This window comes from Apium graveolens, chromosome 2 (assembly GCF_009905375.1).
Source record: "Apium graveolens cultivar Ventura chromosome 2, ASM990537v1, whole genome shotgun sequence".
Taxonomy (NCBI): Eukaryota; Viridiplantae; Streptophyta; class Magnoliopsida; order Apiales; family Apiaceae; genus Apium; species Apium graveolens.
The window spans coordinates 3,626,906-3,771,084 of NC_133648.1; the positions used below are offsets into that span (position 1 = coordinate 3,626,906).

The 144,179-nt window shown below is 34.2% G+C and overlaps 11 protein-coding genes, 2 long non-coding RNA genes and 1 pseudogene across 17 annotated transcripts in view; 8 read left to right on the forward strand and 6 right to left on the reverse strand.

Annotated features, from left to right (window-relative positions):
• The window catches only part of LOC141706736 (RNA exonuclease 4), a 5,345-nt gene extending 1,873 nt beyond the window's left edge, over positions 1 to 3,472 (forward strand). The window contains exons 5-10 of one of the 2 annotated variants that reach the window (XR_012568881.1): positions 1,274 to 1,382; positions 2,086 to 2,174; positions 2,294 to 2,358; positions 2,465 to 2,543; positions 2,661 to 2,880; positions 3,139 to 3,472. Coding sequence is in view for 1 of the 2 variants with exons in the window: in XM_074509553.1 (XP_074365654.1) it covers positions 1,274 to 1,382; positions 2,086 to 2,174; positions 2,294 to 2,358; positions 2,465 to 2,543; positions 2,661 to 2,828 (510 nt within the window). In the remaining variant the exon portion in view is untranslated. Of the gene's footprint in view, positions 1 to 1,273; positions 1,383 to 2,085; positions 2,175 to 2,293; positions 2,359 to 2,464; positions 2,544 to 2,660; positions 3,095 to 3,138 lie in introns of those variants that run through there. The other variant, XM_074509553.1, reaches the window with a different exon arrangement.
• An 896-nt stretch (positions 3,473 to 4,368) lies between these two features.
• Positions 4,369 to 6,955, reverse strand: LOC141705596 (F-box protein PP2-B11-like). Its single transcript, XM_074508497.1, has 3 exons — positions 6,540 to 6,955; positions 5,528 to 5,640; positions 4,369 to 5,031 (listed from the first exon to the last, which is right to left on the reverse strand). The coding sequence occupies exons 1-3, from the start codon at positions 6,834 to 6,836 to the stop codon at positions 4,563 to 4,565; spliced, it is 879 nt and encodes a 292-aa protein (XP_074364598.1). The 5' UTR covers positions 6,837 to 6,955; the 3' UTR covers positions 4,369 to 4,562.
• Positions 6,956 to 8,723: 1,768 nt separating this feature from the next.
• LOC141684305 (putative F-box protein PP2-B12) lies at positions 8,724 to 10,640 on the reverse strand. Its single transcript, XM_074489223.1, has 3 exons — positions 10,251 to 10,640; positions 9,293 to 9,405; positions 8,724 to 9,162 (listed from the first exon to the last, which is right to left on the reverse strand). The coding sequence occupies exons 1-3, from the start codon at positions 10,638 to 10,640 to the stop codon at positions 8,724 to 8,726; spliced, it is 942 nt and encodes a 313-aa protein (XP_074345324.1).
• Positions 10,641 to 11,518: 878 nt separating this feature from the next.
• Positions 11,519 to 11,835, forward strand: LOC141709980 (18S ribosomal RNA; annotated as a pseudogene).
• A 1,099-nt stretch (positions 11,836 to 12,934) lies between these two features.
• Positions 12,935 to 16,481, reverse strand: LOC141706738 (uncharacterized). The gene is made up of 2 exons (XR_012568882.1): positions 16,054 to 16,481; positions 12,935 to 15,577 (listed from the first exon to the last, which is right to left on the reverse strand). It is a non-coding gene; the product is annotated as an uncharacterized LOC141706738 (long non-coding RNA).
• A 2,705-nt stretch (positions 16,482 to 19,186) lies between these two features.
• LOC141706739 (uncharacterized) lies at positions 19,187 to 26,004 on the forward strand. 4 transcript variants are annotated; one of them, XM_074509557.1, is made up of 10 exons: positions 19,187 to 19,358; positions 20,223 to 20,308; positions 20,392 to 20,437; positions 20,516 to 20,666; positions 20,772 to 20,831; positions 21,039 to 21,102; positions 21,222 to 21,273; positions 21,762 to 21,905; positions 22,004 to 22,123; positions 24,496 to 26,004. In XM_074509557.1, the coding sequence occupies exons 1-10, from the start codon at positions 19,305 to 19,307 to the stop codon at positions 25,678 to 25,680; spliced, it is 1,962 nt and encodes a 653-aa protein (XP_074365658.1). In that variant the 5' UTR covers positions 19,187 to 19,304; the 3' UTR covers positions 25,681 to 26,004. The 4 variants fall into 4 exon arrangements, with proteins under 4 accessions (XP_074365658.1, XP_074365657.1, XP_074365659.1 ...); XM_074509556.1 differs by having other exon boundaries at positions 19,188 to 19,358; positions 21,033 to 21,102; XM_074509558.1 differs by having other exon boundaries at positions 19,188 to 19,358; positions 20,781 to 20,831; positions 21,033 to 21,102.
• A 560-nt stretch (positions 26,005 to 26,564) lies between these two features.
• On the forward strand, positions 26,565 to 31,299 carry LOC141706740 (uncharacterized). Its single transcript, XM_074509560.1, has 7 exons — positions 26,565 to 26,907; positions 28,159 to 28,386; positions 29,041 to 29,114; positions 29,553 to 29,712; positions 29,859 to 29,978; positions 30,086 to 30,194; positions 30,890 to 31,299. The coding sequence occupies exons 1-7, from the start codon at positions 26,683 to 26,685 to the stop codon at positions 31,069 to 31,071; spliced, it is 1,098 nt and encodes a 365-aa protein (XP_074365661.1). The 5' UTR covers positions 26,565 to 26,682; the 3' UTR covers positions 31,072 to 31,299.
• Positions 31,300 to 34,602: 3,303 nt separating this feature from the next.
• On the forward strand, positions 34,603 to 36,339 carry LOC141684312 (uncharacterized). The gene has a single exon (XM_074489228.1). It carries the CDS (start codon positions 34,603 to 34,605, stop codon positions 36,337 to 36,339), a length of 1,737 nt encoding a protein of 578 aa, XP_074345329.1.
• Positions 36,340 to 37,429: 1,090 nt separating this feature from the next.
• LOC141706742 (uncharacterized) lies at positions 37,430 to 38,808 on the forward strand. Its single transcript, XM_074509562.1, has 2 exons — positions 37,430 to 37,774; positions 37,936 to 38,808. Exons 1-2 carry the CDS (start codon positions 37,601 to 37,603, stop codon positions 38,521 to 38,523), a joined length of 762 nt encoding a protein of 253 aa, XP_074365663.1. The 5' UTR covers positions 37,430 to 37,600; the 3' UTR covers positions 38,524 to 38,808.
• A 122-nt stretch (positions 38,809 to 38,930) lies between these two features.
• LOC141706741 (uncharacterized) lies at positions 38,931 to 42,988 on the reverse strand. Its single transcript, XM_074509561.1, has 4 exons — positions 42,523 to 42,988; positions 40,779 to 41,006; positions 39,459 to 39,484; positions 38,931 to 39,378 (listed from the first exon to the last, which is right to left on the reverse strand). The coding sequence occupies exons 1-4, from the start codon at positions 42,841 to 42,843 to the stop codon at positions 39,156 to 39,158; spliced, it is 798 nt and encodes a 265-aa protein (XP_074365662.1). The 5' UTR covers positions 42,844 to 42,988; the 3' UTR covers positions 38,931 to 39,155.
• Positions 42,989 to 68,379: 25,391 nt separating this feature from the next.
• LOC141684318 (homeobox-leucine zipper protein ATHB-52-like) lies at positions 68,380 to 68,940 on the reverse strand. The gene has a single exon (XM_074489237.1). The coding sequence runs from the start codon at positions 68,938 to 68,940 to the stop codon at positions 68,380 to 68,382; it is 561 nt and encodes a 186-aa protein (XP_074345338.1).
• Positions 68,941 to 102,841: 33,901 nt separating this feature from the next.
• LOC141705605 (protein CUP-SHAPED COTYLEDON 2-like) lies at positions 102,842 to 104,787 on the forward strand. The gene is made up of 3 exons (XM_074508500.1): positions 102,842 to 103,057; positions 103,168 to 103,451; positions 104,034 to 104,787. Exons 1-3 carry the CDS (start codon positions 102,871 to 102,873, stop codon positions 104,490 to 104,492), a joined length of 930 nt encoding a protein of 309 aa, XP_074364601.1. The 5' UTR covers positions 102,842 to 102,870; the 3' UTR covers positions 104,493 to 104,787.
• Positions 104,788 to 123,507: 18,720 nt separating this feature from the next.
• Positions 123,508 to 125,865, forward strand: LOC141706744 (small ribosomal subunit protein bS20c). Its single transcript, XM_074509563.1, has 3 exons — positions 123,508 to 123,743; positions 123,956 to 124,122; positions 125,444 to 125,865. The coding sequence occupies exons 1-3, from the start codon at positions 123,605 to 123,607 to the stop codon at positions 125,672 to 125,674; spliced, it is 537 nt and encodes a 178-aa protein (XP_074365664.1). The 5' UTR covers positions 123,508 to 123,604; the 3' UTR covers positions 125,675 to 125,865.
• A 6,426-nt stretch (positions 125,866 to 132,291) lies between these two features.
• Positions 132,292 to 133,789, reverse strand: LOC141705608 (uncharacterized). The gene is made up of 3 exons (XR_012568414.1): positions 133,457 to 133,789; positions 132,916 to 133,044; positions 132,292 to 132,594 (listed from the first exon to the last, which is right to left on the reverse strand). It is a non-coding gene; the product is annotated as an uncharacterized LOC141705608 (long non-coding RNA).
• Between the last annotated feature and the right edge of the window lie 10,390 nt (positions 133,790 to 144,179).

Below are 144,179 nucleotides of genomic sequence, written 5' to 3' on the forward strand. Positions count from 1 at the left end.
GTAGAAACCTGAAACGATAGTCAGTCTAAACACACCTAATAACACGCAAATAACAGGAACACTGCCTTCTGTGTGTTTTTCTCTTTATGTACGCATGGTCTGTTTCTGTGTATATGTATTTATACGAATAGATATATGTATATTCATATACAGTTTAGTGTATAAGTATGGTGTGCTTGGTTGAGATATTCCGTTATGCATACTTCTATTTATAATAACACAAGAAAGAGATGAACTATGGGGAGAACTTAGATTGTGGCATATGTAAATAGAGTCCTGCTGGCTGTTTTAGAGTTCCATAATTTAACATCGCCTGACAGGTAGTCCACCGCATGTCTTCCCGCATGGCCTTGACAGTTTTAACAAATAGTCTATTGTTGTAAAGGATTTATAATAGCTTAGAAATAGTTGAATCTTTGTTTGTTATATGGGTACTGACGTGTTATGCTTCATCAGTCCTTGTATGTAGACCTGGCAATTTCTTCGTATCGTATCCTTTCGTGTCGTGTTACATTTTCGTGTCGTGTACTCAAATGTCAAACACAAAACCGACCCATTTAGGGTTCGTGTACCTCCGTTTTTGTGTCGTTCTCGTGTAAAATAGAATATAAATATAAATTTAAATAAATAAATAAATAAATAAATATAAATATTATATTTTGAAGTTAAAAATTTACAATATTATATGAAATATATGCATTTAAATCATTTATAACTTGCAAACTTTATAAAAGTATGTATTATTCTAAAAGTTAAATATACATATATCTGTTACAAATATAAAATATACATATTTAATTATAAATATAGTTTATTTCGTGTAGCTCGTGTCGTGTACCCAAAGGGTAAATACAAAACCGACACTACATCTCGGTCGTGTACCTCGTATTCGTGTATTTTTCGTGTAGAGTACTCAAAATGTAAACACAAACACTAAATTTTCGTGTTGTGTGAAAAATTTCCGGGTCTACTTGTATGTTAGTCTATTACTTTCAAAATGAATCTGAGTGGTGTATTGTTTAAGAATAGTTGTGGCTGTACTTGAAATAATCCTTCATAAAAATTTAATCAGCTTTACTAGGATTTTATCACTGGTTCTGAAAGTCAGAAGGAGCTTAATTATATTAATTTTCCGAGGTAATGAACTTGGTTAACTTTTTGTTTGCTTATTTATGATGATCAGAAGCTTATGTGAGGCTTAGCCCTTTGGATGAGCATAAAGTTATTTACCCTTGATTGTTAGTTGTTACTGATCTAATGCGATATATGACAGGTTAACAAGTGGGGAAATGTAATATATGACGAGTTTGTTCGTCCAGTGGATTATGTTGTTGATTTTCGTACCCAAATTAGTGGAATTCGACCCAGTGATTTAAAAAAAGGTTGGTTCAGGCTGCCCGCTGCCCACTTTTGAATGATTGCAGAATATGGATCGTAATTTCTAGCAATTAAATTGATAAGCTATTGTGAACTTGAAATTTTAGTGTTTGTTTTAATTCCCTTTTATCTACTATAGTAAAGCAGGAGCAAGGTTTTTGTTCGGGCATGCCTCTTTAGTATCTCTGTTTTAGAAATTACCCATTCATTGTACTTCTTAAGTTTAGTTCTGAGAAACCAAAATGATGTTATAAAGAGAATCTCTGGAAGGACAATCTTTGTGTTGCGGCTAGCTTTTTTTTACTTGTTCAAGTCTTTAGCTGGGGGTTTGAATTTTTAAAATACCTTCTTTCATCTATCAATAATAAGCTTTTGAAATTATACTTAATAGTAGAAATTAGAACTCATAATCTTTTCTCTTTAAATAAGAGTATACACGGAAACTAATTTCTGAGTCAGAAACACACCCAATGTCTTAAGACATTAGAAGGAACAATAATTTCTTTTTTAGTAAGACAAAGAGTGAATTATTTACCATCTTCCATGTTGTACGGGTCAGCTCACTCATAAAAAACCAGAGGAACACAGTTAACTTGTACAGTTTACTCATGATGTATATCCTGTGTGTAGCTGTAATTTAAATAGAAAATATGAACAATAATTATGCAACTATTTGACACAGGCTCACTCGTTGTAATGTATTGACAGCAAAAGATTTCCGTGTGGTCCAGAATAAAGTGGCAGAGTTGTTGAAAGGAAGAATTTTGGTTGGTCATGCCTTGCGTAACGATCTTAAGGTTGTGCGTCTTGCCAAATAATTGATTTGTGGAGGTTTTTTTGTTATTATTGTCATCTTCCAACATCATACTATGATTAGGTGTCTGAGTAGTTGATGTATATGATATGTTTCTCACAGGCACTGTTGTTAAGCCACCCAAAGACGGATATACGTGATACAGCAGAGTATCAACCCTTTTTGAAGTACTGTGTTTACTTACTAATTCTAGACGCTTGCCTATATTCTAGACGTTTTAACAATTGTCTAGACTTCCTGCTAACATGTGTTCTTGTGTGGATATGGAATCAGGGAAGGCCGGAGTAAAGCACTAAAGCATCTTGCATCGGAGTTTCTTGATGTAGTGATCCAGAATGGAGAGCATTGCCCTGTTAGTTCCTACTTTTTGCTTGCCTTTTTGGAATGTTATGTTACAAACTCATGTTGACTTTTGCATTAGTACTTATTTTCACAACACTTCTGATTTGATTGATGTTCTCTTTTTTAGATTGAAGATGCCCGTGCTGCAATGCTCTTATATCAGAAAAATAGAAAACAGTGGGAGAGGAGTATGAAGGATCGTATACGATTTACACAGAAGATGAAAAAGAGGAAACAGAAAAAAGGATCAGTTGCAGGGAGGTTATCAATTGTAAACAATAATGCTGCGTCTTAGCATCAATGGCAAAAATGCAAGTCAGATGCCATATTAATACTGCGCGTCGCAGGTCCCTCTCCATCCTTCCATTGGAACATGAGAATTATTGTGTAACAATTGTAAGATTAAATCAAAAAAACCCAGTTAAAAAAAAGATAGATGAAATGGCTTATACTCTGATACTATAAGATTTCCATTGTTTATTGCCTTCTTCAATCTTCAGTTTGTTTCTGTAATCATTTAGTCTAAATTTTGTTTAATGAAGTACTTTGGATGGGCTCAAACTTGGTTTCAGCAACTTACTAGGTGTTGGTGTGTGTCTCCTCAGGTTGTGCTTTTTTATATACGAGCCGAGGTTGAACATAATTTTCAAGGTTCGTTCTGTACACATCGCAAAACATTAGACAAATAATTTGAGAAGAAGAATGATTTCTTTGGCAATTCAAAGAAACACATTAACCTTGAGGCTATGTTTGTTTCATGCCATTAAATAGGGGATATAGTTGTAGGGCTGAGTTCTATGGAATCCACCTTTTTATCGGAGTCCTCGGAGTCCATCTACGTTCTGCAAATAAAATATATTGTAAAACGTGTTATTTTGCAAAACATGTTACACAAATAGCATAACTTCAACAAAATCATGCAAATCTCATATATTTACGGTACAATATGTATGTTCTGTAATATATTCTGCAACATGAACATTTATGTTCTGCAAACTAAACATGTTTTGTAGAATATATATTTTTGCAATGTTCTGCTTGTAAAATGTATGCAATCTACAAGATTTTTGATAGAATAGTGATGTTTGTCGAAAAATAATATGTTTTGTAATATTTTAAGCTATATTTTACTTGCAGAACATATATGGATTCCGAAGACTCCAATTAAAGATGGACTCCATAGAAGAGTTGTAATCCTTTAAATATTCCCGTCCCATGTTTGTTTTTTAAAAAAATAGTGAAGGGTTATGTAAGGATTAAAATTATCCTATCACAATATAATCTCCTTTAATACTTGGTGGGAAGAGGTATTGTTTATCTTCTCTTACAAGTCATTTTTAAAAAAATTAAAATCCCCGTTATTCCAGGGTTGGGTTCCCTGGAGAACACCTTAATTGGAAGAACAACAGAGAACACTTCATTTTTCTTATATTTTTTTGTATATGTTATTCAAATGCATGTGTTATGTTAATGAAAACAAAAATTTGTATATACATAAAAAAATATGAGAAAACTTTTAGAAAACATATACATATGTTATGCACAAATCACTGAACATACTATACGTTTTTATTTAGTTTTCTATAGTAATCATGACAATATTTATTAAAATTTTGACGTCATATATATATATGTATGAGAATTTTTTATGCAACTCAAGAAAAAAATGATTTTTTTTTGCAAAACACATAAAACATAATTACAGAACATAACAGTTCTCCGGGGAACTAGTTGTCATTTGAGCCTAATCCTATATCCCGTTATTCCATGTGAAACGAACATAGAATTGAAATTTTTTAAGGATTATATTCTAATCCCAAGGATTACCTCTCAAAACAAACATAGGATAAAATTTTAAAAGATTATAGTTCAATTCTATATTTAATCCTTCCAAACAAATAAACACATGATTGGATTATTTAATCCATATAACTAAATTTGAAGGGATTAATTATCCCCATCCCCAGGATTATAATTCCACGAAACAAACATAGCCCAACTCCTTGCTACTTAAAAATCAAAAAGACATCTAACCAGTTTTTACAGAACTTTCCGGTAGGATTTCAATTCCATAAAGAGAGATGCCACTCTTCACTCCCCTTCTACTCTTCACTTTCTTCAAGCTCATACGCAGTTCACGGTTTTCACAACCTTCCTTGTTCACATAGCTGCCCAATTCAATTTCATACAGTTCATCTTTTCTAAGTACTGGATATTGGGGACCGATAAATGCACCAGGTTCATCGGGTTTATAATATTTCGGATTATCTGTGGGAATATAAACAAGTCTGCTATCGCTCTCGCCATAACCATCAATCCCAACAAAAGTTTCTAACGGTTCTTTTTTACCGAATCCTTTGAAGTAAAAATATCCTGTGAAATTAAATAATAGGTAGGCGGTATAGGTTGTGTTTTGGGACAATATTGAAGTGCTCATCTTTCCCTCAATTTCGAGATTTTTTGGTCTACCTTGGTCAAGACAGGGTATTATGTTATACCTGTGCGAAAATAACACGAAATTCAAATGTCATGATTCAAATGTCATGAACATGTAACAACCAGTGTTCTAAAAATCCCCGATTTTTGAAAAAATCATCGATTAATCCCCGATTAATCCTTAAAAAATATTTGACCGATCTATTTTTTGAAATCCGATTAATATTAATAAATTATTTTTGAATTATATATTTCAAAATAAATAAGATAAAAACATTTTCTATCCACATTATTGTGCCTGAAATTGTGACATTTTATAATTCATAATTTTTTGACGGAGTAAGGGTCATGATGTATAAATTTGATACATTAAAAGCCGATGTATATTATTTTTTTCTTTAAAGATTTATGTGTATATAATATCATACTTTAAGATTTAAATTATAATTAAGTCTTTTTTAAAGGCAAATTAAAAGTTTCCTACTCACTCGATCTCATAATTTTTGACTTTTGATTTTTTACGATTAAATTGGACGTACGGAATATAAAATTTTGTACCTCCAGTCTCTCCAAAAGTGTACCCCGCTCCACCCATCTGGATGACCTAAAGTGAGGCTCTGTGGTCCAATATGAAAACATCTGTTCCCGCTCAACTTGTCTAACCAAGTGTACTGCTCGAAATACAGACAATTAAATTCAAATAAGTCAGATAAATTTGTAGCTAAAGTGACGTAATCAATGTCAAAACTCGTCAGTTAAGATCTTGACTACTAATATGACCTGATTACCTATAAAAAAGTGTAAAAATAATTAAGAAGTAAAATTATATATTACCATGGCACCGTCGAAAAATAATACTCGCTCAGTCCCTCTCCATTATAATCGTTTCTAAAGAAATATCCGGCACGCATGTTAAGGTCAATTAAAAAGTATAATTCTATATAAAAATTTTAAAAAAAAATTCTTTTTCTGAATAAAAATAGAATTTTAAACTTTTATTCAGAAAAATAATTTTTTTTAAAAAATTATTGAACTATAATTTTTGTTCATCGTAAAGTATCTCAGGAACAATAACAAATGAAAGGAACGGAGGAAGTATTATATTATCAAAGTACCGTTGTCAAACTCATCAGTCAAAGTTGAGTCAATTTAACCATCAAAAATCAAATAAGACAGATTAATTGAGACGGACGGAGTATTAACATAATATTGTTCTCAAAACTCATCGCTCAAGATCTTGACTCCTAATATGAGTTGTTTACATAAAAAAAAGTGTAAAAACAATTAAGGAGGTAAAATAATACTCCCTCCGTCCCATTTTGTTTTTCCTATATTGACTTTCGGTATTGTTCACGGTAAGCGATATACTATTAATTTATGTCTAATTTATAATATCAAACATAGTCACGAGTGATCTCGTTGGATTCGTATTTATCAGTACTTTAATACAGTGAAATTTTTATATTTAATACTAATACGAATTTAAAGATATTAACAATCAAAAGTGTGCATTAGCAAACATGTCCAACACAAATAGAAAACGTTTTTAGGGACGGAGTGAGTATATTACCATAACACCGTTGTCAATGTACAGAGGATTGTCGCAAAGAAAGAGATACAAATCTTTCTTGTTAGGAAAAGCACGTAGAGTATCTGCATCAATATTTTTCCAGGGATCATTGTAATCCACCTGATCTTGCACCGCCCGACGGGCGATGAGGTCAGGTGGCAGGAACCTCTCCCAGACGAGGTTGGATTTTGCGGCTGACCAGAAACTGCTGCACAAAAGCGATAATTTACCAGATGCATGCGCTGGGCTCGTACGGGACACTATCTCTTGTATTAGTTCCTGTGGTAACGCATCCATCCCTGACGTCAAGAGAACAGAATGGTTGTGTGCGAGTATTGTGTTGTTTATAGTTGTTGGTTTATGCAAAGACAAGATTGGAAAAGGCTAGGGTTTTTGCAATCCTAATATTTGCCCTTTAATTGGAGACTTAATCTAACTGCTAAAAGACTAATTGTTGGTTAATAGGTCCCTAAAATCGATTGTGTGACATGGGCTTATTAAGGCCCGGAGTACTTTCGTCCCAAAAATGAGATGAGGTAAAGTATGTAAATTTATATTTATCATCACTTGTTTTCGCTCCTTTGAAAAACTCGGGAGTACGATTAATTATGGCTGCCAAAAAATTCGAAAAATCCTATAGTCGTCCGAAAAAATCGTATCTGTATCAGAGAAAAAGTGGATATTATCCGTATAAGAGAAAAAGCGGATATTATCCGTATCCGAATACGGGATATTCAAATCCAAAACTAAATACATATTATCTGTATCCGAATTATAAAGTATGCGTATAATTATATATAATTTAAAATTTATTTTTTTAGTTTATAGTGTATGTAACAGTATTAAATAATACGTTTATACAAATTTTATATAATTGTACACATACTTTATACATATATAAATACATTATTTGTATTTAATCGTAGAAAATGTTCTATAATCTTCGTCAAAACGGCAGGGGCAACAAAAAAATTCAAAAAATCTGATATTCGTATCCGAGAAAAAGCGGATATTACCCGTATCCGAAATAAAGCGGATATTATCTGTATTCGAATCCGATAATTGCGGATGCGGATACGGATATGGACATATCTGTATCCGAATTATCCGTTTGACAGTCCTACGATTAATAATGAAAGTGAAACTATTTTGTTTACCTTTCACTTGTTTTCCACCCTTTTTTAAAACTCGGGAGTAAGAGTAAAGAAACCGGTATATTTAGAAAATAATAAAATATCTATATTATTAAATTTATTTTAAAAATATGATTATTTTTAAAATACCGCGACAAAATTTTTACTTTCAAAATACAATCTCCAATTTTTGCAATGTAAAATGCAGCTTTATTTTGATTTTTGAAGAAGTTGACTTTAAAGCTAATTTAACGTTTGTAGTTGCACCTTGCAACCAAAACAACCTTAAAATCAATTAAAATAAAATTATAGAACATTTTAGGGTGCGGGAGTTGCAAATCGTATTTTGTAAAAATGTAACTTTAAAGACTTCATGAATCTTTCTATGAATCTTCACGATAAGATAGTCACTGATGAGTACAATGAAGATGAGGATGATGATGATTATCAAGTTGAGAAGAGGATAACTGGTTTGGATTTTGGCAATTGTAAGAAATATTTATAAATGCCTGTTCTAACCTGCAACATCTTCAATGAAGAAACTATAAACTTTTGGTGAAATCCTGACAGAGGTGTTAAAAAATCCGTTAAACCGTGAATATCGACCGGACCATGGCAATCCCAACCAAGTAAAACCAAAACCGCTAAAACCGTTTTTAATGGTTCGGTTTGGCTGGGTTTGATCTTAGCATTTAACTAGTTTGGTTTTGATTTGATTTTCAAAAAACCGTTCTTACTGGCTTCGTTCAAAAAAAATAAGAATTCGGACCAAACCAATCAGTAAACACCCATAAATCTTGTCAATTGAATGCAGTCCGCCTGCTTTATGAAATCACAAGCTGAAAGGCATTCTACTGCAACATCTTCAATACAAAAATGACAGAAAAAACTTCAACAAATTATCTCCAAAACAACACAATGAAACTGCAAATTTCTATAAGAATCATATCAAGATTTTCAAGGATTGATATAAGAGCTACATTTGAAGTTAACAGCTCATCAAAAAGAACGCAAACATATCGAGAATGAAGAGCTACATAATGAAAGACATCTAACTAGTTTTCATAGAACTGCTAGGTCGGATCTCAATCCCTAAAACAAGAATGCCACCCTTTGAATCCTTATTTCTCACTTCCCTCAACCTCATCCGCAGTTCACGGTTTTCACCACCTTGCTTGTTCAAGTAGTTGCCCAATTCAAGTTCATACAGTCCATCTTTTCTCAGTACCAGGGGACCGATAAATTCTGCAGGTTTATCATACTTTAGACGATGTGCAGGTATATTAACGCGTCTGTTATCGCTTTCACCATAACCATCAATCCCAACAAAAGTTTCTAACAGTTCTATTTTACGAAATCCTTTGAACCAACAAGAGGTTGTGAAATCAAATAACAGGTAAGCAGTATAAGTTGTATTCTGCGATAATAGTGAAGTGCTTATCTTTCCCTCAATTTCAAGATTTTGTTCAAGACCGGGTACACGATTAAACCTGTGCGAGGATAATAAGAAATTCAAAAAATTTCGCCAACGAGTAACAACCATGAAAGAGTCTGTGCTTCGAATAAATTCGAAAAACATAAATTAAAAGTAAGTCAAAAGTATCCTACGAGATCTTGTACCTCTGGGCTTTACATAGCCATGAGTTTTTCCACCCGTCTAGATGACCTAAAGTGAGACTCATTGGTCCAATATGAAAACACTTGTTCCCGCTAAGCTTGTCTAACCAAATGTACTGCTCAGATGATAGACGTATAAATAAGTCTATGTCAAAATTCATTAGTCAGAATGATTACTATTAATATGGGACGGAGCTAATGGCAGACGATTAAATTCAAATAAATTTGACTGTCTTGATTCGGATGTGTTTGTTATTGTTGTTGCTGACAACAGCTTTTCGATGAAAGTTAGTTAAAAACATGTTTAGTAAAATTTAAAAATTATTTTTCGGAACAGTGTTTTTGACCTAAAAGCTGTTAGAGAAAACAAGTCCCACCATACTGAAAGCAAGTCCCACCATATTGTTCAGAACAGTGCTTTTAGTCTAAAAACTGCTAGAGAAAGTAAGTCTCACCCTACTTTTAGAAAAAACTGTTTTCAGCACTTTTTATAACCGCACAACATTTTTTTAACGACAATCCCAAATAACTTTTTGAAAATTGTTGTGGTAGGAGAAAAAATGTTGTCAGAAAAATTATATAATTGTTTGATGTTTTTTTTTAAACTTATACATATTTTTAGATATAATATATAAAAACAATATTTTGAGAAGGTTTGATGGTGCTGCAAAAGGTGAATACAGTTTTTTCAAAAAGCACGAGGGGACATACTTTTGCTAATTTTTAGACCCAAAGTATTTTTCGAGACGGCAGTTTTTAAAATATATCAAACATGTTTCTAACAGTTTTTCGGCAAAATTTTTTTGTAACAACAATAATATCAAGCGAAGCCTTAACTAATATCAGAACTCATTAGACAAGACGACTAACTAGTAATTTGGGAGGGAGAGACTCATGTTTACATAAAAAAACATAAATAACAGTAAAAAACGTTCGATAAAGGGGTCGCATAATAAATTACCATAGCACCATTGTCAATGTACAGAGGATTGTCACAAAGAAAGAAATACAAATCTTTCTTGGCAGGAAAATGACGTAAAGTATCTGAACCAATTTGTTTCCAAGGATCATTATACCACCTTTGATTTTGCACTGTCCGACGGGAGATGATGTCAAGCGGCAGAAATCTCTCCCAAACGTTGTTAGATTCTGCGGCTGACCGGAAACTTTTGGACAAAAGTGATAGCTTACCACATGTATGCGCAGGGCTGGTACGGGACACTATCTCTTCTATTAGGTCTTGTGGTAACGCATTCATCCCCTTCGTATCACCCCTCATAGGCGGTCTTTTACTGCAGGAACCCTTCAGAGTACAGGGAAGAAGTAACATGAGAAGGCTAGGGTTTTTCATTTGAATACAGTTGAACTAATTAAATAAACAAATATTAAGATTAAAAAAATAGGGAATTTATCACAAATACCCATATTTCTGAACTTATTTAAAGAAATATGGTCAAAGTTGCATACTAGGGTGCACAGGAGATTGTTAGAAGATGTATACTTCCTCCGTCCCAAAATATAAGTCCCTTTGACTTTTTGCGCGTACTTTAACGTGTATAAAAAGTCATAGTTCCGTATATATTTTTCTAATTTTGTTTTCTTGAATTAAAATTTAATATTTATATTTTTATTCAGAAAAAGAAAATTTGAAATATGATTTTCGGAGTTATCTTTTTTATTCAGCTTAAAATACGCGTAAAAAGTTAAATGGACTTTTATTTTGAGACGGGAGAGTACAAGATTGCAAATATTGCATTTAATGTTGCATGCAAGATTGTAAATGTTGCAGGTTGCAACGTACGTAGTTTTGAAAATATTTTCTGTAATTTGGGCATTTTTGAAAAAAATCATTTTTATTAACTTAATTTTTTAATCTTAATCGGTTTCAAATTTATTAAGATTTTACCCGGCTCTGCATTATTTTGGTCATTATTTTTTAGAAAAATACCTATGTTTTTAAAAATACGATAAAAGTTACAAATGACCCTCTAAATTATTAGGTTGCACAGGAGTTGCTCGAAGTTGTATATTAGGTAAAATGTTGCATTTTATGTTATATATAAGGTTGCAACTTATTTTTGAAAATACTTTCTATAGCTCGGGTATTTTTGAAAAAAAACCCACTAAATTATTGCATAGAACTTAATTTAATGACTTAGAAGCTATAAGTAATGCAACTATGAATCTCATGGAGAGTTCGATCCTGGCTCAGGATAAACGCTGGCGGCATGCTTAACACATGCAAGTCGGACGGGAAGTGGTGTTTCCAGTGGCGGACGGGTGAGTAACGCGTAAGAACCTGCCCTTGGGAGGGGAACAACAGCTGGAAACGGCTGCTAATACCCCGTAAGCTGAGGAGCAAAAGGAGGAATCCGCCCGAGGAGGGGCTCGTGTCTGATTAGCTAGTTGGTGAGGCAATAGCTTACCAAGGCGATGATCAGGAGGTAGCTGGTCCGAGAGGATGATCAGCCACACTGGGACTGCCCAGACTCCTACGGGAGGCAGCAGTGGGGAATTTTCCGCAATGGGCGAATATTGTAAGGCAAACTACGTTGCTATGCCATTCAAAAATTAAAATTCTGGAAGACGAGAAGTTGCAGGGGAAAAAAATGTAAACCAAGCTCTTTCTGTTGTATGTTCTTGATATATACTTTACAAAGTGAATATGGTGTTGAACATACTGGGGACATTCATGTTTTGTTTGTTTGGTCTAAAGCGAAAACAGTCCTAAAAGATCACAGGTTTGCAACTAAATAGTGTAGAGCACTTTTACAGATGAATGCAAATTTGAAGTCCTTGAGTTTTTTTACCTGGCAACTAATAATTCTTTCTTCAAAACAGAAAGAACCAGAGAATCAAAGATGCTCCAAAGTTTGCGGTGAAGTCATTCAGTGAAAATAAACTTCTGGTGAAATTCTAGCATTCTACGCTGCAACATCTTCAATGCGGAAATGACTAAAAGAACTGCAACAAATTTTCTCCAAAATGACACATTGAAATTGCAAATTTCTATATGAAAGCAGTTGGCCAAAATGCATTATATCAAGGTTGCGAAGGACTGAAATAAAATCTATATATAACGTTAACAGCTCACTACGAAAGAACTGCAAACAGACGCACAAAATGAAGAGCTATAAAACAAAATATCCTTGATGTAAAAAAACAAGAATCTAACTAGTTTTCTCAATCCCTTTATTAACGATGACACCCTTTGAGTTCTTATCTTTCACTTACCTTAAGCTCATCCGCAGTTCATGGCTGTCGCCACCTTCCTTGTTTAAGTAGTCGCCCAATCCAATTTCGTACCATCCGTCTTTTCACAATACTGGATACTGGGGACCAATAACACAGGATCATCAGGTCCATCACATTTTGGATCAAATCCGGGTATATAATATAAACAAGTCTGTTATCGCTTTCGCCATAACCATCAATCCCGACAAAAGTTTCTAACTGTTGTAACCAAATCCTGTGAAGTAATAAGAGACTGTGAAATTAAATAATAGGTAAGCAGTATAGAATGTATTCCGGGACAATAGTGAAATGCATATCTTTCCCTCGATTTCAAGATTTTGTGATCGTCCGTGTTGTTCAAGAACAGGCAGATGACTAAACCTGTTCGAACATAATAAGAAAATAAAAATATGTCACCAACGAGTAACAATCATAAAAGAGTTCGTTCTTAGAAAAATCGAAAATTGCAGAACTGCAATGCTCCTAACTTATCAAGTAAAAAGATTTCAAAATCAATAACAAAGGTTCAAAGCCAACGATTACAAATCCAACAGGGGCATTCCCCGACTAAATATGAAAAGGGAAGACTTTAAGTCTCAGGACCCCCTTCCGGATGGTTCGAAGACCCGGTTCCATCCTTGCCTGACCTCCCCCGAAGACTCGCAAAATAACTGTCAATATCATGACCCGCCACATCGACACCAAAGGAACCCATCCTTCCCAAACACTGCCCATACCCCGACTCAAAAGCATTAACAGCTGACTCATGAAGCCTAGCACATTCAGCACGAGCAACACCGAGCTCCTGTCAAGCTTCATCTCTTTCAGCAGTCAATACATTCGCCACATCAACAACCTTGGTCTTCGACTCCTCAAGAGCCTATTTGACTCCCTGCAACTCCAAATCTCGATTCTTCATAGTTGTTTCCATGGCAGCAAAATCACCTTTCACTTCGAACTTTCAGTACCCAGCGAAGCATTGTTCTTCTCCAACTCTTTCTCCTTCCCAGTCAACTTACAAACTCGGTTCTCCAACTCCCTTTTTGATGCCAAAACCCCATCAAGCTCCCTCTTCATCTTTTGGACTCCAGAAATATCACCCTCAATCTTCAAAAGCTTATTCAACGAGCTAAAAATCATATAGGTCCATTTCCGTTAAAAAGAAAAAGGCTACGGTTGCGTTTTCCCGAATCTGTGACTGCTATTTCTTCAATTCCCGCGGAGTCTGTGAGTACTAGTACTTATATTCCCCATAACAATATTTTATGTAATAATTTGATTAGATGTAGTCAATGGTATTTAAAAAAAATAATATATTGAATTAGTTGGCCCTGTACAGTAAATATATGTGTTTAATTGTTTTTGAGATTGGTTGAAGTAAAAATATTTTGTTTAATTTTTCTTAAATGGCTAGCAACATGAATAAGAGGTAAATGGTAAGTAGACTTAACATATTATTTGTTTGTGTTCGTTAGGTTGTGTTTATAAGTTTGCAGGTAAGTGTTAAATATGTTGTTTTAGGTGTGTTTGTTCACGAGTATGTATGTGTGTGTAAATTTTTTGAGGTTAGTTTGTTCTATGGATTATGACGGTCATATTTAGGTAATAAAACTAATGATTTAAATGTTTTTTTATGAGAATTTGAATGATGTACATGTATTTTATTCATTTTGAACACTTAAATTTAATTATAATTATATGATTAACAGGAACAATCGAACAATGTAGAATGCAATGTGGATTTCATGGTCACTGACATCAGTTATGTTAACCAGCTACCTCATTGTATTGCTCATAAGGGTAAAATTAATGGCGAAGAAAATGTAGAATCAAGTGTGAACTGGAAAATGAGTATAAATGATACATGCTGACTCACCACTCCTCCATTAGCATTATACAAATGCATTATGATCATGCTAATGGAGGAGTGGTGAGCCGGTCTGTATCATTTAGACCCATTCTCCAGTTCAAACTTGATTCTACATTTTCTTCGCCATTGATTTTACCCTTAATGAGCTAGTTGGTTAACATAATTGATATCAGCGACCATGAAATCCACATTACATTCTACACTGTTCGATTGTTCCTATTAATCATACACTTATATTTAAATTTAAGTGTTCAAAATGAATAAAATTACACGTACAACATTCAAATCCTCATCAAAAAAATCTAAATCATTAGTCTTATTACCTAATTATGACCGTCATAACTCATGGAACAAACTAACCTCAAAAAATTGACACATACATACCTACTCATGAACAAACACACATAAAAAAACACATTTAACATTTATCTGCAAACTTATAAACACAATTTAACGAACACAGACAAACAAATAATATGTTAAGTTTACCTATCCTTTACCTCTAATTCATGTTGCTAGTCATTTAAGAAAAAATAAACAAAATATTTTTACTTCAATCAATCTCAAAAACAATTAAACACATATTTACTGTACATGGCCAACTAATTCAATATAATGTTTTTTTAAAATATCATTGACTACATCTAATCAAATTATTACATAAAATATTGTTAAGTACTAGTACTCACATATTTCGCGGGAATTAAAGAAGTAGCAGCCACAGATTTGGGAAAGAAAAAAGCGGCAGCAACCGTAGCCTTTTTCTTTTCAACAAAAATGCAACATGGAAGGAATAAGGTAATTGGTGGGGGTAGTAGTCTTTTCGAGGGGAGTAAGGTAATTGGTGGGAGTAGTGGAAGTAGTAATCATTTCGAGGGCTTGGGAATCCAGCAAGTTCGGAAAGAGGTAATTGGTGGGAGACTGGGAGTAGTGGTCAGGGCACGGAAATGCAGCAGTGGAATAAGGAAATTGGGGGAGTAGTGGAGTGCATTTTGATTTTATGCAGGAAGGGAGCAGTGTCTCCGATGCAATTTATTCAGCAGCAGCAGCAAGCTTTACCGTTTTTTGGTGAGGACGAAAGGCAGCAAGGCGGACCTATTTGACTGCCCAATTGCATTGGTCGAATCAGGGGAAGCAGAGGTTGCTTAGGGCTCAACCGCAGCAGTAGTGAACAGTGATAACTACTGCCAAACAAAACCTAGTTAAAATCCCTCGGATTCATACAACTAAATCTTTTAAAAAACTTTTAAAAAGTAACAAAGTACGACATCAGTCCTCACTCAAGCATTAAAACTTGCACTTCTTAGCAATCAACACTAAACAATCCATAATGTCATCAAACACATATAACATCACTATCTTCTTATAATGTACATAGACCTTATCTTTAGTCCTAGAATAAAAATAGAAGCTGTATTTTATCCCTAATTACAAAGAACACCATTTACCTCGAAACCAATCAAACACCGCATAATTCCCTACATGCATACATTCCTTACCTCTATACCAAATTACCAATAACAATTACAAAACACAACACATACATAATAACAACAAACAACATAAATTAAAAATTAAAACCCGAGAAACGCTAAACACAAAACCAAGCATTTTTATATCAAACAATTAACTTTACGAAAAAAGACGAAAAATTTAATACCCTTTTCTTTACATTTCCCCAAATAAATCTTATCCAATCCCACGCTAAAGCTCGAAACGATCTCTAAACTCGGTAACGAGTCGATCAACGCCGAGTCAGCCCTGCCGTGGCGTTGCCGACCACTGCGCGAATTGAAAGTGCGTTTTCTTTCAAAAAGGCGGCTTTTTGAGGAAAGTTACAGAACTCGAAGAGAATGAATCGCTTGGAGAGCTCTTGTTCGAGGTATGTTGACATTGGGCAGGCCATTAGCACTCCAATTGATTCCATTTTTTTCTAGGGTTTGTGTGAATTTAGGGTTGTGTTTGGTTGATTGTTTACGGAGAAGGTGTGTTTGTGTGTGACAAATTTGGGGGCAAGAACGGGGAGTGAGGATGTGTTTCAAGTGATTAAAGATATAAAAGTTCATGAATATTTCAAATACAATTATTTTTTTATTCATTTTTATTTTTCAAGGGATACATATTCACCAAATTTACAGGATTTTTTTTTTTTTGAAAAATAAAAATAATTCAATAATGAAAAGCCATACGGCATCTACACATATGATCGAAATTGCACAAACGCATAATTATATCGATGTTGAATCCTTTCTTTTGGATAGGCAACCAAACAATTTTTTGAAGTGATATCTACATGTAATCCTCCAATTGTTGTTTTGAGCAATCGACCACAAATGTATCACCATAAAAACCTTTATCACCGTATCAACACCATGAAAAATCCGCCGATCTGCAATCTCGGGCATGATGAACTGCAAATAAATCAAACTCTCACAAGGAGAGACTAACAAAACCCAAATAAATTGGGAAATTATTGAAGATTTACAAGAGATGAACTAAGAATAATAAAAAGAAGAAGAGATCAAGGCTTTACACCGGTGAAAGTCGATAGAAACCCCTCAGAGATGATAGGGAGGCTGCTTTGAGAGAATTTTAGGATTTAAGTCAAACATATGTTGGATGTCTCCTAAAATTTAGACAATAAACTTAAAGGTTTGAAAAGAAAATATCTGAAAAAGAGATATACGAGTCATAATAAAATAAGAAAAATATTATTGAATATCTTGAGTACATCGAAATCTCTTCATCTAACTGTACAATTAAATAGGGGCGCAACTCCCACGCTATCTTCTAGACGTAGCTAGGTGCCACTTTTTTAGTTTTCTTATGAGATTGACCACGAGGAGCCATCGTCCCGGTGCCTTTTCTTCTCTTTATCCTTCGCAATTAACGACTTCACTTCACTAGAAAACATAACAGCCCTGTTGCGCGTCACCATCGCCAAGAAATCTTCGGTATTCATAATATTGAATTCATTTTCACTAACCTCAACAAATAACTCTCAGTCAATGCACAAATTTAAAATGTATATGGATCTACACAATACAACGAATTCTAAAATAAAAAATACTCTTATAATAATGGCTACGCATAAAATCTACTTCATAAAAATAGTCACTCTTATAATGAATAGATGTACCACGATATCAAACAAGATCTTTGGCAGGATTCTTTCCCATCTTTCTAATACCAAATGTTTATTAAACCAAAAAAAATAATACACTAAATACGCATAACTCATACGTGTGTGGTTCAAAAAAATATATTTACATTTCCATGCATGTTCGACGGGTATTTTAGTTAGTGTTTCATGCCGACAGATATTTTGAACATCTACTCTTGAAAGTGTTATATTTTAATCAATTTTTCACGCCGATCCTTATATTTATTAAGAATATATTTATTTTTCCAAAATATTAATTAAAAATCGATATACTATTTAAACGAACTCAATAATATTTGCATGACTTAAATCTACTTCAGCGGCCCTTTCATGCATCCTTTTTTTAAAAGAGGTCTTTTATGCCTGTAATATATATATAGAGTTAAATTTTACGGATGACACCGTTTCATTGGAAACCTCGTAGCGCTGCACATAATTCCGGTCTGGACCTGTAACCCGGACCGGACCGGTCCATGACCCGGACCGGACCGAATATTGTCGTTCCGGTCCCCGATCCTTATAATTGAAAAAATCCGGTTTATGGTCCGGTCCGGTCCAAGACCTGAAAAATCCGGTCTAAACCTAAATGAACCTGAATTCATATATATAATTATTTTATCTTTACTTTATTTCTTATAAGATCATATATAAATATTAAATATTCACCCATATCATATTTTATTGACCAAATTAATGGATAATAAATCATATAATAAGATAGATCGATGTTACACTTTAAATTACTAAATTTCATACTTCATGTGATAAAATATTGATATTCATACACTTAAAATTTAATATTTATTTTTAAAATAATAGGATATATACTTACTTTTAAATTTTTATTGACGTACCAAATAACAAACTTTTTAATGTCTATAAATTTGAAAGAAAAATTAAAATAAAATTATATAAATATTAATTAAACCAGTCCAAACCGGTCTGGTTCCGGTCCAAACCGGGTTTTTCCGGTCTGGTCCGGTCCCAAGACCGGATCGAGCCGGTCCGATCCTCGGTCCTTAATTTTGAAAAATTTCGATCTTCAGTCCGGTTCGGGTCGGTCTGGTCTGGTCCGGGTCCCAAGACCGGATCGAGCCGGTCCGGTCCTCGATCCTTAATTTTGAAAAATTCCGGTCTTCGGTCCAGTACGGATCGGTCCGATTCCGTCCGGGTTTTGACATTTGTGCAGCACTAAGTCGTGGAGTTCATATTTGTTCTATATAGATAAGACATTGCAAAATATATTATTTTGTGAAGTATATTTTACAAACATTACTATTTTAACAAAAATCTTGTAAATTTCATATATTTTATAAGTAAAATATTGCAAAATACTTTATGTTGAACATGAATATTCGACAAACTAAGTTTGTTTTTTAAAATAATATATTTTACAACATTTTACTTGTAAAATATATAACATATGCAAGATTATCATTAAAAAATTGATATTTGCAAAACATGATTCAAAAAATAATATTTTTTACAATATTTTCGTAATATATTATTTGAAAAACATATATAACTCCAGGACTCCCGTTTACGGTGACTGTGTAAAATTTTAGTCCTTATATATGATTCTTATTGAAATTCAGTTTATTTGGAAAAGAATTAAAAAAAATTGGATGGACTCGAGTAGATAAAAAGTCATACGTACTTATTATTACTCTTGAATTGAAAGCAGGTGTAAAATTCCGACCCGACAACCCGAACCTATCTCTCTCTGTCAGACTTGACTAGCGGCGCCGATGGGAAGACCACCTAGTAACGGCGTCCCCTCCTTCCGCTTTAACGCCGTTGAGGTTCGTTTCATATTTTTTTCCATTGTTATTTACACTGCTTATTCATATAAATTTCGTAATTATAGATTTTCGAATTTAACAATAATTAAAAGTATGATTATGAACATTACACGGTCCTTTTTGTGTTCGAGTTCAATTACGAGAAATTTAAATACTTACGCACATGTAACAAGTCCGGGACATATTTAGTCGTTTAAAACTAGAGGACTAGAGGTTTAGATACTTGTGCACGTACCGAGACTCGAAAAGTTCAATTACGGGAAATTTAAATACTCACGCCCGCATTTGATCGTTTAAGTTTAACGACTTGAAATTTAGATACTTAGGGACATATTTGGTTTGACTAAGACAGGATAAGTTAAATTACTAGAAATTTAAATGTTTATGCACATATTTTGTTTGATCGAGGACTCGAACATATTTGGTTTGATCGAGGACTCGAACTCTTGACTTGTTAACAGAAGTTTAGCCTTGCTATAAATAGCTGAGATTGTTCTACTTGGAATAAGATGAGAATATGAGGTTTAGTTAAGAGTGACAGGGTAGTGGAGCGCGATGAGATGGCCCAAGTGGTACGTGTTTATCTCTTGTGGTCTGTTCCAGGTTATGAGTTCGATTCTCACTCAACTTGTGATTTATCTAAGAATGGATACTACTTATTAAAAAAAGGAGTGACATTGTAGTGAGCTAGATTTATATATTAACAATGCAACGTGTTGTCTTGTTAAGACATAAGATGTCTTTTATATGTATTGAAGCTAAATGCTCATAGTTTTATATGCCTATACTGCTACAACTGCAATTTTAAAAAAGTTTCATTCACATGCTTATTAGTTATTTGGTTGTCTGGTATGCACATTTAAGGTTTCGGATATGGAAGCAATGTTGGTAGCACATGATTTTGCTATGCCTTCACGTGAGCTTCTTGACGCCCTTGCTGAGAAATTTAGGTATGCATTTGATATTTGTTTTGAATAACCTCAACTATAATTACTGATTGAGATTAATTGTGATGTGATTGCCTTGTTTATAGCCTTGCACCTGAAAGGTCCGGAAAATCCGTAGTTCAAATGAAACAAGTGAGACACGTTTTTTTTACATACACATGATTACTCTTAAGATTCTGCGGCTTATGTGCTTTGGATATTTTTGTACAGGTGTGGCATTGGTTCCAGAATAGGCGTTACGCACATAGAGCAAAAGCTTCTAGGGCTCCTGAGACATCTAATTTATCGCCGTTAACTCAGGACGGCTCTAGTATAATGACAAATATGCCCCAAGCCCCTCAATCAAAACCAGTGCCTCGAGGTGACTCAGTTCGGCCTTTTGGTTGAAGTGTCAACGCACTTTATATTAGCAAATCTGTTTTGTGTTGTGAATGTGTTTATATTATATTCATTTTTAAGGTTTTAGCCTTTACAGATACAAAGATAGATGTGACTGAAGCCCCTCAAAGTTTGCCTTCTACCGGATGTGAGTTTAAATCATCTTATAAGCCAGTTCCTAATGTTTATGATTTTAACATAATTTGTGAATCTCATAAGTCTTACTAAAGCTGTCAAAACTGGGTTGGGTTCGTTTATCTTCGGTCTTTATATGAAACTCTGTTAGATGGCTACTTTATTTTCCGTGCTTTCGTTTGTTACTTAATTTTTTTTTACTTACTGGTTCAAGGTACAGGCAGGAATGGAGCAGACAGTAGCTCAATGGAGTTTGAAGCTAAATCTGCGCGAGATGGTGCATGGTTAGTATTTTAGGATATTTGTATTCTAGTTTTTGAAAGTCTATTAGCCAGTATAAGTATCTTCTGATGAATAAGTATATACTCCGGAGTGACTTACTTACTTATGTGGATCTTCTCAGGTACGATGTTGCAATGTTTTTATCTTATAGAAGTTCTGACGCTGTTGACCCGGTAAATACTGAAAGTTGATCAATTTGTGTTTTCTTTTCTTTTACCGGTCTATGTGTGAGCGGATTCTTCACAATACATAACAGTAAATATTCTGACAAATTTACTGTAAGTTCATGATGATCTCAAATAACATTAAACCTCTTGTCCACATTGGCATTTGTTTTTTACTTCACCGAGGCTGTGGTTAATGTATATCTTATGCAGGTTAATAGATTGAAATAAGGGTCTGTATTGTGGTAAATTTTGATGAAAATAACTCCAATTCCTTTGTTTTCCTTGGCCGATTCTTCAGTTAGCTAATAACATTGTCATTGCAACGCTAGTCATAAATTTATATGGTGTTATTTATTTTTACTGTTTTTCCCAATTTGAGGATCAGATTCTAATAGTTAAATTACCTATTTGGGCTAAAGCCTGAAGGTCACTCTTTTCCTTGACATTCTTTCTGCCTTCTCCCCTCCTCTTACGGTATTTGAAAGATATTTCAGGAAGTTCTTGTGAGGTTTGCTGGATTTGGAGCTGAGGAGGATGAATGGGTGGACATTGGTAGGCTTGTGAGAAAACGGTCTCTCCCATGTGAATCCTCAGAATGCGTCGCAGTTCTTCAAGGAGATCTTATACTCTGTTTTCAGGTTGGTTCCTCTGCAAAATGACAAAGACTATACTTCATCTTTCTGTATTGTTATGTATGAGTAAAAGAAGTCATCTCTTAAGATTAAGAACAAAACAGGAAGGCAAAGAGCAGGCTCTCTACTATGATGCTCATGTCCTTGATGCACAAAGACGGAGACATGATGTAAGAGGTTGCCGTTGCAGATTTCTTGTGCGCTACGATCATGATCAGTCTGAGGTACACAACCGCCCTTATTTACTCTATTCATGGATGTAATTCATTTTTTTTTAAAATTCTGAAATACATATCATGGTAATCCTTCTGTTTAAATTATATAAATTTCTATTGTATGCTTTGACTTTATTTTGCTAATTTGAGATATGACTGATTTCATTTTTCCAACAGCCCGACTTTTTGGACTATTATCATTCGGTGATATAATTAAAAATAAAAGTTGAATTTCATAAATTCTTAAAACAAAATCTCAAAGTAGCATAAAGTTCTATAAATCTAGAAGTGAAAATAACATAATTCAAATTAAAAACCAAAATCGGAGAGATGCAGCTCCTCAAATCCAAATAGCTAACAACTAAAACATTATTTAGTGACATAAGTTCCACTCTAATCCGATCCAAACGCAGTACCCCCACTGGTACCTGAAAATTCAGAAATAATGAGATACACAGCCTAGCGAGAAAACTAATCGAACTAACCAGTTGATCAAGTATGTTTCCAAAATATTTGATAAATTTTCATAGTTCAAAATTCACATATTTCGTAGTTCGTAAATCATAGTTTCATAATTTCAAAATAAAAAATATTATAAATTCTGCAATTAGCTAAGGTCACAAATACTTGGTGACACCGTATCATAGGTTCATAGGTGTCGGTAATGCTTCCCTTACTAAGGTATCATAAAATGTGCTAGGCACGCCCTAGTAAGGTATCGTAATCTAGTTCCAGAACTATACACAATTACTAACGGTTTCATAAGTCATAGCTAGCTGGGAATCCTTATATCTAAAATAGCATTCTTTTTTGGATATAAAATAGCATTCTTGATCTAAATTTTCGTAACAACAATATTAAAAACATTTAAAAATATTTTGGATATAAAACAATTTAAAATATCCCGCGAGTACGAAAAGTTAACTTACCTTAACAACGATAACCACACACTCACTAAAAGCCGAATCAAACCTAAATGAAATTAAAAAATAATTAACAGTACATTAGATCACGAAGGGCTGGAAACGAATCAGTAAATTCAAACATATATAAGTACACTTCCGGGGCTCAGACTTAACAACTAAGTAGTTCACAAACAAAATATTATAACCGCGGTCTTGTACAAGGTCCACATGCATGCTTGCTCTCACGTAACATTACATATAATTACACGGCACTTATGTTAATAAAAATGCGTACATGGTAACTATTAATAAAAAACATAAACAACTTATACAAGTCAGATAACTTGCCTTAATTAAGTACCTAAAAACTCATTCTTAGTTTAATATTATTATTGTTGTTAACAAAATAAATATTCAACAAAATGTCTATATATCTATAAATGAAACATATAATGAAAATAGTTATATAATTCAAAACAAATATAAAATTTAACATGCAGTTCCTTATTCATATTCGATTCGTATAAATAATCAAATTTGAAAATATAGATTAATAAAGCAGACACAAATTTTTTTATAAAATAATAACCAATTTTAAAAAGTTCTCGTGAGTAAATTAACGTGTTAAGCATATATGTGTGATGCTAATATTAGTGTTCACATGTGCAAATCAGTTAAATAACCTCTACAGACTTGTATAACTAAGAATGTAAATTACATATATATGAGAAGTGGTGATGAGGAGCGTACCTTTGTTTTGCAGTACCAAATTGAACTATGAACTCATGATTATATAATGACTGAAAAGAGAGTGACTGGCTTGATTTAAAATACAAAAAATATGCTAGGTAATTCTATCACAATTCGAATTGTTCTTATCCTAACTAACCACTAGGATGTTTTCTTTTAATGGATAACACTCATTAAATAGAAAATAAATAATATTATAAAATCAACTTTTAATTTTTATGAAATAAAAGTGTAATGTTATACAATTAATTATTTAAAAAACATTTTGGGTATCATAGTTTCCATCACAAATCAAGATTTTTTAAAATTTTGGTTTACATTCTTCACTAGTATACTTGGTAAATATTTAAAATATAACCTGGAATTTTACTGCTATTCAATAATTTTCAATTTATATCATAGTTTTGAGGGTTTATTCATCCTTGTGGGGCCTTGGTATTTTGTGATCAGAATAAGAATATCGACTAACCCTGAAAATTTCTATGCACGTTAATACGATTAATACTAAAACGAGAACTTTAGAATAACATGACCACTCATGTGGTTGCATATTAGCAAATGTTCTGGAATTAACATTTACACTACTGAGCAGTTTTTTTCTTTCAAAAATTTGTTACTGGAACCCCATATGGTTTGCTTTTAATGGCATCTGAAAGACCAGTGGAATTTAGTGTTTTGGAACATTTAAAGTGTACCCCATTAACTTGCTTTGTTATTAAACTTCAGGAAATTGTGCCTCTGAGAAAGGTTTGTCGTCGACCTGAGACTGATTACAGGTTGCAGCAACTTTATGCTTCAAACGAGCCTGCATCTACAAACCAGTCTAAAGCTGGCGCTATACCTACAAACAACACTTTGAGGGTCTATCCACCAGTTGAACCAAAGCAAAAGCAGCGCAAAATTGAGGACTTATTAAATAATGGACCTGTGTTGCCTGGCACTTCTCAAACGAATTTACTTGCAGGGACGGAGATCAAAGCTCTGCAAACAAATGTTGCTGATATCATGGATGCTGGTAGTACTGGAAATTCGAGTACCCCACAAAGTAGTAATTCTTCACAACGACTAGATATGAAGACTGACAGTCCTGGTACTGTGGAAGTTTCAGACTCTGGTAATAGTTCTCCACAACCACAAGATATGAAGACTGACAGTCCCGGTAATATGGAAATTTTAGACACTGGTAATAATTCTCCACAACCACAAGATATGAAGACTGACAGCCACGGTAATATGGAAACTTCAGATGCTGGCAATAATTCTCCACAACCACAAGATTTGATGACTGACGGTGGCAGTACTGTGGAAATTTTAGACTCTGGTGATAACTCCCTGCAACCACAAGTTATTAAGATTGCCAGTCCCAGTACTACGCAAATTTCAGATGCTGCTAATAGTTCTTTGCAAACACAAGATGTGAAGCTTGCCAGTCCCAGTAATTTGGAAATATCAGATGCTGATAATATTTCTTCGCAACCAGAAGTTATGAATGTTGTCAGTCCCCGTACCATGGATATTTCAGATGCTGCTAATAGTTCCTTGCAAACACAAGATACAAAGACTGCCAGTCTCAGTAATTTAGAAATATCGGATGCTGGTAATAATTCTCTGCAACCAGAAGTTGCCAGTCCCCATACTGCAGAAGTTTCAGATGCTGTGACTGTTGATCAACTGCCAAAAGTTACTGAGATCATAAACGGTGGCGATCTAGATGGTTCAAATGTCGCCCCCACAAATGCAATGCAGCAAGAAGAAGTTGCGCAGATAGCAAGTGCTGCTAGTGTTGAAAATTCACCCGTCTCACCTGTTAATGATAAACTAGGAAATCCAGTTGTTCCACCTCAATCAGAAGTTGCAGAGACTCCTCGTAGTTTGGAAAGTGCAGACACTCCACCGCCTAATGAAGTTTAATCAACACGGGGGCTGTTTTCCTCGGAAACTCATTCCCCAGGTAAAAAACTTTAGCAACCAAAACACAATGTAGAAGAGTAGTTCCAGCACTACGGGAAATCAAAACGTCCGACGTAGGCAATGTCGCTGCAATCAACGGAAGTGCCAGCGACACCAGGCTATGTATGTTGCTGTGATTTATGATAGTGAACAAGGCAATGTTGAGGATGGCTTTGATAACTTTTCTTTGTCTCTAGATCAAGTTTGTAATAATACTCAATTCAGCACTGATCTTAACTTTATCCTAGGGTTACATATTAGTCACATACATAAGGTTTTGTTTTATTCTTTTCTGAAATCCGAAACTACCTAAGTTCCGTTTATTTGTCGAAAAATAACTCAGCTTTAAATAATATCCCAGAAAAGTAATTCAGATAGAATTATTTTCCAAAAAAAACTGATTTTCAATAATTATTTTCTGTCATTTGAGTCGATTATAGCAAAAGAAAAAAAATGTGAGATAATATTTATTCAATGATATGGATTTTTTGGTGATGCATGTTCGATTGCTCAAAATAACAATTGGAAGATTATAACATTTACATATCTCTTCAAAAAATCGATTGGTTGCCTATCCAAGAAGGATCGGTTACCTATCCAAGAAGGAATAATTCAACGGCAATATAATTATGCATTTGTTCAATTTTGATTAGATTTGTAGATTCCGTATAATTTTTTATTATTAAATTATTTTCCTTTAAAAAAAATAAATGATTTCAAAAAATTATAAAAATCAAAAGAATAGTCGTAGCTGAGCGGCTGCCACGTAGCTCCTCTCTCTCTCTCTCTCTCATATTTCGTATTTTCATAAATCTCTCTCTCTCTAAAATTTCCATTTCATAAATCTCTCTCTCTCTCTCTCTCTCTCTCTCCCCTTCTCTCTCTCTCTTAAATTTTAACCCTAATTTTTCTACTTTACTGAATTCACTAATCACAATCTCTCTTTTTGCAATCACACTAAAAATGCGGTTCTTAATGAGAAACAATAGATTAAAGTATAATACAACTAATTCGAACAAATTAGGACAATTGAGATGCATCGTTACGAGCTGTAGAGCGGTGGTGTTGCCACGGTTCGGTGGTCCAGAGGTGATGGAGCTTCGTGATGATGTTAGTTTGCCTAATTTGAACCCTAATGAGGTCCTCGTTCGAGCTCGTGCCGTCTCCGTCAATCCTCTCGATACTAGGGTCTGTCTGTCCTTTTCACTGTGTTTTTAAGTTTTCTCGATTTCGATATGTTTCGATTATTATTTAGTTTTGTGTTCTTTATGTCTGTCGTGATTTTCGATTATGCTTTTATTTAATTATCTAATGCGATCACTGTTGTAATGCCTTTTATCGAAATTAAATTAATTAAAAAGGGGAATGTGGTAGACTGTTATGTTATGTGTGAGTAGATTATATTGCGATTTTTATTGGAGTGGAGAATGTAGGAACTAGGAAGTAGGGATACGTTGCTTGGGGACTTTCTTTTGTGTTGATTGAAACTTAATGAAGAATTTGATCACTGTTGTAATACCTTTTATCGAAAATAAATAAATTATGAAGGGGAATGTGGTAGATTATTATGTAATGTGTGAGGAGGTTATGTTGCGATTTTGATTGGAGCGGAGAATGTTGTTAGGAAGTAGGAATAGGTTGTTCGGGCACATTTTTGTGTTTATTGAAACTTAAGTGAAGAAGATTTATTCGAGTATGTAAAAGGCTTGTGTATTTTGCTCAGTATGGGAATTAATAATGTGCTCAAGGTTTACACTGCGTTCCTGAGTTTAATTTTGAGGAGAAAGAGAACGTAATGAAGGGTGTTACTTCTGGTAGTTGTGTTCATAGGTGTTTATGTTGGAAGGGAAGGGGACGATAGGAATTGAACTTCCTTACATGTATGTCTCCGGAACTTTCTTGCCACATTTGGGAAGATTGGGAGCAAAAGGGAAGTGATTCCCTTTCTATTCTTTGTGAACTGGATGCCAATTTTTTTTTAAAGACTTGTAAAACTTAATTTTATCTTCTAATAATACAAGTGCAAGGTGTCCACTCGAGGCCACTGAAAACAAAATTCCATAATGGAAACTATGGTGTTTACTTCTATATTACTCAGGCTCGGCTAGAAGTGTCCGACATGGACACGTGTCCAAGTATCGGACTCGACAAGTTTTTGAAAAATATACATGTTTTTGGCCTAAAATAAGTGTCTAAGTCCGAGTGTCAAATGTCCGACACGGGTACTCGAAGTTAAATTGAAGATTTGGGGTAACATAGGTTTATTTTCAATTTGAATTTGCTTTCCAGTCCTATACAGTAAGTTATGATGTTTTGCTTTTAATTTGAATTTGCTTTCTTTATTCTTACCACATACACAAATTACTTCGATATATTTAGGAAAAAAAATTACTTCGCTACTCAGGATCAGTATCTTACATGCAAACCTTTTCATTTCAGATGCGAGCTGGCTACGGGCGTTCAATTTTTCAACCATTATTACCAATAATTCTGGGTCGTGATGTTAGCGGTGAAGTTGTTGATGTGGGAGGTTCTGTCAAGTCACTCCGTGTCGGTCAGGAAGTATTTGGTGCACTGCATCCAACAGCTGCGAGGGGTACTTATGCAGATTATGTTATTCTTTCGGAAGATAAACTTGTTCCAAAACCACCATCAATTTCACATGTGGTAATTCTTAGAGACTTTAGCTTATGGTGCTAACATTACATTAGTGATCATTGTGATTCTTTTATTTGTAATGTGCTTTTTCTCCAAAAGTGTGTATGAAGTTGCTCTATCTAAAATTGATGTTGTCGAGGTCATCATATTAGAGGAAGCTCTAATTCTTAAATAGGCGGTTCCAATACTTTTTTACATTGCGTGTATGTATATTATGTTAATTTCATCAGGCTAGAAGTTTTGCCAAATGTGCTATGTTTGGAAAATTACTGCCCATAACCATAATATTAAGGATCTTCTGTGCCTTTTAACTATTTTTTTGTATATAATAATATGAAGTTTCGATAAGGAGCACAAATTGCTTGTGTTCTTATGATGTAAAAATTATATATTACGAAGGGAATTCAGAATTATTCATAGAAAGTTTGAACTCTATGGGTTACAGATGACCTTGATCCTAAAGTGCAGTTCAAATGTAAGTAAATGAATGAGATGGATACAGGAATGCAATTTGTACTAATTTGTGGACATAGTACATACATTCATAATATTGTGCATTCCTAGTCCCTCTACAAACTAGAACCAAAATTCAATCCCATCAAGAACGAACATGTGCTTATTCAATCCCATCCCTAACTTGCAATTTGTTTTTTCGGTTCTCAGGAGGCAAGCGCCATTCCTTTTGCTGCATTGACTGCATGGCGTGCACTAAAAAGTACTGCGAGAATAACAAAGGGGTATGACTAGAGCAACTATTATCAACTTTCTAGGCAGTAGTTTGAGGCATTAAATATACGTGTGGTTTTTTTAAAAGAAAAAACTGAACAATGTCTACATGCAAGGTCCTAATGTTTATAATTCTTTTTTTATGACAATCTTTTTTATTTTAGAAAACATTGTAAGCATGGAGTTGCTAGTTTGTATTTAAAACAATACACATCATCACTAGTGGCTGCCTGCTGCCTCTATAATCTAGTGAAATATAAAAGAAGCTTATCTGTAATGGGGAAAAAAAACTGAAATTCTATTGGATTGCTTGCCCATGGATTATTTTTGTTAGCAATAAGTTTTTCATAACTAGTACTTATTTGGGCTGCTATAGATATCCGTGTAGAGTCCATATAGTCATGAAATGGCAATCTTAACAAAGAATTGTTCTTTATTATTTCCCATAGGCAAAGAGTACTGGTGATAGGTGGAGGAGGAGCTGTTGGTTTTGCTGCGGTTCAGCTTGCTGTGGCTGCAGGCTGTCATGTGTCGACTACATGTGCTGATGAAAGTATTGATCGGCTTTTGGCAGCTGGTGCTGAACAGGCTGTTGACTATACATCTGAGGTAGGTACATATGATTTTAATTTTAGCCCTTTAGGACATCTGATTGTAGTATTGACCATATTTAATTTTCTGCACAACATGATTCTGTTTGGTTGTGTGTTTTTTACCTTCATCTGTACCATATAAGATGTCTTTCCTAATAACAGGATGTTGAAGTATCCTTACAAGGGCATTTTGATGCTGCATTGGACACAATTGGTGTGGAAGAGACAGAAAGAGTAGCAATAAGTCTCTTAAAGCGAGGTGGACACTATATGACATTGCAAGTAGGAGAAAATGCTGTTTGAAATTATAGTATTACGAGAAATCTTAAATGTATTGTTTCCCCTTTTCTTTTATCATATATCTGATAATTCGCCATGTTTTGCTGTAGGGAGAGACGGCATCATTGAGTGATAGATATGGAGTGGCTATTGGTCTTCCGATGGCTACAGCCATATTAGTAAAGAAACAGTTGGAATACCGATACTCTCATGGAATAGGTAATAAACTTCATTTTTGTAATACAATGAATAATTTGTATATATGTTTACAGTGTTATATTCGAATTTAATTATTTAGTATGATTAAGCCAAAGTTTTAAGTTGAAGAACATTAAATTCATTTCCATAAAAAAAACCGTTGGATGTGAATTGTTATTACTTATTAGAGTGTTACTTTGTTGAATCGTGAACTGAATAGCAGGTGTAATTTAGACTTGTCTGCATTCTTTTTTTTACTATGTGGTAGATAATCGAGATCCTAGCTACTAGTTTTGCATTATATAATGATCTTAGTGCTGCAGTACTTGATTTTCTAAGTGAAGCCCTTCACTATATATCTGCAGCCTGATTTTTCATTGGTTCTACTTTTACCAACTCTTTAGACTCAATTATAATGTTCACCTTAACTGTTTCTCATCAAAAAAATATTGTAGAATTTATATGGTAATTTAATGGAATCTTGTCAACTGGTCAAATTTACAGCATAAAGCCATAAACAAATGGACAAGGTAAGATATTCCATGCTTTGCTTACTAGTTCGTAGTCGCGTACTATTTACAACATTTGAGTGTACGCTGAACAGTGATTGTGACCACCCTTTGATCGAGAAAGAAATGTGATATCCAGATCTTGTAGCATTTCCTTTTTTTATTGTTACACCAGTATCTTACAGTTCAATGTTCATCATGTTACAGAATATTGGTGGACATATATGCGAGCTGATTCTGAAGGTTTACATGAGATTCACAGATTGTCCGCGGCTGGAAAGTTGAAGATACCAGTAGAGAAAATCTTACCAATCACTCAAGTGAGAGAGGCTCATGAGGCCAAAGATCAGAGAAAAATCATCGGCAAAGTTGTGCTCGAAGTTGACTGATCCATTAAACCTTCCCGGACTCTAGTTTTAGTAGTAGATTCTGAGAATGCCAAACCATCATTATGTAAATGGGTTTTTCAACAGTTTTTGAAGTAGATGCAAAATATGTTTGTTCTCTCCACTTTAGTTTGACAGTCCTAGAGACCTTAAAGAATAAAGCAAATATTCAACAATCCTATATTAGGAAAATATTATTATATTCGAATTTGAATCCGAACTTGAGAGAAAGGTATTGGGAGTTGTAGACAATTGTCCGGCTCGAAACTCGGCTCGCTCGACCGGAATTCCAGTCCTACTTGCATGATACACTTTTCTATGCATTTTATCTGTCTCTCTCATATGAATAAGATCAAAGATGAAGTTGGTGAAGCATCTTGTAAACACAAGATCATCACTATTAGGGAGTTTAAGTTGTAATGTCTCATCAAATGCTGTTGGGGTGGGCTAGGTTTGTAAGGCTTATGTTATTTGTGCAAAGGACCACAACAGCCCATGTGAGTTGGGGACACATTATTACTTCAGTTCTGTGACTCCACACCTAACTCTAATTCCTCCAAAAACCATACAGTATGAATTTTGGATTTCTGTCGAGGATCAAATTTCGATTCAAAATGCAAAGATTATGCTTGATAGATATTCATTTTGATTCGGAGAAAAACTTCACCATATATCAGATCACATGGTACATGTAACAACATTTGAACATAATTCGTCAGATACTTATAAGTTATACTACTCCTGCCATTATGTTACTTCTTTGAAAAATCTTTGTTTTACTAAAAATTATCAATTAATTTCCCAAAAAAAATATTTTATAAATTTGATTTTAAAAATAATTGGCTTTCGTATTTGATAACGATATTTACGAGCGACTCTGCAGATGATGGACGCGAACGAAAATTAAGAGTAAATTTCGCATACAATCAAGAACGGATCTAATGAGACACGAGACACATGTTCTTCTCAAAACAAAATTTGATATATTTTATCTTGATTTTTTTTAAAATTATATGAAACTATGGTCACAAAAACAGGTGAGGGTTAAAAATACCCATTTTTTGGGTTGAAATTATTCAAAATACCAATTTTCAAAACATATGCTGAAAATATTATTTTGGTTACGGATTTCATAATTGCGTTAGGTGTAATACGCATTTCAAAATTGGGTATGTAAGAAAATTACTAAAAATACGCATTTTTAGTTGAGGTATTACCATTGAGTTACGCATTTGCCAAATGCGTATCAAAAAAAATTGATACCCATTAGATAAATGAGTATCTAGTACAAAATAGGATATCCAAATGTTAAATGCGTATCCGAATAGGTATTTTCATCAATACACTACCAAAACACTATCAGAATTGGTATTTTCAGCATTTTAGATCAAAAAATTATTATTTTTAAAAAAAATTCCACAAAAAATTTGAAAAATAAGTTGCGTTTCCAAAATTTACTAGATAGGACAATATGTTGTTTAATTCTCACGCGTTCAAGGTGCGCAGCTTTCTACGTTTTAACAGTAAAAAGACTGCATGTATATCTACGTTTTAACGTTTTAAAATTAAATTCGTATTCGGTTCGCTTCTTTTGGCGGGTTTGTTCGGGCCGAATATTTTACGGTTTCCGTACGAGCCGGTCCCGAATGTGCGGTTCGAACCGGCACGTTTGGCCACCTCTGCTTGCACAGATCTCTGCCAGCTGGGATTGAGCCTTCAGTATCTTCCTAACTCACTCTCTCTTCACGCGCGTGATCATCTAACCCAAATAAAAAAACTGGATTTTTCTCCACTTACTACTCAGACGCGTGAGTCATTTTTTTCAATCATAGGGGTTTACGTAAATAGGAAGCAGAAAGTGGGTAGGGTCAGGCCAGGCACGTGCGTTCAAATGCATCTTTTGGATCCATGTACAGTAAACTGCACATGTCATGTGTAATTTACCCTTTCCCTATTTTACCCCTTCATCCCAAGGTTCTTAAAGTGAAAATCGGTTACATGGTTTTACGATATAGATAAGTCCCATATAAAGAAAATCATGGATCAAAATATTGTCCCGCTTATTTTTACGTAAAACACACATATCTGTGTACACACAAATCAGGGTTCTTTTGCGAAAACAGTCTATTCATTCTTTGGAACGAGGGTAAGCCTATGTACATGATACCCTCCCCAAACACTGTTCTAGACGGTATTTACTGGATACGGTGGATTGATTGATTAGTTGATTGGAATAAATTTGTTAGATTCATCAAGTACTCGTTTTCGATATCAATATTTGTTTAAATATAAATATAATTAATTTTCAAATTTCGAGTATTCACTCTGGTATTAGTCATAATCAACCGAATTTTAAAACACGGCTTCATATCCTCGTACATTTAAATTTTATCTTATTTTTTAATTTTTTCTACAGTAATAAATATTCCAGAATAACGATAGTGGACTCGCTTTGATCTGATATTTAAATATAAACTCGATTAAATTCGATTCGAACTCCGTATATCCCGTTACTTCGAAAAGGGGAGGGCACTCTAGTCAAGAAATAAAAAAGCACAAGATGAATAGATTTTGCATAGAAAGGCAGAATAATTATACAGTAGTAGTAGTTTCCTATAACGTAACGTACACTAAAATAATACTCTCCCCTCGTTCTCCCTGTAAATCTCTGCAACTACACAGGACAGCTGCTCCTTAGAGGATGTGCAATGTTTAGTCCCATTTTAAACTATCCCACCTGCAATTTCTTGCCATGTCAGCACTCAAACGGGTCTGTGAAAAAAATGGCCAATCTGATGCAGTGGAAGCCCACTTCCCACTATGTTTTCTATTCTTATTATAATGTATAGCAAACATAAACATTCTAGAGTTTATTTATTTAAATTAAAAATCTAATATTAATCAATTATAATGAATAAAAATATTAAAAATTTATTAAAATAAAAACATGTCAATCACTTTTGTCATAAAACTGCTGTTGAGTCAGATTAAAAAACAAAAAAGAAAGTAATCGGGACGAGCCCACCGCCGTGGGACTCTCCCATTTCATATGCAGCCATACAGTGGTACTGGAGTCCCACTTGAGGGAAGAGACCCACTTCGCGTGTCCCAATACATCAACCGGGACCGCGTTGTGGATGGTCTTACACCCCATTCAAGAATCTCTACCATTATTAAACCCCTCAACTAAATTTTACAGCACCCTCTTTAACACAATTCATGCAGGTGTTATGGATTTTGAAAATCGGAATTATTCAGTTGAGATACTGATTTATAATTTATCGGACGATTTTTAAAAAATTGGATGATTTATCGGAAATCGGTCAAATCGAATCAATATTTTTAACCAATTTTTGAGCGGTTTATCAAAAAATTTTGAAAATTCAGCCTATTTCCGTAACAAGAATCCACGACAACAAAAAAGTAAAAAAAATTAAAAACCATTTTTTAATGGAGTCATCTTCATCTGTTTCTGACAGAACATGCACCAACTCATAGTCATAGATCCAATGAGCTTTTCATTTGTTTCACTTAATGAAAACACCCTCTAAGCCATCTATTTTGAGTCCTGGCAAGGGTTCTCCTATGTTCCAGACTAAAAAACGAGGTTCCGGGTTCGAGAATTCTGGCTCGAACCCGGAACCCTCGTCACCAAAAGTGACATGCATTGGGCAAGTGAGAGTTAAGACTAAGAAACAGGGTGAGAAAATGAGGCATTTGTCTAGAAGGAGAAGTGGGGATATGAGTTTTCGAAAAATTGAGGTGCAGAGACAAAGTAGTGTGAATAGTATTCATCATCAGCAAGAGTGTTCTTCACATAGGAATCAAAGATGGGTGCATTTGCCTTTGACTATATGTGAGACATTGAGAGGGTTTGGATCAGAGTTTAGTTGCTTGTTTCCTTGTAAATCTTCTTGTTTTTCTGGGGAGAGAGATGGGAGAGATCATGGGAGAGAGAGGAGAGATCATTTGGTGAAGTGGTTAAATGATGAGGATCATGATTATGAAGATGAGAAGGTGATTAGGAGACATGTGTTTGATGAAATTGAGATTAAGGATTTTAATGAAGGTGGGAGAGTGAGTCTATGTGTTCCACCTAAGAATGCATTGTTGTTGATGAGATGTAGATCTGATCCTGTTAAGATGGAAGCTTTGGCTAGTAAGGTTTGGGAACCTAAGTTGCAAATTGATGAAGATGAAGATGAGGAAAGTGGTGATTTTAATGATGAAAATGATGATGGACAGTATCGGAACCAGGATTTCAAAACAGTCGGGGCTAAAACCAATTATTGCGAGTTTTTGGATGGGAATGGTAAAGAAGAGCAAGTGGTTAGTTTTGATAAGGTTAAAGTTGTGGAGGTTTTTGAGGAAAGAAGAGCTTCAATTTCTTATAATATTATCAATGAAGTTGAAGAAAATGAAGAGGATGCGAAGATGGAAATTGAGGTACAAGGCAATGATAAAGAGAAGTTTGTAGAGGCTTTGCATGTCAATGAAGAGATGCATGAGAAGAGTGAACAAGAAGAGGATTCACATGAAGTACAAAATGGTGAAGAAAAGGAAGAATCAAGTTTTGCAAGTACACTAGAAGCTCTTGTAAGTGAAGAACGTGATGTTTTGGTACATTTAGATGGCCAAAAAGAGCAAGAAAAACAAGATGTAGAAGATGCATTGGTATTTGATCAAAATGATTCAATTTTACAAAAAGTGCAAGAAGAAAGTGGAAAAGATGGTGCATTAGAAGGCAAGGCAAATGGTGAAGTTTTAGAGAGAGAACCTGGTCGGAAAATCAAGAAAGGAGAGAGAGAAACAACACAAGGGCTGCCGGAATGTTTGCTCTTAATGATGTGTGAGCCAAAATTATCAATGGAGGTGTCAAAAGAAACATGGGTTTGCAGTACAGACTTCATTAGGAAAAAGAAAAAACCCCACGCGCCTCACGCGCCGCCGCCACTTAAAAAATCCACCCCCGAATATGAAGACCCGGTGATCAAGAAAAGGAACAGTGTGGACTCTAAATGTAATCACAACCCATTTGCCGCATTGCCTCCGCCGTACCCGGCGGCACAAAATATACAGCCGGGGAGGGCGTCGTGTTGTTTACCGGCAGCGCGTGGAGGTGCCTCCATGGCGAGTATGATAGAACAGAAGCTAGGGGATGCAGTGGCTTATGAGCCATTTGTGTTGACTAGGTGTAAGTCTGAGCCGATGAGGACGGCTTCTAAGCTGGCTCAAGAGGCTTGTTTTTGGAAGAATAAAGCTGGGTGTTGAGCCGAGCCCAGCCAAGCCTAGGCGTAGTTTTTATTTTATTTTTTGTTTTTAATTAAGTGGAAATTGTAGTATGGTGAGTTTTTGGTGTGTATTTTGTACATTTTGATTTTTTTGAGTTCGAATGGATTTTGTTATTTTTGGTGTCTCAACATTTTTATTTCTTCCCCGAGACCTAATTTTTGAAAATAATATATCTATGAAATTTCCACCGGTATGAAAGGGTGTTGAACACGAAAATTTATCACGATACTGCAAAATACGTTTTCTCTTGACCATCTTCCCGGACGAAATATAATTCTACTTAGATATCAAAAGTTAGGGCTGTAAATGAAACGAGCTGTTCGCTAAGCTCGTCTGGTTCGTTCGAGATTGAGCTCGATAAACTTATCAAACTCAAGTTCGAACAACATTTCTTGACCGATAATCTTAACGAACCGAACTTTTAAGGTGTTCGACTCGAGTTCGGTTCGAGTTCGGTTCGTTCGTTAAACTCGAGTTCAGTTCGAAAAAAATAGTATATTTTAATATTATATGTATAAATAATATATGTATTATTAATAATATATATTAAATAGATTTTATAATTATTTCAAATAAATATTTTATTTATGAAAAAATATATAATTAATAGTCTGATATAATTTTTTACTTACAATAATATTTAAAATTATTTTAAAAAATATATATATAAATGATGTCCGCGAACTGTTCGTGTTCGGTTTGGTTCGGTTCGATATGTTCGCGAACAGTTTGTGTTCGGTTTGAATATTACTGAACTCGAGTTCGGACAAGAAATTTTATCCGATAAGTTTATCGCACAGTGTTCGGTTCGTTAAGATTTTGTTGAGTTTGTTAAAAGTTCGTCCGAGTTCGGTTCGTTTACCCCGCTCTATCGAAAGTATTGCTTCTTTGGAATCTGCTACTGTCTGTAAATTTGAACCGCTACCATGTATTTTTCAAATTTAAATTCATAAAAAAATATTAACGAGCTTATTCAAAAGGTTTGTAGTGCTATCTTTCCCAGTCTTGAATCTTGTGACTGCACAGTAATTTTCCATTTTATAAACACTTTGCATTTGTGCCCAACTAGAATAATCCTTGCACACCCTCAAAGTTCAACATCATGTTATCCCCCACTTGTATTAAAGTTTTAAATAATCTTGAAATTTTAATTTTACACGAAACATAATGTCATTTGTCAAGCACCAAAATCAAGATTTTTCAACTTTTCTGAGGAACATTGATACTCTGCATAAGGAAAATGAGTTGGAAATGGCATGAAGAGCACCTGGATAGAGTCCTGGTACCAGCTGGGATACTAATCATGTTCATTTATCATGTCTTTTTTTGTTACAGATACCTGAAGTTTCCTCTGACTACCGCACAGGGCTCCGAAAATTATTACAAGAAAATCTGGGTTGAGAAAATGATGCAGGTTAGTTACCCGAAAGTCGACTATATACATACCATCTGTATTTTTGCATCAGATAGTTGTAACTGTTAAAGACTATAAGATCATGTTCGGGTCTTCCTCTACCACCTTAGCAGTAACCGAGTGTATTACCTGAGTTTAGCTTAATTTCTCGAAAATTTCAGCTTGAGGCCAAAGACAAAGGAACAACTGTAGCTGTGATCAATAGCAACATTTCAGCAGCAAGCTCCCTGTCTTCAGTTTCTCTTGTACTCAGCTCTTTGATTGGAGCATTGATAGGAAGCTCTAATGAGAAAGACATCTTTACAAGCAGGTTCATCTACGGAGACTCGAGTCCAACCGTTGTTTCAATCAAGTACATTGCTCTGCTCTGCTGCTTCCTTGTTGGTTTCGCTGCTTTCATACAAACAACGAGAAACTATGCCCTTGCTGCGTTTCTGATTAGCATTCCAAACTGCGATATACCAGCTGACTACGTACAAAAGCCGTTTATCAGAGCAAGTCATTTCTATATGGCGGGGATGCGAGCACTTCAAATTGCTACCACTTTGATAATGTGGATTTTCGGACCAATACCAATGTTTGTTTCCTCGATAGTTCTGGTAGCTATCCTGTATATCTTAGACCGGAATCTAACTCCACTGTACCAATTTCAACAACAGCTGCACAACACCAAGTTCCGCAAGATTGGAGAGGAACTAGCTTCCGTGACAAGGGGTTTAAGGCATCAAGAAGGAGCAAATGTGAACTAGAGTAGGAAGTCCGATGTAATCTAGCACTGTAAGAATACAAATGTGTAATCTTGCTTGAATCAAGTAGAGCTTGTAGGATTCAGCGTTTATCATTTCAACTAGGTAAATCCAAACCAAGACAGTATCTCTTGTCGTCCCAGGTTTCTGGGTTCGATTCTCGCTCACCCCCGAGATTTGTTAGGACAGATACTCAATTGTAAGGCATATAAGCCATAAGCCAAATTAGTCAAAAAAAAGACAATATCTAGTTTAAACCATTCCTTGCTTAAATAAGAAAAGCGAAACTTATCCAAATATGAAATATGGCTGCTACCTAAGGAGTGTAATCTACAAATCTCTTGCCATATTTGTAACTTTAAAAGGACTGCAGAATAACTGCAAGAGAACTTACTAGGATAAGGATATGTGTGTCCACGCACGCGCACATAAAAATCAGAGGACATTTCTGCATTTTCAAAATGTAAAAACTTTCCTCTTATAATAGACTTATGGGGTCAGAATCACCCATATTAAACACAATGCAATCATGTATGAGAACCATTATAGTGAAACTGCACATCAAATTTGCAACTAAACTACAGTTTCTGGCAACATCTCTACAAAATTTGTTTTGCCAGTTGAACCTGTTTTTTTTACTTCATACTATCTACATTGTTATCCCCGCTACTTTTGTTCATTTCAGAGCTATCACTTTCTGTCAGATTTGAACTTCCTTCTGCTCTTTTAGCAGTTTCCTCGCCTGTAGATTCACCCATTAAAGAGTTGAGGGCCAGCTGTCCCGAGTAAAGGAACAAACCTACAGAGTTGATGCCAAAAACGAAAGTAGCCAGGTAGCAAATCCCATTTATTATAGTCCTGCAGGAAGTAGAGATATTTTTCTTTCAGCATTTTTAAGTAAAGCCTACTAAATCATACTAACAGAGTATTGAGAATACCTTATGGTTACTGTAATCTGACGGACCTGGAAATTTGTACAGGAAGAATAGATTCAGTATAAGGATGATGGCCCGCAAAAGCAGCAATGAAAAACATAGAATACATAAACAGACAAACATGAGAACTTATTTTCACCAAGAAATAAGATCGCAAGAGAGGATTATCAGTTTCATAATGTTATAAAAATTCTCAAGTGCATAGGATTTATTGTTTCCGTAGAGTGGTAACAATTAGGTTTATCTTCTCATCATCACAAGCTGAAGGTAATCTAAATGCAAGCATATTCTATGAGTAATTTCAATACTTTTAAAATTATAGTGAAATAAATCACTAGAGGTACACAATTCGCCAACTGAGCAGATATGGTTAAAGAACAACTAACCAAATTTAAACTGCACGTAGTATAGAATACGTTGATATCATTTAAATTTTATATATTTCAAACTGCACTGTATGCTTTCACTTCTAGAAAAGTCAAATTAATAATGTAGCAAGTATTTGAGCCAGGTCTGTAGGGAAGGTCAAATACTTCTTGAAAACATGTGAACTATTTTTTGTCATGGGATAAGCTACTCCTGAGGCTAAGTACAAGCAAACCTTTCAGGAGGAAGAAATGTTTCTCTAATAAGTAGGGGCTCATCATTAGCGACATATAGTGAATGATTACCTAAAAGATGACACTATATGTAAAACGATGGGACATGCCGACAGGGGTTACATTTTACAACAATGACGGAAAAGCAAAGGTGATGACATTTATAAACACATAATAATGTGGGATTCTTTGCTGACAGGAATATGCTTTCCCCCTTCATTTTAACTGGTTATTATAACATATTACATATGTAAGCAGGAAGCTAAAATGGCTATTAAATGAAATCGTAGCCAAAGAAGAGAGACTTGGAAAATTTCAATTTATCTAGATGCAAACCCCACTTATGAGGTCATACATATAAATTAAAAATGATATAATGTGTGGCAATATGTTACTTGAGATAACGAAAAAAATAAATTTCAGCTTATTTGAGTCTTTGATTAAGGTGCTTGATGCTTGCTATTAAGAAAAGGGTCAATGAAATCGATAATTTCTAAATGCCTGTTTTTCTTTAACAACCCTCCCAAATCTCTACCATTTGGATTATGCAATATGTCACACACTACACTATACAAAAGTGATATCGAAGACCTGCATCAGACCAATAGAGGGTGATCTCCTTTTTCATGTCTATATTAGAGATGACAATGCACAAGCATATTTATCAGCTAAACATAGCTCAAATTGAGAAGTTAAGAAAAATAAATGGAATGGAGAAACAAACCGAGAAATTATCGGAAAGGGTCTGGCGATTAAGAGATGCCTCAACAGTAGTTGTAAACTTGTAAAGGATAAGAGCAATCACACCAGCAGATATCCCACCCAACAACGTTTGTGCAACGGAGGGAGGGGAATTAGCATCAGCCTCAAGTGAGGCAGCTGGTGTCATTGCTTTTAAACTCTCCAACGCCTCTTCCTTTATTGATTTCTTCACTCCATCTGACCTGAATTTCTAATTCCACCATAACAACTCCATTTCAGGAAACAAAACACCCAATATAAAAATGAATGACTGAAGCAAGATGGAAATACTTGCAATCAAGATCACAATTTCACCACAAACCATGATAAGCTTTCAAAACTTACTAGATAAAAATACATTAAAATTAGAATATCAATTTATGATATAGGTTTTGGCTCAAATGTGAACGGAGAACCAAGGGTCAACAAATTTTGCAGAACTAGCAAAAAATTGCAAAATCTTTGGGTCTCTAGATCCCTGCAGAGTTCTACTCTTAGCATGTAATCTGAAAATTAAAAATTAGTTTATAGTTCACAGATATAAACTTAAGTGATAAAGAGGAAATTACAATTAAGGTATGCGAAATCTAGATTCTGGATCGTGGCATTACAATGGGAATGAGATTTTAAAACATTTTTGTACTAAACTTTCACACCCGTTCCTGTTAACCGAGTTATACTAAACTTTCATTCCCGTTCCCGTTGACCGAGTTAAAATTCCATATTTCAAATGGCCCGAACTCGTAATACACGGAGGACTCTACATTTTGCCCAGCATATCAATTGCAATACGAAAGTTCACATTTCGTCTATTTCAGCCAATTTTTTGAGAATCATTTTATCCAAGTCCTATCTCCACCCCAAAATAAAATCATTTTAAATGTAACTAAATGTGAACCTTAGTATTGCAGCTGGTAGTTTTTTAAGTTTGATATCGCAAGTGAGTATGTCAACGTTACACATTGTACACTTTACCCTTAACACATAGTACAATTCAACATAACGAGCTAAAATCAAACTTTATAATTTAAACGTCTCCGGAGTTTGTAAGCTAAAATAGTTTGTACACGAACACATGCCACTATGTTTTAGAATATAATATAAGATCCTGTTAACCGGGCTGAAGTTTTAGAATGGGAGATTCTAATACATTTTTGTACTGAAGTTTTATTTTCATTCCCATTAACCGGGCTGTAATCCAATATTACAGATGTCCCCTAACTCGTAAGTCGTAATACACAGGGGACTGTACATCTTGTATACCTGCATTTTGGCTAGCATATCAATTGCAATAGGGAAGTTTATATTTCATCTATTTCAACCAATTTTGGGAGAATCATTTTATCCAAGTCCTATTTTGAAGACTACAATCGTATTTATAAATGTTTGCCTCAACCACAAATAAAATATGCCTAAATCTAACTAAATGTGAACTTTAGTATTGCAATTGGTACTAGTTTTAAAGCATAATATTGCAAGTACTATGCCAACATTACACATTAACACATATAATTCAATACAAGCTACAATCAAATTTTATAATTAAGCGTCTACGGAGTTTGTAAGCTAAAATAGTTTGTACACGAATACATGCCAGCCCGCTAGAATACTAATATAAGATTTTGGTAAAGCATTACTCTAATGCCATAATTTTAACGTTTTAGATGAGCAGGTTACTCAACAGAGCATACGCAAACTAAATAAATGCGAAGAGGGAAAATGCATACGAGTTCTTTAGCACGCTTAGCTCGGCGTCGAAGAGACCGAAACAGAAAGACAGAAATAGCGCCAGTGAGTAGCACACTCGTAGCCACTTGGAGATTAGTGGGGTCATCATCCGTGGCAAATATTGAATTAGATTCTGGCGGGAGTTCAACGGGGCCCACATCTTCATTGGGCTGGGCCAGACACTTGAGTCCGGGTCGGGTAAAGAACGAAATGGGCCGACGGAGAGGTGGGGAGAAAGAAAAAGAGGGAATATGAAAATGAGGATGAGAAATAGACGGAGAGTGAAGTGAAGATGAGATGAAATGATGAGAGTGCAACATTGAACTCAATTTGTACAAACACTCTTATAATGGATTGTGTTTTTTTTTTGTGTTAAAGTGTTTGTGTTCAGAGACTCAGTTTGGCTCAAACTCATGAGAGTCCCAACATTATCTTTGCTGCACTTGCTGGATTTTTATGGATATTTTGGATATTATTTATGGCTTCAAAGAGATGATGGGGCATTTTTTTTAATATTAATATCCCTTCTTCTCAAGTTGGTTGTAACTTGTATTGTTTGATTGATCTAATTTTTGACAAAAAAATGTTTTTTTTTTATTTTAGAAATTAAAAATTATACTCCGTCCGTCCCTTTCAATTGTTTACATTTTTTAGAGAGTGTTCGACACGCATTTTAAGATGCATATAAAGTATAGTTCTGTAATTTTTTTTTACAATTTTGTTTTTCTGAATAAAAGTTAAAACATTCAACTTTTATTCATAAAAAGAAAATTGTAAAAATAAGTAACATAACTATACTTTTTATGCACCTTAAAATGCGTGCCGGACACTTTCTCAGAAATGTAAACAATTGGAAGGGAATGAGGGAGTATATTAGAACAGATTCAATATACTTTTTAATGATATTTTTAATTACAAGAAAGTTACAAAATATTTATAATTTTCAGTTAACTTTGACTAATTTTATCACCCTAAAATCAAATATGACGACTAATTAGAGTTGAGTGAGTAACAAAATTATGGAAATACTATGGATTGAATATATATTTTATGTTGCATTATCTTTATCGTCCCTTCATCTCAAATTAGTTTTTATTTTTTTTAAATAACTTTTTTACAATTTCAAAAAACTAGAAAAATACATTTTAAAAATAGATAGGATTTTTTTTAATAATATGATAAGAAAATATGGGGAGATGGTAATAAGGGGTTTATCAAAAATACAACTTTTTATAAAATTAATTACAAAATTATTTGCGATTTTATCAATTTCTAAAAAAACTGTAAAGGTTCGTCCACTGGCTGACGAGGTGTTATATCCAATCAAATATCTGAACTCACTAAAATTTAGTGACATGCCAAATCATGAAATTGCGGTTAAGGTTGGTGCACCAATAATATTGCTGTGTAATGTCAATGCCAAAAAGGGGTTGTGTAAGAGCATCTCCAATAGAGCTTGCTAACAAAATTGTCAAACCATGACAAATCATTAAATATATTATTTTTTAATTGTCTCTCACATCCATGTCACTCTTGGCAACATTTATTAAAATTTTGTTTCAATAGTTAAGCAACTTTAAAGGTTGTCCACGTGGTCCCTCTATATTAATTTTATATTTAGTTCAATATAAAAGTGGGTTGAGTAATATACACTTTAGATATTTTTTATGACTTTCTGTTAATTTAGGAAGTTGTCAAGGGGTTGCCAAGTTTTGGCAACCTTTTGGCAACCTCCCAACTCTAATAGTCTACTAGGTAGGCAACCAAAGGTGCCATGCCACATAAGTTTGACAACCTCCTTGGCAACCCCTACTGGAGATGCTCTAATGGCACTCGATGATACCCGTTTCTAATCGAAGCGTTAATTATAACGGGTAAAGGATTGGCGATACAACATACATTCCTAGAATAACAATGTGCCCTGAGGATAAGACAGTGCCCTTCGGCTTAAAAAGAAAACAATTTCCAATTACAGTATGCTTTGCAATGACCGTGAACAAAAGCCAGGGACAAACGGTCCAGAATGTGGGCTTGAACCTTCAATTTGGGCACAGCCAGATGTACGTCGTAGTTTCTCGAGTTACTTCTCTAAATGGATTAAAAATTGTTACGATTGATGATAACGAGGTCACCAAGGGTTATACCAAAAACATTGTCTACCGTGAGGTATTTGATAATCTTGTGTAGTCGTTGTCCCTATCAGGGATATCAAAATTCATAACAGTTTTCCACACCTTCGGTTACAGATTTTTAGATATTGCAAAATCACTATAATTGATATTTGGTTCTTAGATGCCATGATTAATCACTGCGTGAGTAATTTTATTTACTTATAATAAGAGAAGGTGCACCAATTTAGAATGTTTGTTCAGTTAATTTATTAGCTTGTAGTCAGGTTCATGGTGGGTTGCCACGTTGCTTGGCTTCTATCGAACTAATTTAATGGTATAAATGATATTAGTGGTATTGCATCTGTAAAGGGCATAATAATCTAGATGTAGAAAATCTGTTTTAATTTGCATGTGCTATAGAAAAGCAGATGTTTGTTACCAATTATGTGACATACATGAACTGGTATTAATATCGTATGAGAAGATGATCCAACTTTTTCCTATTATTTTATTGTCCATGATTGTCTCCTACAAAATTTGCGACTTATGCCAACGACATTAACTTCCGCACGACATTTGAATAACTTATGTAAGGAATTAGCTAAATATCATGTAACATGTTAAGGATTACCATCTACAGAATACTTTTGATAACAAATTGGTGTCCCACCCTTATTACTTTAGGCTCATAAATGGAAAATAATGGTGTTTTATGACAGATTGACAATGCACATAATAGTTCTAAGTCCTTTTAAATTTTTATGATGGCACCCATTTCTCCTTTAAGTTATATAGATGAAGAATTTTTAAAATCTTTAGCTAATTGTATCTTCACCAGAACATCACCGCATTAAAACATAGAAGAAACTTATCTCACTTAAAACATGAATCCCTGCTAGCTTTGGTAACAAAAATTAATCTGTTGCATGGAAGGACTTTAAATTCTAGGCATAACTTTTCATTGCCATCGTCCTTACCATAGCCGCACCTAGCATTTATTTTATTTCTTATTAAATTTTGACACAAGTGTTTTTGTATAAGTGTTTTTGTAAAATTTAGCAATCATATTGGTATAAGTGTTTTTGTAAAAACACTTATACAAAAACACTTGTGTCAAAAACACTTATGCCTAGAAATTACAATTAATTGTTTTTTTCTAAAGTATATTTTTGCATAAGTGTTGTTGTTACATTACCTAACTTAAATGCAATTGTAATTTCTTTAGGGAAATTTCTTATGCTGATTATAGACTTGTAGATATCCCTAATGTATTGGAGTATTCATTAAATACTGGTTTCTGGGGAGGAATGGTCAGTTCCCTAATGATTGGAATTGCTTACACTTTAATTTTTTGATAATTTTGTAGAAACATAGCAATTGTTGAGAATCGAATAGAACCTATAACAGAGTTACCTAAACTTGCTATAGGAAGAACTGTAGCTCCTATCAAATTCACAACCATCTAACCCTTAAAAATATACTAAACCAGTATGCGTTGTTACAATAAAACTGATATCATTCATTTACTTATCAGATCAATTAATGACACCTAGAGGTAACATTTGCAGAACAAAAATGACAGACCACTACCCATTATCCAATAGAACTATTTTCAAACTCCACCACAATCACAAATTTTTATTCTAAAATCAACAAACTACTTTCGTACACACCAAAAATATTTAGCATGAACTACTTGAAAACATATTTGTCATCCTAGCAAGACTGTAACGCCCCCAAATCCGGGGTCATAGGATTTGGTCGTCACTATAAAATCTCAATCCAAATTAACCTGTTTAATCAATAAACAAATGCCAGCGAAATATATTTAGCATCTATGACCCCAAACTAATCCAAGATCTTTTAAGGTTACAGTTCTAGAAATAAGAATCCAAATTACATAAATAAATTTTCACTTTCTTTTAAAACTATTTTCAACAAATACCTATTCAATACTAACCCGCTAGTATAACTTCGAAAAGAAGTATACTAGGCCCAACTATAAAATACACAACTATAATATAATATAATATAAACAACTTTATACAATAAAACTTACACTAGTCCGCAAACCCTAGACCAACCACCTTCCAAAAGCTTCTTCTTTGCTTCTTCGAATTACGCGGCTAAATAGCGCAAGTTAATCCTCACTGGAGGTTAAATTTGAAAACAGGCAAGTATAAGCGAAAGAAATGCTCAGCAAGTTCATTATAGCATATATATGGTCGTTTTGATATAATATCGACATCTGCATTAGAGCAGAACATTTTTAAAATCATAATTGCTGAAACAGAAAATTTATTGAAGAATCGAATAATTGTTTCTCCTTGTATTCAAAACTCTTTTTTTATATATTTTCGAGCGAAATGCTTCAGCAATACTTTGAATCTCAATGAGAATAAACTCGTAAAATAGTGTTTACGGAAATATCGTAAACAACAATAATATGAAACAATGATTATGGATTGAGTCATAAACTTTATTCAAAACTCAACTCTTGATATTAATATTCATTTTGATGTCATATCAAATTAGATATCAATACGAACTTTGATGCTCACAACCTACCCGCGCTAAAATATGGAAGTCAACATCAATTATCTGCATTAATACCACATTTGATATTTAACAACAACTTAAATATCAACATCAATCAGCAACCGAATCAAAACTGTATTCCACCTTTATTCATAACCAAAATAGTTGATAAAACATTCCTTATAAGATTATCAAAAACAATTTAATAATTTAGATTGGAATGCTCGAACGACGGTGTGTTGCCGCCGGTGATCAGCCGCGGAGCAACACCGGTATGTCGAAGCATATCCAACTAAACAAATGGGGCACCCAAGGCACATATCGGCCTAAAGGTATTATATCATGTATAATACCTAAATCTCCGTTGGACCGCCACCACGGCCTCTTACGCAACCATCCAATCTTAAAACATTTTTTGAAAGGGGTCATAATACTCGACACCCTTATAAACTTTTATTCGCCCATTTACTTGGGCAGAAAAACCAAAACAACGTCATCTTGCTCAAAATCCAAAATATTTATAAATCCATTCATTTGATAAGTAAAATCACTTAGCTATTCTGAACATAGAATAGCAGAAGAGTATTTTTATAAACAGAATCATTTATTTCAGCGATATGTAAAACATTTATCTATTCAGAACTGAGAATAGGGAAAACAATACTTGCATAAGAAGATTTAAAATAAATATCACTTGAACAATAAGTGATGATAGGGATACTTGCCTTTGGTCCTTAGCAATCATACACACTCGCAATAACACAAATATCTCATGATGCTTTCTCAAGACGTCACCATTTCCTATTCTTAATTCTTTGATATGTCGCTAATGCGGTTACTGCGGTCTGATACGCAATCTTATCCAACTTCAGTCTTGATCCCCAACGTCTGGTTCTGTTCCTCTCGAATCATCCGTAACTACTGAACCACTATGCAACTCTCCCTTTTTCTTTTCTTTTGCTTGGTCTCACGCCCTTAATGCCCGATCATATCATAAGCAAGAAGATACTACTTTAGTATCCTTCTGAAACGACTATCTTATTTCTACCCTTTCGCGATATATATATATATACACATATATATACACATGGCACATTATATAGCACATAACAAGTAGCATACATTATAGTTTAAAAATTACTACCAACTCAGAATATTATTTAACACGAGAACGCGTAACTTATGATAATATTTCTACGGAAAATTCGGCATGATCTATTCGTAATATGGACAGTACCCTGAATAACCACACCACAAATACAACCCACAAGTCATTTCAATGTTCTTACCCAGACATATCCTATACGTGTTACAACTAACAACCATAACATGCTTTCAAATCATTGAAATCAAATAAGTCAAATAGATTTAGATACAGGAGAATTTTAGAAAATTTTGGCATGAAGTATTCGTAATTAGGACTATCCACCTGTTTTTCAATTCCACAATTTAACCTTATAACCATACAAAATAAAGCTGCCTCAACTTGCAGCAACATAAAAGTAAACAAAAAAGAAAAGTACCCGCCCAGAATTGCGGCACCTAAACAATTAAGTATACTTAAAAATTTATAATATTTAAACTTACAGTTATATAATTTAGTATCACCAATTCAACTCGATTAAACAATTAAATAAATCACCTTGCATATATATCACATAGACTAGTAACTATAAACATATTCAAATCACACTCTAATAATTAGCAATGGAACTCAATCTCAAATAGGCATATACTAACATGTATTTCCATAAAACATATCGCTGCTATCACATATACAAATAACAAGTCAATGTACATGTGCACAAGTCAAGTATGTCATCAAGTATGCTAACTTAAATCTATATTTTAATAAACTAGAAAGCACATATCCAAACACTAACCAACCCTTCTATACTATAGGTTCATATATTTAATCTATTAAAAAATAACTAGCAATCACATATATTAGCACAAAACAGTATGTCGAGTTATAACATACAAAATAGCTTTTGAACCTAAAATTTAAGTTAACCAGCCTCGAAATAATGACATTTTACAACACCTAGATGAACTTAAACAGAAAAGTTCAAAACACAAAATTGTAGGATATTCCACAACCTTTCCAAAATGGTAAGGCTTGCTAAAAATGACCAAGTAACGAATTCAGAAACTTTAAAATAAACAGCTGCACAAGCAGATTCAGCCCTGTTTTCGCAAGTAACTTAGTATTTGAGACTCTTAAATCATGGAATTGGTTAATGAACTATAAGTAACAATTGTAGATCCTGAATTAAGCTTTCCAAATTGGTATAGTTTAAAGTCATAGCTAAAATAATTAATTTACTACGAATATTTGAAGTCAGGATGTATCAAATGGAATTAACAGGACAAATTTTACAAATGGCAGATTTTATCATAATTGCATGCCAAATTTGGAAAAACACAAAGAATGAAAATTGTAGATAATTCCATTATCTTTCCAGAGAGTGCAAAATCATTATCATACGATGAACTAGTTAAAATCTAGGAATTTAACAAGAACTCAGCTTATTTCTAAACGGATTTGACAACATAATTCACAACATCATTAGCCAAATCTTATATTCATATAACCTCTAAATTACATATACTACCAAATCAATAAAATCAATTATTCTATGCATAAACCTAATTAGGCATAAATTATATTCAAAAACTTAGATACAATACAACACAACAACCGAACACCCACGCACGCGACTCACACACGCGCATACTCGATTCACACACACACACATACGCGACCCACACACACACGCATACACAACCCACACACAGAGCACACATAAACACACACACGCACACCGTATAACACATATATACATACACTCGCACACAACTAGAGGCCAAACAGAATCCAGCCAAGATCGGCCGAAAAATTCGCCCCAACCGGAGCAACCACGAACGGGAAAGAGGGGAAAGTTCGGGGAAATAAAAACTGAAAAGAGAAAAGAGGGAGAAGAGATTGAGAGAGAGACAACGAGAGAGATTAGAGAAAGAGAGAGATTGCGAGAGAGGAGAGATGAGATGAAGAACAGGAGAGGGATTGATGTTTGTTTGTAAAAATAAAAATAAACTGAATTGTTAAAAACTGTTAAGTTTTAGAAAATAGGACACGTACCCCTTTTTAGGGCCCGGTCTCGGACTGATTTGCAAAATAACGAACAAATGCACGGGCAACCATACACTGTAAAAATACCAAAATAATTTTAAAAATCCTAAAATAATTAATTACATATAAAATAAAATTTTCATAATTTTTGAATCATTTTTGAAATTAATAAAAATACCCCACTTTAATTCACACAGAAAATCATTTAAAAAGAAATAATTGCCAAAATATTATTTTCTAAATTTTATAAATCTTTATAAATATTTAATGAAATTATAAAGCCACAAAAATAATTTTATGGACAGTACACAATTTTATAGAAATTAAACACTACAACAACCCCTAATAAATAGGATTTAATAACACAGCTTGACAAACAGATAAAAAAAAAACACCAATCATCATATAATCAAATAAACATGGTTTCACACATATCTTAACTTCACAAGATATATCCCTCACATAATTCACATAATTCTCATTTAACGACTGATTAAATATTTTTATAATAATAATAAACAGATTTTGAAAAATCGTGGTCATTACAAAGACTGCAGAACAAACACTCATCGATCGAAGACATGTAATTGAACAATGTTAGTTCTGAACCACCCAAGTGAATCGCACATGCCACTTCAATATTAAGTTCAATGGCAATATCTGAATCATCCATATTGCAACATATGGCCCGGAGATAATTCAGTGCATAAATTATATCTCTTTCATGGAGAGGAGTGTTATATATAGCAACAAGAGTTTGCGGTATAGGAATTTTTTGATTTTTCCTGCAAAAAAACCTTAAGATATAGTTAGCAACCATCGATAAAAAAATGACCATCATAGGTCAAACAGTGAAGCACTGGTCATTGGTGCTTCCAACACCAGAAATAAGATTCCTGCATCACGCATACATTATAACATCATCAACTACCAAGTGGTTGCTGATATCAAAAAATCTCTCAAAACAATCAATATCACAAACACTTCCGGTTTTACTGAACTTATAAAACTCACGTGAAGGAAACTCCTCAGCAACCAAATTATAACAACAGGTATTTGCGCTTGTGCCCGGATAATAAAAAAATTGAAAAAATCTTCAAAACCCCTCGACAACATTAGCTGCAATATGGTAACAATCATAGTTGTGGGCATGCTTTGTAGATTGGTACTTCATTGTATTAAGAAAAAAATTGCTTGGAAAAGGAACTAGATAGTGTATAAATCTGGATACAAAACACTCAAATACGATGGATAAGTTATGATGACAAACTTTATATATATATATATGCAAAAAAAACTCATTACAATATATAGTTATATGACTTTAAATGCATGCATTAATGTTCATTGGTTACACCCGCTCAATTCAGGTTATATTCATGCTAGAAGTTGTAAAAGGCCCCTTAGGATACCAAGTTCCTATATATAACCCACGTTACTTTGCAATTTAATTTTGACATTCCAAAAATCCATCGAGCTCCCTTGCTTTTGCTTTCAGTACAGTAAAAAATGGGGATTCAGCTGGATATACAATTCTTCTTCAGAGACAGCTCAAACTTAACTTACACGGGTTGATTCAATTATTTCATTACTTGAATAAAAAAAAACTAACTTGCACTCTTTTTTTCCGTATGAATTTTAATTTTTATTGTTCGAATATTTCTCTGTAACTATTTATAAATCTTATCTCATATGGATAAATTTTTACATCTTAAATTCTTGAATAGTTAATACTAATTTAATTTCACATATATATAAATAATCTATTTAATTTTTGATGTTTTCAATATTATTGATTTTGTTATAATAATATATGTAATTATATTCTAATATGTTAAATTTCGTTAGTTATTCATCATATTTTACTCATTCATGTTGAAAGAATATAAAACATTACAATATTGGAATTAAATTAGTGAATTTACTTTTAAATTTAATTAAATATATGAAACCAGCCTTTAAGAGCATAAAACTTATCACACATACAAAATAAATCATAAAATATTAATTTAAATGCTACACCCTCGGCCATTTTAATTTATTTTAATTACCTCATAACACACCCTTTTATTCAACCCTTTTCTTATTCATGCAGTTACGACTCCCTCTTATATATATAGGAAAGATTGGAATCATTTGTCATACAACACCCCGCTATATAAGAATTTCGCTTACAAACTACCAGGATACACTGCACAATCAATCATGCCTCAAAGTACAATGATATCAACTTTAACATCCAACACAGATAATCACACAATTCGTGTTCGTGTTGGCTGAATATGGGAAGCTATTAACAAGAAAACAAAGATGTTGATGCACACCAATGTCATCTTACTTGATGAACAGGTATGCAATAACCTTACTACTATTCAATCATATTAACATATTATGGTGGAAATACTTTAAGATATGTCCCTAAACAAAGAAAATTACTCATATGCTATTCCTAGATATAATTGCTTTGTAGGATAATCATATCTTGGCAACTGTTCGAAACAATCAAAAGCAGGTTTATTTACTACTACTTAAGGAAGAAGGTGTCTACAACATCTCCAACTTCAAAGTTGTACCGGCACCTGCGTTGTACAGAAATGTTGACAGAGACCATGCAATCAACTTCTATTAGAGGACTAACAACAAAGAAAAAACAGACATGAACGAGATTCCCCTTAATAAATTCGAACTTCAACCTTTTGACAGAGTGAAAAACTTGGTTGGACAGGTCAAATGTCTCCTAGGTTAGAGTTATAACACATACTCCCACAGTCCCAATGAGTTGTTTACATTGGGAGTACGGGGAATCGACACATATTTTAATGCTCCCGTAAAATATGGTTCCCTAAATAATTTTAAATATTTTTTCGTTTAAATAAAAATATAATGTTTAAACTTTTATACAGAAAAAAATTCTAAAAATAAATTATAGAACTAAATTTTATAGTAGGCTTAAAAAGCGTACCAAGCATGAGGAAAAAATGTAAAGAATCTAGTGGGACGAAGGGAGTATAGATGACTAATCATATCCTTTTTCAGATGTAATTGGCATGATACTCAGTTAAGGACAGATGGAAAAGAGGTCCAATGGTGCTGAAAAGATGAATGTCGCCCTCACCAATGATAATTAAGCATTTAGTTGCAACTCTTCGTGACTAACATTATAGTTATAATTCAGATGTACCTATTATCCTTAACTTGGTAATTGCTCCTAGATAAAATTGGTATGAAACTACAATATACCTATTGTGTCATCTAATGTATTCATTAAGAACTTATTTTGATGAACATCGGTCCATGCTTTTAAATATAAGGGATATCATAGCCCTCTAATTACATGATATCAAACCACCCCATGTACTATACAATACAGTCTGAGTAGATGACATATATGTTGATGATTGCAATTTAAGTTTTAAATTTATAATTTAGTTTAAAATAAAGCATTTGTTTTTCCATATAAAGTATCCACCTCACAGGAAATGTACACATAAAAGTAAAGATAGTCTTGCCGTATTTCTTATTTTGCTTTTTTTCCAATAGAAAAGTGATAGCACCCTCAAATTGCATATCTACTACAAACCCGCACAAGCTCTTATGTCTGCAAAGTAAACAATATTTGTATCACCACTTCCTACATTAGATGTGCAATACACTACTTTTAACACTTTCACATATACTCGGGATGCTGTAAAATCCTTTTTCTACTTCTTCTTTTTAAAAACATGTTTGCTTTCAATTGTTGGACTCACCAATCATCTAATGTCTATCCAAATGATACTTCTGATGCGGTCAAATTATTTTCTCAGTTTTAAGAGTTGAACTGGCCAATGCACATTCTTCTTACTGCAAAAAAACCCCGTTTACTACCTTTTGTACCATTTCCTGTTAAACTATATGATTGTTACGTGGAGATGCAACATTTAAATTCAGTTAGGAAAGGGAGTGAGAACTTTTTAAACATGTTATTTATTTATATTTATATTTTATGCTAGGTAACATGTTATTTATCAACTTATAGGTAATTATTGCAATGGGTGATATAGGTATTCATATATAACTGTATATATGGATACAATCATATAACACAAACCTAGAAAAAGATCATTATAAGGCAACAAAAAAATTTTTATAGCACGCTTTCAGGTTACCAACAGATCCAAGCAAAGTCATAAAACACCGTGTACACAAGTTTAAAAAACCATTTGAATTATAACAAAGATTTCAAGAAGAAATTCATCGACCACTATTAATTTCATTAAAAAGTGTAGCTAACAATAAACTCTGAATTTAAGACCTGAGAGTTAATGTCTTCATCACAACAAATACTTTGCATAGCAATGCCCCAAACACCCTAGTCCCAACACAAATTTCTTTCATATTTTCGTTGTCTTACAGGAATGAGGCCATAGTGGTTACTTTATGGGAGGTCAGAGCAAGACAATTTCTCGAGGTATTACCCAGTTAAATGACGGGCCTGTTTTTGTAGTCATGACCGGACTACTTGCAAAGAAATTCTCATGTAATAACTTACACTTTTTGATAAGCATAGATAGACCATGACCCAACAAACCGACACATGAAGCATATCAAATTACCATTCTTACCAAAAAAGTAACATGTATATAGATATACGCATATACATATATACATACATGTATTAGTTATCAAATAAAACACCATGTATATGGATAAATAAATAAATTTAAATTTATTTATTTATTTATATATTCAAATGACTAAAAACAAGTTAAAATATTGATGCAGCATCCTTATCAAGTATTGATGGCACTCGTTCTTATGTCAACATTGACTACCCCCCCTCTGAATGCCCTTAAAATTGTCTCACAACGGTCAGCACCGGAAAAATGAGTCATTGCCTACTCCAACAGTCGAACAATTTGTCACATCAAACGGAGACTGTGTGGAGGAGTTAACAATAGGTTCTATACTGGAAACGGTTATTCTAGATGGCACACAGGTCAACCAGCCTTTTCAGTAACCTTCAATAATTTACTTTCTGTGCCAACTTAGATCAGTTGTCAGACTTGCCAAAGTGGCATCAAAAATTCAAACCTATTAATATGCAAGTTGTCTGTTGCATCTGTCGTGCTAAAATAGTTGGGATACTTGATATGAATGGCCGGTATTACAATTTTTGCCCTACTTGTGATCGCGCACTTCGAGCCTTGTATGGAGCGTTTCTCTGCTTGGCATATGATGAAGAAATTCCTTCACTGGCACAAAGTTAATACACATACTAACAATCCATAACAACTCTCATACCCAACTGACTATTAAAATACCTATAACAACACCCATAATGATACCACCCCTTTCTTTAAAATTAATCAATACCAAACAAAAACGGAATAAAACATTTTATTTAGGACATACTCACATACTATATTGACGCTTAATATTTTGCAGGTTCAAGATTGTGGTGCAGATTGAGGATCAGTATGGATCAACAGCCGTAACCTTGTTCAATAAGGAAGCAGAAAAGCTTGTAGGCGTTCCTTTACGAAACTCATGGCAGAGGCCAGCGAGGTAGACCGGTTAATTTACAATAACATAGGTCTATAATTAAGTCATTAACCTACTAATGAAATTTCTATTATGTTTCTCTCCAGGAATTGGCAGTCATTCCTCCTGCTGTCAATAATATCGTTGCAAAATTATGCGCCTTTCAGCTCAAAATCACCCCATACAACATTATTCAGGGATACGAGGAGTACAGTCACAAGGGTGTCTGAACTTATTTGCGTTGATTCCGGTACTGACATTTTATCTCATTCTACAAGTGCTGGAAATCCAATCAGACCCAACTCCAGGAAGAAGCAGAAGGTGACTTAACTACTTCCAACAAGCATTTCAAGACCATCTAATAAATATTTCAAGACTACATTTCAAATTCCCAATTTATGGGTTGATTTTTATTTTATCATAATTTATTTCTAATTTTCATCTTGCATGCTCTCACGACTAGGTCAGTATGCAAACCTCAAGTAACTTTCACTATTTATGAACAAAAATGGTGCACAGACTTCTTGCTGCAACCATCTTATTTGTCATTTCTATGAATCATTTATAGACTATGTCTTTTCCCCATTAATATCACTCGCTCCCTGATGGTTCAATTAGGCTTTACGGTGCTGTCATCTTAATGTTTGATGTTAGTATATATGTCTCGCAACTGTGAAATTTAGTGGCTTAGCTATCTATTACTATATCAAAAAATAGGTTTCAGGCATTGGCCTAAAGAGGTTATTTATGTACCCATATGAAACTGCTTATACGGCCATGTTGATTATAAAGTTTACCCCTTTTATTATAGGTGTTATGATTATACATTAATATTGTAAGACTTAGATCTGCTAATATCTCTGTCCCTGCAACCTTAAAAGATCCGGCAGTGCAACTGTTTGTGCTACATAGTAAACACATGCTAACTGAAATATAACTGATCATACTATATAAAGTTTACATCTTGATATATATAAATTACGGTTGATGAAAAAGGTTGCATACCCTAAATTATATTACAACGAAATCAAATCCAATGAATTACTTTCTACCTTAAGATTTATTTAAGATTTTCAACAGTTACCATTGTTGTAAATCTCACTAACAAATATAGCAACATAGAAGCAAGTGTATAAAGAATTTAGCAAGTTTAGGCCAAGACCACAGTTAACAAAACAAAACATGCAGGTAAACAAAATCAGTAACTGAAATAACGAAGAGAGAAAGAAAGATGTACCCGAAACCATAGCTTTTAACAGTGACTGAAATAAAGGTTCACAGATACAAAATGCCAAGAAAATGATCACAGCTGAGTCACCAGGCCTTGCTCGAAGTCCTGGCTGCTCTTGAAGAGAATATTACCCCTACCTGCTGCGTTTGGGATGCGCACAATATCTCCACCAGGATAAAACAGCTCGGAGTTTATGTTAACAGCAACAACAAAAGCTCCACTTCGACCAGCACCTCAGTCGCCGGAAAATATCAGCACTTCAGGACTTTTGGGAAAGAAATGCAGAGAGGTTGAAGAGAAGAGAAGAGAATGTAGTGTGTTCTTACTTATTCATTCAGTTTAGCCTCTATTTATAGGAGAGGAAAAATGAAACTGTCCACACACTTAATGTCTGAATTAAACTGCTTCATTAATGAAAAAAATAAAACTGATCAGATTTTGAATTCATTAATGAAAAAATCAAAACTGAACAGCTTTTGAATTTAAATTATTTGTAACAGCTTTTCACATTAACACCCACATTATTATCAGAACTTAAGTTAAGTTCTGATGTGATTCATCAGTACTTAAGTTCTGATTCTGATATCAGAACTTGTTAAGTTCTGATTTTATTCATCAGTTCTTAAGTTCTGATTCTGATATCAGAACTTGTTACAGATCAGATTATTTGCAGGTTCAATATATTTAGACTAAGCCCACTAACAAAGTGACTTAGCCTATTTCAGTACCCAGCCCAATAATCTAGTCACCGATAAATAAATTCGAATTAAAATAATTCTCAAATAAATAAAATCCTCGCCCAGGTCGCCTCGCGTACGCGAGACGCCGAGACATTCGCCCTTCGACCCGACCCGACCCGGTCCGGTCCGGTCCGGTGCGGTGCGGTGCGGTGCGTGGCGGGGCGGGGCGGGGCGCGCGTGTGTGTGTGTGTGCGCGTGAAGCACACAACAACACAATGGACCATCACACACCTTAGTAGTTGTATACTACTCATGTGGGAAATACCATATAAAGCACACACCCTCCTTTATTTATTTCAATGTGGGACAAACATTCTCAAATTTTTCCAAGCTTTTCCAAGCTACTTTCAACTCTCATTTTATATGGATTTCATTAAGAAAATTCTTAAAACCATACATGAAAATTTAAGTTCAAATATCATTGAATAATTTCTAATCATTAGATTTTAGGATTAACATCAAGAACATAATTAAATTAAGCTCTAAAATCCTAATTTTCTAACAATCCCCCACAAATCCATACAGAAATGTGATCAATTTCCCATCATGACTTGTTTTTCAGAGTCGGTACCCTTCCGGGTTTGAACCCTCCTAATTCCTCTACTTCAATGACTATCGGACTCAGATGGAATGTTTCACCTTGAATCTTAATCCGTTTAGTATAACCATATTCCATAGACGACGACAAGTCAAAGGTTATGGTGCCAATCTACGGCTTTGAGACATTAATGGTCATGTCTCGATCCTGTTCGTCGAATGCTTCAAGGATTAACCCTATCCCCTAATTGCGACCACACAATTACATTCGCTTAGCTGGGCATCTCCAGATATATACTGCCTCTATCTCGTCAAATGACTTGATCCCATTCAGAGTTTTAACACTCTTGCTTTTCTGGCAGTGTCAGTACCTTCTAGGTTTACAGGGTATAGACTCAGATACTATAATATCATCTATGTAGCAAAGGTACTACCAACTCATCCTTACAGCTTGTTATTACCCATTGAATACACTTCGAGGGATCTCCTCTCATGTGTATTGGGTTCCCACTGTTGATGAATTATGATGGGTTGACAGTCCCATCCCCAACCTTGACTTAAGGACCACTGCAGGTTCTAGTCCCTTAGTAAGAGGATCAGCTATATTATTCTGAGTTCCTATGAACTCTATAGCTATGATCCTATCAGTCACTAAACCCCTTATAGACTTGAGTCTAACTTGGATGTGTCTCTTAGTTTTAGCATTATGATTTTTACTGTTAATCTTGTCGATAGTTGTTCGACTATCACAGTGAATAGCAATAGCAGGAAGCGGTCTGCTTACTACAGGTATTGCAGACATAAGTCTGTGTAACCATTCAGCCTTCGTCCCTGTGGCATCAAGTGCACACAACTCAGCCTTAAAAGTAGACCGAGTAACAATAGTCTGTCTGCTTGACTTCCAGGATATTGTTCCACCGGCCAAGGTGAACACGTATCCAGTCACTCCATTGGAACCAGACTTCTTAGCTATCCAACTTGCATCACTGTACCCTTCAAGCACACCAGGAAATCTCCTGTAGTGTAAACTAAGGTATATTGTGCCTTTTAGATATCTAAGTACTCTATCAAGAGCATCCCAATGAGTTCTGTTTGGACAGCTTGTATATCTAGCCAATTTAGACACAGAATATGAAATATCTGGTCTAGTACAGTTAGCAAGATACTGCAAGCTCCCAATAATCTGAGAATACCTTAACTGAGATACAGGCACTCCTGAAGTATTCTTGACAAGGACAACTTTCGAATCATAAGGTGTACTAGCGATTCTACACTGTGAATAACCATATTTCTCAAGTATAGATTTCTCTATATAATGAGATTGAGTCAAGGTTATTCCTTCAGTGGACTGAACCAGTTTGATTCCAAGAATCACACTTGCCTCACCCATATCCTTCATTTCAAAATGTCTTTTCAAGAATTCTTTAGTCTCGTTAATAATCTCAATATTAGTTCCAAACAATAAAATGTCATCCACATATAGGCACAAAATAACACACTCATTACCTTTAACTTTAGTGTAGACACACTTATCACTTTCATTAATCTTATAACGGAAAGGCAATATAGTTTCATCAAACTTTTTATGCCAATCTCTGGGAGCTTGTTTCAAGCCATAGATGGACTTGATCAACTTACATACTTTCCTTTCATTTCCTGATACAACAAATCCATCAGGCTGATCCATATAAATCTCTTCCTCAAGTTCACCATGAAGAAAAGCCGTCTTTACATACATCTGATGGATGATAAGACCATGGACTGAAGCCAATGCTATAAGCATTCGGATTGTTACCATTCTTGCAACCGGAGAGTATGTATCAAAATAATCAATTCCTTCCTTTTGCTTAAAACCCTTACCTACCAATCTAGCTTTGTACTTATCTATTGAGCCGTCAGGGTTCAACTTCCTTTTAAAGACCCATTTGCACCCAATAGTAGAACACCTAGGAGGGAGATCAACCAACTCCCATGTTCCATTAGAAACAATAGAGTCAATTTCACTCTTGACAGCGCCCTTCCAGTGCCTTGACTCAGAAGAATCCATAGCTTGCAGGAAAGTTAAAGGTTCGTCCTCGATATTGTAAGTGATGAAATCACCTCCAAAATCCTTGACTACCTTTGCACGCTTACTTCTCCTTGGTTCCTCTAGTTCCTTAGGAATAGAGCTACTACTAGGTTCCGCCCCCACATTTGTCATCTTTTCCACATGATCAGGAATAGAACTTGATGTGTAAGTAGGATCTTCCTCAGAAGTCGTTTCAGGTATTCCAGTCTTCATAGGGTAGACATCCTCAAAGAATGTCGCATCTCGAAATTCAACTATCGTGTTTGCCACTATACCATCTATGTCAGATTTTAACACTAAAAATCTCATAGCTGTAGTGGTTTCAAGATAGCCCAGAAAGATACAGTCAACAGTCTTTGGACCTAGTTTCTTTCTCTTGTGTTCAGGAACAAGCACCTTAGCAAGGCACCCCCACACACGAAGATACTTAAGACTAGTCATCCTGCCTTTCCATAACTCCAAGGGTGTTTTATCCATGTGTTTCAGAGGGACTCTATTCAAAATATGGCAAGCCGTATTTAGAGCATCTCCCCACATGTATTTAGGCAACCCAGAGTTAATAAGCATACTATTAATCATATCTTTAAATATTCTGTTCTTTCGCTCAGCAACCCCATTAGACTCAGGTGTGTATGATGGAGTAACTTCATGAACTATACCATTGTTTGCACAAAATTCATTAAAAGCATTACTCGTATACTCACCACCTCTATCAGATCTCAATCTTTTAAGTAGCTTACTAGTTTGTTTTTCTACTTCAGTTTTATATATAATGAATTTACTAAGTGCTTCATCCTTATGTCTAAGTAAATAAACATAACAGTATCTACTACTATCATCTATAAAAGTAATGAAGTATCTAAACTGGTCCTTGGTCAACACACCACCAAATTCACAAATATCAGTGTGTATTAAATCTAACAAGTCTGAATCCCTAACAACGTTATGAAAAGGTTTCCTTATCTGTTTAGCAGACACACATACTTGACATTTAGAATTCTTTTCTATGGTATATTTTGGAATCAACTCTAAGTTCATCATGTTCTTAAGAGCACCAAAGTTTAAATGACCTAGTCTAGCATGCCATATATTTGAGGATTCAATACAGTTAACAGTAGGAATAACATTATTATTCAAATTTCCCAAAACGGGATCCGCATTAATAACAAATAAACCATTTAACAAGTAACCCTTGCCAAAAAATGTACCAGTGTGAATAAGAACTACTTTATTACACTTGAACGAAATTTCAAAACCACTAGAAACTAAACAGCTTCCACTTATTATATTTCTACGCATGTTGGGAACATGATGCACTCTCGTCAGAGATAGAATACGTCCTGAAGGGAACTTCAGATCCACGTTTCCAACTCCATGTACTTGAGCAACACTAGCATTCCCCATCTTCACAGTCAGGCTATGACTCTGTTGATAAGATACAAATAAACTAATATCAGCACAAATATGTACATTAGCCCCAGTATCTATCAACCATTCATTTGACAGATAGGTAGAAAATATCACAGGGTTGTAGGATACATACCGGTCAACGTCGGTTTCAGAAGCCGTAGTCTCACTAACGACCATGTTCACTACAGGCCCACTTGCGGTTCCAAGCACAACATTTGCTTGCGCTACCTCGGTTTTCTTCGCTTTCTTCGTAGGGCAGTCCTTACTCCAGTGCCCAACCTGCCCACAAGACCAGCATGGTTTGTTTGCCTTGGGTTTCTTGGCCTTGTCCTTGTCACTCTTAGGTTTATTACTATTAGCTTTCTTAGCAAAAGCCTTCCTCTTTTGTCCTACAGTTGCTATGTTTACCTTCGAGGTACCGTGTTCAGTTGGCATCACATGTCCCTGTTTGGACTTGTGTTGTTCTTGTACCGAGATGTCCAGCATAAGGTTGGTCCAGGTGATCTCTCCTTTCTATCTTTTCAGGGAGAGAGAGAACTCTTCCCAAGACTTCGGGAGTTTTTCAATCACACTCATCACCTTGAACTTCTCCGGGAGATTCATTCCAGACTCCTTCAAAGCATGCACTATCATCTCGAACTCATGCACCTGCTCAGTCATGGACTTATTGTCCACCAGCTTGAACTCGAGGAACCTTGCCGCAGAATACTTTTCTAGACCTTGTCAGTCAGTATTATGTGTCTGGTCCAGCTTCTCCCATAAGAGTTTTGCAGAGTAGGCATCAAAAGAATAGACATCAAATAAAGTGTTTGATAGTGCCGCCAGAATGGCCGCTCTAGCCACTCCATCCTTCTCAGCCCACTTCGCAAAAGCCTTAACTGTGTCAGCCTTCTCTTGATCCACTACTGGTTTCTCATATTCCACAACCGGCCACAGACCCTTTATAGTCAACCACAACTTCATCCTTTTCTGCCAGCGAGAAAAGCCAATGCCACCGTTGAATTTCTCCGGTAAACCGGTTAGTTCAACAGCTTGTGGGAAACTATAGGTGGTCCAATCAATGGCCCCAGCAGTTGCACCCGAACTGCTACCACCACCAACGATAACCTCACTTTCGTTAACCATTATGCTAAATTCTATATAACTAATATTCTCTTCAAGAAAGTTGTAAATCTCACTAACAAATATAGCAACATAGAAGCAAGTGTATAAAGAATTTAGCAAGTTTAGGCCAAGACCACAGTTAACAAAACAAAACATGCAGGTAAACAAAATCAGTAACTGAAATAACGAAGAGAGAAAGAAAGATGTACCCGAAACCATAGCTTTTAACAGTGACTGAAATAAAGGTTCACAGATACAAAATGCCAAGAAAATGATCACAGCTGAGTCACCAGGCCTTGCTCGAAGTCCTGACTGCTCTTGAAGAGAATATTGCCCCTACCTGCTGCGTTTGGGATGCGCACAATATCTCCACCAGGATAAAACAGCTCGGAGTTTATGTTAACAGCAGCAACAAAAGCTCCACTTCGACCAGCACCTCAGTCGCCGGAAAATATCAGCACTTCAGGACTTTTGGGAAAGAAATGCAGAGAGGTTGAAGAGAAGAGAAGAGAATGTAGTGTGTTCTTACTTATTCATTCAGTTTAGCCTCTATTTATAGGAGAGGAAAAATGAAACTGTCCACACACTTAATGTCTGAATTAAACTGCTTCATTAATGAAAAAAACAAAACTGATCAGATTTTGAATTCATTAATGAAAAAATCAAAATTGAACAGCTTTTGAATTTAAATTATTTGTAACAGCTTTTCACATTAACACCCACATTATTATCAGAACTTAAGTTAAGTTCTGATGTGATTCATCAGTACTTAAGTTCTGATTCTGATATCAGAACTTGTTAAGTTCTGATTTTATTCATCAGTTCTTAAGTTCTGATTCTGATATCAGAACTTGTTACAGATCAGATTATTTGCAGGTTCAATATATTTAGACTAAGCCCACTAACAAAGTGACTTAGCCTATTTCAGTACCCAGCCCAATAATCCAGTCACCGATAAATAAATTCGAATTAAAATAATTCTCAAATAAATAAAATCCTCGCCCAGGTCGCCTCGCGTACGCGAGACGCCGAGACATTCGCCCAAATCGCCCTTCGACCCGACCCGGTTCGGTGCGTGGCGGGGCGGGGCGCGCGTGAAGCACACAACAACACAATGGACCATCACACACCTTAGTAGTTGTATACTACTCATGTGGGAAATACCATATAAAGCACACACCCTCCTTTATTTATTTCAATGTGGGACAAACATTCTCAAATTTTTCCAAGCTTTTCCAAGCTACTTTCAACTCTCATTTCATATGAATTTCATTAAGAAAATTCTTAAAACCATACATGAAAATTTAAGTTCAAATATCATTGAACAATTTCCAATCATTAGATTTTAGGATTAACATCAAGAACATAATTAAATTAAGCTCTAAAATCCTAATTTTCTAACAACCATCACTTAGCCTTGTACCTCTACCTTAATCTTTCTTTGCTGAAAGACACAAAAAATCACCTATTGAACAGAACTTCAAAATAAAAAAATTCTTATTATATCGGAACTTTATGATGAAACTTCTTGCCCGGGGTTTTAGTAAAGTGGGCGACTGTTTGTGGATGTTGTTTTACTAAAAGCAGCAACATTATCATGTCAAAATTCGAGTTTTTCATTATCACCGGATAATGGCGGACCAATCGGAGTCCTGAAAAATAATTCACCTGGATCATAATATATTTCAACATCATCTACCTCAACGCTTCATCCACCAGTTGACCTACATTTATGTCAAACACGATCATCAAGTCATTCATCAACTAATTGGATAAACTATATTTAATTAAACCGTGCTAAATGTATCTAGCATGTTCTTTATGCAAGTAGTCAGAATTATTTGAATATTGTTAGTAGTGGGAAATAGAGTTTGAAGGGAGTCCGTATCTATTTTTACTAAACTAGAACTCTTGTAGGTGTTCTTCCCTTCTGTTATTGCAAACTGGAAACTGTGGATACGTTTCCAGTTTCTCAACTTCCTATTTGTTCCACAGCAGTTTCAGGTTTAATCGCGCTTTCTTTTTCTGCTATCCTAATTGTTATTTGAGGTTAGCATCCCTTGGTTACATCTTCTTTAGTATTATAGATGTTTCCCTCCTTTATACTTTATTCTACATTGCTTCAGTTTAAAGGGGAATCTATCCTCAACCGCGGTTCAAACATAACAAAGCAAATTTTGCAAACTCAACTCGGTTAAACCTCATCCAGACATGGTTTTTAATTAGGAGAAGACATTAAAATAAATTAGTAATCTGCATGTACAAAACACACAGCCATACAACTTTCATAGCATTCAAAAACATCGGAAATGAATATTGCAATGGATCAAAAAAAGGGAAGAATCGCTAGAAAATGTCGCACGGGTTGTTATGCTAGTTATTATTAATGAGATACATGAGAGCTTACTTATCATGATATACTTGATGATATGTTTTTCCATTAATAAATTAGTTTGGTTCAATAAAATTAGTTCGATTTAAATGTTCAAAGAAGTCTTAAATAATCAAATTTAAAATTTTTTGTTCGAACCTATTTTTCTTAAAAACAAAATTAATTCTGGTTTGACCAGAAAACTTATTTATTTTAATTTAATAAAATTTCGGATCAGGTGGCATTTTATTTTTTATTTGTAATATGTAGTTGATTGGTTTTCAATGAATGTTTAATTTTGAATGTGGATGGTGGTATTCGAACCTAATTTTTTTTTTTTATGTTTTTAGTACCAAAATCAAATGATTATATGATCATTTTTTTTGCCAAATTTAAAGCAGATTTCATTAATAACTTGAAAGAGATTCAATCGGACAAATCCCCAACTGATCATGCAACCACTACATCGCACAAAACGAGACACATCGCATAAAGCGAGATAATCAAATACACAAACAATAACTTAAACATAACAATACGAAAAAAATCCAAAATTCAAAAATCTTGGAATAACACCAAATTGTAATATGTTGTTAAATGATAGATTTTGAATCCAAAAACTGAATTTAATTATAAAATCCAAGCTCTTACCTTAGTAGATCTGAAAACTAAAGTAAAGTACCGTAATAGAATTTTCGAGTTTTGTGGAACAAATCTCGATTTTATTGAAGAAAAAGTAAACAAAAAGGAGGAGATGGAGATGAATATGGAGATAACGACGGGTAGAAAGGGTAAAAAAGAAGGTAGGCCGGCTAGGGTTAGAAGAAAATAGGGCGAACGACTCTCATGCGAGAGAGAAAATGTGATCATTTAATTTAAAAGATCTAACAGTCTTGAATAATAGAGATATTAAAAAGAGAGCATAACTAAACCAAGATGTTGAACAAAATTACCGGTTATTATAGTTTAGCGTATATAGTATATATAAATAATATAAATTTTTGTTGCTGGTGAAATTCGAACATGAAAAGTTTAATAGTACGTAAATAATAATATAAATATTTGTCGTTAGTGAGATTAAAACCCGAGAACATGATTAATGTATTCTTTTAATATTTAGATCGAACGGTCCTGATTATATGATTAAAAAGATCTGACGGTCATGATTGAAAGGATAACCAAATCAACCAAAATAGGAATATACCAAATTATACCTCATTCCGATTCCGATTATTATATTATAATATATATAGATATAGATATACAGATATATAGACCAGCAACAATTCGTGAATCCAGTGACTCAATTAGGCCAAGTTTGGGCCTGTCCGATATTAAGATCCATTTATTTGCGAACGGTGAAAGGAACCCATATTTTTTTGTACTGGCCTAGTTGAATCACTTCACTGACGCGACCTTTATATGCTCGAATCATACTGGCTTTTACCCTTAACTCTCTAAGTTTTAAAAAGTCAGAAAAAAAGTAAGTGTAGGATAAAAAAAAATATTTCACTTTTTCTTTTGTAATTGTGCTTCCGAATTTTTAGAAGGAGAATGTATATAAATTTCACAATTTTTCACTTCAAAATTTCCAATTCAAAATGAGATGAAAGTACTTTAACTGCCGACCATTCTTTTTCTTTCCCTTAAAAAACTCGGCAGCAAGTCGTTAGTGTTTATATGCAACCAACCAAACTGTTTTATACAGGGCTAAATTTGATCCCCCTCCACTTATCCACAAGCACTAATTAAGAAGAAGTGGTCCAAAGAAATTGAAGATAAAAAATAAATATTTGTCAGATATTTATTGATCTTGTTGGGGGCTAAAGCTCACAAGACTTAAGACCATGACTATATGAAATGTCAAACCTGGCTCGCTTAAAATCCAAAATGATTGGAGAGATGATGAATGAAGTAGCAGTGCACATCTTCATCTTCTTCCCCAAGTTGCTCAATATATGTTGACTATGTCTGTATTTATATAACTTATCAAAAATTCGTATATCTGAATTATATTTGACTTTTCGTACCTGGACCGCATCCACAGGCTCACAAATTAAATTCCTTGCTTGTCGGGTACTGTCTGCCCTCAGTCCAAACTCTTTATGCCAACGAACGGGACATCGAAAAAAATAGATTTTAGGAACCCATTTTTATTATATATATGAAAAAAAAGATTTTTTTTTAAAAAAATATAGACATAAAATAAATTTTAGGGGCATATTTTTATTTTTTATTATAAAAGACCACTTAAAAAATAAAATATTTTTCGCTTAGTTGTACCAACATAAACACTATCAATTTTTTTTTTTATCATTCTTTCAATTTATTATCACCGGACACAAAAAAATATTTCACTTGATTATATATCTCGAGGCCGGTCATGTTATCATGTCACGTAATTTTATAATATTTTGGGAAAAATATATGAATAAATACGTTTACGTAGCACTATTCATAATTTTTTGGACCCAATAGCAAAAATAGGATTATAAAAAGTTAAAAACAGTGGATACTAAAATAAAAGGGAATTTACCAAAAATACCACTTTTTAGCAAAATATTTGTAAAAATAAGGACGCGGGTTGCATATGAGGTTGCAACGGTTGCATATAAAGTTGCATATGAGATTGATCCGTATTGCAAATATTTTTAGAATCCGCGTATTTTTGAAAAAATCCCAAAATAAAGAACACTAAATTTATTAGTGTAGGGGCTAGACATGCTGCATGTCTTTGTAGTTTAGCCATCAAATTATCTTCTTTCAATATTGAACGATGATTGAAGAATGGATATATAAGGTTATTAAGTTTACAATTAATTAAAGTAATTGCCCAATCGAAAATTATTAACGAAACATAAGGAAGGTCAAGAACAACAATCACGCATACATAAATCATCACAATTAACAGAAAATAACAATTATACATCTACAACTTTAACACAATTCTGTTAATTTGGTGAGTACCAAACATACATTTCACATATATAAATATATAAGGTTCTCAACGATCCGACGGACTTTTTTGCTTGCCGTCAGAAATGACCATGTTTCTTGTAGCGTATCAAACACATGCAACAGTAACACACTTCAGTTAAAATTCGATTCATTTGTGCCCATCAAACACGCATAAAATTCCTGAACTCGCAAAGCAGCCTGTTCATGATCATTCATCCACGAACAATTCACCTGATCATCGTGCAAGCTCGAGCTCCCCACTTCATCACAATTACTATCAATCGAAGAAACCGAAACGAGCTGAGGAGGAGGTTGCGCTTGCACCATCTGCACTTGTTCTTGCGGTAAAAATTGTGCTTGTGATCTCTGCAGCTCAACTCGAAGCCGTTGGACCTCCTTCTCTAGCTGCCTTTTTTGAGCCAGTGCAGCTTCTAAACGAATGTGAATCGCGGTATAATCCAGCTCCAGGCTCTGATTCTTCCAACGAGCACGCTTGTTTTGGTACCAGATGGCAATTTGTCTTGGAGGGATGCCTAGTTCATGTGCCAGCTGCAGTTTTCGCTCCGGTTCGAGCCGGTTGTTGCCGTTGAAACTCTCCTCTAGTAGCCTTACTTGCTCTTCTGTAAGCCTCTTCTTCTTGTTGCTGTTACAAGTATAGTGCTTTTGGTTTTGGGAGTTTCTGAAATTATTCATCATATACCAGTTAGGGCACGGGTTTACGACGTTATACAATATTTACGAAAAATATGCAGAGAGAAAGAAATTTCCGGTTGCAGGTTTGAAAGCAGATTGGTTTGAGTTGGATGAAATGATGCAGGCTGGCACTGGTATTTTATATGGGTGTCAAATTGTTTTTTTTTATATTTTCTATATTTTACTGGCTCACTCCTTTTCACTGAATTCTTTATATACTTTTTGCTTACACGTATTTTAAGATACTATAAAATATAATTTTATAATTTATTTTTAAATTTTTCATTTTCTATATAAAAATTTAAATATTATATTTTTATATAAAAAAATTAAAATTATTTAGGGAACCATGTTTCAGGAAGTCTTACAATGCGCGTCAATCTCCCGCCCCCAATATAAAGAATCCGGTGTGACGGAGATTTGTGCCCTTAATTTCTAAAACTAGAAAAAAAAGTAGGGTTGTGGTAGGACAGGTTGACTTGCATGAGCATGGTTATATTTCACGTGGAAATGGTCCTACGCATTCAAACTTGTACACTTATAAAAATTAGTAAAAATATTAATTTAATTAATTTATGGGAACATAGAGGTATTATTGAAGTTTATCTGTTAGAGCATGAGATTAAGAAAGCTTAAATAATGTGTTAAAAAGGAGTTTGGAGATGTATGTAGACATCTTTTTAGTTGCTCCACTAAAATAGATATGATTACCAACTTTGCGAGACTTCGCCATTGTTCTTAGTGACCATATCTTCGTATATCATAAACTGGATTTGTTTGTAACCTAATTTATACGAGCTATTTAAAGTTATGGATCTACATGTATGACACTTAATGGATGAAATAAAATATTAAGCTTTCGACGGAATGTTTAATCCGTTGGAAATTTGGAACGGACGTAGTTACTTTTAAGTTGATTTTTTCCTTCTTTTTTAATTGTTTGCGGTCGATATTTGGCTCTGTCTTCAGTATTTATGACAATTTCTTCTATTTTCTTATAAAGTGCTGGCGCGTCTAGTACCTTTGTCGTAATTGATCAAATTTGTTATAGTGCTGATTAATTAATTAATTTGCAATATAATTTCAAATTCTTTAAGTTCGATTTAATGACGGTGTATTTTAAAAAGATGATAATTATAAAAATTAAAAAAAAATAACATTTGAAACATATGATAATTGATCCGGTTTTTAAATTGATTTCGCCATTAAGCAATGGATGACAAGTATCATTTTATGTGAAAGTACTTGTATGAATGTCAATTATAATTATGATGCTACTAGTTTCACGCAGATTATATTGTTCGAAATTTCATTATAATATATTTTAGTTCAAAAAATTTGAATATTTGATGTGTTAATTAAGTAATCCGAAAGCAAGCAACTTTTTATTTAGTTTATTTTTATTTAACAATCAGTTTATTATTGACAGTTCATAAATTTTTAATAGTCGAATTTTGATATTCAATAAATTTTTCGCTTATTTATCAAAAAAAATTTAATTTATAAGCAACTTAGGTGAAGGCTCAAACAGGTTCTTAATATATGGATCCTTCGTGTTCAATCATCTGTCAAATAGGGGGTTGGGTGAGAAAATTTATTTAATGTAAAATGACAAGTTTAACCCTTATCCTATTTATTATTTCGTAGTTAATATCCATTAATAGCTAATCTTCATTAATGTATATTAATTATTTTGTAATTAATAGTTATATATATACACACACTTACGTATATATGCATACATATATTACTTTCAATAATATATATGAGTTAAAAAGTTATTAATTTAATTAAGAATTAGATATCTCATATATTTATTAATATAAACATGATTAAATTACATCAAATTTTTTAATAACATGTATCATATTAATCATGGTTTAAGTTGCTGATAAAAAAAACATCACTCACTAATTTTAGAGTATACTTGCAAAACATAATATTTTTTAAAACTGTTTAAATTTTAATACGATTATTTATGACATATTATGAGTATCAAATACTTACTTGCAAAATAGACAATAACATAATTACATTTAAATCATCATGCACGTATATTACATGAAATTCTTATTAATACAATATAAAAAATATTTTTTGCAGATTAAATTATATATTGCTACGTCGATAGTATATAGTCACATATACACTATACATGTGTGTTGCACGAAATTACCACCAATACAATACAAAATACAAAAAAACATATTATGGAGTATCAAATAAGTCGACAATAATATAATTACTGGGAACTTCTTTAAATACAACAAATAAAAAAATAAGATTGATAACCACTAATATTTATCACTAATTTAAATTTTCAAATATCCCAAAAATACACCGAAATTACTAAAAAATATTGTAATATTTTTAAAAACACCCGTGACTCGTACGGGCTATGGATACGGAGAGCTAGTTTTACACTGTCAATACATTTGCACTATAAACATATATCGACAGAAATAGAGAGTCACTGGTCAATACTATCAGTCTATCACAATCAATGGAAACATCTAATTTGCGCAGACCCAATATACTGGGAAGAATATGTAATCAACAATTATAAACAATATTTATTGTAATACGGCAGTTTTTCTCTTTTCAGATATTAAAATTTATTTTTCAAGTAATTCATCAAAGAATTTAATAAATGTACATATCGGTCCTACTGATTTCGGAAATCGGAATTATTCGGTTGAGGTACTGATTTACAATTTATCGGACCATTTTTAAAAAGTCGAATGATTTATCGGCGATTTATCGGGAATCGGTCAAATTGGATCAATCATTTTGACCGAATTTTAAGCGATTTATCGGCAATTTTTGAAATATCGGCTAATTTTTATAATAGGAATACATATCACTATTGCTAACGTTTCAACGCAATCAAACGTATCCGGTTATAACGTAATATTTTCTTTATACATATTCATGTGTAAATTTACGCACCGTGTACTAATATTATTAAGAGTGAATGTACGAATTTTAGTATGGGATCATGACGATGAGATATTATATTAGTTATCTTCATAATTAGTTGGCGTATAAATTAGTTGAGATGTGTGTAAGTTGGTTAAACACGTGGTTATAAAAAAAGACATACAGTATCATTTAATATCGTGCCACATAAAAATTTAAATTAAATGTTGATATATGTTAAATATATAAAACAATCTCACCGCCATTAAAAGGTGGCGATACAAGAACAAGTTGGTGGTGGGTGGTGGCTTCTTGCACCTGAAAACAGAATATTGAATTTCAAAGTCAAATATTGAATTACTTGTGTACAAGTACACCAACAAATACACTATCCACTTGTAGCTAGGGTGTGTGAATTTATCACATAAAGTCGAATTACACACCTGTCCCTATCAAAATTTAGCTCCAAACCACCATCGTACTCAGCTGAATTTAATTAACAGTGCAGTTTTTAAGCTGGATGAGCAGTATCGTAAAAATCGAGAATTAGGTTATATCAGTCAAGTTACTGATTTAGAATTAATTAAAAATTACGGATTAATCGGAGTAAAAATCGGATATATTATAATATTAAAATATATTTAATATATTATTATGATTATATTAGTTATTTATTAACAAATATATATTTATTATATCATAATTTCTATTATTATTCATATTTAAATGAATATAGTATTTAAATTTTGATAAATAATTATAATATTTTAATAAAGAAATATTAGTAAAGATTAACCGGATTTCAAAAATCGAATCAGTTGGATACGTTACACAAAATTAATCGAAGATTAATCAGTTGAATCGAGAATTTTTAGAACACTGTGAATAAAACATAATTAATTAGGTTAAGCCCCACTAAACCAACAAATTTTGTGTCGTTTGGAATGGCACTCATTTGCCCCCACCGTTTTTATCATTCATTTCGGAGTTCATTGTATCTTGTATAATTGTCCTGTAGTTGGAAATAGCCTTATGCACACACAAACAAAATTCTCCGATTAAATAGCAATTTTCTTGCAAAATATTAATTGAACTTCTTTTACAAGTACAATGGTTAACGGAATTACATCCACATAAGCTGCATTCACAAATAATTTCACACACAATGAACACGAGCCATCATCTACGAGAACTTGCAGGCCCAGAAAGGGCACACAATCGGTCGCTCTAAAATCTAGGTGTCGGAGGAAATTGATGACCCTAAATATGAGCCATGTTTACGTGAAAAATAATATTTTTTATTGATACTTATTTTTCAATCTTTGAGCAGGGCAATTAGTCTCTATTTATAGAGGGCCTTTAATAGGAGTTTTTCCCTTTACAACTGGGACTCTATTGGGTTTTTTATTTTTATTATAAGCTTATATACTAAAATTCCTATCTATATTACCTCCTCTTTCTTCTTTATTCTCGGATCCAACAGAATTTTTTTCCAAAATTTTATATTATAATCCTGACACTCTTTCTCACTCGAAATTTCATTTATTGTCAAGTGTGAATCATGAACACCTATATTTGAAACATTAATTTGTCTTTCGAGTCTTGATAAATTGTCAGAATACGGGGACGACATGTTTCATGTTTGATTTCTCTGCTCTAATATCACCTTAAAAAATCAGTCGTTCTAAAATATCAAAATATTAGAGTAAGATTCTTTCAAGATCTTATATTAATATTTTAACATTCAAACATCACACAAAATATATGTTCAATATTACTTTGTATTACCAGGAAGGATTATAAATTTTTAGTTACAAGAATGATATGGGAAGATTCAAATTGTATATGTTCTAGATTAGTCCAAAGAGGCAAAGACAAATATGTTGGACCAACTAGTACATGCATATTAGAGACCGGACTTGGACATTATCTGGATAGAGCTGGGTGTAAATTTAATTAAATATATATATATATATAATATATATATATATTTTGTCTAGAAAATTTGATGGCTGCAGGGTACAGATTATATATACATTGCCCTTCATATTCGTTCACTTCATCAACTAGCTGATACAGATCTCGGCTCCACATCAACAGTTATGTAGATATTGTAGGGTTACGAATTAGTAAATGCTAATTACTTCGTAATTTTTTAAATATGAGTCATGTTTCGATCCACCGATTATTGTAATCATTTTTTCATTAAAAAAGTCGTCGTTAAATTTAATAAAGAAAATTGTTATTAATTAGGCGTCACGTCATTTTACTTTGCTTAAATTTTTGCTATATGTAAGGAATTTTTATGTATAGATGAACTCCGTAAAATCTTGCAGGATTTATTCGCTAAGTTCAGTTTTTTATGACAGGTATGTGGTAAATTCAAAACATTTAATTTGGAGTGTGATCTCTGAAGAAAAGATTGAATTTGAGCTATCAAAATGAGTGTAATATGAGAAATAGAAGGGATTTACGACAATTACTATTGACCTTCAATTCTGGGAGGAAAGAGTTTTTTTTTTTTTTTTGCCAGCCGGGAGGAAAGAGTTTAAGTGATCCAATAAGCAAACATTTTTACGGCATAGGTAAGTTCCACGTTAAGAAAACTATGAATCGAGATATTGTCTCGTTTACTTTTACTGTATCATTGTTTATCATTTTTACATATTTGTGTATATACAAACGGATATATTTACGCTATATCCTCCACAGACATTGTCCTAAATAGTATTTATCGGATACAGACAGTTGATTAATTGATCAATTTATCACCAATCGTTTACTCTGAAACAGCATGAAACAACATAATCGAAAATTCTTATATTATTATAAGTTACATTTATTAACACAACATTTCTGGAGGGACTTGGTTTATGTATCTTCTAGTCTAGTGACGCAACGCAGGCTCACAGGAGCATAAATGAAGTCAAGATGACAACTGATTATTTTATTAATTTATTATCAATTGGATTTGACAAAATCTCGTGCACGATTTTGTAGCAGGTATCTTGGAGAACTCAATCCTGTGTAGCATTTGACCTTAACCCTGCCTGTTCAGCTTTCACGGCCTTTCTATCCGGAAGCTCTTGTTCTCTCGTTTCATTTTAACTGATATTTGAATTTTTTATACTGTATTTTAAGGTTGTCGAGGTAACGGAAATTATTATTTACATTTGATAAATAAATATAAATTTTATTTCAAATTAGAGTTTATATTGTAAACTTTAAATATGTTTGACTATGTCTTTTTTAACACTTTAATTTGTATGAAGAAAAATAAAAATCAATTAAAATGGGACCGAGAGAGTGTATTTTAAGTGTGTACATATTTACGTGCGTATATTTGAGTTAGGGCTGAGGATAGAAATCGAAGTGAAACCGAAATTGGTAAAAACTGACTAAAACTGAATAGATTAAAATCAAACCGAATTCAAACCGAAAAACCGAAAAACCTAAATTTGAGTAGTGTTTTTTTAGCATCTTTGAGTAGTGTCCAACTCCACACTCCATAGCTTATAGCCAATAGGACATCCAGGTCTATACTTTTCAAAGAAGTTATAGGCCCAGTTGTAAATGGCTTTGGGCTATTGGCTGAACAATCCAGAAGCAGGGGAAGGCGGCCCTGCTAAGTCGTCAACGAACAACGATCTTCAAGATGTTTGAACTATAAATGATTCAGATTTCGCAAATTATTTATATCTGAAATATTACTCAAGGAAAATGTTATTTTCAAAGCCATTTTTTTATTTCCAGAACAAAATACGTGAAATTACCAAATTACCCCTGCCTTTGATATTTTTCAAGAGTTTTTATTGTGAATGCAGGGGTTAATTTTGTCTTTTCATTCATTCTTTGCTCTCGAAATAAGAAAGTTGCTGTGAAAATAACATTTTCCATTAAAGAATCATATATAAACGATTCAGATTTGTTGAATAAATTATTTATATCTGATTCATTAATATTTATAAATCATTTATATATGCAGCAGGGGTTATTTGGTAAATCTGAAACATTTATATTTGAGTCATTAATATTTTCGAATGATTTGAATTACTCAAAAATCTAAATGTTGAATGAATAAGATTGTTTGACATATACTCTTCTTTTATGAAATATAAATGAATAAATTTTGTGATTAACTATTAAAAAATTATGTCTAATAAATTACAAAATTTAAAAATCTACATACTACTGAATGTTGGATGTACTAAATTTTTAACAATTAAGAAAATATGTATTATAAATATACCAAGAAATAAATAACCATAGTTTGTTATTAATACCTAGTATTAATCGTATTTATTTGAATTTTAGTGCAACACGATATAGGCTATGTGACAAAATAAAAATGAATAATCTATACTATATTATAATAGACGAAATATTAAAAGTTTGGTAGTCGGTCGGTCGGTCGGTACTTACTGAAATTACTTAATTATTCTAATTATAATTATTGGGTCTATCAATTTTAATTCTAATTGATATTGAAGTCAACTTCCTCTATTAATTTACTAATTTCAATTCTATTTTATATAGAACTCTATATTACTATAATTTATGTTAAATTTAACTTCTTCTACCAATTTAAATTTTAATTCATATCGAATTTTATATCATTCGAATTTGTTACTTCGGGCTAAATTAAATTTAAACAAACTAAATATAATTCTTAAGACTCGGTTTATATATAATGTGACTCGGGTTAAGATAAAATAATAATACTAACAATCCTCCTAAAAAAATTATACTACAAGTGACTCTCAAAAGTCGTCTTTTGTATCGCGCCAAGAGAACGACACGCTTCGTCTGCTCCCTCCCCGTGTCCGCCTCGCTCGTTGTCACCTATGTTGAAGAAAGATTTGGAACCCTGTAGAGAATGAAGAGGGGCCAGGGAACGATGGGTGGCTCAATCAATCCTCTATTTGGCAAGGGTTAGGGCTCGGTGCAAAGAGAAGGAGGCGGAGTAGGAATAGGAATTCGGAATATACTTTTTGATTAAGTGAAAGCGCAAGTTTGCTCCTAACTGGGGAGGACCCGTTTGCTTCTTTCTTTGACTGACGTAATTGATTCGCCGTTCCTTCCGACTTGGATAAACAAAATAATATATTTTATTTCTCGAGGATAAAAAAATACATTATACAATTGATTCAGACTAACACAAAATTAAAATAAAAATACAATTGGACCAAAAAAACATATATACTAAATATTCAGTCTAAAACAAAAGTATCTTATTGATCCGAAATTTAAAAAATTAAATTAAACTAAAAATAATTAGTTTGATTTGATCGGTGTATTGGGCATCGGGCTATAATAAAATAATGTAAATCACTGATCCGAGATAAATTAAATTAATATTAGACTAAGTATAATTCGTATACTATTCACGTGAAATAAAAAATCAAATTTTATTTAAAAAATAACTTTTTTAAATACACTTAAAATTATCAATAAAACTATATCGTTCAATCAGTAATATTGCATTTTTCAAATATCTTTTATAGAGTTATAGTTAATCGATTAAGTAATCACCATGCTAGAATAATAGTTTTTAAGGTACCAACATAATGGAGACATTATATTTTTATCCTTAATAAAATAATAATTTCATTATAATAATAATTCCCCTACTAATGTTATCACTTTAAATAAGTTTAAATATTTTAAAAAGTTGTGAACATATATATATTTACTTATATAATTATCATGAAGTCATATCATTTAAAGTTTTAAATGAACAAAATTAATAATTGAATTCAAGTATCTTTTTTTTGAAAATTATGTAATATTAAAAAAAATCTGTGTCGTGCGTGCATAGCACGGGATTTAAGCTAGTAAATTATGAAAATTGAAACAGAAAATGGGGAATAAAGACCGTGGATATCTTTACAGGCCACAGTGCACATATGAACCTGATGTTCCAATAATATTATATTATTAGACTATAATTTTAGGAGATTGTCTCTTTGCTATAATTTGCCAACCCCTTCAAATGGGGTTGTTGTCTTGTATTTATACTAAGTCCCAAATGGGCTTTTTCCTTACAAAGTGGGCCTTCTTGGGCTTTACATTATGTTTTATAATTATTCTAACTATGATTCCTTTGGGCCGCCTTGTCTTGGTCCAACATTTGTCCCCCTCCTTGTTTTGCGCAATATCTTTAGATTTGCGTTTTTTTTGCTTTTTCACTCTTGTGTTCTGAATTTCGAGATTTTTGTTTTGATACATGAATAAAGTTAGTGATCGGATAGGATAATAAAATGAAGGGGAATAATAAAAAAAACGAACAAATAAAATAAAAGAGAAATAAGAAATAACTGTAAATTCGAGATAGGAGTCGAATGTGGGAGCCTGAAAAAAGAAAAGAAATGAACGCAATGTTTTCTTGTCTTGTTGCTGTTCCCTTTCTCTCTCTCTGTTTTTTTTTGGAGATATATATATATCCGTTCATGTGTGTTTTTGAATTTATTTTCTCAGGTTTCTTTGCAGATTGGCGGGCTAGACTCTTCGGCTTCCTCCCAGGCTATCTAAAAAGCGCTGTTGCACGTCCTTGGTTCAAACTGTAAGTTACCCTCTTTCACCCTTCTTTTTCCTTTCTTATATGCGGGTCGATTGTGTCTGTCTATAGTTTACGAATTTAGAATGGCCGACTTTCCCTCGTCGTCGTCTTCGCATAGTGCTTCCAATCGAGACCCCGAGAAGCGACCCTTAGAGGAGGGTGATGAAGAGTTTGTTTTTGAATTTGGATAATCTTGAAATCCCGGATTTAGGTCAGTGTGGACCTTTTGATTTCTTAGGGAGCGATGAGTTTTTGAAGGGGATGCCTACTGGACCCTTGCCCTCTCCTCCCCTAAGCCCCCGTACCCTAGAGCTCAGAAACAGAGTAGTCGAGGAAAGTCTTCGGTTAGGTAGGATCAAATTTGAGAGTAAACCTAGTCTAAATTATCTTAGTTACTACATCACCGTCGACCCTCCTGTGAGTAAGTTGGAGAGTTACATCGACTTGTCTAACGGTTACCGGTGTCGAGTGCCGACAGTAGATGAGAGGGTTTGGATGATGCCCGAGTTCGGGATGCATGGGGTTGCGATGATTATGTTTCAGTTTGGTCTTCGTTTTCCGATGCATCCCTTCTTCCTGACGATGTATGAGGCTATCAGTTGTGGCCTAGGGCAGTTGACACCGAATTCCATTGCTCAGTTAAGTGGTTTTGTGGCGTTGTGCTGTGATAAGGGTCGATCCCCGACTCTGAAGTTGTTTTTCTCTATTTATGGTGTGCGTTACTATGTCGGTCAAGTATATTTCGACTCACGACATAGGAGGATGAAGATTGTTAGCGGTAGATCATCGAACTCCGGTTACCACTCCCAATGGCTGTTCGTTGGGGGTCCTGATTTGGAATTTGTAAAGCCTTGTGGGAAAGTTAGTCAGGGCACGATTGATTATTTAAATAACTTGGAGAAGCACGATATTGCTTATCTCGATGAGTTTCATGGGTCGAGGACGTGGTATACGCATTTAGACTTGAAGGATTCTGGTTTTTTAGAGATGCACAATTGTAAGGGGGATGTTTTATTTGTTATTGCCCTTATTTTGTTCATGTACCTAGTTTTTGTAGTTGTTATCGTCGATTCTTGTCTATTTATTTTCGTATGTGCCTATATATAGAGTTACTGACTTGCTTTTTTTTTGTGTTTTTGTGTTTTAGTGGGAGGCGCTTCCTTGAAAAAGGTTTTAGACGGCGGGATTTGAGGAAAGATGGATAAGGCAATGATGATGCTGTTGCAACGTGCCTCGAGGAAGCCATCTGATGCGGCGAGGCCTGGACCATTGGGGGTCCCCCATTCGGTTTCAATTGAGCTGCTCGATGATCAGGGGAATAAGGTGACTGAAGACAATGAGAGGGTTGTGTCGGACCTCATCCGTGTGGAAGGTAACCCTCGAAAGCGTCTTCGAAGGGAAGATGATGAGGCATTTGTTGGTGGACGGGAGGCTTGTTCTAAGCTCGAAGCTGAGGTTGCTGCTCTGAAGGGGGAAAAGAAGAAAATCGCGGCTGGTTTTGCAGAACTCGAGCATAGAGTGGGTGATTTGGCTAAGGCAAATTCTGTCATTTCAAGGAAGATGGTTGAGATGGAAGTTGCTGAGAAGGCGTCGGGTGATAGGGTGCGGGAACTCGAGAAAGAGCTTGATGAGGCGAAGAACAAGCGCCAAGGCTTGGATTGACAGGTCGAGGGGATGAATAGCTCTTACAAGTTGATAGCGAAGGAGAATGAAAATTTGAAACGAGAAGTAGAGAAAGCTGTTGAAGATATCGCTGATGCTTTGGGCGATGGTTACGGACGATGTTACCGACGGATGGAAGATGCTGGTTTTGTCATCGAGGGTCATGCTTTCGAGAATTATCTTCGGGATCTTGCATCGAAGAGTGATAATGCGTGAAGACGGGGTATGCCCCGTCGATCTTTGTAACTGGATTTAAGCATTTTTATGTACTTAAGAATTTTATTGATAACACCGGATGATGGATTCGTAGCAAGTTTTAGACACGTGATTCATGATTAAGTTTATTTCCATATTTTAAGGAGTTGCATGTTGACTGGTTTTATCATCTACTTGTCTTGAGTCTCAAATATTACGCCGTTTATCAAGTTTGGGATCATCCAAGTCGCAGATCATAACTGTTTGTGGTCGAGTGTTTATATTATGAGAGAGATTTTATAGCCCAGCCTATTGATGTGGTGAGGCTGTATAAATATTTGCCTAGAATTGAATGGTTTTGTATTTCTGATTGTTTGCTTGGGTATTTTCAGATAAATCTGTGAGCCAAAGCTTATTTTAATCCCTTTTTTGAAATGTTTATGTCGGTGAAAGTTTTCGAAGGTTATCCTTTTATTTTTGCTACTTTTGTAATGAATAAATAAAGCAGAAGTTTATTTTCCTTGGACTAAATTAAAGAAATTCGTTCATCATAACTTAATCACCCCTCGATGGGGGTCTCATAACGACCCTCATTGCATCGAGAGTTTGTCTTTGATATGGCATTAGCTGCCTCAAGGTAACAGGTTACAACTGAAATCGAATTACTGGTAGAACTTTTTGAGATGAATCCCATTCCAGGCATTTTTGATGGGCTTCCCGTCGAGGTGTGCAAGCTCATAGGTCCCCGCACTTACCAGTCTCGAGATCCGATGAGGTCCTTCCCATGCTGGTTTGAATTTTCCAAAAACAGTGGGTTGCGATGCCGCAGAATCCCTTAAAATGAGGTCGTTGACCTTGAAGTCTTTGGGTTTGACCTTTTTGTTGAAGTACAAAAAGGGGGACGGGCTGAGAATCGAATTTAGCTCAGTCGTGGGTCAACGGTTTACATTTCCATGAAGCTGACATGCTTGACATTTTTTGACGTAATCTTCACAATCCTTTCGAATTGTGGGCCAGAATAGACCTTGTCGGATAATTTTAAGGGCTAAGGTCTTCCCTCCTAGATGCTCACCACAGATTCCCGTATGTATTTCTACGATCGCTTGGAGGGCCTCTTCTGGAGACAAGCAACGGAGTAGAGGCTCAGAGAGGGCACGTCGATATAACACCGAACCCACAACACAGTAGTTCCTGGTTTTGAACATAAGAGTGCGGGCTTCGGTCTTATGCTCAGGCAACTTGTTGTCGATAATGTATTCAAGGAAAGGTTGGCGCCAATCGAGCCTAACCTAGATTTGATTAACTGACACTTCATCGATGGAGGGGGTCTCCAAAACGTCGAGGTATGTTGGGCTGAGATTAGTAGGGAGATTGGAAGACGCCAGTTTGGCCAGAGAGTCGGCCCACTGGTTCTCCTCCCTGTCGACGTTTGACATTTTCAATGAAGAAAATTTATTAAGAAGCTCTTGTGTTCTTGTTAAATATCGGACCATCCTTTCATTATGCGTATTAAATTCACCACTTATTTGTTTGGAAACCAACTGAGAATCCCCAAATATGTCAATGACCTCCGCCTCGAGATCGGATGCGAGCTTTAGTCCGGCGATGAGTGCCTCATACTCGGCCACGTTGTTTGTGGCGGAGAACCCGAACTTGAGAGCCTGTTGGATTTTAAATCTTTCTGGACTGATTAGTATGACCCCTGCTCCTCCAGAGTTGGATGTCGAGGAGCCATCAACAAACAAAAGCCACGGGCGAGATTGGTCGTCTTCAGGTTTATGTGTCTTTGATTTGAACTGGCATTCAACGACGAAATCCGAGAGAACTTGGGCCTTGATCGCCGTTCGAGGTTTGTACTCGATGTAGAACTGGCTTAACTCTATGGTCCAGGCTGCAAGCCTGCCTGTTATGTCAGGCTTGTGCAGGATTCTTTTCAGAGGTAGATTGGTGAGAACATGGACTTCTCTCGCTTGAAAATAATGACGAAGCTTACGGCTCGCGACAACAAGTGCGTATACGAGTTTCTCGACTTGTGAGTATCTTGTTTACGCGTCTCGGAGTGAGTGGCTGATGTAATATACAGGGATATCTTTTCCCTTATCGACACGAACCAATACTGCCGTAACAGTTTCATCGGTATCTGAGAGATATACTCATAGAGGTTCGCCTGTTAAGGTCCGAGTTAAAACTGGAGGATTTGTCAAAAATATCTTTAATTCTGTAAAATTCTTTTCACAATCTTTATTCCATTCAAACTGTGATGATTTAGAAGCTTTCTTTATTGCAGAGAAAAATGGGAGGCACCTCTTTGAGGATTGAGGGATGAACCTTCGAAGCGCGGCTATACACCCTGTGAGCTTTTGTAAGTCTTTAATGGATCTTGGTTTGCTCATTTCCATAATAGCTTTTGTCTGAGCTGGGTCGGCCTCGATGCCTTTCTGGGTGACCAGGAACCCCAAGAATTTACCTGCTGTAAGGCCGAATGAACACTTTGCAGGGTTTAGTCGCATGTTGTTTGCCCTTGCGTTGGTGAACGTTTCTCGAAGATCTGTCACATGATCAGAGGCAACTTTTGAATTTGTAATCATGTCATCGACGTATATCAGCATGTTTCTTCCTATCTGCGAGGAGAATATTTTATCCATCGTCTGCTGAAAAGTAGCGCCTGCATTGATTAATCCGAAGGACATTACTTTGTAACCAAAGACTCCCCTGTGTGTGATGAAAGCGGTTAGTTGCCAGTCTTGGGAATCCATTTTAATTTGATTATACCCTGAAAAGGCATCCATAAAGGACATGAGTTCATTTCCCGCTGTGGCATCGATGAGTTGGTCGATATTGGGCAAAGGGTAAAAATCTTTGGGGCACGCCCTATTAACATCTGAATAATCAATGCACATTCTCCACTTCCCATTGCTTTTCTTAACTAGGACCACATTCGATATCCATGTGGGGAATTGCACAGGCTCGATGAAGCCGGCGTCAAGGAGTCTTTCGACCTCTTGATCGATGGTTGCTCTTTTCTCGGCCGAGAAAATGCGTTGTTTCCGTCGCACAGGCCTGGTGTCCTTATTAATATGCAGCGAGTGTCGAGCAATGGCCTCTGGAATACCGGGTATGTCCTTCGGGACCCAAGCAAAAATGTCGGAGAATTCCCGGATGAGATTCGTGATTTCTTTTTTGAGATCTGAGGAGAGATTCTTGCCAATTCTTGTTGTTTTATCGGGGTTTCCTTCAAATACTTCTATATCTTCTGCTTCCTCGAGAGGGGAGCATGAATTGCTTGTGGATGTGTCGATCAATTCTCTTGGGTCGATGTCAAGTACTTGATTGACCTCTAACTCTTCATCTATCCTTTTCCTTGGAGAAACAGTGGTTAGGTAACACTGCCAAGCCGTCGCTTGATCACCAACCATTTCTCCTACACCAAAGTCTGTGGGGAACTTCATTTTCAAATGGGAGATGGAAGTAATGGCCCGAAGGGCGGTGATCGTTGGTCGTCCCAATATGGCGTTGAAGCTCGAGGATGCGCTGATCACATGAAACTTGACCATTTCCAAATCTGACATGGGGGAGAACCAAAAAGCACGGGCATGTCGACTGTCCCAACTATATGTACCTCATTCCCTGTAAAACTATATAGAGGCGTTCGGGCATTCTCTAGCCGTCGATCCCCGAGGTCCATTAGGGAGAAGGCATGATGGTATAGAACGTCGACGGAGCTGCCGTTGTGGACCAGCATCTTTTTTACCGTGTTGTTTCCCACCCGGGTCGTGATGACAAGGGCGTCCTGATGGCCTTCGATGAGACCAGGGCGGTAATCAATGTCTGAGAAGGAAATGACAGGGGACGGATTTGTCCGGGTGCGTTTGGATGTCGGTGGGTTGACATTAAAAACCTCACGGGCATAGCTTTTTCGAGAATTATGAGAGAGTCCCCCGGCTGCCACACCACCAAAGATAACGTCAATTACCCGATCTTCTTCAACTCGTCTATGGCGTCGAGGAGAATCTTCCCGCTGTACATAATGCACTAGCTGTCCTCGACGAATTTTCCCCTCGATGAGGTTGCTTAGTTGAAAGCATTATTCAGTTGTGTGGCCTGTATCCTCATGGTAATCGCAGTATCTAGAGCTTGGAGAACGACCGAGTTTCATGGGTCTTGGAGGACGATAGTCCGACTCTGTCTTTAGGACCGCTAAGATGGCCGTTTTCTCAGTGTTAAGCTTGGCAAATTCTTTTTCTAGTCGACTGCGGGGTTGCCAGTCTCTCTATCTTCTGTCCCTTGGTTGATGCTCGACAGTATGACTAGGCGGTGAACGGCGACGTTCTTGACGTCTGTCACGCGCAGGAGATCGCGGACTGTAGCTGCGTCGTCGTTCATACCTGGAGGAGCGCTTGGGGGACTGTATGCAGCTTACTGCCTCTTGGAGCATCATGCGATGTTCTATAATTTGAAATGCTTCTTGTAAGGTTTTTTTTATATGAATGGTGCAGTGTTATATCAATCGTTCAAATGTATAATTTTTTTTAACAAGTGAATCGACCGTAAGATTCGCTGTGATGAGTGTTCATTCATAAGCATTTAAGGCCAAACCAATCGGGCATTTTATCAATGAAATTACGGAATGAGAATATATATATATATATATATGTGTGTGTGTGGGGCTACTCCAATAGAAACCTATTTAGAATAGTAACTAGAAATCATTTTTTTTAAAAAAATTACTTTGAAATATAACACATATGGTATGTAAATAGATCGTTAAGAGATGTAGAAAAATACAGTGAGATCGAATTTTTAAAAAACATACGGTTTAACGGGAAAAATCAAATAAAAAATGGAGGGGAAAAATTGAAATTGGGTGTGGGAGGGTGTACAGTAGTTGGGTGGGGTGTTTTTAGGGGGGCCATTAGATTATGTTGATCTAATGGTTGAGATTAGTTCTAAGTTTATATTTTAAATTTGGTTTGTATTTGATCATGCCCCGCTATGTGTAGGTGTTTTTTCCATATAATTTTAACTTAAATAATGTTAGATAACCGGAAATTTATATCAAAATAGTTATAAAATGATATGGTAGAACAAGTATTGAAATTTAATTCGCTGGCACATATTAATACACGCGAATCCAATATTTTCAATTTGAAAAGATTGGAAAAAAATTATAAAAATGTTTGGGAACTCTAATATTTTTCTTTTAATTTTTAAGAGCTATTTGTCTTTTTGTTTTACCCCAATTCAGATTTGACAATCATATGTGTGTCATATATATCTATCGCCGGCTCCGTTGATTTCTAGGCAAGTTGAAGAGAAGATTTGTGAAACTATGTGAAACTAGCCTAACTGAACATAATTTTGCAAAAATAGGCCACTACGCCACTTCAAGTAGCATTGGACCAAACTATGCCACTTGAAATGGCGTAGTCTCTATTTATTTATTTTTTTTTCCTTTTTTGTGCTTTCCCTGTTGGTCGATTGGTCGATTAATCGCATTCTAACAAGGTTTTTAGGAGAATTAGAAAATGTAATATAGCCTTATAATTTTATTTTATTTTGATTAGTGTTGTAGTAAAAGTACACTACTTTTATTTGATAAAAGAAATTAGGGAAAAAAATTAAAGAAGCTATATATATATGTACCCGAACATGCTTGCTGAAAAGGAAATGTGAACTATTTTAAGGAAGAGTGATTTTTATATTTTTTGTAAATATAGTTATTTACTCCAAAATTTAAAATTTGTAACTTTATTTAGTAATATTTCTACACTACTTTGACAAAAAAATTCAAATGAAGAAAAAAATTATTTATATGCGTGGTTTGTAGACACCCAAAAATGGTAAGTAAGTAAAGAAAATGTTAGATAAGCTCAAGAACAGAAAGAAGGGAATATAAAATAGTTAAGTTGAGATTACTATGTAGGAATTATAGTATTATCTCAAATACAAGTTCTAGCCTGAAAACAAAAGTTTGAAAGTACAACAACTTGAAAGCAACACTACTTGAAAAATACAACTTCTACATTGAAAACAAATGGGGAATAACCGAGCTTCAGATTTATTAAATTCGAGCATCGTTGATGGTGGTTTCCACTTCCCGGACCTTCTCAATCACCTGAGTACGAATCGCAACCAACTTCTCCTGATAATATGCCCACAATTCCATTTTCATGTTATAGTGTTTCCTGTCCATCTCCTCGTAAAGCTGGTGAGCAGCTTCCAAGGAAGAACCACTACCATATGTCCCTCCCCAGAAACCCTCACCTGTCTGAGAATGCTGAAAAGTGGAGGGATGAGTACCATGAAACCCCTGAGAAGTCTGTCCAAACCCCTGATAGGTATGCTCCATATGAGAACCAGTAGATCCACAACCCAGAGAAGTATGCTCCATAGGAGATCCAGTAAACCCATGCCCCTGAGAAGTCTGTCCGAACCCCTGATAGGTATGATGCGAAGTAGATCCAGTAGATGCATGCTCATGCCCCTGCGTAGTGTGCTCCCAAGGAGATCCAGTAAAACCATGTCCTGCTGATCCATCACTAGCCATGGCCTGACCCCACGGTACATATCCATCCAAGGGAGCTGGCCTAGGGAGAGGAAAAGCTACACTAGTACTCCCACCTCTAGTACGAGGTCTTCTACGTCCAGTAGGCACCATTGGAGGTGGATGGGGGCGTCTATCCTGTAGGACATGGAAACCTGTGTCATCCAGTGTGACCTCCATGCCTTGTAGTGCACTATCAATAATAGGATCATCAGCTGCCACCTCAGAACTCTGTATCTCATGGTAAGCATTGGAAAAACCCTCAGCCTGTTTCACAAAGAATAAAATACTTTAAAAGGGGCATGATATGACGAGAATTTCTAATATACAACTATGAAAGTAAAAAGTCGAGACTTACAGCTAAGGGAAGAAGCCCCCGGCGACCCCAAAAAACCTTCTTCAGAGGCCCAGACAGTGGGATTTATCATGTATCGGTGAGTAACCCTGTCATACCATGTGCGATATCCATCAACGGACATGGGTCTCCTGTTAGGCATGTATGTCGGTGCAACAATGATTCCCTCATGTCGATGCTCCCAGAGCTCAATAACAGTCTCTGTACTCAAGTGCCACCTACTGATACTGTAATGGAAAGTATGATGACCAATTTGTGGGGAGGCAGTAGGGATGCGGTGCAGAAAACCAAACTGCCGAGTGACGCGATCAGTATAACATCACTCCACAACATGCATGTATATCAAGGGAGAGGGGGCGCTCGTCAGCTGCAACTCGTCGGCTGGGATGTCATGGGCCTGTGTTGCAGAGTCAACGTAGGTCATCTATATGAAGGAAGACTCAACCATGTGATCAAGCTCGTGAAGCTCGTAACGAACTCCACGAGCTGAATGTCTCTGCACATGTACAGCCTCCACTGGGACCATCCACCTAAAATAATATTGCATTTTTCTAAGATATGTTTAGTTGAAGTAAATAATGGAGGAAATTTTTGTAGTTTAGTTATTTACCTAAGTGTACGGGGATGTTGCATGATATAATTTCCTCGATGCCTAGGAGCTAGCCTTGAGCAATGCTCGTATATCCAACCTAATAGACCATGCAAATAGGTAAAAAATAATGGAAATATCCATTATTCTATCGATCCCAAAAAAATGCAGTATGTTACACCTAGAACCACATATGACGAGCTTAGAAATATTGTGTACGGTCTAATGCAAATTAGTCCTCATCATTGGAATTTAAAGATGCGTTTTAAGTATCCTCGCTTAAGAAAATTCAACCTTGTTGAAGCTTTTTATCTTGGCGATATCAATTGTGATAGTGATGTCACAGTCATGTTAAGGATTCTTGAGAATATGCTTAATGGATGTGGCGATGTTTAGTTGTTCATTGAAGCTGATTACATACATAACGATGAGCCCTACTCGTTTCAACAAAATTGGGGGTCACAACCTTCGCGGCCCCATCTGGAAGCAGAGAATTGGGGATCTCAATATCCTGCATACCCTTCCAGTGGGTGGTCAAATCAAGTATTTCAAGGCTACGGAGGGGGGACTAGTCATCATCGTGCGTATAAAGAGGAGTTTACTCAATAAACCTATGGAAGGGGTGCACGGGGGTCTAGTCAACAAGGTGGATACGAAAGGGAGTATACCCCAGAAGGTGGAGGATATGAGGGGGGGGGGTTGAACCAACAAGGTGGCTATAGAAGGGAGTTCACTCCAAATTATGGAGGTTATGAAGATGGTTCTAGTGAACAAGGTAGAAGGGGGGGATATATGACATGAATATCTCTCCGGCGAGGAATGTAGCTCAAATAAGTGCAGGTAAGCAGTTAACCCTTACTAAACCTAATTTTCAGGGTTTGGATCCAGAGGACGATGATAAATTTAGTGATGACCTTTTTGAGCCATACGATGAAGATGAAGATTCTGAGAGTGAGGATGAGGAAGGAAATTCTAATAGGGGGAACAAATTACTAGAGCAGTTGTCCCTCATCATCATGTTGCTAGGGTGCCATGGTTTGTCACCGAGGAATACATAGCTCCTACAGTGGAGAATCATAACGACATGTATCTCAATTGAGATGAGTATCATGTGGAACTATATTGTAAACGTTTATTTCCTGACAAAAAGAGCCTCATAAATGCAATAAGGAAGGTACATATAGTGACAGATAGGAACTATATTGTGATAAAGAGTAATAAGTCTCTGTTAGCTGTAAAGTGCACGAAGACCGACTGTAATTGGAGGTTAACGGCTTTGAAAAAGAAGACACATGGATGTTTTGAGATAACTGTTATTAAAGATCAACATGTTTGCATGGTTAATCAGCCGTTGCAGGATCACATAAAATTATCTGCAAGAATGATTTCCAAGATTGTCAAACCCCTTGTAAGTTTTTTTTTACATAATTCAGAACCAATGTTAGCTGTAAAATGTTAAATATGTTATTTTTTTATATTGCAGGATTAATTTTAGATGACATTCATGATTGCCTATCACTGGTCATACAGACTCCTGAAATAGCAATCAAAACGATCTTGCCACTTGTAATATACGAATACAATCACCAAGTTAATTACAATAAAGCATGAAGAGGGAAGCATATAGCAATTGAAGAAGTATATGGCAGCTGGGCTACAACATATGAAAGTCTTCCAATGTTCTTCGCAGCAATCTTAACAGCTAATCCCGGATCTGATGTTGAGATTGATGTTGTTCCTTATTCTGAAGAACGGGGTACGTCTGTTTGCAAGCGTATATTTTGGTGTCTCAAAGTAATGATGGATGGGTGGAAACATGCACGACCAGTCATTTCAATTGACGGAACCTTCCTTAAGGGAAAATATAGAGGGAAGATACTTATTGCTATGGGTGTCGATTCAAACAACAACCCTTATCCCCTGTATTATGCCCTGGTAGATGAGGAGATGCATGACAATTGGTCTTGGTTTCTGAAACTTTTGCGGAGACATGTCTGCCAACAAAGACTCGGCGTATGCATAATGGATTCATTGAGCCTTTCGGCATTCAAATGTTTTGCCTCTTCCATGTCAGAAGCAACTTCAGTTCGAAGCATCCGGGCGGTGAATTACGAAAGTTGATGTGGAAAGCTGGAAGTACCACGCAAGTATGGAAACATGAAGCCTGTATGAAGAGTATTGGTGAGATATCCCCTCCGGCATTGGAATATCTTCGCAAAATACCGGCCGAAAAATGGACACTATTTTACGACACAAATGGTTATCGTTACGGACAAACTACCACAAACATCATGGAAGGCTTCAATGGAAACATACGACGGGCTCGTTTTCTTCCTGTTACAGCAATGATGGAGTATCTATTTTACAAGACTGTAAGAATTCTGTGAAAGAGATATGTCCTAAGTCCAATCATGTATGAGGAGGATCAACTTTTATGTAATCTGTTTTGATTTCTTTGATATTAATAAAAGACTTGTTTTATTTTTATTGCGAGATTTATCTATTTAAATATTTAAATAAGATATACCACAGTTTAGAGTAAAGCTTTTTATGGATTGTGATGAGATCATAATAATGAGACCTAAAAGATGATAACTCTAAACTTAAATAGTTCTTGGTCGTAGGATTACTAACTGGTAATTAATAATCCGCAAAGATCGGTACATACTATGCTTGCTTCATTATGAAGGTTGTCTGTTCTCATAGACATTTGTGTGGTGACACTATAGCTAGTATGTAGGTGCTTATTATAGAATAAGTTCACTGAACATGACTCACACAGCTGAACAACTGATGGAGTTCACTCACGTGTCAGCAGTTGTTCACATAGTGATAGTTGTACAAGTATCCTTAGACTTGAGGTCATCATAGTCATCTTGTGTACACTGAACTATGTTTTGGTTTAGTTCTTAGTCTCAAGGGACAATTATAAGGGCTCTACTGGGTATAGGAATTTGTACACGAAGATAGTGTATGATCAATAAAGGATCTACCCCTTCCAGTGTAGGAAGAGAATGTTCAATGCTGATCCACTTATGTTAGTTCAGGAATCTCTGGCCAGAGTGAATGAAATTAGAAAGGAGTTTCTAATTTACATTAAATAGAACTAAGCATAGTGAATGGGAAAACAAGTGATTAAATAAGATAGGCTTGACACAAGTTCCATGCCTTGTATTTAATCGTGACATTGCAGGGTAGAAGGAATTAATTGTACGGTAACTACTCACTGAATAGGTTCTTGGTATTCTAAGCAGTGAATTCGTATTATCCGGATAGTCGCGATATGCTGAGAAGTATCCCTCACGATGTAGAATAAATATGATTAATTAATTAATCATATTTAATGAATTAGAGAATTTATATAAATAATGATAAAATAGTTTTATTATTATTTATTTCTACTACTGGCTTAATATTGAACCTACAGGGTCACACCATAAAAGAGAATGATTTAATGGTGGAGAAATTAATTAATAATGACTGATAATTATTTATTTATGAAATAAATAATTAATTGGCAAATTTAATAATTGATTAAATGAGATTTAATTGATTATAAATTAACTAAGAAAAAGTTCTTAATATTATTAATTAAGAATTTAATTTTTGGAAATTAAATCAAGTGAGAGAATTATTTCTAAAGTGTTTAGAAAAAGGATTAATAATTAAAAGGTGTTTTTAATTATTAGTGAGAATAATAAAGGGTTAATAATAATAATATTTTATGGGAAAATTTTCAGCTGTAAATTTTGCCTATAAATATACTATTATAGACCCTATTTTTGCCTCAACCAAAAAGATTTACAAAACCCTAATTCTCTCCACCTCCTCCTCCTTCATTACATCGTTTTCTTGGTGGATACCGGTGGAGTGCTTTACACTTGAGGAGCAGCTGCTAAGGATCTCCGCTCGTGGTTCTTGGATCGCTTTTAAAGGTTAGAAATCGATCCCTCGATTTTAATCACGATTTATCATAGATGATAGATCTAGATTCAGATATGTGTATTTGATGAAACACAAGTCTGAAGCCTTTGAAATGTTCAAAGAATATAAACATGAAGTGGAGAAACAAACCAAACACAGTATTATAACTCTTCGATCAGATCGAGGTGGTGAATACTTGAATGGAGAGTTTCTAGATTATCTCAAAGAAAATGGTATAGTCTCCCAGTGGACTCCTCCATATACTCCACAGTTAAATGGGGTATCTGAAAGGAGAAATCGAACTTTGTTAGACATGGTTCGGTCCATGATGAGCTATGCGAATCTTCCAGTATTCCTATGGGGTTATGCATTGGAAACCTTAGCATATTTACTGAATAAGGTGCCTTCCAAATCTGTTCCTCAAACACCATATGAGATATGGAAAGAAAGGAAACCGAGTCTTAAACACGTTAAGATTTGGGGATGTCCAACTTATGTCAAAAAAGTTGACCCAGATAAGCTGGAATCTCGATCCGTAAAATGTAATTTTGTGGGATATCCTAAAGAGACTTTGGGGTATTACTTTTACACCGATCATCGGGTGTTTGTCTCCAGACATGCTACCTTCTTGGAAAAGGAGTTTATCCTTGGAGGAAACAGTGGGAGCAAAATTGAACTTGATTAAGTTCAAGAAGCACAAACTACTACGGATCAAGTGGAAACACCTGTTCAGACTGAACAACCTTCTGTGGAACAGCCCATTCGTAGGACAGAGAGAGTGTCTCGCCAACCGGAGAGGTATTATGGCCTTGTCATTGAGAATGACAATGAGTTGTCAATCATTGATGATGACGACCCTATGACCTATAATGAGGCTATGAGTAGTGTTGACTCAGAGAAATTGCATAGTGCCATGAAATCCGAAATAGAATCTATGTATACCAACCAAGTATGGACTCTGGTTGAGGCGCCTGAAGGTGTTAAGCCTATTGGGTGCAAGTGGGTATACAAAAGAAAGATTGGAGCAGATGGCCAGGTGGAGACCTATAAGGCCAGGCTCGTGGCAAAAGGATTCAAACAAAGGCAAGGGATTGACTTTGATGAAACTTTTTCGCCTGTAGCCCTGTTAAAATCAATTCAGATTTTGTTTGCGATTGCTGCTTACTACGACTATGAGATATGGCAAATGGACGTGAAAACGGCCTTCCTCAATGGGAAACTTGAGGAGGAAGTGTATATGACACAGCTAGAGGGTTTTCTTTCCAAGGGAAATGAACACCTAGTGTGTAAACTGCTGCGAACCATATATGGTTTAAGGCAAGCTTCTCGTAGATGGAACATCCGTTTTGATGAGACAATCAAAGAGTTTGGTTTTATCGAAAATATAGATGAACCATGTGTCTACAAGAAGGTTAGTGGGAGCGCGGTAACATTTCTTGTATTGTATGTAGATGACATACTTCTTATAGGAAATGATATACCGATGCTACAATCAGTCAAAGTATGGCTATCAAAGAACTTCACCATGAAGGACTTGGTAGAAGCATCCTACATTCTCGGTATGAAGATCTATAAAGATAGATCTGGAAGAATGATAGGTCTTACCCAAGGTACATACATCCAGAAAGTGCTTAAAAGGTTTAGCGTGGAAAACTTCAAAAGAGGTCTCATACCGATGAGCCATGGAGTGTCCCTTTCCGAAAAAATATCTCCTAAGACACCTGAGGAAAGAGAGCGTATGAGTAAGATTCCTTATGCATCAGCAATAGGATCTATCATGTACGCGATGTTGTGTACAAGGCCTGATGTTGCTTATTCAATTAGTGTGACGAGCAGATATCAGTCCAATCCAGGTGAAGACCACTGGAAAGCAGTGAAAAACATCCTTAAGTACTTGCGAAGGACTCATGACATTTTTCTTATTTTTGGTGGTGAATCTGAGTTGAAAATAGAGGGTTATACTGACTCTAGTTTTCAATCCGAAAGTGATAGCAAATCTATGTCAGGGTACGTGTCTACTCTTAATGGTGGTGTGATTAGTTGGAAGAGTTCCAAATAGTCTACTGACTCCACAGCGGAAGCAGAATATATAGCTGCAAGTGAGGCTGGTATGGCTACAACCATCTGTCATAGCACAAACTTGAGGATTTTTCTCAAGGCCACGATGATGCTGGTATGGCTACAACCATCTGTCATAGCACAAAGGGCCCCGACCCCTGGCCATCGCGTCATACACGAGCGAGTACGTACGCCTCAGCCCACGGACATGGGGAGGGAGGTCATATGCATACATCCCGTCAGATACAAGAAGATGAGGATGTAGATGATGAGATTGCTAACAAAAATGAGGACACAGAGTTTGATCAATACGTAGTTAATCTTACAGATGACTAAAATATTTGAGAGTTTCTTTCATTTTCCCATTTTCAGTTGTAATATATTTTTCTCATTCTATGTTTACTTATTTGATATTCCCTAGAATTGTACTTTATTCCCCATTTCAATAAAAAATGCACTCATCATCACATTTATTTGTCTACAATATTACAGAAACTTTTGTACTAATTGTGATAATGTTATTAAGCTACCATTGAGGAAATTTGATAGAATATTCAGATTTGCAAGTCTTATTAAACTACCGTGTATTAATTGTGATAATACTTATACATCCATGAAAATGCCTTTCGGGAACACAATCTTTTGAATTACATATGTATGTCTCATCAACCAATTTGTAGAAAATTCATATATTTATATTTTTTCAATTATATTATAAATTACCCACTTCATCCAAATATTTCCTCGTGCTTCCGTACCATTTTCGGGTGGCTAAAAACCTTTTATTCAATTTTTTTTCTTAGTTTCAATTTTTTTGTCAAAGTAGGGTACAAATATTACTATATCCGGTTATAAAATTTAATTTTTGGATTAAATAACTATATTTTTAAAAATTATAAAAATCACTATTCGTTATACTAATTCACATTTCCTTGTCAGCAAGCATGTTCGGGTACATATAAATATAGCTTCTTTAATATTTTTCCCTGAAATTTTTTAATCAAATAAAAGTAGTGTACTTTTACTACAACATTAAGCAAAAAAAAATTAAAATTATAAGGCTATGTCATGCTGCTCCCAAAAACCTTGTTAAAATGTTATTAATTTTGGTCCAATACCACTTGAAGTGGCGTAATGGCCTATTTTTGCAAGATTATGTTCAGCTGGGCTAGTTTCACAAATCTTCTGTTCAACTTGCCTAGAAATAAAACGGAGCCTTTATCGCTATGGCTGCTTACATCGATCAAATTTGTTCCCAATTATTTTTTTTTCTTTTTAAAAATTATGACAGAAGAATGACAATTTTTAATGTTACGTACACCTAATTTATTCCCAAAAATTTTCTCAAATAGTTTTAATTGGAGTATTTGGTGTGAATGTAACCGAGTCCGTCTTTATCACAACGAATTAAATAATACACACAATATTTCGAGATATATTTTAAACGAATTTGTGATAACTTAACATTTTCATTCAAAAAAATAAGGTACAAACAAATTAAAATGGTACCACCAGTGAAAAGTTTTAATCGGAGTATGTGTTGTGAATGTAACCGAGCCCGTCTTATCACAACGAATTAAAATAATATACACAATATTTCAAGATATATTTTAAACGAATTTGGGATAACTAAATTTTTCCATTCAAAATGATAACGTACAAACAAATTAAAATGATACCACAATATTGGAGAAACAGTCTCAAACGAATTTGTGATAGCTATCATTTTTCATTCAAAAATAACTCGTTGAAATAAATAAGGTCCAATATACTCCCTCCCTCGTACTCATTTCTTTATATATTTTTTCCTCAAGTTTAACACGCATTTTAAGATTATTATAAATTATAATTTTATAATTCTTTTAAAAAAAAAAATCTTTTCTGTAAAAAAATTTAAACTTTATATTTTTGTATAAAAAATATTTAAAATTATATATAGTATCATACTTTACGAGAGTTTTAAAATAAGTACCGATCACCGTCCACCGATATAAAGAACCGGAAGGACCGGGTACGGGGAGAATTGTGAGACGTATATGGAAACGAGTAAAATTTATTTTGGGCAATTAAACGGGGAAAAAACAGCACAGGTACACTTACAAGAAGGCCAGGCTTGAGGCAGTGAAAGGAGGCAGAAAGGGACTGGTCGAAAAGATAGTTAATTTTGAGGGGCTTTGCTTGCTTGTCCATCAAATTGCGAAAATGCATGAGCCGTCTAATTACCCAGCTCCATCTCTTCCATTTCTTCAGATGGTGACGGATGGATGTGATTGCTGAATTGATTCATGCATGCATTGTCTGTTATTTGATCTTATTATGCCATTATCATCTGCCTCTTCTTAGCTATTAAATCTCGTTAAGTACCTAACTAATACAACTCATAAGTGCTTTTTAATGTGCTTACAACATTGTCTCCCTGCTTCTTGTGTTGTCGATTTTTCGGTTCTGGCTGTTCTTGAACTCGGCTTGACTCGATCCGTGTAAAATGGGTTTTGATCTTTATGCGACGAATGAAATTGTATCGTTTCGGTCTACTTTTATAAAGCAGACGCAGATTAATAGTCTAGGTTGTAAAAATTGGTAATCGGTAGCATTCAGTTTAGGTACCGATTAGGGATTAATCGGCAAATCGGAACAAAAATCGGATATATTTAAATATTTTAATAATATTTAATATATTTAACTTATTTATTATGAAATATATAATTCAAAAATAATTTATAAATATTAATCGAATTTCAAAAAATAAACCGGCCAAATATTTTTTAAGGATTAATCGAAGATTTTTATAATACTGTCTATTATATAAAATTCAAGTGATGACTTTTATATAAACATGATTTTTTTTATATGATTAATCACACATGCATATATATTAGTAGTCGCACTAGTCGAATTCGTGACCTTCCGCGAGGGGCGGTGCTTCAACCACTATAGTATTGTTGAGTGACCTGAATATTCGTTATTGATCAATTTTTGAAAGATTTGTGTGATTTAATTTCTGATTAACTTAATTATAAAATTTGATTTTTTTAACTATGATACTCTTAAATGTTGTGAGGTCTGTAGATGTAGTAGTTGTAGCCTGTAGGTGTAAAACAACATTGACATCCTACTTGAAAAAGTGTATCTACCAAATTGAAATTCAATTCGGATCTTTGAGCCTGTTTGTCTGCGCGCTTATAAGTTATTTATAGCTTATAAGCCCGTAAGTACTTATGTCGGACTGTTTGTCAACCCAGCTTATAAGTGAAATTTATAATTTATAAGCTGATAAGTTGAATGTTAGTAACGACGTACTTTTTCTCAACTTATTTTGATTTTTCACTTTTTTTTATTAATTTTAGTTTTTAAATATATGTTTTTAAATGTTCAATTAATTTACAAGTCATTAATTAAGATAATCATATTTAAATTTTTTTTATTTTAATTTATTTAAGTTAAAATTTTTTTGACTTATAAGTAAAATTAACCAAACACTTACATAACTTATAAGTATTCATATATTTATCACTTTTAAGTCACTTATTAATTTTAAGTCATAAGTTACTTATTTTAAGATTTCCCAAACGGTCACTTTATACATTCATTTATTCTACTCTTGCCGTCTTGCGTGGTAAAAACATGAAAGCAAACGAATATTACTGCTTTTGAACTTTAATATATCTGGACATATTTTTAAAAATTTGATTGACTTTTAATAAAAAAAAATGTGTGTCATCAAAAAGCAAGAAAGCCAAATGAGATTTCATGATAATTAACTTATTTCTTATCATATGATGTTCTAATTTTGCTCATTCCGAGAATTATTAGAACAGAGAAATATTCTCGTAATCCGTAATGCATAACTTAATTATTAAAAAATAGGTCCTAAAATACCAATTTTAGTTTTCAACAGTATTTTATACCCATGATCATGATTATAGAAATTGATCGATAAATTACTCAAAAATCGATCAAAAATATTTATCTGATTTTACCGATTTTCGATAAATCGTCGATAAATTATTCAATTTTAAAAAAATCACCCGATAGATCGTAAAGAAAAACCAAAATACCCACCACTTGGGGAGATTTTCCCAAAATGCATATTGGCGGGATGTTCCGCTCAAAATGCCCATTAAATATGCATGTGGGGGAAGCGTATTTAGTTTTTAAAAATTTAACAAGGATACGCATGTTCAATATGCGTATTCACTTTTTATTTTTTTTGAATACACATGTTGAATATGCATATTCTTTGTAAAAGTAAAAGTGAATGTTCAACATGCTTATTATTTATTAAATTTTAGAAGGTTGAATACGTATCTCTTTAATGCGTATTTTGTGGGTATTTCGGGTAGTTCGTGCGTATTTGGGCATTTTGGGCAGTTGAAGGTGAAAATGGTGTATTTTGGACATTATTTCGATCGTAAATCGGTACCTCAACCGAATAATTTCGATTTCCGAAATCCGTAAACATGCCTATGATTCAAAATTCAAAAACATACACACAGTACTTGTGTTGTGTCAATATTTCGGGCAGTTGAAGGTGAAAAGTGGTATATTTTGGACATTCCTTCAATCGTAAATCAGTAACTCAACCGAATAATTTCGATTTCCGAAATCCATAAACATGCCTATGATTCAAAATTCAAAAACATACACACAGTACTTGTGTTGTGTCAATATGTGCGAGACTACCACGCCGAGTGAATGATACCAAGTTACAATACAAAACACCAAAAATCCAGAGAGATTGCCAGGCAGGCCATAGTTTATTTGAAGCTTCAAGATCATGACATGCATGTTCCTTGACAAACACGTATTACTAGGTTTAGTACTACTTGGGGCTGCCATTTCTTGTTTCTTTTCTTCACTGTTTTTAGTGAACTGCCAATTCCAAATCTCTTTGTCTTTCTCTACAGTGAAAATACTTGCAGTAAATAATACAGTGGTAACGTATAGAGGTTATTGTGCAGCCATGGTTCAGTACATATATTTGGTCTGGTAAGACCTTAAATGCAAATGCTGCTTTTTACTGTTTTAATTGAAAGTCTTCGTGTAACGACTTGTCATTCTTCTGATTCGAGATGATTTATTTTGGGTAATGTTTTGATGATGTTGTGTGTTGTAGTAATCATTTTAAGAAACTTTCTAACCATAGTAGTAGATTGGTAGATTTGTTTCTTGTTGGAGTGTTTCTGGCCGCTTAAAGTTAACCTAATTTTTCTATTTCAGATTCTTAATTCGATTCTCTTTTCTTCTATAAATATTTCAGAATTAATGTTACTATATTTACTTATATGTTTTATTAGAAAAACAACTTAAGTGGTGTATTTGGGGTGATATATTTTAATTATTTCTTTAAATTTCATTTTAATTTCATAGTTTTAAGAGTTCTAAAATTGGTCAATCCGAACAAATACTCGAAAATAAGAGACTAATTGATTCGAATTCAACGAGTATTCGGCCGAAATACTCTGATACCAAAGAACCGTTAAATATATGATTACATTAGGATCTTTCTCAAACACATTAAGATTTTAGATGAGTAATCGAAAAAATTAACCGATTACTCAGACTTCGGAAAGGCTACGGAGTAGAACCGATTTTTGAATTTTTATAATCCTACACGTGTCATTTTATCTGACCGAGTAACATTGTAAGATATTTTATACTACTTTCGTCCCTCTCAATTTTTTACAGTTTTTTTCACATGTTTGACACGTATTTTAAGGCAATTATAAAATATATTTCTGTAATTTATTTTTATTTTTTTTTTGTATTAAAATTTGAACATCATATTTTTATTTAGAAGAAAAAAATTAAAAAAAAATTAAAAAAAAATATGCAACTACATTTAATAAGAATATTAAAGTGCGTGCCGAACTCCCGTCCCCAATATAGAGAATTGAGGGGGACGGATGGAGTAATATTTATCGACTTCGCCTTTCTCCGAGCCACCAGAAAGGTCTATATTTTTCAAGAAGCATGTGCCAATTACTATTTTTGAATGTGTGATCGTTTTACGCAGAGAATTGCAATAATCAATGCTCTGATAATCGGATTAGCTGACATATTATGTATTTATAGAAAAGAGGAAAAAGGGAGAACATAAGGCAAAAGAACTGAATCAAGAGGTAATGATAAGTGAATCAAATAGTACAACGATATGGAGAGAGGAACAAGTAAAAATAAATAGATAAAAATAAACAATTGTTTCAAACGGACACCCTGTCTTTGTCCGTGGGATTATCTAATCTTGTACTCTGCTGACATTTAAGATTTTATTCAGCTTTCTTGATTTTTGCATGATCAATTCTCTAGCTTACCCCTCTCCCATTCCCCTTCTCAAATTTTTAAAAGACTAATTTGCATCCCAAAACTTTGGCTGAAACTCACTTTAGGTTTAATATTTTAAACTAAAACAGTTTGCACCCCAAACTTTAGAAACGCCGTCAATAAACATCCCTTTAACGTTTCTGACGTTAAGTCAGACGTTAACGTTATTGTTAGGGGGGTATTTCTGGTAATGTATATTTTCAAAAAAATTATGCAAACGTAAATTACAGTCTGCATCTCATATTTTATCTTGAATCTCATTTTAAGTCTATAACTTTAAACTATTAGAGTTTGCATCCCACAATTATTTTAAATAAATAAATAAATTTATCTAAAATAATTCAATTTTCTTTTTCATCCCACAATTATTTTAAACAAATAATTCAATTTATCTAAAATAATTCAATTCTCTTTTTCCAAATTTATATAATTTAAAATAAAATATAATAAGTCGAAGTATAATATTCTTTCTATCCCACTCAATTCTTTACATTGGAATATGAGGGCTCGACACGCATTTTAAAACTCTTATGAAATATAGTTGCCTCATTTTTTTTAAATCTTTTATTCCAAATAAAAATTTAATGTTAAATTTTTTATACAAAAAAGAAAATTTTAAAAATCAATTATGGTTCTATAATTTGTAATAGCCTCAATTATGAGACATATGGAGTATTAAATTAAGAAAAAATAGTAAATAATTATTAGCTAAATAAAATAAGCGTAACTTAAATAAAATAGTAAATTAATTTAAACGGACAAGATTATATAATATTATATGATATCTACCTGTACAATACCTAAAATTTATACTTAAATTTATAAATAACTTATGCTTTTATAATTTGTAAATTTTATAAATAAAGTAATATCGTATTATAAAATTTTTAATCATCTTTCTCTCTATTTTCTTTCTGATTTCAGCTATATTATAATTGTGAAAATAACACTGAATTAATTATTATTTTATGAGTTTTGTGTAAGTCATAAAATTTTATAAATTGACTTTTAGACCTTAATATACAACAAATATAGTAAAGATTCTGCATTAAACAATTATATAAACTAGACCAAATTAACTAATGGTACAATTTTAAAATCCTAATATGAACATAAAAAATAATATAACTCGATTTATTTTTTGATAATTTGAAATTACCATTATTTTTTGATAACTGAATTACAAAACTTTAGGATGCAAAGTAAGATTTGAGGAAAATTCTAGGATGCAAACTGAAATATAAAAATATTACCAAAAATGCCCTTCTGACAATTAACGTTAACGTCTGACTTAACAGCAAAACTACCAAAGGGATGCAAAAAGTCACCGTTTTTAAAGTTTAGGATGCAAACTGTTAAGGTTAAAAGTAATAGTACCAAAGTGAGATTCAGCCAAAGTTTTGGGATGCAAAGTGCTAATTAGTCTTTTTAAAATTATAATGTCGTTGTTCGAATCTGGTTGTAAAAATCGAGAATCGAAACTTATCGATTGAGTTCTAGACTAAGCATTCGGCAAATCAAAAAATGATTTGAAACGTAAATTGGATAGATTTTAATATTTGAATAATATTTAACAAATTAGCCTAGTTAATAGTAGGATATATCATTCAAAAATAATTTTGTAGATATGGATTTCAAGAATCGAATAAATTTTCAGGATTAATCTCGAATTTTCGAAAAGTTTGCGAATTTTGTAATGCTACGAGAGAGTGGCTAAGCTGAAAACTCGACTGTTACTAACACTTCAAGAAACAGAGTCAAAATCGATCACTAATTCAACCGTCTTTCATCAAAAAATTGTCAATTTTGCATGAATTTGATCGTAAACGTTGATCGGATTGTTTTTGGTCGGTTTATTACAAAATTAGTCAAAATTGACCAAAAACACACCATATTTGATGGTCAGAGTCACGAGTCACGTGTGCAGACACATGTTAATCCCGGCAAGCGGGACGTACCACAAATGTGATTTGTCACTGATATATCTACCGATACGAGTGGGTAGAATTAACATTAAATAAATTTGAATCCTTTATAATCTTGAAATTAATGATAAGAAAAAATTATTTTTATCTTGGGAGTTTCGGTTATTTGAGAATTGATGGGTGTAATGTAAGGCTCACCTCCAAAACATTTTAGCAAGGGTATAAGTTGGAATGTGCAAAAAGAAGTTCATAATAATTCAACAGAAAATGTTAAAATTTAATGAAAAATCTTACTTACATTTTGTTCCCTCCCCTTCATTTTCTTCGAGTTCTGACAAGTGGGATACCTGCAAATTTGTTCGCACACGCACGCATACTCAAAACAGAGCCAGAGCCCACTCCTCAGATACACTCATATCCAGTACTTACATTTTTAATCATAATATATTCACACACGTATGTCACCCCTCTCTACTCATCTCTACCTAGCCTAGCTAGCCATATGGATGGATGCTATCATAAAGGGCCGCAGTTGCAGAGAGAGATATGAGAGAGAGAAGGAGAGAGAGGGAGGGAGGGAGAGAGAGAAGTAGCAGAGAGAGATATGAGAGAGAGGGAGAGAGAGAGAGCGTATCAGAAGAGGACAAGCCAGAAAGCACAAAATTTTCCAGCTAGCTCTACTTTCTTTTAACTATGAGTATTATTTTACCCTCTTTTCCCACATTACACTCCACAGTCCACAGATTCACTCTTCTCTTTCCTACTCACACACCCTTCTCAATCTTTGTCATTTCACCAATTATAAATACATGCAAACACCATCCTTTTTTTGTGCATCACTCCAGCTGTAGCCTTTTGACACAAACTTCTTGAGAGATGGACAATTTTTACCAAAACATGGAGAGCAATGTGGATGCTCAACTCCCTCCGGGGTTCAGGTTTCACCCAACAGATGAAGAACTCATCACTTACTACCTCCTCAAAAAAGTTCTTGATCACAACTTCATTAGCAGAGCCATTGCTCAAGTTGACCTCAACAAATGTGAGCCTTGGCACCTTCCTGGTAATCAACCAACTCTTCTCGTACTTATCCGAAATCCTGACTTTATTTTTTGAACTTAATTACTCTTTTTAATTTTGTTGAATTCTTACCATTTTGTGTTTGTGATGTAGAGAAAGCTAAGATGGGAGAGAAAGAGTGGTACTTTTATAGTTTGAGGGACAGGAAGTATCCAACAGGGTTGAGGACAAACAGAGCAACAGAAGCTGGGTACTGGAAGGCAACAGGGAAAGACAGGGAGATTTACAGCTCAAAAACTTCATCTTTGGTGGGGATGAAGAAAACCCTAGTGTTTTACAGAGGGCGTGCTCCTAAAGGAGAGAAGACCAACTGGGTCATGCATGAGTTTCGCCTTGATGGCAAGCTTGCTTACAATTACCTTTCCACTACCTCCAAGGTACATAACTCTTTAGAATCTGCAGTAACAGACAGACACATAACATACATACAGAGGGAGGGAGAGGGAGAGGGAGAGAGAGGGAGGGGAGAGAGAGAGAGAGAGAGGGAGAGAGAGAGAGAGATCAGGGAGAGGGAAGGTGGGAGGGGAGAGAGAGGGAAGGAGGGAGGGAGGGGGAGAGAGATCTTAAAATTTACTGTATGAGTAGTAGCTATGCAGTATATGTTACAGTTCTTAGCTAGGGTCTAGGTTATTGTTGTTTCTGATTGTATTTTTGTGAACTTGTCTAAAAAACTGCAGTAAGCTAAATTTGCAGAATTAGTTAGCTATTGTATTTTTGTGAACTTGTCTAAAAAACTGCAGTAAGCTAAATTTGCAGAATTAGTTAGCTATAATTTGACCTAATTCATGACTAAGATAAAAACATTGGACACTTTCATAGTATCCTACACATCTAGACTAGTAGTCTTACTTATCTTTACATAGTCATGTCAACTCAACATACATTTTAGCAGGCTACAATGTACATGCTACTTTTTCCTTGAGCCACTCATAAAATCATAAATAATTTGTTGTTTACAGGACGAGTGGGTGATATCCCGGTTGTTCAAAAAAACCGGCGGTGCAACTACCGGAGAAAAAAGACCAAGTTCAAGCATGACTCATCCATACTCAGAAATGAGCTCATCTTCCTCCATTTCAATGCCACCATTACTAGACTCAACTCCTTACACACCACCAAAACCAACTGATCACGTGATCAACTACGAGCACGTGCCCTGTTTCTCCAGTTCCAACTACAACTCTTTGTTCGACGGCAGCCTTCCTCCGCCGCTCATGGTGGACCCCTCCCCCTCATCCACATTTCCCAATCTCAGGTCACTGGAAGAGAATCTGAACCTGAATCTGAACCATCACCAGCCTAGCTTCATGTTTCCGGCAGTCACCGGAAACATGTATGCATCAGACTTTCCGGTGATGGAGACACAAAAGGCTGGAATGACTGAGCTAGATTGCATCTGGAGGGGCTCCTTTAATTAATCAAATCATATCTGTTCAATTACTGAAAAAGACTTTTCAAAAATGCATGCATGCATGCATGTATTAGGAAAGTACTAAAATTAAGATGGAGTTTATTTATGTGCTAGGATCTATTTATGTAATGTATTAGGATCTAGTAATGTATTGAAGTGTCCTCTGGACAAATGTTTTATCCGGTTATTTATGTAAGATCACTAGATCAGAAAGTGCAGTGCAGTAGTTGTACTATTTGCATGCATGTATGCAAACTGCAAAGTGCAAAGTATGTTTGGCGCGATGGCTATGTATGTGTACGGTAATATTTATGGTAGTATGAGGAGGATTTGAAGTAAATGTTTCTGAGCAGCGGTATTGATTATTTGATGATTTGGTCGATCGGTTGCAGCAGCCCTTGCAGGGTTTATTTACATTCTCTTAACATCGGGATTCAAGGTAAATACACATGTCAGGTAGTATAAATGTGTAATGTTAAAAAATGACAACACGACGATAATTGTAATTTTATTACAACTGCCATGTTCATGGGCGGCCAATTGTGCGGATTTGAACCGCCCGCTTGGGACCGGTTCGTACAGAAATCCAAAATTACTTGATCCGAATCGGGGGTTCAAATCCGTACAATTCGTTAAAAACTGCGAGCCGATTACGAATACAGAATTAAAAAATCGAGAGACCGGCCTAGTCTGCACGAACCCGCTCGAATCAACGAGCTGCACAGCACGCACAACCCACACAACCGGCGGTTATAGTGAAACATTCCTAACTACTTTGTTGAGCTCAAATTTATATATTAATAGAGTCTTTTCTTCTATTCTCCACTTTAGTCTTTCTCGATGGAATGTCTATGTCTTGATTGTTTTTTTATTTTAGTTCCGCATGTTATGCATTTTCTAGTTAATAAATTTTGTACATGGTGGTGTTTGTCTCTTATTATTGCATAGAGATTAAAGGTTGGGTATTAATAGTTGTTGAGAAAAAATTACAATCCACTTTTCTTGATTTGGAACTGGACATTAACTTGAAAAAATATTTAATATCCTACAAAAAACATAAGAAGCACCCGTGATATCTTTTGTTTTGTGCACCAGAATAATACTTTCAAGTGTAATTTTGTATGATGCAAAATTAAAGTGTATGAATCCCAAAATTCGGCACGCACGACTCGTACAAGCACGTGAGCTCGCGAATCTCAGTGTCAGTTATGAGTCTTATTTTCTTTATTCGGGTCCGGCCCGACCTGGTTCGTAAATCATGTGTGTCGGTTTAGTGTTCATGTTTCACGAGTTCAACCCGTGTTCAACACGGCCCGACCCGCACGGACCGCCCAACTGGCCCGCCCTAGGTGTAGCCACCCAGTCATGGGGTCTAAACAAAAATTTAAATGGCAAATTAAATTTTAATTATAAAAATGTAAAATATAGTCAATTTTAACAATAACTTATATTATTACTTCATTAACAATATTTTACACAATTGCTTCATTAACAATATCTTCAAATATAATTTTTTCGATTTATATTTAATAGGAATATAATTAATGGTTTATCTTTTATCTGATATATTTAACCTCTTTTTTTGAACTTCAAAGATAAAGTTATGCACCCCTTTACAAGTTATATTATTAAGTGGTATTAACAAACAAATTTAAGTAGGGTAAAAAATATTACTATTTTAGGGTCAAATATAAAATATTTAAATTTTATATAATAGAAATAAGAAGACAGTTAAGAGCACCGAGGGGGTGCAAGTGACCCCTGCTTATAACGTAGTTACGCCCCTGACCATGTTTAAATCTTGAAGTTTACAAACTCAAAATACAATTGAACCGAATCCCATCATTTTCAACTTTACAGACTCAAGTTACAATTGAACCGAATTTGAGATTTGGTTAAAAAATTCATGTTTGTTATTAAAAATGATATGGTTTTAATTATAATTTTAAAATCAATTATTGCTTCAAATTATAAACTCTTGGTTAAAAATTGATTTTAATTTTTTATGTAATTTTACACAGACCAATTATGGCTGTACGTCGTGGTGTTGCTTAGATTATGAGAAAAATATTTTGTCAAGATTAGAAAGTTTGACGGAGATATTTTAAAAAATAACAACAATAACACAACCAAAATCTCAAACAGAGGGTAGGAAGGAGATGTAAATAGATTTTAAAGATTTTATGTGTGTTATGCAACCTTAAAGAAAGGTTGAAACTGTTACTTCTGAGTAATTATTTTTATGCAGTAGAAAACAATGTTGAATACTCCCTATATCAGTGGTAATGGTAGTTGTGAGAGTGTAAAGTGTAAACTATAATTTATGGAAGTGATTTTTGAAGTAGCTGGTAGATGATCTTGATCTTCAAGATGGACATAGGAAAACTATCACTTATGATCAACAAAATTTACTATTATTAATTGTTAGGGATTCGAGCATAAAAACGCAACGGAAAAACAAAAATTTTCGAATCCCTACCGCAGGATCTATGTATAATGAACGGATAATAGATGTTTTACCTTAAAGATGTTTCCGATTATCGTTGTCAAAAAAAGATCCTAGCTTTAACCGAACAACACGTATCCCGGCTTGACGATCTACGCCGTAGAGGTATCCACACGAATGCTGATACGGAGGAGACGTGTACTAGTACCAAGAACGAACTTGTTTTCCCCTCTCTCTCACCTCTAACTGCTAGGGTTTTATGTTTTTATCTAATAAAAACGTAACCCTAATTTTAGCATTAAGGATGTTTATATAGAGAGGCCAAAAATATTCCTAACCCTAATCCAAGTTTGAGTTTATTAAAATCTGAAATTCTATTTATTTAATAATTAAGTTTAACTCAATTACTAAATAACAACTGAATTTCGGATTTAATAATATATAAATTCGAAATTCATTTCTCCCATTAATTAAGTCCAACTTATTTAATAATAAATAATTCAAATTTCCCTTTTTAATTCAAATCCGAATTTGAATTAAATATTCCTCCATGCTTTCTTTGTGCGACGCTATAGGTTATTATTACGTTGACAATAATTTAAATATCTCATATATAAATTATAAACAATGAATGGCATCTAGTAATACATCATTGCTACCCAAGTAATAATAATTAAATCGGTGATCGATTAAACCTTTCGTGAATAATGTACAATGTAATATAATCCCTTTAGCCTTATATTATAGATCAAACTCGAGGCATGCATTGTGTCATCCTCTGTTAACGTTTAATCCTTCTTTCCTTGATCAATGAGTAAACTATTAAACAAATCAGTATTTGAGCACGACCATGCATTTTATGGTCTTACTCAATCAAGAGGCCAATAATATCACTCCTTTTATTATTACCCGGTCAAGAATAATTTTCAATAGTATCAAAGTATATTAATTCTCGTATAGAAATATAATGATTTCAGGTCAAATGACCAATACATCATTATCACTGTGAGAATAACTTATGACACTTTAAACATGGAGTATCTCACAACGGGTCAATCTAGCACCATGTATTTAATACATGTGCCTGTGTGACTTCAGTATCACCATACCTATGATCAATGAGATGCTATCATCAGTCAACAAACACACTAGTCTCAATGTATTTATTATCGTCCCTTATAAATAATACTTGACTAGGGACCTTTAGGAATATCTATACTATTCTCATAATCTCATTACTAAGTCACGTACTTAGAGGTATAGATTTATATATCATATTCCAAGGATATTTATTAATCTAATATCTTATCGCAGAAAATAAAGATATAATAAATTACTAAAGAATAATCCATATAATCATAATTAATAATCCAAATATTTCAGAATATAAACATAATAGTGCTATCTCTAGGGCACAAATACTAACAATAATTTTGCTTATCTTCACTTACTTTCATTTTAACACTTTCAGTGTTACTTATATTTTTACTTGCTTGTAATCAAGTGTTAGACAAAATTGTAAGGAAATTGCTACCTTAAATAGACCATATGTTCTGCACAAGACACGCGTCTTCAAACTTAATAGACAAACATCCAAGTAACATTATGATAGATGCCTTTTGGGAAACATCATGTGCAACTCACCCTTAAACTTTTAAAAAATCAATGAGGGATGAGGCTTGTGCATCAAAGGGTGCTTTTGAGAAGATGGGTGAATTACATCCAGAAATTTGGTTCAAGGCCTACTTCTAGACGCACTTACTGATTGTTTTCACTGAAAATAATATTAGTGAGCGTTTCACTTCATGAATTTTGAACTTAATATATATGCCTATTATTGATATGTTGATTGAAATACAAGATATGCTTATGACAATAGTGCATAAAAAAGAGACAGAATGACCGAAAAAGATATTGTTATTGTTTCTAAAGCTAAACATATTAGATGAAGCAGTAAAAATATCACTTGAATATACATTTTTATGCGATGAGAGGGAGACTTATGTAGTTAAAGGTAATGGTATATCATGCTAAGTTAACCTGCAAAATAAAACACATGTTCATGTAGAGTATGAAATTTGATAGGCATTCCTTGTTGCCATGGGGTCGCTGCTATTCAAGAAGTTAGAAAGAACCATATTGACTTTGTTGATAAATGCTATTCAAAAGAAACTTACATGAGAACATATTCTTACTGTTTGGATGTAATCAGGGGTGATGACTATTGGGAAGATGTTGAGGGAGATTTGTTTTTATCACCTGAAATTAAGAAATAATTAAGAGGTAGGCCCTAAAAGAAGAGAAGAAGATAATGTTTGTAGAGTGTTGTATCTAATAGTAACAAAACAAGGATTATCTATGAGGATATGATGCACTACAAGAAAAAGGTGAATAGACATCATATGTTAGACATCGGTCGAATGTGCCACCGATGTCTAAACTGTTATAGACATCATCCCGCAAAAATGCGATGTCTATGTTGTTAAGAGACATCGCTTTATTTAGAACCGATGTCTAAATTTTGAAAAAAAAATGAACGCGACAAAGCCCCCCTTAGCCAATTTTCCCCCTTAACGAATTCACTCTCCCTTTCTTCAGAAAAATTAATTAAAAAAATCTAAACTAAAAACTAAAAACTAAAAACTGCTCTCTCTCTCTCAAACTCTCTCTCCCTCGTCAATCTCTCTCAAACTCTCAGACCCTCTCCCGTCACCGGTTCTCTCCCACCCAAACTCTCTCTCCCTCTCTCTCACCATCTCTCTCTCTCATCCGTCTCAACCTCTCTCTAAAACACACAAACGATCTCTCTCTCTCTCTCGCTCTCAAACTCTCACCGGAGTCTCGCCGTTGTTTTGCCGTGGTCTCGGTCGTACTCTCTCCGACCTCTCGCCGCTGCTGCAATCTACTCAACCAATGCAACTGCGCTCACTCTTTGTACTCTCACATTTGCACTCAAATTAGGTTTATTTCTCCTCCTTTTTCATTTTATAAACTTGTATTAACCTGCATGTTAACCACTAATTTAGAATTTTGAAAACCCTGGATTTGAAAATTGTGTGTTTTTTAAATTGAAACCCTAGATTTGAAAATTGGGGTTTTTTTAAATTGAAACCCTAATTTATACTAGGTGGATGTTGCTCTGTAATTATCTTGTTGCTTGTAAATTTTGGTTTTGATTTTAAATTTGTTTAATTTTAATTGTGCTTAATTGTATCTCTCTGTTTCGATATCTGTAATTACTTATAGGATAATTGTATTTTAATTGTATCTCTATGTTTTTCAGTGTTGTTCTGTTAGCAATGAATTAGGATAGTGGTACAAAAACATTGATAACAATTTTGTCAATTGTTATCCTAATTTAAGTTTGATATTTATGTTTACTTGTTTTATTTTAAAATTAGACAGTGGTACAAAAAAATAGTAGGAATATATTAAATAATATTAATCATATAAGTTATAAGATCGAAATTTTAGTGATATAACATGTGGTATTATATGGACAAGTCTTGGATAAAAGCCGATAGGGATTCTTTGCAATATGAGATTGGTGTCGAAAATTTCTTGATATTTGCCGAGAAAAATGCTAAAAACCCAAAAAAATACCGTGCCCTTATGCACGCTGCGTTAACTTCAAAAAATTTATTGTCAAGATAATCAGGGGTCGTCTTTATGAATCTGGTTTTAGTTTAGGATAGTTGGATTGGATTTGGCATGGAGAAGGGGTTGCTAGTAGTACTAAGTCATCAGTTGGTAGTACTTGTCCTGCTAAAAAGCCCACACCCCCTTCAGAAATATATAATGTATGTCAAGCAACATATAATGATGATGAATATTGGGATAATGAATCCGATGACTTTAAGGGGTATGTTGCTGATGCGGAACAACCTTTTTTTGAGGGAAGCGAGTGCACTAAACTAGAGTCAGTCCTCAAATTTAAATAATTGGAAGGCTAGGTTTGGAGTTAGTAATAAAGCCTTTACCGATCTTCCTGAATCCGTTGGATCTTTTCTTCCTAAAGAGCATGTGCTTCCGGGTAGTATGTATGAAACTAAGAAAACCTTAACTGATTTAGGACTTGAGTATGTCAAAATCCATGCTTGTCCAAATGACTGCATGTTATACAGGGGACCAGCTGCCGAGTCTTTATAAGAGTGTCCCAAATGCCATCTTTCTCGCTGGAAAATTGGGAAAGATGGTAAAGTTAGGGTTAATATTCCAGCCAAAGTGATGTGGTATTTTCCGATAATCCCTAGATTTAAACGACTGTTTAAATCTGCTGCTACTACTAAATTAATGAGTTGGCATGCGAAGAATCGATCTAAAGATGGAAAGATGCGTCATCCATCTGATTCTCCTGCTTGGCGAAATATAGATTGTAGGTGGCCCGAGTTCGGTAGCAAGGCTAGAAATATTCGCTTAGGATTAGCGGCCGATGGTATAAATCCACACAATAATGGATTAAACAATCGGTATAGCTGTTGGCCGGGCATGTTAGTAATGTATAATCTTCCTCAATGGTTATGCATGAAGAGGAAGTTTATGATGTTATCGACATTGATTTCTGGCCCGTATGAGCCTGGAAATAACATTGACATATATCTACAACCAATGATCGATGATTTAAAAAAATTATGGGAGGAAGGGGAACCAAATGTGTATGATGCACATAGCAAATCTGTCTTCACTTTAAAGGCAGTTCTGATGTGGACAGTAAACGACTTCCCGGGATACGAAAATTTGTCAGGCTGCATAAATAAGGGGTATAAGGCTTGTCCAGTATGTGGTGATAATACTGTCGCTAGATATTTAAGTCATAGTAGGAAAATGTGTTATCTAGGCCATCGTCGGTATTTAGATGAGCATCATCCTTATAGGAGGCAGCGGATAGCATTTGATGGACAACAAGAACTTGGTTACACACCTGAGCCACTTAGCGGAGAAGAAGTGTTAATGCAACAACATCAACTTGAATTTAGTTTGGGGAAGGGGGGGAAGGCGAAAAAGGTAGAGTATGCATGGAAAAAGAAATCAATTTTCTTTGAATTGGAATATTGGAAATTTCACCACGTGCGTCATTGTTTAGATGTTATGCACATCGAGAAGAATGTGTGCGATAATATAATTGGGACACTACTTAATATGAAATACAAGACTAAGGACAGTGTTGCCTCTCGTCTTGATATGATTGATATGGGTGTAAGGACTGATTTAGCTCCTGAAATAGGTGATTAGAGGACATACTTACCTCCTTCCCCTTTTACTCTGTCTAAAAAAGAAAAAAAAACTATGTTGACATCATTATCCAATATGAAACTTCCATATGGACATGCATCAAATATCAGAAACTGTGTATCACTGATTGATATGAAGTTGTATGGGCTGAAGTCGCACGACTGCCATATCCTACTCCAGCAGTTACTACCGGTTTGTATTCGTTCCTTGCTTCCCAAAAATGTTAGGGTAAGTATAATAAGATTGTTCTTTTTTTTCAACTCCTTGTGCAACAAAGTCGTAGATGTGTCAAAATTGAGTAAACTCCAAGCAGATTTGATTTTGATCTTATGCGAGTTGGAAAAAATATTTCCTCCATCCTTTTTCGATGTTATGGTACATCTCACAGTCCATTTAGTAAGGGAATTGCGGTTATGCGGATCAGTTTTTTATAGATGGATGTTTCCATTTGAAAGATTTAATAAAATATTAAAGAGCAATGTCCGAAATCGATTTTATCCGGAAGGTTGTATAACTGAAGGCTATCTGAACGAAGAAGCAGCCGAGTTTTGCACGGTGTTCTTTAGCGAGAGTAGTAGAACTGCAGGTCTTCAGAAAGATGATGACAAGTTTTCCGGTCCAGTAGGTCGTGTGACAATGAAGTCTGTTGCCGAAAAAGAACGAGATGAGGCACATCTCGCGGTCCTTCTTAATAATCCTGAAGTGGAACCATACGTTCAGTAAGTATAATATTTATAAGTATATTTATAAGTGTATTAGTTATTTTTAGTAGGTGGCTCATTCTATGTACTTGCAATATTTTCAGATTGCATAAGGAACACTTGGAAAGAATTTACCAAGGAAAAAAGAAGAGTGTACAGTGGCTTTTTGGGAGAGCACAATCGACAATTTCCCGATTGGTTTTAACAAAAAGTTAGTTTACATTTTTTTTATTACAAATTTATGCAAGTCGTGCATTTAATTGAAATTAACTTTTATGCATCCTTACTTTACGTGTAGGTAAGTATAGAAATGAGGGAAAATTCTGAAGCCGTGTCTGAAATAATTAGATGGTTGCCTGGAAAGCCTTCATTTTCAGTGCTGACGTACGAAGGCTATATTGTTGACGGGGTCCGTTACCATACGAATGAGCGAGATAATGCTAGGGTAGTTCAAAATAGTGGTGTTTCATTAGTTTCTAGGACAGTCCAAGTGTCTAGTGCTAAGGATGTAAATCCCGTAAAGTGTGAGTTAACATTCTATGAGATTGTACAAGAAATCTGGGAGAGAGATTACCACGCATTCAAGGCCCCTTTATTTTTGTGTACATGGGCAGCCATTGATAGAGGAGTCAAGTCTGATGATCTTGGTTTTACGCTCGTCAACTTCAATCGACCAGGCCACAAACAGGACAAATTTGCCTCTGTTGATCAAGTCAGCCAAGTCTTTTATATCAAGGATCCATGTGATGCGAATTGGTCAGTTGTGTTATCGTCAACAACTCGAGATTATCATGACGTGTACAATGAAGATGTGGAAAAAGAGACCTCCTGAAATCCTCCCCCATCCTGTTATGATATCCCTATGTGTGATCCTACTACTTGTGATGATGATGCAAGTGTTAGCAATAAAAGACAAAATGTATAGGGTATTTAGGTGAAAAAGTCATAGAATTATAATTATTATGACTGGTACTTGTTTAATTAGTTGTATTAAAATTAAATTTCAATGAACTCTCTTTTTTGGCTCCCTGATTACACTTTGTAGTTATAATTATTGTATTATGTGATAGAATTACGTGTATTTGCACCTTTTTGGCTCCCTGATTATAATGACTTGTACTTGCACTTTGTTTCATTATAATATTTTGATTTTGCTTTAAGTTTAATGTTATAATTATTTTGCTTTTTCTTTGGGTTTTGTTTGAAGTTATGTTAGAATTCTAGGTATTTTTTATAATAATTAGCCTTAAATTTTGCATAATATTATGGAATTATAGCATAACTGTGTACTTGTTTTAATTTTGATAGCTTGTCCAGATTAAGGAAGACGAGATAAATGGCACCAAAAAAGCAAAAGAAATCAACAAAGGTAGGCTCAGAAAATAAAACAGAAAATACATCAGAACCCGAGGTTAGAGCACCTGGTATTTGTGATAATCATGAACCCGAGGCATCAGAACCTCAACTGGAGGAGTCCGAGCAACCTGCAGTTACCTCAACTGGTGTTGTGGCAAGAAGTTCTGGAGGTACTCGAGGGGTATGCGCAATGCACAAAGTAATTGTGAAGAAAGCGCGTGGGAAAAAATTTAAAGTCACATGTGATCAGTGGGGAATTCCAAACGGGGAAACCAGGGCCCGAATGTAGTCCTATATCGATATGTTGGCCAGGACTACAATTCCAATTGATATTGCTAATTGGACAAGTGTAGATCCTGAATTAAAATCAAAGATTTGGATAGATATTCAGGTACTCCACAACCCCTTCAATTTTTTTGCACTTGTTCTATTAATTTCTTAATTTAAAATTGTTATTATTCCTTGTGTTTTTTGCCAGTCAACATTCAAAGTTGGTCCACACTGTGAGGACATTGTCCTAAAGTCTGCGGGCTCTAAATGGCGATAATTTAAAACCGATTTGACGAGGAAGTTTGTGCTTCCGTTTGTTGGAGACAAGAAGAAACTGAATAAGCCACCTAAGAGATATGCTTTTGTCAGTAAGTCAACATGGAAGAATTTTGTGAAGCAAATGACTGATCCTAGTTGGACGGTATATTTTATTTATTGGACTTTTGTAATTCTCCAACTGCTTTTCCCTTTCCTGTTAATTTTGCACATCAGTTTATGTAATTCTATAAATTTGTTTGTAGGGAATTCATGAAGCGCAGAGTGAAAGGGTTTCCAGAGAAAGTATCACCATCGCTTGTCTAGAAAGGGCTATATTGGTCTAAAGGAAGACGAAGTAAGAACAAAGTCATTACTGTCTTATTAAAAAATTGCATTTTTAATATTTTGCTGCACATTTTGAACAGATCAAAAAAGGAAAGTTGCAGCCGGAAGAAGAACCCGATAGAGCAATTTTTTGGCAAAAAGCTCGGAAGCGGAAAAATGGCGAAGAGGTCGATGAAGACCTGACTGCTGTATGCGAAAAAATTGTAAGTGTTCATGTATGATTATGTTAATCCTGTTGGTTTTTTTATTAATTATTTTTCATACTTAGTATTGTTTTTTAATTATCGGCATGGCTGTTTTATGATTATGTTAATCCTGTTGGATTTTTTTAATTATTTTCATACTCAGTATTGTTTTTTAATTATCGGCATGGCTGTTTTATGATTATGTTAATCCTGTTGGATTTTTTTAATTATTTTCATACTTAGTATTATTTTTTAATTATCGATATTGCTGTTGTATCATCATGTTATGCTTAGTATTGTTTTTTAATTATCGACATAGTTGTTAATACTTCTGTAATTTTTTGCAATATCAATAGAATGCTCTGTTGGAAAAAAAGAGAAGGGTGAAATAGAATTTTATGAAGGTGAATACATAATGACTACAACTTTGGACAGTCGTGAACATTCAGGAAGGGTTCGGGCTGTTGGAGGGTATGTAACTCCAAAACAATACTTTAAGCTGCCTAGAGAGAAAAAGATTCGAATCACGAAGAAAGAGTTGCTGGCTCGTGATCGAGAAAGAGATGAAAATGTCGATAAAAAGACGCAGGCTCTTGAGGCAGAGATTGCTGAGTTGAAGGCAATGATGGCTTCAGGGATCGCTCTTCACTCCCCAATCATGTTGGAAAAGGCAAGTCATCAGCCAGAAAAAGCATTTGTAGTGGCCTACAGTGATGATGACAACAACGTTGATGAATGTATTCCAACACCTGCACCTCCTGGAGTTTTGGTAATTTATCAATAACTTAGTATTTTTTTTAATTATTATTATGCGGTAATGATTTCTTTTCAACTTGATACTTTATATTTCGTATTTATGTTTGTTTTTTTTGTATGTATTAGGGGCAGAGATCGTGTGAGCTATCCGTCAACACGATAGATAACAAGGTTGCTTTTGGTATGGTGTACCCTGGCAAGGATAAAGAAAAAGTGCATGGAATCGATATACCACTTGGACATACGTGTGTATCTGTCTATGGGCTACTCAAACCAGATGCGTTGCTTTCGGTGCCGGTACGTGGCGAAATGGTGACAGTCCGCGATGCACTTCGCTCCTTTTTAGCATGGCCTGAAGGACTAATCAGCTACACAACTCCAGCGGTACGAGAATATTTAAATTATTGTCTGGATTTTAAAATTAAAAAATGCTTTTGTCTGGATTTCAAATTTTGGTAGTTTAATTGTCTACATATTAAGAAAAAAGAAAGGAAGCGTCCAGGTACAAAGCCAGGTCTAGATTTGAATAATTTGAAGTCGAATTTTTGGAAGCAAAGCCAAGTGCAAAAGTTCCAAAAGGCTTTAACTTACTCTATAAGCATGCTATTACATGGATGAAGACTACTGGGGTTTCGATACAAATTAAATGCGAAAAAGAAGGTTTGGGACATTAGAAAGTAATTTACTTGTTACATGAGAATGTTCAGGCGGTGTTAGAGTTTGAAATGCTAGGGCAAGCTGTACTTGCATCTTACATGGCGTAAGTTTTTTTTTCCTTTTTTTTAATTTTAGTAATTTTGTGATTCAGGTTTTTTTAATTATGTCTTTTGGTGGGTACTTGCATTCTGAGATCAGTGAACGGCCAGAATTGGCGGAGACGTTTGCTTTCATTGATCCAGGATCAACTTATTACTTGAATGCAGAATTTGAAACTTACACCGTGAACCGGTTGAAAGAGGGTAACCCGGATCGACTATTCTTCTTGCCGTACAATCAGAAGTAAGTTCTTACTTTGTAATATTAAAAAGCTGAATAGTACGTAAACTAGTATATAATGTGTGAAATTTGTCTTTGACATGTTTTTTTAATAAAAACAGTATGCATTGGATTTTGGTCATTATGTGGGAAGGTGAAATATATTTTCTTAATCCTCTCCCTCACCCAGTACAGTTTCCAAATCTAGAAAAGGTATTATCGAGGTAATTTTGTTTTTCCTGCAACATTTGATGAGAACTTTTGATAATTTGTGGTCTTATATCACTTTATTTAAATGATGCAGGGCATTGAAAAGTTTTAATTATGAAACTGGTAGGGGCAATCACAAGCCATCCAAAGCAAAATTTCTAAGTGTAAGCGCTTTTTTTGTGCTTTCGTAATTATGGTTAATAAGTAGTTTAGTTCAGTTGTAATTTTTTGCTTTGGAACAGGGGTCTCCTAAGCAACCTGGCGGCACAGAATGTGCTTATGTAGTCATGCGCTACATGAAAGAAATCATCAATGACACTAGATTGACTTTTACTACAAAGGTGTGCATCCTTGTTTTGGCATTGAGATTATATAAAGGTCCACTTTTCATTTTATATAAAAAAAATTTGTTTGAATTTTTCAGTGGCTACAGAAGACTCGCATGTGTTACACCGAGGAGCGGCTTGATGAAGTACGTGTTGAAGCTCTCGGATATATCCAAGAGCACATCTGAACAGTTTCTAGTGCTACTTTGGTTTTGGACATGTTATGTAGATTTGAACATTTGATAATATGGTTGTGGACTAGCTAGTGCATGTAGTTATTTAGGAGTTGGTTTTGCGGATTGGTAGATGTTTGTTTTGCAGATTGGTAGATCTTGGTTATCCAGATTGATGATGTCGATTTTGCGGATTGATATTTGTTGGATGTATGTTGTGAATGGTATTTATGGCCGGATTGTGGATATTGCAAATGCGCGTGCAATTTTAAAATTTTGTGTTTGCGTATATAGATATTAGTTTTATTTATGATACCTTGAAAAGTAATGTCTATTGGTAACATCCACATCATATTTTTTGTAAAACTGATGTCTAAAACTTTTATTAACATCATTTTTTTCATTGCAAATGCGATGTCTAGAAATATAATATACATCACTTCTATAAATAAAAAGATGATGTTGAAAACAGGTATAGATATCAGGCAAAAACGATGTCTAAACAATACATATAAATCAGTTTTAAAATAATAAAATCGATGTCTTTATACACATAGACATCGTCCAAAACCGATGTCTAACATCTTAATCAATATCGCTTTTTTATAAATAAAACCGATGTCTATATAGAAAAAGACATCGCCTAAAAGTGATGTCTAAGATCCAATAACACATCGGTTTTGTTTTTAAAAAAACAATGTCTTTAAGTCAATAGACATCGCCCAAAACCGATGTCTAATATATCTTTGGACATCAGTTTTTTTTTACAAAACCGATGTCTAACAGCTTAAAGACATCATTTTTAGGCGATGTTTAAGGTATTCTTAGACATCAAAACTGATTTAAAAACTGATGTCTAAACCTTTTTTTGTTGTGTTAGCAATTGTTCAATGACTTGTACTTGATGTAATTATCACATAAAAATAATATAGTTTAACACATTTTATAAAAAATAGGATCTCAGACATCAGAAAATTGCTAAAAACTGATGTTTATGTTAGTACAAACATCGGTTTCTGGCCGATGTCTAGAATAGTTCTAGACATCGACGACTAAGACATCGGTCAAAAAATACAAAGACATCGGCCAAAAACCGATGTCTATTAGCTTTTTTCTTGTAGTGATGATGCATTGTGGTCTGTGTAGAGCAGCTGGCCACAAAATGGAAAAATGCACAGATAAAGAGAAGTATATAGCAGAAGAGTAGAAAAGAAAGGGGAAATAAATAGGGAATTCACCTCTAAATAAACATGTGAATAAAATGAAGAAGTAGAGATGCAAGAGTAAGAGCACCAAACTGGTGAAGATAAGTTGATTTATGAGACACTAACATAGATGGAAAAATTACATGCATATATAAGGTTGTTGCCTCATTTGACCTGAACCTACCACTCGAATGAAGTTTGTAAGTACTTTTAATTTTTTTATTGCATTTTAGTTGGTGTGATTTTTAATATATTTATATATCTTATTTTTATTATGTTAGATGCCAACACAAAGTTTGAGTAAGCACACAAGAGTTGAGCGGACTCCACCAGTTTCTCCAACAGGGCCACCAAAAGCTGAGAAGAAAACACAAGAAAAATTTTCAAGGCATTTGCCCCCAAGGCCAAAAAAGAATTGAATATGATGCTTTTAACAACTAGACTATGAATTATTGAAATGAAAATCTTTTGAGATAATTTATTTTTTTAACAATGTTACTACATTCAATTTTATTATGCATGGCAATATAATGTGTGATGTGAGCACTATTAACAATCTTTTGCATATCTATTAAGTCCACTTGTTGATTATTTTGGTACAATAATATTGAAATAAATTGCAAGTTTTGTCCACTTTATGAACCCAACTTATCAAGCATTTTCATCTTTTCATTCATTTTTTAACATTGATAACGACGAATGATCTGATTGTAAGTGAAATGAGTTGAGTGATTTTTTTTTTTAATTGAATGATGCAATTTCAAGTTCTTGAGACGTTGAGTGACCTACCGGTCATTTTACCCTTTTTACATCCTTTTAGTTTTACTTATCTAATGCATGTACCTATCGTCCAATTAAAGATACGGAGGCACAAGTCATTTTCTAGATTTTTTTTACACCATACAATTATATTAGTAAATTTTTTGATAATTTTCTTATTGATAAATATTGTATAACGTCTAAAACATATCAAACACAAGTTGAGTATCTATCAATAAGTATAATTTTCATGTAAAACATTAATAACGTTCATAATATTTTTAATATGTCTCACTAATCATAATACATATTTTCTTGTTTATGTCGTGTAATTTGTATTTACTAAATTAATACAAGAAGGACAGTCACTGTACATTTAAAAGAAAAAGATTGAAGTTAATCCGTCAAATATTGTCAATATATTTATAAAAATAAACTAAAAATTAACATATATGTATATGCAAAGTCGAGTAAATTTTTTGAGTTTTGGTCAAATAAACCAGGAGTAATGAGATATTTTATTACTAAAGTCATTACTAATTTACAATTACCTTGCTTAATTTAAAAGGATTAGTAATGAATAATTAAAGTGGTCAAGACCTCCAATCGTAATATTCAAACAAAGTAGAATTTACACTACAATTAATATAAGTTTATTTTTTAAGAAACATATTATTTTTTAATTCAACGTTTATGTTGATTTAATATCATTGCTAATGTCTTAATTCATTAACTGGAATTTATCTCGGCTGCGTACTTAGCTTTTAATCCTCTCTATTATATAAAGTTAATTTTATAAGATAACAGATAATTGTCAATTAATAAATTAAAATTGACATAATCTATTTAGTTTTTAACACATTAAAAAAAACTTTAACTTAATTGATCATTCTTATTTTCAGAACATAAAAGACTTTTGTTATTTTCTTCTAGTATATATATCAATAACTCTGAAATACACCATTAAAATTGAATCTTTTAATATTGCTAAAGATAAAGTCACATGTGTGTGTATGTATATGTGTGTGTATGTATGTAAATTATTATTTATTATATTTTCGAGTAAATTATGTTGGTCTCGTTTATTTATATGTTAGATATCTTGGTCATGTATATATCTAATTGTTATTTATTAAATTACTCAAATAACATTTATTTATGATTAGTCAAACATTATAATTATCTTATAAATAAATTATAATTATTTATATATCGTAGTCGTAGTAGCACTTACAATCAAACAATATCTATTTTTACCCAACAAAGCATCAGTCATGGATGTGACATAAAAAATAATTCATATATCGTAAAGACTAACTACTGATATATTCAGAAGTTCTTTTTTCCAGAATGTGAAGATAAATTTGTATCAATATCATCATTCAAATCATTTTGAAGTTTCTTTCATTTATGATTCTAATATTTTTTTTATGGTAACTTGATAATATTGTATTTTATTTTTCTAAAATTAAATATTTTCAATTTGATATATTTTTTTAAATATTAGTTGAACTTGTTAATCCTTTCAAAATATCGACAAATATTAATTTTTTTTATTTAGATTTCAAATTTTTTTTATTTAGATTTCATAACATGTATTAAATCAAATAGTACAATACATATAATTTTAACCTTGTTTAAATAATTCAAAATAGTTGTACAATATTTTCCTAAACTAAATATATTTTTTTGAAAATTTATTATTGCTAATTTTAAATATATTTTTTCAAAATATTGAATTCTATAATTTTTCAAGTTTCTTATATATATATATATGAGTTAAGTTCTATTGAGTTCTTATTTTTTATTGATTACGGGAGTTCATATATGTTATACAAGTTAAATAGTATAAAAGGTTTTGTAAAACGTATTATAATCTGAATCATTTTCTACAAATATTACTATTTTAATAAATATCTTGCAAATCTCATTCATTTGACAAGTTTAACATTGCAGAACATATGATTTTATAGAACATGATCAGTTTGAAAAACATATGTATTCACGTTGTAGAATATGTAAATATTCAACTTGCTGAATATTAATGAAATAACACCATAACACACGTTTATATCATGTAGTTTATTATTTTAGTTTTTAAATTATTAGAAACATAAAACCTGAACTATTAGATTGGATTGTAATACAAAGTTAGGATTTTGAACTCCAGAACTCCATAAAAAATTAGGGACTTTATGTATATGATTACTTATAATAACCATATCAAATTGAATAATATAAAATTTAGGATTTTTCTCACAAATATTTGAATATAAATATATCTTTAATTAAATAATGCAATGAATAAACTATTTTTTATGAAAAAATATCAAATGTCTTACCATTTTTCAAATAACATGTTAATAAAAATTATTAATTTTATTTTATAGTTGTAGTTTAATTTTTTCTAAAGAGAATGAAAAAATAGGACTTTAGGAGCACCTCTTTATAAGTTCACCATCATTGAATAATATTTTAAACCGATTTTTCTAAAGTGAAACATTAATAAATAAATCGATTTAGTATATCTTCGTAGTTTTAAAGGAGCTTGTGACATCTCATGTCAAATTTTGAATATATTTAAATATTAGGTCAAGTTCGAGATGTAATAATATAAAATCAGTCAGTTAGTAATTTTGATACATAATATCAATTGACTTGATCGTATAAAGACCTCAAAAATATTAATTTTTATTAATAAAAGATATTATAAATTTATCCTTATTGGTAAGATATTCTCGTCGAACTCGTAATTTAAATTTATTAAACCTAGATAGTGATGATATATTTTCGGCGGGGTCATGTTGTCAAATTTCGAGTATTTTTTCAAAATGGATAAAATTCTGATTTTGAAACTACTAATTTTGATACATATTATCAATTGACTTGATTCTATAAAGAACTCAAAGATATTAATTTTTACCAACATGAGATATCACAAAACTTTTCTTTGTTAGTAAGATTTTCTAGTCGTAATTAAAATTAAACATAGGTAGTGACGTGGTATTTACGAGCATGTCATTTAGTCAAATTTCGAGCATTTTTTAAAAAATGGGTCAAGTTCTAATTTTGAATTCGAAATAAATCGAAATACGTTATTTATAACTTATCTAAATATGTAATACACATATATATTATTTATACAAGTGTATCTCTTTTCAACATATAAAAAAATTAATTATATGTACAATTTACTTTTTATTAAAAAATATATATTAAAAATGTATCAGACATACTTTTCAAATTAAAAATTATTTAATAAATAAGGGAATGATCCGTTTATGTATCATGCTTAACTTTATATTTCAAATTCAATTGTTCAAAACTAACTCTACAAATATTTCAGTAATCATGTTTAAAGTTAAATAAATTGTCGCTATTTACGACACTTACATATTATCTATATTATAAAAAACTTAAGTAACAGTGTGGTGTAGTGGTAAGGTGATGTGCTTGTGAATGTAAAAATTTAAAGTACACGGGTAAATTAGTCATTTCAATGAGACTTTTTAATCTCATAAATATTATCACCATGTTCTCTTATTATATACAGAAGATATGTTAAATAAATTACTAAGTATTTGGTTGATCGAAAATTAGTTAAAATATTAATTAAGTATCTTAAAATAATAAAATAATACTTAGATTTTTAACTAAATTTATAAATTTACAAAAGATATAGTGTATGCCGATTAATTATATTTTAAAAATCGAATCGGCAGTAATCTGGTTTTCTTACAACAAGTGCATGCCCAATTAATCAAATTCCGGGTCATCAAAACCCGACCCACTACCCATCTCTACCATTACATTCTTGTAAAATGTGGATAAGAAACAAGATTGAGCAACACAGTGTAAAACAGCAAGAACAAGATAAGAGCTCACTTAAAAAACAAGCAATTTAAACACTTTCACCTCAAAAATGGCTGCATCAATGCAATGTCTCTCATCTTCTTGCTGGCCCATTTCATTAAAGTTTCAATCTTTATCACTTTCTAGCCCATCTGCATTTAAGCCTCTTGGGTTCTCATCAAACACTTCAACCAATGTTTTTTCAACAGGTACTTGAAAATCTTGATTACCCTTTTGAGTAATTTGATTATAAGTGTTTTTACCATGTGGGTTTGTATCTATAAGGCCTGTCAATTTGCTTATAAGTTTTTTTTTTACTTTTTACCATTTGGGTTTTTGATTATTTACAGAGTTTGTATCTGTAAGACCTGTTAATTTGATTATAAGTGTTTATGCCATGTGGGTTTTTGATTACTTGCAGGGTTTGTGTCTATAAGGCCTGTTGAGAGACAATTGGGGCAGTTGATTGTTTGTGAAGCTGCTACTACTAAGAAACCTGATTCTGCTGCTAAAAGAGCTAGACAGAATGAGAAGAGAAGGGTTTATCATAAAGCCAAGAAGTCTGAAGTTCGAACCCGAATGAAAAAGGTTGTCTTTTCTTGATTTTTGATGAATTGGAAGTTAAATTTTGTGCCTTTATGCAGTTTTGTATCTTTTTAAGTTGCATTTGTATCTTTTGTGTGTGTGTGTGTTTACGCATTAGCTTAGTTCTTGAAGATGTCAATGTGGTTTGTTGTGTTTGTGTGTGATGCATTTGATTGAATTTATTATAAAGCCCGTAAGTCAGAAGTCCGAACCCGAATGAAAAAGGTTGTCTTTTGTTGATTTTTGATAAAAATGGAAGTTAAATTTTGTGCCTTTATGTACTTTGGTATCTTTTTAAGTCACATTTGTATGTGTTGTGTGCAGTGTGTCTATGTTATTATGATGTGTTGTGTTTGTGTATTATGCATATGATTAGATTGTAGATGTTTAGAGGCGGACAGTTTTGTGCTAATGTAATTGGTTTATGGTAGTGAACTTCACGAAATGTTTTTGGGATTAAATTTGTGTGGAGGTTTAGTTTTAGCTTATTGCCAATGCGATTTGTTGTGTTCACATGTGATGCATATTATTAGATTTTAAATATTTAGAGTGAAAGGTTTCCTGCTAGTCTAATTGGTTTATGGTAGCAACTTCACGAAATGGTTCATGGGATAAATTTTGTGTGGGGGTTTAGTTTTAACTTAATGCTCTTGTCATCTTGAGTCTGATATGTTATTGACATTAGGAGTGGTTTCTCCCATATTAATTTGTATAGTTGTTTGTGGTTTGTACTTGTAGAACTGTGAGATGTTTTAGTTTCTACATTTGTTCCCAATAAAAGAGTTTTAAGAATTTTAAATCAAGGACACTCTTAGAACTTTCGATTGGTTGTATACTTATTACTATAACGTCTTGATGATTTTGGTAATTACATCTGTGTGGATAGCATTGAGATAATCTAACGACACCTTTATGGAAATTAGGGTTATTTATCTGTTGACCTCAACCGTTATCTCTATAATTCTTGGTTTTTTGAGTGTAACATTGAATAGTGTCAATCCTATGCTCTGAACTCTGAAGTTACAGAGTTTCAGTACAACTTCTTGGGTTGATTCACTATTGTTTTCATGATGTTGCTTGGTTAAAAGACTAACGCCGAAGGGTTATTTTCACTTGTAACCCATATCACTTGTTGGCACATTTACCCAGTTATGCCCAACAACTTAGATGTTGAAAACAATTAATTGGTATTTACGACTCAAAAAAAATATACACATGCAATCTGTCCCTTAAAACAAATTTTCGTTTTCTTCTTTTTGGCTCGATGTAAAATAACTGGTTTGATCTTGTTGATTTACCTCAATTTGCATTTTCTTTGGTTCAGGTTTTGGAATCACTCGAAGTGCTTAGAAAGAAAACTGATGCACAGGCGGAGGAAGTCATCACCGTTGAGAAGTTGATAGCAGAAGCCTATTCAGCGATTGATAAAGCAGTGAAAGTTGGCACCTTGCACAGGAACACTGGAGCAAGAAGGAAGTCTAGGCTTGCAAGAAGGAAGAAAGCTGTTGAAATTCACCATGGTTGGTATACACCGTCTCCGGAGCTTACGGCCTAATTGAATTTGATCGTAATTTTGTTTTTTTTAGTAATTGTTTTGGTGATGTCCCCAGCAAAGTACTCCCTAGTTTTTCTGCGCAACTAGTTTGTTCCAAATTTGTATAATTGACCGGGGGTTCTTTATCAACAATGTCCTTGTAAAGTCGGTTATTCCAGTAAAGTGACTGTTTAATACAGTTGTGAGAAACATCAGATTTTGTCGTGGCCTGTTTCCTTTCTCTGTTTTCTCTTTTGCCGCAAAATTTCTGAGAAGTCAGCAATGGTAAAAGAGAAATGCTATATTTCCCAAAAGGGTTCCCAAAATTGTTCCCAAATGCTGATGTGGAAGACTCATACCTGGTAACTTTCCTGTAATGAGATGAGACCCGGCGTGTATTCATATGTGCCCACAAATTAAAATGGGACAAATGTAATGTTGTGTTTGGTTGGTCAAGTGGCTTGGAAAAAAATTAATAGGAATTAGAAAAAAGATTTGAAAAAAATGAGGCAATACCAAATTGTTATGATTAAAAATTGTAAAAATAGAAGTGATAAAGGAAAGGAGCATCCAGTCTGAAATTAAGGTGTTTAATTATCGTAAGGAATAGTTTTCATCTCAAATTGAGGTGTTTAAATCATGCTTTAGGTGGATAGTTTAGGAATGGAATGAGCAAAATAAGCGCACTCAATTTATACTTAAAATCTCATTTCATTTCATTCCGACAAAACACAACATATTAAACATCATCCCTTTCGGTCTGTCAAATACAATGTGGTAGCTTAGCTTGTGTTGGCGATGGTATCAATATCTTACATGCTAATAAAGTTATATATATATATATATATAATTATATGAAAAGTTTTTTTTAAACCTCGGTGACCACTTATGTTCTGCAAGTAAAATATTGCATATAAATATTGCAAAACATATTATTTTGCGAATCATGCCCTAGAAATATCGTTATTTTATTGAAAATCTTGAATGTCATATATGTACTGCATGGAAAACATTACAAAAATAATTTATCTTGTAAAATATGTTAAGTTTGCAGAACATTTGTTCAAGTTGCAGAATATAAACATTTTACCTATTAAACTTTAATGATCTTCAATAATTTTAATGAATTTGGGATACTCGTAAAACATACTTCACAAAATAATATATTTTAGGGTATTTTGATTGTAGAACATACGTGGTCTCCAAGTTCTCTAATGAAAAATTGGTTTTCATAGAACTTTCCTTATGTGTGTCTATATATATATAGTTAGGTTCTACAGAGTCCCCTATTTACTTGAAGTCTTTGGAGTCCATATATGTTCTGCAAGTAAATTATAACTTCAATTGTTGCAAAACGTATTATTTTTCGTATGATATTTTACAAATATCACAATTTTATTAAAAATCTTGCAGATTGCATAGATTTTACAAGTAGAATGTTGCAAAATATATTATTCTACAAAACATGCTTAGTTTGCTGAACATAAATGTTCTTGTTACAGAACATAAATATTGTACTTATAAATATATGAGATTTGCATGATTTTATTGAACTAATGATATTTGTGAAACATGTTTTGCAAGATAACACGTTTTAGAAGATATTTTATTTGCAGAACATAGATGGACTCCGAGGACTCCAATTAAAAGGTGGACTCCATATAACTTTACTATATATATATATTCAGTTAGTTTTAGTCCTACTGTACATATGGAGTAAAAGTTCATGTCAAATAAGTTAAAGCTGGTAAGAGCATTATTACTAGAAAAATTAAATGGGAACAAATAAACTCAAGTTCAATCATACAATTAGAAACAAACAAACTAAAGTTCAGTCATAAAATTAGCATACACTTAGCATGGGAGACTTTGTACCTCTAGGCCAGCAGAGGCTGTTAGGGGGAATGGACACATATATGTAATCAAATAAATAATACAAAATACACACACAATATATGACATAAAATCATCGTCTAAAGTTATATTATTAATCCAAACAATTATCAGTAATACAATTAATCTCATCAAACGGTGTTCACTCACACAATACTTAAGCCAAACAATACTCAAGTTTATATCAAAATAATAATATAGCCATCACAAACTTGACCACTTGACTAATAACCTAATTCCATTATAATAATAATAATTGTTTACCCATACAATTATTACCTAATCCAATTATGATAATAATTGTCTACCCGTATAATTATTACCCAATCCAAATATATTTTTTATCACCAATCCCATGCTGCCTATTGGGTTTAACCCCAACAATTCTCCCCTTCAACCCAATACGGTTTCATGCACAACCAAATTAACGGTCACCATCAAGGTATCAACGTCGATCTGCCAATACCTCCCCTCGAACAATAACCCCACCTTTTTAACACAAAAAGATTTATTTTGTATTTTCGACCTTTGACCTTTGAGTATCTCTAAATCCTCTTTAAGGACCTCCAACACACCGTTCTTCATCATAACAGTATATCTTAAATCAACTAATTTATCCAATGAAATTAGATTTCGATTTAACTCCGGTATGTACCTTACTTGAGTTCACTTCCGAAGACGACAATTTTGACGTTTCATTGTTAACTCACCAATGCCAGCAACCTTTACCCTTTTACTGTTCGGTAAAGTTACCATCTTTCTTTCACACTTCTTGTAGGACGAGAACCACTCCCTCCTAGCACATATGTGATGATAATATCCCGAGTTAAGCACCCATTCTTCTTTTGATCCATTCTCTTCTTGAGCCAAAAGAACATCTTCATCAGCTTCTACAAGTGAAACACTAACCCTCCTCGATTTTTCTTCAACTGTTTCAAGTCTTCTCTTGCCTTTTGACACATAGATTGTATATGACCCAATTTCTCACAATAAAAACACCTAGTATTAGGTTTGTGTTTCTTAACATACTTCTTTTCCGTGTCACGCGCATGTACTACGAATGCACTTCCATCAGATGTATCACTCGATTATTATTTCATCAATCTTTCGGCCTCCAGAAGAACAATAATAGCCTCATCCAAATCTAACTTCGTTTTTTCACTCAATAAATAAGTCATCACAGTATTATACTTCTTCGGTAGAGACACCAGTAGAAGAACAACTTTGTCCTCATCCTTCAATTTTTCATCCAAAATTATTCAAATGATTGATTAAGCCATTAAAATGATCCAGATGATCTCTTAAATCTCCGTCTTCTTCCATCTTGAGCCCGAACAAATAGTTTTTGAGAAATAACTTATTGGCCAAATACTTTGAGCAATAAATGTTTGTTAACTTCTCCCACAAATTCTTGGGATTATCCTCTTCAAGAACATCATACTAGATTTTTGGTGCAAGGGCCAACCGGATCGTCGATGTTGTACGTAACTTCATGTCTCCCCACTTTTTATCATCAACTTCAGTAGGCTTCTTCTCTCCGAGAGTCGCATATAACCTTCATTGCATTAACAGATCTTTCACTGTGCTTTACCACAAGGTAAAATTATTTCTTCTATTAAACAATTCAATCTCAAATCCTCCAACCTTCTCCATCATGAACCTTAGCTCTTGATACCACTTGTTAGGGGGAATACACATAAATATAAAATCAAACAAATAATGCAAATACACACACACACACATAATATACATATATATATATATATATATGATACAAAACTCATGTCCAAACTTGTAATATAAATCCAAACAATTATCAATAATACGATCAATCTCACCAAACGATGTTCATTCACACGATACTTAAGCCAAACAATACTCAATCATATATCAAAACAATAACATGACTATGTATATATAGCCATCACAAACTTGAACACCAAGACTAATAACCTAATCCCATTATAATAATAATAATAATTATTCACCAATACAATTATTACTCAATCCAATTATGATTTTTATTCTTTACCCATACAATTATTACCAAATCTAATTATGTTTTCTATCACCAAGCATATACTACCTATTGGGTTTAACCCAAATAGAGGCTTCGTGTTTGGTGGTTGGCGGGTAGTCGATGACTAGTTGACCACATCTGTTGTAGCTTGATTTGGCCAAGCCAGAGCATACCTCAGTTGTCATCAAATTGCATTGCATTTTCTTGGCTCCACCTACAGCTGCAGCATCATCTGCAACCTCTTCATCCTACACTTGAGCATTATCAGTTCGTAACTGAATCAGGTTGATTAGCAAGTCCATTATCCCATTTTTCCATAGAGTCAGAAACTGAATATGGCAACTCCAAGCATTTGTAGCTTTCATAATTAACAGTGATAGAGTGCTTGAGCTCAGAACAAGAGGTAGCCGTATGATTATAAGGGAGACACAATAAGAAGATTGATACAGGAGAACCTCTGTATAAGAATACTCTATATAGTAATAACCTCCTTATTGTAATAAATGTTAAGGTCCCAAGTTGGTCAAGTTATAATTAAGAATAACCTCTATATTATAATATTCTATACATTTCATAAGTACATCCTTTATTAATTTTACTCTATATATAAGAATAAAAATGTTTAAAATTATATATATACACATATATGTATATCTATATATTGATATATATATAGAGAGAGTCTTACTCCAATACAAACTAAATTAAAATACAAACTACAAACTACACCTCCCATACACAACTACACATAATTCCCTCCATTTTTAATTGATTTTTTCCCGTCAATTAGTGAACTCTTTTTAAAATCTAACTTCACTATGTTTTTCTACATCATTCAACAATCAGTATGAATACCATATTTGATATGTTTCGACGATAAATCACTAATTATGTCTACGAGAATCACTAAAAGTACTGGTTCTGGAATTAGTACTGATTTGAGTTTACTGATTCAGGTAAGTTTAAATACTGACTTGTCGTTAAAATATAGCAAATATGCTATGCAAATTGATGAGTGGGAGATGAATAAAAATACAGTGAAATTATTTTTAAAAAAAAGTTAACCAACTAACGGGAAAAGTAAAATTAAAAACGAAGGGGAAAGTGATTAAACATGTGGGTCTCATTGGTTTGTAGTTTGTATTCTAATATTGGTTTGTATTTGGGCATTTGCCTATATATATATATACAGGGTCTTACTCCATTGAGAACTTTTTTTGGTGAGATATGAGATCTAATCTCAATCACACAAATTTAAATTTATTTTTAATCTAGACCACTCATTTTAAATCTTATCATCATCTCCAACCATCATCTTCTTTCTACTTACCACCTACCACCTCCTCCAATCACCGACAACCACCATTTACGACCACCACCAATTCCGATGACCTCCAGAAAATCACCACCATCAAACATAAAATCACCACCGTCAAAATATAAAATCACCATCAGAAACATAAAATTCACCACATTCTGCCCAGCAAACAAAAAATCACCACAACTGGTCACTGCCTGTACCCACCAGATCCGGCCACCAACTCCGTTCATCAACTACCATCACCAATACTATAACAAAAATCACCACCGGGAACTAAAATCACCACCTTCAACCACTTGCCGCCCATCAGATCTAGCCACGGTCACCAAGTCCGACCACTGTATACACATAAATCACCGCCAGATCTACATCAAACACCACGAATCAACACTAAAATCATAAATATTACACACTCCAACCACCACCTACAATCTTCACCACCATAGTAACATCACCCATCACCACTACAATACCATCTTCATCCCTACCACGGACCACCACTTGTAATATTTAAAACATCGTGCGATCAAACGGAGTTTCATCGAATAATAATCAAATCGGAGTTGTAGATCTGAATGCGGGGGAGGGGAATGATGGGAGAAAGGGGACGGCGAGAGAGACAACAACAGAGAGGTGTCGACACGGCGAGGAGGAGAGAGGATCGTCGACTGTAATTGAATCGGGATGAAGAGGGAAGAGGGAAGAGAGAGAGAGAGAGGAGAGAGAGAGAGAGGAGAGAGAGAGAGAGAGAGAGAGAGAGCAAATCTGGTGGTGGCGGAGGTTGACGGCGCCGGAGTAGCGGCGGCTGGTACGTGGTGGTGATGGGTGGAGGTAGTGGTGGGTGTGGTGGGTCGAAATGAGATGGAAGGGGATGAAATAGATTAAGTGTAAAATAAAAATTAAAAATATGTGGTTGTGATTTAGTTCATGGTTAAAATTGTGTGGCTGAGATTAGATCTCAGTTCTCACAATAGTGAGGGTTCTCATTTGAGTAAGTGCCTATATATACATATATGTGTTAAAGATATATATTCAATAATATATAGTTTTTTTACTTAAACAAACATGAGAGATGACTTAAAAAATTCTTCCGATGTTATGTGGTTTTAATTAAAATCACATCATTAGTTTGTGCACTTGTATGGTTACCTTCTTGTCAATTTGTTTCAAAAAATTCATGTATTTAATATTATGTTACTTGATTTGTCTTTAAAAGTTACGATATCTTTTAGATTGATGTATTCAAGATATATAATAAAAAAAATTAATTAATTTTTGAAATTCGAAATTTATGTCAACACCTAATAACCGCTCTATAATAATATTTTTCTCAATATCAACAATATTACAATATAGAGGTTTTAGTGTAGTTTATAAAAGACTATATAAGACTCTTGTAATAATAATTTTTAAATTTATTTCAACGCCAACATAAACACTTTGTACAATGATGCGAAGTGAAAGTATTATCTGATCAAATTAGTGAAAGTGTTAGGAACTACTGATTTTTCGACAATTATAGAATTTTTATAGTACAGTGCAAGTGTAGTAATAAACCCACTCCTCCACTGTGACATTCATAGAATCACAGGAATGGTGATCTTCTCAGGTTGATTTTCAAAATCAAAGCTCCATGCAGCTTCCTTCTTCTTCAGGTTCATCTTCCTGGTCCCGCTACCTTCTTTTTTCCTTCCCCATCATCTGAGACTGATGTTTGCAAATTATATAGGAAATTAATTGTATAAGTTTAAAATATAGAAATTTGAACGCAATTTCCTTTGTCAACATTCAGATTCGAAAAAAGAAAACTCAAAAAATCATTGCCTCAGTGCCATTAGATTATCATCACAAATATAAAGCATTTTAAACAATTGACGTTGCAAATGCTAAGGTGCTACTAATTGTAAACTTAATTATTTTCAAGTAATCAGGTAAAATTCATTAGAGCACATATGTTTCACCTATTTATCTTTATAATAGAGAATACATGTATACTTGTATGTAGCAAGATATTTGAAAAGCATATACCTTAGCTTTTTCACCAAAAAGAGGGCATCTTATATATAACTCGGCGATAATGTAACAAGCCCTCCATAAATCTATACCAGCAAGGTGAGGGGTACTCAATCTTTTCTGGAGCATTTTTTTCATTGTTTCCTGCAAATGCCACATAGAGCCATGTTTAATATATAATTATGATTCAATTTTGATATTAATTTGTTTAATAAAAATTCATACAAAATTTTTTTGTCATTAGAAAGATTTGGTACGTTCATTTTGGGAAGAAAAATAATATCTATTTTTCTGAAATATTTATGCAACAATAGATCTACCAATTGATCTTTTCAGATCGAAGAGTTATCGATCCAGTTCTTAACACAAAAACTCATAATCTAAAATTTTAATTTCATATTAAATTTGATAAAATTTTGTGTTTTATTCAATCTAGTTCCGATTATACTAGAATGAACCATAGATACAACTTTGAATAAAATATAATCCTTATATAAATGAAGACGTATATATCTATATGTAATAGTGCTCAAAGATAAATTAATCAAATACTTACTGGTTCGAGTATACTTGATATTCTGCGGGCATGATAGGGCAGAAGAAATAATGAATAAAATCGAGCGCCCAAAAAATGAGTAAAAATTTATAATCAACACTTTGATACGAGTTTATACTTTTTCTATTACTGATGATCATTATTGAGGATATAATTATAATTAGTGGTGGAGTGGTGAAATATAATGATATTTCAAGAATTATATCAATTTCTAATCTCGTTAAATTTGAGGGAGACGATAAGATGAGGTTAATAAAGTGAAAATAGAAATAAGAAGGAAGGATAGGGACGATGATATGGAGTTTTGGGATGTGAAGAATAATAGATGAGAGATGATTGTGAACAGTGATAGACGGGAGATGAGGTAAATTTATACAGAAATGTATAACGATGCGAAAAATTTAGAAGTCTCGAGAAGAGACGAGAAGAGAGACGTGTGATCAAAAGAGAGACGGAGCATAATGAGGGAAGAGGTGGGCTCGGCCCACTAGATTTAGTAGTTTTAAAATAGAATTACAACTAGTTGTTATTGAGAATATACCTTCTCACCAAGACATTTACATTTTCCTAATATTTCCATTTAAATAAGAATTGCTCTGTCATGTAGTGTTTTCACCATGTACTGCAACAATATAGTCAGTAGTTGTTTCTTTATTTTTGTCTAGCTAGTTAAGGACAGTGGTCCTGAAGGTTGTTATGGATGAGTGGACACTAATTAGTGAGCTAGTTGTCAGTTGCTTCAGGTCTGAGAGTTTTCTGCTTAAAACAATGTATTCAGCTCATTGTAGAGCAGGTGGAAATTAATAGCTTTATACAGCTTTCTCCTCATTCTATTATTTTTAGATTCATGCACAATCTATTTCATTAAAACAATCTTTGTCAACATGGTATCAGAGCCTTTGTGCCAATTGAATCAAGCTTTTTAAGTTGCAGTGTTTTATCTATCTGCATCATATACCTTCTCAAATCTCAGTAACTCTTTCTTAAAAAAAAAGAAAAAAGAAGGGGGATCTCTCAAAGTTCTCATTTCTTCTTGCAAAATATTCATTCAACATCTTAACCTCTAATATTCATTTAAGTCAGTCATGTCTACAGGACGTATTACATACCAAGATATGTTAGATCCGTTGTTTGTTCATCCTTCAGACAACGCTAACTCAATTCAAGTGGATAAGCTGCAAGGATCTTCTGATTACAGAGCATGACGTAGATCGATGGAAATCAACCTATCTTCAAAACGGAAACTGGGTTTCATAACAGGTATTGTCCCAATGCCTACAGAAGATCCTAATAAACTAGAGATGTGGGAAACTTGTAATAATATGATCATTGCTTGGTTGACAAATAATGTGTCAACTACTATTAAGCAATCTATCATGTATATGACATCTGCTAGTGAGATTTGGGCTAATTTAGAAATGAGATTTGCTTTGACTAATGGGAGCAGAAAGTATAAACTCAATAAAGATCTTTACGAGTTAAAACATGGAACATTATCTGTGACGGAGTTTTATATATCTCTCAAATCTGTATGGGCTGAACTTAATTCTTTAAATCTTCTACCGGCTATAGCTACTCCAAACCCAGATGTTCGTAAACTTCTTGATATAATCCACACTCAAAAAGAAGAATCCAGACTTTTTCAGTTCTTAAATGGGTTAAGTGATGAGTTTAATGCCCAACGAAGCCACATTTTGATGTTAAACCCATTACCTACTGTGGAAACAGCCTGTGCATCTCTTGAACAAGAGGAGGCTCAGAGATCTTTGCTAAACACATTTAAACCTCCATTAACAGATGTCATGGCTATGTATAGCAAGACAAATAATTCTAGACCATGCACAGCCTGCAAGGGGAAAGGCCACACTGCAGAAAGATGTTGGACATTAGTTGGTTTTCCGAAATGGCACTCTAGATACAATCCTTCTGAACCAAACAAGCCCAGACTACCACAACAAAACTCTACACCGAGATGGTCAAAATTTAACGCACCAAAACTGGCAGCAACAACTCGAGTTCAATTGCCTGATTCTGGAACAAGTGGATTACTCTTTTCACAACAACAATTGGAGCAACTTGCTCAACTGATGCAACAAGGACCTATAAAAAACTCAGATTCTGATGAAGAGCTGGATGTGCACTTCTCTGGTATGATTTCTGGACACCTCTCTAATAATTCTCTTGATTGGATTGTAGATTCAGGGGCGTCTAATCACATGACCCCCTGTTTGAGCTTACTTTCAAATACCTCATCTTTTGCACAATCACATAGCATAAATTTACCTACCGGAGATTCTGTAGTTATTTCTCATACTGGAAGTGTTGTTGTTATGCCTGGTATTACATTAAAGAATGTCCTCTGCGTCCCAACCTTCAAACACAACTTACTTTCAGTTCAAAAACTTGTTCAAGACAATAATTGCGAAGTTAATTTTTCACCTACACAGTGCATTATCACAGATAAAACCTCCAAACAAGTCGTAGGTATTGCCAAGGTGAGTAATGGACTTTATGTTTTAAACTCCAATTCTGTTGCATCTTCAAACTCAGTAATGCTTTCAGACCCAGAGTCATTGTGGCATCATAGGCTTGGTCACACGCCTCTACCTAAACTCTTCAAAATTCCATATCTTAAACCATTATTGAAAAATACTGCTCACACGTGTCTCACCTGTCCAATGGCCAAAATGACAAAGCTTCCATTTCAATCAAGTGAATCTATATCCCCTAAAAAATTCGATCTAGTGCACATGGATATTTGGGGGCCATATAAGGTCCCATACCAGTCAAAATACAGATTTTTCCTTACCTTAGTTGATGACCATACTAGATATTATTGGGTTTATCTATTGAAGTAGAAATCAGACTCTTTGGAAACACTTGAGTCGTTTTTTAATTATGTCAAGAATCAGTTTGAAAGGAGGATCAAAGTGATACGATCTGATAATGTATTGGAGTTCAGTAGCATTGCTTGTAACTTATTCTTCTCCAATCATGGGATCCTGCACCAAATTACATGTGTGTACCGTCCTCAACAAAATGCCAGAGCTGAAAGAAAACATCGAAATATTCTTGAACTTGCTCGAAGTTTAAGGTTTCAGTCTAATCTTCCTTTACATTTATGGGGTGACTGCGTTTTAACAGCAGTACACATTCTAAACAGAATTCCTACAACTATTCTTCAATTCAAAACACCCTATGAGATACTCTTTAAAGAATTGCCAACATATGAACATTTTCGAATCTTTGGCTGTTTGGCGTTTGCTCTCAACCCAAGTTCTTCACAAGATAAATTCCAGCACAGGGGGGTACCTTGTCTGTTTCTGGGATATCCACCGTTAACCAAAGGATACAAATTGTTGAACCTACAAACACACCAAAATTTTGTATCAAGAGACGTTAAATTTTATGAAAACGTCTTCCCTTATCATGTCAAGTCTGCTGAAAAATTCATGACACCAATACCATCATCTTATCCCTTGAATGATCCCCTAACTGATGACTTTATCTATATTTCTGATTCAAATACCCCACCTCCTACACCTCCTGGCTCACCCACCATAACCTCAACACCACCTTCTCATACCCAATCTGCAATACCTACTGTAGAGATACCTGTTCGGAGGTCCACTAGAACTCATAAACCTCCCTTGTGGCTGGATGACTACACTACAACAAATATGAGCACTATCTCAAGTACTGTGAGCACAAAAATGTCACAACCTTTTCATTGTTTTCTTTCAACACACACCATGACAACAAATCCGACATCTTTCAAGATAGCAGTCCAGTCTCCGCATTGGGTGCAAGCAATGAACAACGAACTTGATGCTCTCGAATTAAATCATACTTGGGAAGTTACTACCTTGCCACTTGATTATCACTCCATAGGATGCAAGTGGTTATTTAAAACAAAACTTAACCCAGATGGCAGTGCTGAGAGGCACAAGGCTCGTTTGGTAATTCTTGGAAATCATCAACAACCATGGATGGACTTTGCTGAAACGTTTGCCCCTGTTGCAAAACTAACTACTGTGCGCACCTTGCTAGCAGTAGCAGCCATTGAGGACTGGATAACCTGTCAAATGGATGTATCCAACGCATTCCTTCATGGAGAATTACAAGAAGAAGTGTACATACGACTTCCACCAGGCTACACTCATTATGGAAGCAGAATTATTCATAATCAAATACCTCTGGAAAGCTCTTCTCCTCAAATACTGGTATGCAAACTTTTAAAATCTCTATATGGCCTTCGTCAAGCTCCTCGAAATTGGTTTTCAAAATTATCTTCTACATTATTGAAAATCGGTTACAAACAATCAAAAACAGATTATAGTTTATTTTTGTTGAACAAATATGACTCTATAACAGCCATACTAGTTTATGTGGACGATTTGTTGATTAGTGGTAATTGTCAAGCTACTATTGATTCACTAAAAGCCATGCTTTCCTCCACGTTTCACATGAAAGATTTGGGGAAGCTTCGCTACTTTCTTGGGCTTGAGATAGATAGAGATGCCACTGGTATATTCATGTGTCAAAAAAAATATACCCTTGACATTATAGAAGAGTTTGGACTGACCACTGCAAAACCTGTGTTGCTTTCTATGGATTCTTATGTCAAATTAATAGCTGATGATAGCGATTTGTTGCCTAATCCAACAGTATATCCAACAGTATATCGATGACTAGTTGGAAAATTAATATATCTGACCATCACCAGGCTAGATATTGCTTTTACGGTTCAACTCTTGTCCCAATTCATGCAGAAACCTACAAGTATATATTACCAGGGTGCCAAACAACTTGTACGATATCTTATTGGAACTGCCTCACAAGGAATTCTTCTGGCATCCTCTTCAGCAGCAAAATTGACTGCTTATTGTGATAGTGATTGGGCATCGTGTGCCACTACTCGACGTTCAACAACAGGGTTCTGTATTTTTTTAGGCACATCTCCGATTTCATGGAAGGCTAAGAAGCAACTAGTGGTTGCGCGTTCCTCAGCTGAAGCTGAGTACCGTGCCATGGCGTTAACAACATGTGAAGTCACATGGTTAAGTGCCTTGCTGAAGGATCTTGGCATCAAGAATCTGCCTCCTACAGTCCTTAGATGTGACAACAAAGCTGCACTTGCAATAGTAGCGAATCCAGTTCTACATGAGCGTACCAAATATGTAGAACTCGATTGTCACTATGTCAGAGAGCAAGTGCAAGCTGGTAATATTCAGACTACCTATACACCCTCTGTTGAGCAAGTTGTTGACATTTTCACCAAGGTTCTCCCTGTCCATCTTCATACTCAACACAACAGCAGGCTGGCGTCCTACCCTATTTCGACAGTGCAGTCTCACCAGCTTGAGGGGGGTATTGAGAATATACCTTCTCACCAAGACATTTACATTTTCCTAATATTTCCATTTAAATAAGAATTGCTCTGTCATGTAGTGTTTTCACCATGTACCGCAACAATATAGTCAGTAGTTGTTTCTTTGTTTTTGTCTAGCTAGTTAAGGACAGTGGTCCTGAAGGTTCTTATGGATGAGTGGACACTAATTAGTGAGCTAGTTGTCAGTTGCTTCAGGTCTGAGAGTTTTCTGCTTAAAATAATGTATTCAGCTCATTGTAGAGCAGGTGGAAATTAATAGCTTTATACAGCTTTCTCCTCATTCTATTATTTTTAGATTCATGCACAATCTATTTCATTAAAACAATCTTTGTCAACATGGTATCAGAGCCTTTGTGCCAATTGAATCAAGCTTTTTAAGTTGCAGTGTTTTATCTATCTGCATCATATACCTTCTCAAATCTCAGTAACTCTTTCTTCAAAAAAAAGAAAAAGAAAAAAGAAGGGGGATCTCTCAAAGTTCTCATTTCTTCTTGCAAAATATTCATTCAACATCTTAACCTCTAATATTCATTTAAGTCAGTCATGTCTACAGGACGTATTATATACCAAGATATGTTAGATCCGTTGTTTGTTCATCCTTCAGACAACGCTAACTCAATTCAAGTGGATAAGCTGCCAGGATCTTCTGATTACAGAGCATGGTGTAGATCGATGGAAATCAACCTATCTTCAAAACGAAAACTGGGTTTCATAACAGGTATTGTCCCAATGCCTACAGAAGATCCTAATAAACTAGAGATATGGGAAATTTGTAATAATATGATCATTGCTTGGTTGACAAATAATGTGTCAACTACTATTAAGCAATCTATCATGTGTATGACATCTGCTAGTGAGATTTGGGCTAATTTAGAAAGGAGATTTTCGGGCACTTGAAGTATTTGGGCTAATCTATCATGTATATGGCATCTATCTTGTTTATATTTGGTGCTTTTTAACATTTGTGAATAATTATCTTATATTTGCTTAATATTTAATTTTAAACCTTTTAGTGTATGAAAATTAAATAGTAAAATTAAATTGAAGGAGAAAATCACAATAGTAACAAAAGCACCAAATATAAACAAGATCTGGTAGTCACTATTGTGGTAGTCACTATTGTGAGTCGCTTGTATTTTTTGCACATAAATATTACAGAAAACTATTTACAAAAAAGAAATATACAATGCACGTTATTTTAAATTAAAATGGAAATCTCGAGGCTACAAACGTGACTAATAAGAACAAAATAAATTTATAAAAATGATGTATGTGTGAGTGTTCTAAAATTCGAAAATCGACATTGTTCAATAGATTTACCGTTAAGTGATTAATCAGATTAATTAATCAGTAGTAATTTAATTGATTAAATAATAAAATATAATTCTATTTAAATTTCATAAAATTTTCATAAAATTTACAAAAATAATATCACATATCATTAATTCATATTTGATATTTAGTGTATACATTTTACAGTTAATTTATACATAATAATTAATACTCACTACTTAGTATTTAGAAAGTTGGTAATATTATATATAAATTAGATATGAATTTTTGATCCACTAAAATTATTTACAAATTAAGTACATGAGATTTTGAAATGAATGAATCGATCGAGTAATATTTCGGGAAATAAGAGTAATTTAATTAAAGAAACTTATTCAATTTTTAGAGATTATGGTTTAGGGGCATATGATAGTTATTATAAATTAATATATTATTATTAAATATTATTTTATATTTCAATTTTTTTAAAAAATATTTTTTTAATTAATTTTCACCCTTTGACCGAAATGACCGATTTTTGACCAAATTGGCAGACTTTTGATTGATTTTTTCAAAAAACGCACTTTGATCCATTTTTCGATTAATCGAGACAGGACCGTTCGAACTCCGATAAGTCGAACGATTATGTCGTTAATCGATCGATTTTAGAACACTGTATATGTGTAAAAATTGGACCAGTTCAATTCGCGGTGGTTGGAAAGTCAAACTTAGTACACGTGCATTGATTCTTTTATATTTTCATTCCTTCCTTCAAATGCTAATATCAATGTTGTCAAAATTATTATGTTAAAAAAGTATTTTTGGTTTTAAAATTAGAATTAAAATGCAATTTAATGTAAGATTATATGGTTCTTTCTATTGTTCTTTATATAAAAGTGTTATTCATAGAGTAATGACTTATATATAGTTCAATAATATTTTAACATCTCATATCATTTACAATAAAATTGTTCAAAATTTCTATAATGACAATTTTACAACTAATGTATACCAATTTACTATCTCCTTTGGACTGATTTATGGTAGGTTAATGCTTGTCGGGTTTGGTATGCATTCGATTGTACGTTTGAATGTTAGAATTTTTTTAAAATCGTTGTTGAAGAGAATTGAACTTAGGTATATACACTAACTTGTACATCTTCTTACCAACAAACCATTCACTAAATTTGTGTACGACATCTTTACGCAAGGGACATCCTAATCTTCTTTGTATCGTTCATTCTAGGATAAGAAGGTTGGTTGTACTAACCCATAATGAATTGAGGACATAGAGAGTTTAAGTGGGGGAGTTTGTAATACTTATCGAGGATATTGATACACTTTGTTCAATATATAAAGCAAGAGTACTACTAAGTATACTAACAAATCATGATCTCATGGAGCCTCTGGTGGTGTTTTGGACTTCCCAAGTTGGTTACAATTTTGGTCAATGTACTTCGGCTTATTTCAGATTTGGAAGTGGGAATTGACATAGTTTTAACTCAGGAGTTGACCCGATCTTAAAAAAAGCTCAGGATTTAGCATGGGTTGTCACATATGGTATTAGAGTCAACTCTTTAAAGTTTGATACTTCAAGTGCCCGAATAGACAGAGGTTCGGAGGTAGGGACGCGAATTCAAATGAAGTTTGATCATTAAACTATGGCTAGTTGTTCAAGACTGACAAGGACGTCAGATTTTAAGTTGATGAGTTTGTAACACCACAATCTCACATCTCAAAATATTGAGTCACTTTGTTCACTATATAAAGTAAGAGTAATATGATTAAGTGCCTAAAAATATTATGATGTTTTGGGTGTATGTGGTGAACTTGTGAATTATCCAAGTTACCTACATTCGGACCAATAAAATTCAACTAATTTCATATTTAAAATTGGGATATGTCCGATTTTAGAAAAAGCCTCAAAATTTGAGATGAGTTGTCACAAATATATTATCTATAGACTTATTTGTTTTCCCTCTTTTCTTAATAGCAATATTTTTTTTCTTATTGTCATGTTTGATATACATAATTACCATTGATTGAATACTTCTATCTATTAGCCATAAAGGATTTTATTAGTATTTTTATTTATCATTCACTTCGTAATGTATTGAAACTTCATAAATTTTTAATGCATTCATTGTAAGTCTTTTATGTGTATACTTTTCAATTTTTATAATTTTGTTTCTAATGTAATGCTGATTAGAAGAATGATTTTTATGTTTACGTTTTAAAGAGATCTACCATTCTCTTGTCGAATGTCTTGTAAGTATTTTTAATGTATTATTTCTTTGATAATAAGTCATTTTTTTTATCAAAATTTATATTTTTTATGAGAATAGATTTATAATTTATTACCTTAACAATAAAAGGTTTCAACGAAATAAAAACTCGAATATTTAGTATTTTGTAGTTACACATATGGTTGAAAAATAAATATTTAGTATGTTTAAGTTCATTTCTAACCCCTTAGAAAAGTTTAATGTGTCTTATCATTCTATCAATTTCACTTATTTGTTTGAGTAGTACAATCATTTTTGGCATACTCCAGCTAGTGAGATCTCGAATATGATTTGATCCCAAATGCTTCTCTTTTTTTAAGTGAAAAATTACATTTTTTTCTGAAGAAGTCATTAGAGTTCTTGTTTTACCGGGTACCAAATTTTATTCATATTTTTTTACATCCATGTTAGTTTACTACTATTGGTACTATGAGTTGTTACCTTATCTATTGATAGTATAATATATAATCTATTAATAAATACAATCTAATTTAATTTTTACTAATTTAAAGCATAGTTTGATCTTATTCATTTTACTAAAAATAACATATACCCTTACTATATGAAATGACATACAAACTACAACTTCCACTGAGGTCAAAATATCCATACATAATTAAAGGTCAGTATGGCTTCAGATCGCTCATGCTTCCACTTAAATTTACTTTTACCAGCAACACAACGACAACTATGAGCTAAAAGGTTTAATAAGTAAAGCAATGAATTGCTCGTGCCATGCACATTTAAAATTTGGACTCTTCTTTTCTAGAACAAACTGATAAACGTACTGGTATTATCTTTGGCCCCTAACACATGCACATTGTTTCAATCTTGAAAGCCCCTCTGGCGCTAACTGTAACACCCTAGTCCCACATCGAGGAGATTTGGGACTTCTGTTCAGTTTATAAGCAAAGTTCTACTACTATATGCACCAAAAAAATCATGATCTTTTGGGGGCCGTGATGAGCTTGTTGTTTACTGAAGTTGGCTGCATTTAGGCCAGTAGGCTTCGGCTTATTTCGGACTCGTAATCGGAGCTTGATACGGTTTTTGAAAAAGGCTCGGGCTTTGACCCATGTTGTCAAATATGGTATCAAATCCGACTCTCAAAAGCTTGCTGCGTCAAGTTGCCGGAGGCGGGGACAGGAAGGCTGACGGTATTATACCGCAATAGACAGAGATCCAGAGGCGGGGACACGAAGCCAACCGATATTATTTCACAATGGCTAGAGAGGAACAATTAGACCTATAGGCTGTTTGTTCGGGCCTGACGTGGATGTCTGGAGTTTACATGGGGGAGTTTGTAACCACCCGGTCCCACATCGAGGAGAGTTTAGACTTCCGTTCAGTTTATAAGAAACGTACTACTATTGTGCACCAACAAATAATGATTTTTTGAGGGTCTATGGTTGTGCAAGACATGCGTGTATAATAACACGACTAAGTCACATTGACAACCCTAAGATTAATTTGTATGGTAATCTATATTTGTATTCTGTATTGTATTTATTGAGCCTGTAAAAATGGTTTGAAGATTAGACTGGGGGATTTTTATGTGAATAGATTCAAGCTAATGAATAAACTCTAGAAGAAGATCAAGCCATGATCATGCTATAGAGAAAAGATGTAGAAGTTTGGAGTTGAATAAAGCTGTACTATGAAAAATATTCTAAGTCAAGATATCGACAAGTTACATACAAGTTATATCGAGAAGTCATTCGAGAAGTCCAAAATGACTTGTAGAGAAGTCCAAAATGTCTTGTAGAGAAGTCCA

Coding starts and splice junctions, on each gene's coding strand:
- LOC141705596 (XM_074508497.1), bottom strand. CDS start 6,836: ATGGATGCGTTACCACAGGAACTAATACAAGAGATAGTGTCCCGTACG. Junction 5,641..6,539: donor ACATTGACAACGGTGTTATG/GTAATATACTCA, acceptor TATTTCGAGCAG/TACACTTGGTTAGACAAGTT. Junction 5,032..5,527: donor CACTTTTGGAGAGACTGGAG/GTACAAAATTTT, acceptor ATTTTCGCACAG/GTATAACATAATACCCTGTC.
- LOC141684305 (XM_074489223.1), bottom strand. CDS start 10,640: ATGAAAAACCCTAGCCTTCTCATGTTACTTCTTCCCTGTACTCTGAAG. Junction 9,406..10,250: donor ACATTGACAATGGTGCTATG/GTAATTTATTAT, acceptor TCATCTGAGCAG/TACATTTGGTTAGACAAGCT. Junction 9,163..9,292: donor TGGCTATGTAAAGCCCAGAG/GTACAAGATCTC, acceptor ATCCTCGCACAG/GTTTAATCGTGTACCCGGTC.
- LOC141706739 (XM_074509556.1), top strand. CDS start 19,305: ATGGGAAGACCACCTAGTAACGGCGTCCCCTCCTTCCGCTTTAACGCC. Junction 20,832..21,032: donor AAGTTTGCCTTCTACCGGAT/GTGAGTTTAAAT, acceptor TACTGGTTCAAG/GTACAGGCAGGAATGGAGCA. Junction 21,906..22,003: donor ATCTTATACTCTGTTTTCAG/GTTGGTTCCTCT, acceptor AGAACAAAACAG/GAAGGCAAAGAGCAGGCTCT.
- LOC141706740 (XM_074509560.1), top strand. CDS start 26,683: ATGCGGTTCTTAATGAGAAACAATAGATTAAAGTATAATACAACTAAT. Junction 28,387..29,040: donor CACCATCAATTTCACATGTG/GTAATTCTTAGA, acceptor TTCGGTTCTCAG/GAGGCAAGCGCCATTCCTTT. Junction 29,115..29,552: donor ACTGCGAGAATAACAAAGGG/GTATGACTAGAG, acceptor TATTTCCCATAG/GCAAAGAGTACTGGTGATAG.
- LOC141684312 (XM_074489228.1), top strand. CDS start 34,603: ATGAAAACACCCTCTAAGCCATCTATTTTGAGTCCTGGCAAGGGTTCT.
- LOC141706742 (XM_074509562.1), top strand. CDS start 37,601: ATGAGTTGGAAATGGCATGAAGAGCACCTGGATAGAGTCCTGGTACCA. Junction 37,775..37,935: donor GGGTTGAGAAAATGATGCAG/GTTAGTTACCCG, acceptor CGAAAATTTCAG/CTTGAGGCCAAAGACAAAGG.
- LOC141706741 (XM_074509561.1), bottom strand. CDS start 42,843: ATGTTGCACTCTCATCATTTCATCTCATCTTCACTTCACTCTCCGTCT. Junction 39,485..40,778: donor CCCTTTCCGATAATTTCTCG/GTTTGTTTCTCC, acceptor ACAAATTTCCAG/GTCCGTCAGATTACAGTAAC. Junction 39,379..39,458: donor CAGATTACAGTAACCATAAG/GTATTCTCAATA, acceptor TACTTCCTGCAG/GACTATAATAAATGGGATTT.
- LOC141684318 (XM_074489237.1), bottom strand. CDS start 68,940: ATGAATAATTTCAGAAACTCCCAAAACCAAAAGCACTATACTTGTAAC.
- LOC141705605 (XM_074508500.1), top strand. CDS start 102,871: ATGGACAATTTTTACCAAAACATGGAGAGCAATGTGGATGCTCAACTC. Junction 103,058..103,167: donor TGAGCCTTGGCACCTTCCTG/GTAATCAACCAA, acceptor TTTGTGATGTAG/AGAAAGCTAAGATGGGAGAG. Junction 103,452..104,033: donor ACCTTTCCACTACCTCCAAG/GTACATAACTCT, acceptor TGTTGTTTACAG/GACGAGTGGGTGATATCCCG.
- LOC141706744 (XM_074509563.1), top strand. CDS start 123,605: ATGGCTGCATCAATGCAATGTCTCTCATCTTCTTGCTGGCCCATTTCA. Junction 123,744..123,955: donor AACCAATGTTTTTTCAACAG/GTACTTGAAAAT, acceptor GATTACTTGCAG/GGTTTGTGTCTATAAGGCCT. Junction 124,123..125,443: donor TTCGAACCCGAATGAAAAAG/GTTGTCTTTTCT, acceptor TCTTTGGTTCAG/GTTTTGGAATCACTCGAAGT.